This window comes from Sardina pilchardus, chromosome 14, assembly GCF_963854185.1.
Source record: "Sardina pilchardus chromosome 14, fSarPil1.1, whole genome shotgun sequence".
In the NCBI taxonomy this organism is placed as follows: Eukaryota; Metazoa; Chordata; class Actinopteri; order Clupeiformes; family Clupeidae; genus Sardina; species Sardina pilchardus.
Window position 1 is genome coordinate 32572673 of NC_085007.1, and position 144179 is coordinate 32716851.

Consider the following 144179-nt stretch of genomic DNA (forward strand, 5'->3'; position numbering starts at 1 on the left):
ATGTTACTCCACTCTGAATGTCATTACATGTCATAGGCCTATGTAGCCTAATTTTGACATACACACATTGTTGAAAACAACACACCAGTTTTCAAAAACAGTAACAAAGAAAAAAGCTGTCAACTTATTTAGAATTTATTTCAGTGAGGACTTAAGGAGCATCAAAGAACAAAAATATAGGCTAAAACTGAGAGTTTTGTAGGCTATAACATAACATTCAGTGTACCACAGTCCAGCAAGATCAGTAGGATTTATTGGGGTGGCAGAGGACACAGACACAGGGGAAACACAATGGTAGCCACAATCATACATAGGCTACAATTAGGCCTACACAACCAGGGTAATCAAACACACTCACATGAGGATAATACCGGAGGCACAACCAAAGAGAGACTACACACTGACTATGGCATGATAAACCCGCAAATGCAACCTAAAACATGACTAACTAGAAAAGCACTCAGAGAGCGCAAACCTCTGCCAAGCATTTTATAATTTCTTTATTGGGTCATTTCAGGCGGTCCCTAAAAATGTAATTGAAATCCATCCATAACTTTTTGAGTTATCTTGCGAACAAACAAACAGACAGACAATCAAACAAACCCCGATAAAAACTTAACCAAGCTTGAAGGAGGTAATTGGACATTTCAACAGAATTAATCTATCTGCACAGCATTTTGGATAGCCCTTAGCAAACAGTCCGCAACACACTGACACTACAGCATTTACATTTATAAATATATTAAATTGTTATTTGTTGTTATTGTTATATATTCATACATAGAATATATAACACATACATTTGTGCATCTATACACCATTGAGACAACAATGACAACTAATACATATGCAAGGATACAAGGAGGTTTATTTGTCACATGCATATGATTACTAGAGTAAAGAATGCAGTGAAATTGTCAGTTCCTTCACCTGTAGTAGGGAGGAGCAGAATACACTATTACCAGGGTTAATATTGACAGAAATCGTGTTTCCAGAGAAAAGTAACATTTCGTATGATTTTGTATTGGAGATATAGCTCTCCGCGCCTTCTACAGGTTGAAACATGCCATGGCATTTTGGTCCAAAGTGCTATTGGAATGCTGACGTAGTCCTGCACTTCTCTGGCGAATCTACGTCACCGGGTCGTTACAAATTAGGAATGAAGCGCCCAAACACCTGCTGCCCTGATTAGCCTACCTGTGATGAGCCATGTCTGCAGCACTTATTCCCAGATTGACACAAAATCACCATGGTTGATTGGTTGCAGCAGTGCTGCACTCACTTCCAAATTTCAGAACGTCCCGCCCATTTTGAAAGCCTTTTTCAGAAATGAGAAGTGGGTGGTTATGGTGTGCAGTTACACTTTAAAGTGCATGGGGGGGTAAGAGTAAGAGCTGCAGGGGGTGAATGATGTATGTCTGTGTGTGTGTGTGCGGGGGGTGGGGGGAGCACCAAAGGACACCCAGGAGCAACAGGGGCAAGGAAAAACTCCCTTGTCCAGGAAGAAACCTTGGGCAAATCCACAGCTCAAGGGGCCAACCCAACTGCCTGGGGCCGTGCTATAGAGGTAGCCTGTGTGTGTGTGTGTGTGTGTGTGTGTGTGTGTGTGTGTGTGTGTGTGTGTGTGTGTGTGTGTGTGTGTGTGTGTGTGTGTGTGTGTGTGTGTGTGTGTGTGTGTGTGTGTGTGTGTGTGTGTGTGAGGGGCAGGGGAATCCTAAGGGCAGGCATGTGATGGTGGTGGGACAGTTAAGGGGGGGGGGGGGCTTAACTAGAGTAGTTTTCTCAAAATTCACACACAATTCACAAAACCACACACCCACACTGCAAAATACCTACCCAGCGAAATGAAGCACTGCAACCAAAACTACATATACTGTAGCATTACCAAAATCAAAAATTTGCACCACATGGCACACACTTCATTCAGTTTTAACATCTATAACAGACTCCCTTAAAAGATGGGCTGACCTCCCCATATCATTAATAGGTTGTGTCAATATCATTAAAATGAATATTTTGCCAAAATTGCTATATCTTTTTCAATCCATTCCCTTAAACCCTCCGCCCACTTTATTTCCTAGTTTGAAGTATACTAATAACTAACTTTATGTGGAATAATGAATGCCCTAGACTTAGACTCTCCTTACTATATGCCTTACGATAGGGGACGCAAGTACCACACTTTCTCTGGTATTATTGGGCGGCCCAGATTAGGGCCGCCATGTACAGTATCTTCATTAGGGCCCGAGCACCGAGGTGCGGCCACTGAAATTGTTTTTGCTCAGATTATTATTATGGTAGGATTTAAAAAATATTTCTTTGCGACAACGTTTTGCCTTTTTTCACCAACTTGGCATGCTCTAAAACTCTTGAAATTTGGCAGCTACGTGTGGAATTGGTAACACTACTCAGAACCAGAGCTCTGGCCTAGGGTGTGGCTCAGGGACAGTATAGCACCAGCGCGTTGTCTGCTGTGGTTGACACATACATGCACGAAAATGAACCAACTTTGGTGGACATGTGTGTTGTATTAATCTGAACAACTTTTACATTTAAACTACCTGGTGCATCTTATTTGAGTTATGATTATGATTTTTGTACATCATGGCCCTCATTTATCAAATGAGCGTACGACCAAAAACAGGCGTAAAACAGGCGTACGCTTGTTTCCACGCAAAGTATGGCATTTATCAATGTGAACGTGATCGGTGGCTACGCTCAAATCTCACGTCTAGTCTCAACTCGTGTACGCAAGTTTTTCAGGCGGCATAGCATCGCGCAGCAGTAAATCGGCGGTGCATTAGAAAGTTGAATAGTTGAATTGATGGACTATCTCGGACATAACACCTTTCCTGTACATGTGCAGCCTATTTGCTGTAATGTTGCATATTATATTGGCACATTTCATGGCTTAGAATAGCCATAGGAGATGATTTCTTTCTCTTTGGCAAACGCAACATTCATGAATTAGGCCTAGGCATATATATTTTAAATTATTTTCAAAGGGCAAATTTCAGTGTCGTACGGTTTTGTAATTAATGTATGTATAGTATGATGCGTTCTCTCTGCGAAAATAAAGTCTGTTGCGCTTAAATCGCTCTAGTTTCCCACCTTCCTTGATGACAGCTTCTAGCTGTCAAAATTAACAAGGTTCAGCTGGACGTCACTGTGGCTCGAGATCACTAATGATCTCTTTTGGACGTATAATGCACCTTCATGTCGTAAATTCTAGGGGCGAGGCCATTAAAACGAGCATAATGTAGGGGCGTGATATTTAAATCACGCTTGTTTCCAGCTGCCACATTTATCAACACACGTTCATTCTTACGCTGGAATTGGAGTGATATGAAAGTTTGATGAATCACACGTGAGCTCCGTCGTAAGATGATTTCTGCGCTCAGATATACGCTGGTTTCTACGCTCTATTAATAAATGAGGGCCCAAGTATTTTGAAACACTTCTCTTAGACGGTTTATCGAAATCATGTCATATGAGCAGTAAAATGATCTTGAGGGGTTGACCAAGAGAAATTGCAAACAGATTTAAGTATATTGAAATGGCGAAGGTTTGAATTAAAGGCCTGAACACACCAACCCGACCGTCCGACCGTCGGCACAAAAGCAGTCGGACTATCAATCGGGCTCTCGTCTCCCCTGGTCGGTCAAAAAAGTGTCACTGAACACACCGAAGCGACGCCGACGCCGATTGTACGTTCTGCACGTGCGTGAACTGTGATACATTACCCATAACTGCAGGCTTCAGAGTCAGCCGAGCCGAGTAGATATCATGCAGGATTCGCGGAACTAATTGCCACTAGTTTTTGGACTTCTCTGATTAAGCAATAAGAAAATATAAATATAATGATATAGTGTGTATTATTTTATTGCCATTGCTTGTGTGTGAGGCCAACGAAACACTCTCTTGGGCACGGAATAAAGAACTTTTCGCCCGTTAACCTAGCTAGCTTGCTAGCTAATATTAGCACAGTAAATGAAAAGTGAGTGGGAAATAACCTGAAATAACACACGTTCAGAAACGTACTTTTAGCAAAAATGTGTTTGGAAGGTCTATCAAAAAGGCTTTGAAACTTACATCACTGCATATAGGGCTAATGGTTAGTTTAAACGAAGTCCTCTGCTACCTAGATCAGCGGTTCCCAAACTTTTTTCCCCGCGCACCCCCGCCTACATTCTGACTTGACTCGTGCACCCCCACCATCAGACACAAACCGATACAAACGTAACGCATTGTATTGCCACCGCCCCCCGCAACGAAACGTTCAAAGCGTTGACAATATTTGTCCGGTTCCCGGTTAGGTTTGTGCATTGGTTAGCTAAAAAGTAGCCTGCATAGTAGGCTAACAACATCCACATACAATATCTTATAATAGGCCTACAACAACGCCTATCAATGATGTATTCGTTTGGACAACTTTATAGCCCTATAAAGGCTAAAATGACCTTTTAGTTTGTCATGTTGCCTTGTTCTTACCCATCCGAAATAACTCCTAGCTTTGCTGCCTCCTTCCTTTCTGTTTTTGTTGTTTAAAAAAAAAAATGTTAGGCTATATCCACGATGAGTCTTGAGTTAGTGCAGCGGTTCCAAAACTTTTCCCCCACGGACAACCCACCATCCGACACATTCAAAATTAACGCATTCTATTCCAGGCGTCATGCTTAATAAGCCACCCTTTTTGATGAACACCTACAGACTATATCGTTTATAAATGATAATTAAATTTCACGTTTCCATATCATTATGACCTGATTCGAAATTATATATTTATTCATGAATCAAAAGTTGATTTTTTTAACACCTGTCCGCCATTGCCCTTTTCATCTCGCGCACCCCCTAGAAGCAGCTCGCGTACCCCCAGGGGTGCGGCACCACAGTTTGGGAATCCCTGACCTAGATGTTACGAAGGGTTATAGACAGGTCATTTGCTCGAACTTTTGGGCCTAGTTTTTGGTCAAAGTTTTCTCAATGGATTCCTGGTCAGAACCCCTATTGAAACAGATTAAGACTTGGGGCATGTTAAATTTTGGCCAAAAATTCAATATGGCCGCCGTATGGGCAATTCCATATCAGTTGGAACAGGTCCGACACCATGGTCCTCAGTTTTTCCTGATTTTTGGTCCAAATGTTCCTCCATGTCTCATTAGAAGAAAACCAAAATTTTAGCTTGGTATCTTGTTTAGTTTCTGAGATATGGCTCTTCAAATGTGGATAGACGTTTCCTAAAAAAAGGCTGAAAATGCCTGTAATTAATGAGCACCACTTTTTTTTAAAACCCCTCTCCTGTCTTAAGGCTACCATATTATTTTCTAAAAATTTGAACACTGGGGCAGTACCCTGTTTAGTTGTTCAATATCACAAAGGAATTACAGTCCTTCCCACCATTGAAGACTTATTCATCGAAACAAACCCATATTTTTTTTAAAGCAATGAAAAACAAAAACACTGTTTTTGTTCTCTTATGGTCATTAATGGATAGCACTCACATTTTTAAAACTTTACATATATATAGTCCATGAGTAAGAGAACATGTTGAAAAAAAATTGAGATGGTAAGTTTTCGTATTTCGAGGCTATGGGCCTTCAAAGATGGCCAAAATTGTGTTTTTTCCTAAAAATGCCAATTTTATTGCCTTTTTTCAAGGACAAGATGAAATGCAAATCCAACAGTTCTTTTCTCCTGCAATAGTATGCCACTTTGAATGTGGTAGATCCGACCTGTCCATTTTAATATCCCCTCAGTACATGTCTGAAGTTAGAAAAAATGAAAATTTGTCTTGGCTGAAGGAGGTGTTGGTTCGATTTTTATGAACCTCTTAGAAGGACAATATGGGGTTTAAACCCATTTTTTTCTGTTTGAGGGATCGGAATGCCATCCTATAAACAGGATAAAAATGGTATATCCCATTTTTACTCTTTATTGACCCCTTAGAATATGTCCAAAAGTTGTCAAAAATGAAAAAGGCGACTAAATTGAGAGGCCAAGTGGATCAAGTCACACAAGGCTAAAAATGTAATATAAGACAGATGAGATACTGAGGGAGAACACTGTGAAATGTATTTCAGGTCTGGCAGCCTGACTTTGAATCAGATGATGGATGCCCTCATAGACCTAATTGAAAGGAGCACATGTTTTTAGGTTTGTTGTAATAAATAAACTGTTGGCTAAAATAAATTAGTGGGTGGGTAGTATGGGGGTAGTAGAGGGCTGGGTGGGTAGTGTAGCTGTCGCTGAAACAATGCATGTATTTTCTTTCTTTAAGTATGGATTTGTTATGTTATTATTATTATGTAATGTGAATATTATTAATTTCATGTTTAAAAAGGTTACAATAATACTGACATCTACTGGCCAAACTGTTGAGCTGCATTTCATTTAAGTTTCATTTAAGTCATGTGATCAGCCTAACTTATAGCGGTGCAAGATGGTCACACAGTCTTTTGGTGCTGCGCTGCATTCAGAGCTAGGTGTGCGAGAGCAGCGAATAGTTAAATGGTTAAATAATGTTACAGCAACTCCTAAATTTGGTGCTTCGCTTGACGATTGCTGCAGTAGCCGTTGCAATCGGCTTCATACTGGTAAAAAGGGTCTGAGCCGAGCGCCCAGTTAACAGCTGTGGAGCAGCTCCCTGCAGGTGGCAAAATGACCTGGCCCAATTGTGGTTGCCACGACTCAGCCGAGGACGCATCTCAAGGGCCGATCACATTATAGACGGCATGCGCTGCTATCACCGCTAGGTTGCTCTTGGTTGAGATAACGTTCTACGATTTTTGTTGCTGTTACCGCTCCTATTTCTATGGTTACTGCTGGGCTCCGTGCAAAAGACCATTCACTTACAGCGCGCCGCGGTCAAAGTTGAACATATTTCAACTTTGACCGCGGTACGCGCAACAGCGGCAAAGCGGCAAAATGCCGCCGGCGCTGCGCTTTGCTGAGCACAGCGGCAGACCCGTTTTTGTGCTCTCAACCCATTGAAATTAATGGGTTTCATAGCGCATGCCGCCTGTAATGTGATCGGCCCTTCAGCCGACAGCGCCGCAGGTTTTACGGAAGCGGCCCGCTCCTAATTTCTAGCAAGGCGCCGATGCCGCAACTCAGCCGACAGCGCCGGAGGTTTTACGGAAGCAGCCCGCGTGTAATTGCTAGCTGGGTTAATACGTGAGCAAGATGAATGAACACTCATGGACTCTTATACACAATATGCTCATGTAAGAATGTATTATTTACTTTATTTCAGTTTTTCACGGTGTTCGATGGTGTTTGACGGCATTAGAAGATGTTTATGGTGATTGAACATGTTTGAACATGCGAAGAAATGCAATAAAGAATCGACGAACATCAGTTGAAGCGTTACGTTTTAATCTGACCAGAAGAATAAGTTTGGGAGCAGCTACAGGTAGTATGGAGGAAGTAGAGGGCCATAGTTTCCACATTTTCTGTCATTACATTTTATTCTTTTTTACACAATCCTGTTCTAACTTAAAGCGTAAGTTTGGCGGAAAATGAAAATAAAGCTATTTTCTGAATGAAAATACATCAACTAAGCCGTGGAGGAAGTAATTTTCGCTCATCACGCAGTACAGAGCTAGCACTGGCAAAAGCTACAGCCCAAAATCGCAAACAGTGGGTTAGCATGGGGCTTTCAGCCATGCGCTTTCAAAATCCCATTTTTAAACCACTAACATTGCTCAAAACAGCGGCAAACCTCGTCAGCAGCTTGCTCTAGGTGTCTACACATAAAACGAAGCACCAATCAGTCTGTAAACTTTGGAATAGTCTGTATACACGTAGAATCAGTTCGAGACCGCAACCCAATCTGAACCACAGAAATGTCACCCGAGATTCACACGGAAGCACGGGAGTTATTCACACGGAAGCACGGGAGCTATTCCAAAATCGCATTTTTAAACCACTAACATTGCTCAAAACAGCGCCAAACCTCGTCAGAAGCTTGCTCTAGGTGTCTACACATAAAACGAACCACCAACAACTTGGCTCACAAACCCGACGTTTATAAAAGAAGACTGTTATGAACACTCCAGTTCCTCAGGAAGGAAAGTCCTATGTCCTAAGTAAGACCTACGCAGCGCAGTTTGAATGAAGTTTCTACGTTAAACGGTTGAAGCTGAATTGGACGCACAAAAAGCGTTAGAAGAATAACTAGAAAAGCAATTCCAAGGAATTACCAGTGCATGAAAATGCAAAAATGTATAGATAGATAATGTAGATATGGCAACTAAGGTGTAGCTAGGGTAAAGATGGTGATTGCATAGTTTAAAGAAAGTTGATAGTGTGAAGGTAGACAGTTTAAAGCTGAAACATTCCAGTTCTAACTTAACTAATGATTTCTATTCATGTTAAAATGTTAACTATGCTAACAGTACTAACCAGGTTGATTGGCGAACTTAGCTGATGATTTCTAGCAGTAATGCTAAAAATGCTAACTATGCTAACAATGTTAAGTATGGTAACGATGCTAACTTTACTAGCAATGCTAACCAGGTTGATTAGCTAACTTAGCTGATGATTTCTAGCAGTAATGCTAAAAATGCTAACTATGCTAACAATGTTAAGTTTGTTAACAGTGCTAACCAGGTTGATTAGCTAACTTAGTTGGCTATGGCTATGGCTATGGTTATTTAGCAGACGCCTTTGTCCAAAGCGACATACAAATAAATAACAATACAAATTAAATTAACAGTGAACAATTACAAACTAGGGAGAATAGTAATATTATCAGTAAAACAATAATTTTAAGCACTAACCTAATGAGAAATAAAACAGTGAAATGAGAATAGCAATCAAATAAGTCACTCAGTTAATTATATATAATAATAATAACTAAAGCATGGTATGGCTAAATTTAAGGACAATAGCAAAATAAATTTCAAATTCTATCAATAGACAAATTATAACAAAACAATACTATTATACAAACCATAACACATCACAAACTCAAAGGACTAAGTGCATATTAAATAAATAATAGTTGATGATTTCTTACAGTTATGCTAAAATGCCAACTATGCTAACTATGCTAGCAATGCTAACCAGGTTGATTAGATAACTTGGCTAATGATTTCTAGCAGTCATGCTAAAAATGCTAACTAAGCTAACAATGCTTACTATGCTAACCATGCTAACTTGCTAGTGAGGACTTTTATTTTGAAACATTTGTTGATAGGGTATCCATGGCTGCCACTATCAGGAATAAAGAAGTTACTGTAGTAAAATCATGTTGGTTGCTATGGAAACGGTCATAAACGCTTTATTTTGGTTGCTATGTTGGTTGCTATGTTGGTTGCTAGGTACATGGAGGTCTCATGTAGTTGACTGGAGGCATAGTTGATGATAACTGACAGTGGGAATGGTTGAACAGTTAAATAGATGAGTAGTTTCAATGGTTAAATGATTTAATAGTGTATTATTGCAGTGAGGACTTTTTGAAACAGTTGTGGACAGAGGAAACAGTTTAACAGGATATGTAGTCTTCACAGAGAATGTATGCTTAAAGCCTGAGAGAGAGAGAGAGCTGCTGCAGCTGGCCTGGCCACCTGGCAATAGATTCTAATTGCCCTATTATGATGTCATAATCACAATGTTAAGTCTATGGGAAAATTGTAATAGTTTTTAATTAATAGTTCAAAAAGTATAAAAGTTACAAAGTTGAAAAATACAAAGCCCGGATGGCTTAAGTAAGACCTACGCAGCGCAGTTTGAATGAAGTTTCTACGTTAAACGGTTGAAGCTCCATTAAGTGCGTTAGAAGAAGAATAATAACTAGAAATGCAATTCCAAGGAATTACCAGTGCATGAAAATGCAAAAATAGATAGATAATGTAGATATGGTTACTAAGGTGTAGCTAGGGTAAACATGGTGGTTGCATAGTTTACAGAGAGCTGATAGTGTGAAGGAAGACAGTTTAAAGATGAAATATTCCAGTTCTAACTTTACTAATGATTTCTATTCATGTTAAAATGTTGATTAACTAACTTAGCTAATGATTTCTAGCAGTTACGCTAAAAATGCTAATAATGCTAGCAATGCTAACTTTACTAACAATGCTAACCAGGTTGATTAGCTAACTTAACCGATGATTTCTAGCAGTAATGCTAAAAATGCTAACTATGCTAACAATGCTAAATTTGTTAACAATGCTAACCAGGTTGATAAGCTAACTTAGTTGATGATTTTTTGCAGTTATGCTAAAAATGCTAACTATGCTAACAATGCTAACCATGCTAACTAGCTAACTTGCTAGTGAGGACTTTTATTTTGAAACATTTGTTGCTAGGGTATCCATGGTGGCCACTATCAGGAAACAAGAAGTTACTGCAGTATAATCATGTTGGTTGCTATGGAAACAGTCATAAAAACTTAATTTTAATGGTTGCTATGTTGGTTGCTAGGTACATGGAGGTTTCATGTAGTTGACTGGAGGCATAGTGGATGATAACTGACAGTTGGAATGGTTGAACAGTTCAATAGTTGAGTAGTTTCAATGGTTAAATGATTTAATAGTGTATTATTGCAGTGAGGACTTTTATTTTGAAACAGTTGTGGACAGAGGAAACAGTTAACAGGATATGTAGTCTTCTGAGAGACTGTATGCTTAAAGCCAGAGAAACTGACAGTTGGTGCCCAGGTGGCCGGCCACCTGGCGTAAGATTCTAATTGCTGCCGTGATGTCATAATGAGCAATGTTAAGTCTATGGGGGAAATTGTAATAGTTTTTAACTAATAGTTTAAAAAGTATAAAAGTTACAAAGTTGAAAAATACAAAGCCCACATCGCGTAAGTAAGACCTACGCGACATAGTTTGAATCGAGTTTCTACGTTAAGCGGTTGAAGCTGAATTGCGTGCGTTAGAAGAAGAACTAGAAATGCAATTCCAAGGAATTACCAGTGCATGAAAATGCAAAAATAGATAGATAATGTAGATATGGTTACTAAGGTGTAGCTAGGGTAGACATGGTGGTTGCATAGTTTACAGAGAGTTGATAGTGTGAAGGTAGACAGTTTAAAGATGAAACGTTCCAGTTCTAACTTAACTAATGATTTCTATTCATGTTAAAATGTTGATTAGCTAACTTAGCTAATGATTTCTAGCAGTTACGCTAAAAATGCTTATTATGCTAGCAATGCTAACTTTACTAAAAATGCTAACCAGGTTGATTAGCTAACTTAACCGATGATTCCTAGCAGTAATGCTAAAAATGCTAACTATGCTAACAATGCTAAATTTGCTAACAATGCTAACCAGGTTGATTAGCTTACTTAGTTTATCATTTTTTGCAGTTATGCTAAAAATGCTAACAATGCTAACTATGCTAACCATGCTAACTAGCTAACTTGCTAGTGAGGACTTTTATTTTGAAACATTTGTTGCTAGGGTATCCATGGTGGCCACTATCAGGAAACAAGAAGTTACTGCAGTATAATCATGTTGGTTGCTATGGAAACGGTCATAAACACTTAATTTTAATGGTTGCTATGTTGGTTGCTAGGTACATGGAGGTTTCATGTAGTTGACTGGAGGCATAGTGGATGATAACTGACAGTTGGAATGGTTGAACAGTTCAATAGTTGAGTAGTTTCAGTGGTTAAATGATTTAATAGTGTATTATTGCAGTGAGGACCTTTATTTTGAAACAGTTGTGGACAGAGGAAGTAGTGAAACAGGATCTGTAGTCTTAATGAGATTGTATGCTTAAAGCCTGAGACAGAAGGTGCCTCTCATATATAGCGTTTACGCGTCCTCTCTCGCTCCTCACTGATCTACATAAAGAATGATGGAGCGGCAACAATGGGATAGTCTAGCCCTTCTTCTATCTTTCTTTATGTAGATCATTGAGGATCGAGGAGCGAGGGAGGACATATAAACACTGCTTGAGAGGGACCCACAGTAAATACTTTAAAAGTTGTATATAGTCTAATTAATGTTGATAGACAGAATGTTTAATGGATGTTGATAGGCAGATTGTTTAATAGATATTGATTGACAGTTTAATGGGTGGATGAGTGAATGGTCTGAAGAAGATGAATGGATAGAAGGTTGGATGGAATGTGCCTTATATTCTTGTTAAGAGAGACACTGATACAGCTCTCTGAGAGTAGTTGACACAGGTGTAATCAATTTAACTGGCTAGTCTTAAGAGAGCCAGCGTGTACTCTTAAAGCCTGAGACAGTAAATAATTTAAAAGTTGAATGTAGATAGTCTAATTAATGTTGATAGACAGAGAGTTTAATGGATGTTGATAGACAGATTGTTTAATAGATGTTGATAGACAGTTTAATGGGTGGATGAGTGAATGGTCTGAAGAAGATGAATGGATAGAATGTTGGATGGAATGTGCCTTATATTCTTGTAGAATGGAGAGACACAGCTCTCTACTGAGAGTAGTGGATACAGATACAGGTGTAATCAATTTAACTGGCTAGTCTTAAGAGAGCCAGCCTGAGACAGAGTAGATTGTTTAAAAGTTCAATGTAGAGCGTCTAATTGATGTTGTTGATAGGCAGACTGTTTAGAATGGGTGGATGAGTGAATGGTTTGAAGAAGATGAATGGATATAAAGTTGGATGGAATTAGGAGGACTTATTTTGATACTGTTGTGCGCAGAGGATACAGGGGAACAGAATATGTAGTCTTCAGAGAGGAGCCTGAGAGAAACTGACAGTTGGTGCCCAGGTGGCTGACCAGCTGGGGTAACATTCTAATTGCTGCCGTGATGTCATAATGAGCAATGTTAAGTCTATGGGGGAAATGGTGATAGTTTTTAACTAATAGTTTAAAAAGTATAAAAGTTACAAAGTTGAAAAATACAAAGCACATATGGCATAAGCAAGACCTACGCAACAAAGTTTGAATGAAGTTTCTACGTTAAACGGTTGAAGCTGAATTGCGAGCGTTAGAAGAAGAAGTTTAATAATAATAACTAGAAATGCAATTCCAAGGAATTACCAGTGCATGAAAATGCAAAAATAGATAGATAATGTTGATATGGTTACTAAGGTGTAGCTAGGGTAAACATGGTGGTTGCATAGTTTACAAAGAGTTGATAGTGTGAAGGTAGACAGTTTAAAGATGAAACGTTCCAGTTCTAACTTAACTAATGATTTCTATTCATGTTAAAATGTTGATTAGCTAACTTAGCTAATGATTTCTAGCAGTTACGCTAAAAATGCTAATTATGTTAGCAATGCTAACTTTACTAACAATGCTAACCAGGTTGATTAGCTAACTTAACCAATGATTTCTAGCAGCAATGCTAAAAATGCAAACTATGCTAACAATGCTAAATTTACTAACAATGCTAACCAGGTTGATTAGCTAACTTAGTTGATGATTTTTTGCAGTGTTAAAATGTTAAAATGTTAAAAATGCTAACTATGCTAACAATGCTAGCTATGCTAACCATGCTAGCTAGCTAACTTGCTAGTGAGGACTTTTATTTTGAAACATTTGTTGCTAGGGTATCCATGGTGGCCACTATCAGGAAACAAGAAGTTACTGCAGTATAATCATGTCGGTTGCTATGGAAACGGTCATAAACGCTTAATTTTAATGGTTGCTATGTTGGTTGCTAGGTACATGGAGGTTTCATGTAGTTGACTGGAGGCATAGTGGATGATAACTGACAGTTGGAATGGTTGAACAGTTCAATAGTTGAGTAGTTTCAATGGTTAAATGATTTAATAGTGTATTATTGCAGTGAGGACTTTTATTTTGAAACAGTTGTGGACAGAGGAAACAGTTAACAGGATATGTAGTCTTCTATGAGACTGTATGCTTAAAGCCAGAGAAACTGACAGTTGGTGCCCAGGTGGCCGGCCACCTGGCCTAAGATTCTAATTGCTGCCGTGATGTCATAATGAGCAATGTTAAGTCTATGGGGGAAATTGTAATAGTTTTTAACTGATAGTTTAAAAAGTATAAAAGTTACAAAGTTGAAAAATACAAAGCAGGCATGGCATAAGCAAGACCTACGCAACAACGTTTGAATGAAGTTTCTACGTTAAACGGTTGAAGCTGAATTGGCTGCGTTAGAAGAAGAAGTTTAACTAGAAATGCAATTCCAAGGAATTACCAGTGCATGAAAATGCAGAAAAAGATAGATAATGTAGATATGGTTACTAAGGTGTAGCTAGGGTAAACATGGTGGTTGCATAGTTTACAGAGAGTTGATAGTGTGAAGGTAGACTGTTTAAAGATGAAACATTCCAGTTCTAACTTAACTAATGATTTCTATTCATGTTAAAATGTTGATTAGCTAACTTAGCTAATGATTTCTAGCAGTTACGCTAAAAATGCTAATTATGCTAGCAATGCTAACTTTACTAACAATGCTAACCAGGTTGATTAGCTAACTTAACCAATGATTTCTAGCAGCAATGCTAAAAATGCTAACTATGCTAACAATGCTAAATTTGCTAACAATGCTAACCAGGTTGATTAGCTAACTTAGTTGATGATTTTTTGCAGTTATGCTAAAAATGCTAACTATGCTAACAATGCTAACTATGCTAACCATGCTAACTAGCTAACTTGCTAGTGAGGACTTTTATTTTGAAACATTTGTTGCTAGGGTATCCATGGTGGCCACTATCAGGAAACAAGAAGTTACTGCAGTATAATCATGTTGGTTGCTATGGAAACGGTCATAAACGCTTAATTTTAATGGTTGCTATGTTGGTTGCTAGGTACATGGAGGTTTCATGTAGTTGACTGGAGGCATAGTGGATGATAACTGACAGTTGGAATGGTTGAACAGTTCAATAGTTGAGTAGTTTCAATGGTTAAATGATTTAATAGTGTATTATTGCAGTGAGGACTTTTATTTTGAAACAGTTGTGGACAGAGGAAACAGTTAACAGGATATGTAGTCTTCTGAGAGACTGTATGCTTAAAGCCAGAGAAACTGACAGTTGGTGCCCAGGTGGCCGGCCACCTGGCCTAAGATTCTAATTGCTGCCGTGATGTCATAATGAGCAATGTTAAGTCTATGGGGGGAATTGTAATAGTTTTTAACTAATAGTTTAAAAAGTATAAAAGTATAAAAGTTGAAAAATACAAAGCAGGCATGGCATAAGCAAGACCTACGCAACAACGTTTGAATGAAGTTTCTACGTTAAACGGTTGAAGCTGAATTGCGTGCGTTAGAAGAAGAATAATAATAAGAAGAAGAAGAAGAAGACCGAGGAAGAACAGTACAGTGCATTTTCATGCACTGTAATAATAAGAAGACTTGGAATAACAGTATAGTGCATTTTCATGCACTATAATAAGAAGAATAGGAAGAACAGTACAGTGCATTTTCATGCACTGTAATAATAAGAAGTTGAAGAAGACTAGGAAGAACAGTACAGTGCATTTTCATGCACTGTAATAAGAAAAAGTTTTGGAAGAACAGTACAGTGCATTTTCATGCACTGTAATAAGAAATCGGAATATTGTCAGCAAAACCTTGCAAAGAATTTTTGTATGTAAAAAGAACTGTCCCCTCCACAGTCATAGTTTGATACGGGACCTTCTGGCTCTATCACATCTACAGCGCCATCAGCGTACATGCCTGCCTGTGCATGCAGCGATCTGAATTTCAGTTTGCCAGCAATGTAATATGCAATGCATTTCATAGCTGGAAATTTCTTTTTCACAGATTCTTTCTTATGTCACAGAAAAGGGCATTGAATTCAGATTGATTTTACAGTAAAATTTGGCTTGAAGTCTGACCTTGTGGTGGTTATCATTATATTATCCTCATAAAAAATGGGATGCTAATTCATGTACTAAAAGGGGCTCAATATAGCCTGGGAATGCCCATGTATGCTGCCTTGTGTGCTTGTACCGAACTGCTCAGCAGCCTGGAGACCAAAGCCGAAATCTTCGCATGGATTTGGGGACTATATATCATTAAACAATCAGAAAAGTAATCAAAAAGTAATTAGTTACGTTACTCAGACATAGTAATTCAAATAGTTACACTACTATTACATTTTAATCAGGGTAACTTGTAACTGTAACACATTACATTTCTAAAGTAACCTTCCCAACACTGTGCTTAGTACATGTCATTTTATGTTATTATGTGCATGCTTGATTGGTGGCGTAAGGCTACTGTATACTTTCATTGTTACCAATTCATTGCATGATACTGACAATACATTTCCAAACACTGAAGAGGTTCACCAAGAGTAAATATATATTTAAAGGTGAACTATGCAAGTTTTTTTTAGCATAATGTACCTTAACTGATCAGCTTCGGAGTCATTCCGGGTTGAATGATGGCTGTCTCACTTCCACCTAGCGCCTGTGAGCGAAAAATGCTTGCAAGTGTGTGCCAGTGCACTGACAAACAGTAAGTCTTGCAGCCTTGTGATCATTCTCAGGAATGTAAAATATACACTAAAGCTGTAGGGGAAGCTCTGCAGAGAAACCTGCAAGCGTAAAACAAGGAAATGCGTTTTTAAAAAGCCCAATGGAAACTTCCCATAGGAGTTTTGGCTATCCAAAATGCATACTGACAATCAAATGCTTATACTAACAACACATTAACCCCTTTGTGTAGAAGCATAATCTTAGTCTCAAATGAAAGGTAACACTCTGACACTCTATTGTATGTCAGGTGTTCTGATAGGCTATAGAATGACTACACAAAATATGGAATAATTACTCAAAAGTCTCTATTTTTGCATTTACTTTGTTGGTTCAATGGTTGTGTATAAGATCGAATATACATCTGCGCAACTAATATAGGATAAAACAACATGAAGATTACATGGATTTTTGTATTTCAGTAGGCTATACACAATATGTCAAGTACTTGTGGAATACTTGTTGTGCTGCAGCTACACTGCAGCCAGAGGTCAGGGTGGCACCAAAAGCCAGGGAGAGGAGGGCATTTTTGATTCAATTTAATTAAGACATAATAAGATTAATCTGACAATGTACAGCACTACACATATTTTACATGCTCATGTCTTGACTCCCAAGAGTCCAAACTTTATAATATTACTATAACAATCTGATGTCGGAAAATTATCTAGCATGATAAGGGGAGGTGGTGGAGGGGTGTATTTGACCCGGTACAGGCTCAACCTATAAGTGGGTATTTGTATTTAGTGACTCAAAATATCAGGTGTAATAACAATTATGTGAAAAAAGATTATAGCCTACTTTACACAACTGCACTAGGCCTAAATGACCACTGATGTCTATTTTGATGTAGGCTATATTTGAAAGTCCATTAAACCAAAAAGAGAGATAGGCTACTTATAATAAACTTATATTCTTCAATTATATTTCTAATACACTCTGTCCCCTCCACAGTTCTTACTTAGGCTAAGCCAAGAGTCATTTTGACCAGGATCATGAAAAGGTTTTCTGAGGAGGCTTTCTTAAATGACATTTGTAAGACAGACTGGTCAAGTGTACTCAAGGAGGAGGAACCAGATGTAGCATTAAATGTATTTATGTCTAAGTTTGTGCCCGTGATAGACCAGCATGCGCCAGTGAAAAAGATGACCGTAAGAACTTCTGGCGCACCTTGGATGGACGAAGAACTGAAACAACAGATGGCACTGAGGAATGAGGCAAAGGCAACAGCTAATAAGACGAGGAGTGTAACTGATAGAAGGAAATATTGTAAACTAAGAAACTCTGTTACTAAACTCAATCTGAAGAAAAAGAAAGCACACTTGACTTCACAGTTAAGAAAATTTAGCAGTGATGGAAAAAAAACTATGGAAAACGTTGAATAGTTTGTTGGGGAATAAAACACCAACACAACCAACATTCATTGAGAATGATGGGACATTCATCACAAACCCAACAAAAATTGCCAATCACCTAAATAATTATTTTCATAACAAAGTGGCTAAACTAAGGAGAGAGCAATTATCAGGGGGGAGTCATGACTCCAACCTTATGATAGGGCAACTAATTAAGGAGCAATCTTTTAGCTTTCAGTTTGCCAAAGTGGAGGAGGATATAGTGAGCAAGTTAATTACTTCATGTTGCAAGGACCAGCAAGCAGGCATTGACAACGTAGATGGTAAGTTTCTGAAAATGGCAGTGAGTTACATCTCCCAGCCCATTTGCCACATATTTAATGTTAGCTTAAAGAGTTGCATTTTTCCCCAAGCCTGGAAGGAAGCAAAAATTATACCACTACCTAAAGATAAAAAGAAAACTTTTACACCACCAAATAGCAGACCAATAAGTTTGCTTCCAGCACTTAGTAAAATATTTGAGAAAATAGTTTTTAATCAAATTCAGCATTATTTTTCTGAGAATAATTTATTAACAGAATTTCAACATGCCTACAGAAAAGGATTTTCAACATGTACAGCTTTAACCCAAATGACTGATGACTGGCTGCGAGAAATCGATAACAAAAAAATCTGTGGTGCTGTCCTTCTAGATTTTACTGCAGCATTTGATGTCATTGATCATGGACTGTTACTTCAAAAGTTTGAGAGATATGGTTTTAAACAGTCAGCACTAAATTGGTTAAATAGCTATCTGACAAATAGATCCCAAAAGGTATATTTTAATGGTAGTTTCTCAAGCAGTGTGAATGTAGACTGTGGGGTGCCGCAAGGCAGCTGTTTGGGACCTTTGTTGTACTCTATTTTCACAAATGATTTACCTTCAGCGATACAAAATGCAAAAGTTGTAATGTATGCAGATGATACTTCTATTTATACATCTGCAAAAACATCAGCTGAACTGACACAAGTTTTGAACAAGGTGCTAGGAACAATAGAAAGATGGGTAAAACAAAACAAACTCGTTCTCAATATATCTAAAACCAAAAGTATTGTTTTTGGCTCTAGTCACTCATTGAGTCATGACCCAGCACTTAATCTGTGTATTAACAAAGAACAAATTGAACAGGTAAAGGAAGTAAAGCTACTTGGAGTCATCATAGATTGCAGACTGTCCTGGTCTAAAGAGATTGACCACATGGTTAAGAAAATGAGTAGTGGCTTGGCACTACTCAGGCATGGTGGCCAGTTTCTCACTCAAGAACTAAGGAAAAGGATTGTATGCTCTTTGGTTTTAGCACAGATGGAGTACTGTACTATTGTGTGGTCAAATGCCAACAAAGATCACCTTGCTAAACTTCAGCGAGTCCAAAACAAGGCAGCACGTCTTGTTCTTAAATGTTCCTACACAACAAATATCACTTACATGCATTCCATTTTACAGTGGTTGAGAGTGGAGGAAAGGCTTCACGTCTCTTTACTAACATCAACTTGGGCAGTTTTACACAACAAAATGCCATTAAATCGCTATAATCTCCTCTGTAAAAGTTGTGATATTCATACATATAACACAAGGCATGCAACAGCAGGGAGACTGAGCATCCCAAAGAGCAATACGAATGCATTTCTACGCACTGTTGAATATAGATCAATTAAAGCATGGAACAATTTGCCAACCAAATTAACTATATTGAATAGTAAAGTGTTTTTTAAAAAACAGGTGAAAAAACATCTGAGCCTATCATATCGACGCCTTATTAAACTTATCGCCTAAGTCATTTTTTTTCAAATTTCATTTTTTTTTCATAAATCTTATCCTCTTTATGCCTGCCACCTCTGGTGAAATTGATAAAATCTTAAATTACTTAGAACATGTATTTTTTCCCAATAATTACAATTGCCTAAATCAATAGGTCTTGATAGTGTGACTTAGGCAAAATTCATTTCGCCTAAGTCAAAGTTAATTTGACTTAGGCAATTTTACATGTGTCTTAAAATGGCAACAAGGAGAAAGAAATTGTTCTCTGAAGATGAAGTTATTGACATGATCCAGGGGTCATACCCAACTGGTAAGTATACTGAGAATTTGTATAACATAGGTCAGGCTGAATAGTGATCAGTTATGTTTTGTTTTTATTATATTAAGTCAGCCTTGGGCTACTATAAGTGAAATAGCAAGCCCATGAAGCTATCATTCAGAATGGAGCAGCTACACAATCTGTAGCTACTAAACTTTGTCTTTTCAAAATGTTTCATCTAGCCTACATGGTTTTCTTCTAATATTTCCTTGTTTCTTTTCAAACGAATCATTGACTTGTAGGATCATCTAGCAGCTAGATCATATTATCCTTACCAGTTACTAACAAGTTAATTGCCAGTCCATAAAGCTACAGTAGTGTTTTTCTTGCATTAATGTAGGCTACCTTTAGCTTAGCTTAACATTAGCACCTTTCTTACACTTGAGCTGTGAGAAATAGGGTACCTAACTGGAATTACATAAAGAATTCCTATAGTGTCTAAATGCAGCAAAGTCATTAAACTTTTCCTTTTTGAGTACACTCCTTCATGAAGACAAATACAAGTGACCAATAGACTAAATTGACCTAACCTAATTCACCTCTCCCCTTCTTCACTGCATCATAGGAAGCCACACTACTTACAGACAACATCAGCCCACCAAACCACTGTATCATCATACGACACTGCCCCATATACACAGCACACTGCCCCCCCCCCCCACCCCCCATCACACACACACACTGCCCCTTACCAGCGTCTTATTAAGCTACATACAGTACATACAACATACTGCCCGCCACCCTCTGGATCATCAGTACGCCACTGCCCCCCATCACACACACACACACACACACACACACACACACACACACACACACACACACACACACACACACACACACACACACACACACACACACTGCCCCTTACCAGCGTCTTATTAAGCTACATACAACATACTGCCCACTACCCTCTGGATCATCAGTATGCCACTGCCCCACACACACAGCACACTGCAACACACACACACACACACATACATCATTCACCCCCTGCAGCTTACTCCCCCCCCCCCCCTTGCACTTAAATGCTTTTGCACTTATCCTGCCCCTCTACAACCCCCCCTACCCCCCCTCCATATGCACAACAGGCGAAGGAACAAATTTCACTGCATTCTTTACTTTAGTAATGATATGCATGTGACAAATAAAACTCCTTGTATCCTTGTATCCTAAATCTAAATCTTTTCAATTGTGTATCCTAACTGTGCGTTCACACCGCCGGCGACTTGAGCTTCCAAAGATTCCGGAGGTCATTAATTTTCAATGGAAGCCGGCTTCTCTCAGCTGCCAGCAGCGACCAATCCGTCGGCGTCGCGTTTTGGGCGTCTTGAGCGACTAGAGAAAGTTGAAAATGGTTTAACTTTATGGTAACGAGCTATGACGCGGTTCAGCGACCAAACGACCAGCAACGAACATAGAATGCTACTACGTCAGAGCTGCCAAAGAATCCAAGCTGATCCCAGCTTCCCACAGCGTCCTTTACAGGGCGTCCTGAGCGATTTTGGAAGCTCAAGTCGCCGGCGGTGTGAACACCAGTAACTCCTGTCTCCCCTCTCCCATCATCTTGATTGGCAAAGCAGAAGGAGACATATTGGCTCATTTGGGACCTGTACTCGCCGTGGCAGTTACAGTGCCTTCTGTAAAGGACACCTTGAAATAAACCTTGCCTTCACGGCTGTATTGAAGAGCCCACAAGTCATGTTGGATCTCCAGCCTTTTTTACTGGTCTGATGCTTGGGAAGTAAGTTCCAGTCATTTTCAGGAAATCTCACAAGCATGATGATTTCCTGAAAATGACTTGAACTTACTTCCCATGACTTGCGGGCACTTCAATACAGCCGTGAAGGCAAGGTTTATTTCAAGGTCCCTTTACAGAAGGCACTCTATGGGTGAACTGCCACAGCGAGTACAGGTCCCAAATTAGCCTAGATTTCTTTGCCAATCAAGCAAAGGAAGTTCTAGGACCTCCAGTCAATGAAACCCATCATGCCTGTTGAGTTTCATCACTTATTTTACCTTTGCCTCATCAAAGGCGTCTGCTAAATAACCATAACCAATAAGCAAGAGCCCAAAGAAGAAAAAGAGAAATGAAGATGATGGGAGAGGGGAGACAGGGGTTGGGATATATAATTGAAAAGATTTCAATTTAGTGTATTGATATTTTAAGATGTACATGCATTCATAGTATGTTTAGTTTGTCTATTATTGCATTATTCTTGACAGAGTTGAAGTTATGGAATTGCCTAAGTCAACATGGACATGTTCATGAAATTGCCTAAGTCATTTTGTATCTGTTATGATACATAATTTATTAAAATTATTATTACTATGTCAACAGTCATCAATTTGTATGGCCTTTTCAAAAAAAAGTGTCAATAAATATCATTCAGTTAGTTTTTGGTGAAGTTTTTTGTGTCTCCTGAAAAGTTGGAAAAAATGACTTAGGCGATTAGTTTAATAAGGCGTCGATATATAAACTAGGTTAGTGCAGAGGTAGAGATGTTTGTCACAAGGTCTTAAACCATTATTATAGTAATTTATGTTTATGTTTATATTAAATGTTTTTTTGTTTGTTTTTTTCTTTTTTTCTTTTTAATGTATGGTGCTTAAATGAATGTACAGATTTGTGTAGAACTTTTAACTGTGTGTGATTTTATTGTTGGACCCCAGGAAGAATAGCTGGGTTTGCGCCCAGCTAATGGGGATCCTAATAAACTAAACTAAACTAAACTCAATTATTTAGCCTATAGGCTACTACAAAGCGACATTTGCCATGGGGAGAAACAGCTGTTTTGCTCAGAACACTGCAAAAACAATGAAGGAATTCATAGCAGTCGATAGCAGACCACACGTCTCCAAAGATCCCGTATTTAAATGTTATTGGAGTTGAAAGGCATGTAGCCTAACTTAACCGCAGATAAACACTTCATCATCAAATGTATCCAGACGTGGTTACCCTAGAATATTGCTATTCGTCCTTCACGATATTTGTCCCTCGTCGTGTGCCGTCCGGAGTCCGCCAGACTGACGCAAGTTGGTTTTCTAGTAGTTAAGATGGAGAGTGATATGACTGTTAGGAGAATAAAGCTGCACGCCATACAAAATGACATATCCAAGGATAATAATTATGCTTATGGCCGACATGATAGGAACGGCTATGGGGATATAGAAAAGAAGTCCGAAGTCGATTCCTACTTGCTACGCGAAGGAGTGGCCGCTGTACTGGTGGTTGCATTTATTTTGGTGTTGTGGGGACTGGTTCATTTATCTTTACAGCAGCTTGTTTTAGGGGGATCTACTGGCGAATTCAATGCACTCAGAGCAAGGTAAGTCACTCCTTAATTTCATAGTTTGACAGTGTATTGCTTAGTTCATTTTACTAAACCCGATGCGAGAATCTACGGTGAACTAGCTTAAACTGACCTTACTCTTCGCCTATAGATCATGAAAAATTAAAAGCAAGACGCGATGGGATGGAGTGTTTGGATGAATTATCTGCAGCGAAATAACTTTAGGCCTATTAATTCTGACATCGAACGATTAATAAGTAATTCCTGGTTTTCTTGTGTCAATGAAGGAAGTGTCATAACTTTCGACAATGACTTTTGGTTTCGTTCAGATATATCTTTAAAGCGTATCATGTTGTGTAGGCCATAAACATGTCTACCCACACATTATTATTGCTGTTGTAAACAGAAGGCTGATTGTTTCCACCATCCCAAAATAAGGTGAAACATGTCACTTAACTGTTACTGTAAATCAGTCCTTGAATAGGACATGTTTTGTTTGGTGTTGGCACATCCAGAGTGACATTACAGCTGGAAAAAACTTTGGACGCTAACTCTTCTTACTTTATTACTGTGATCAACATGTGAAAATCAGAGTGACAGGACCCTAAAGGGAGATGAGGTGTCTTGTTTTTGGTGTCTTGTTCTGTGTTTGTGTGGCAAAAGTATATGGACATCCATTTGTATCACTCTATGTGGACAGCATTATAGCTGCAATAATGACAAACATTTAGTGAATGTGTTGTACAAAACAGGTACAGGCCTTTCAACAGCATGGACAGAATTTTAAAATGGGCTGCTTTGTCAATTTTCTGCACTGCTAGATGTTGTTCCATATGCAGTGTAAATAGTCTAGCAACAGCAATAGTTGTCCTTAGTAGCAATACTAAGCAGGCTGCCCCTGTGAGCAACATTAGAACAAGTGTTCTTCACAAGTGCATCAGGGTGTGGGTTGCCATGACTGAAGCAGCAGACAAGCCAAAGATTGGTATGTGGCACTCATTAGTGGTAAGCATGCATATTGAACTGATGCAGAGGAAACATGTTGACTGAAATGTTGTCTCAATCATGCTTTCTATCTGATAGCCTACACTGATAGAAAGAAATGGATTTGTCAGGTGCAGGTGCAGGATGGCACCATAAAACCATACCATAACATTGAGTATGTGCCAATACCAATCTGATATCAATATCTAAGACTGATAAGACTAAACAACTAAATTGCCAATAACACACCATTCATGTGCAGTAGAGAGCTAAGGTGCAAAAAAACACTGACTGCAGACTGCAGTAAATAAAGTAAAACACCTGTGATAATGTGCTAATATTTTAGCACCAGTTATCATGGATGCACCCCGTTACATCCGTAACGTTAACACCTGAACGATTTGCCCTCAATTTGTGCTGTTCCGCCTCGTTGACATTGTGAATATTCTTCCGTTGCCTACTGAAGGCCTTTCTGGCCTCTCCTTTTTGAAGCAATAATGCGCCTAGAAATCATGCAACACACAGCACACTCGACTAAATGGCATTGGTATCCCCATGTTGAACACGCATTCTCTCACACTTTCCCGACCACGTTTGTCCGAGGTAGCAACAGTAAGGGACTGACAATGGGTGGCACTACAGTGTTGGGCATAGAGTTCTGTAAATTGGTGAGTGTGATCATGGGACTGTCCTGAATCACCTTTCGACCAAGCGGTTATATGTTCGGCCAAATATTGGTGGTGTTAGACGGCTGGGATTAGAGTTCCGTAAATGACCGTGAATGGTCAGCAGAGTGTTCCGAAACGTTCTGCCAAATTTATGCACATTTCAGCCAGGAGTTCTATGGGCAAAATAACTAGTCTACTTTTTGGCTAGCAAAGGCATCCCCGTTTAGCTAATTGTCCTAAACATTGCGGTCGTTTTTGTGACTTATGAAGCATATCCGTGATAAGTTGAGCAGACACTGCCTTCATTGAAAGAGGGTAGGCCTAATAAGCATTTTTCTCCCTCTCCATTGACCAGAGTGTTTTTCCGGCATGAGACGAACTGCATGTTATTAGGGCGGTCTTATGTTGCCCCCTGCGGTTGCAGGTTTAATTACAAAGTCCCGAACCTTCGGGATTCCCGATGTGCGGCAAAGAAAGGAGCATTCTCAACCCGTACCATCTGTACCACGATAACGATATATATCCCGATATAGAATTTCTACTTAAAATTATATATTTACATCCACACATTAATGCAAATTTTGATTATAATTTCTAAAAAAAAAATGTTTAACAGTTGTGGTTGTGTACAGTAGGTGTAATTAAGTGCCTGTCACTTTAAGAAATAGGCCTACGTGAGAGAAAATAATGACGTTAAACCCAATAGTAAGCCTAAATGATCTAAATGCCATCTAGCCTACATTGGTTAGCAACACACATTTGAGAAATCAAATGTGATCAAAGTGATCAAAGTAAGCAAATCAGCTTGATATTAGCCTATACTTGTGTGTTACAATAGCATCACTTAAACTAGCAGCATGTCTCGCTGTTAGCACTGCTGCGCATACCAGTGTGTGAGGGGGGGAAAGACGCACAGCCACAGGCTAGCTTTTATGGGAGACCTGCCTTGCGCGCACCGCTTCTTCAGAAGAACACAGTCATTATTAAACGTATTGTAAAGTAGGCTAACATTTGGTGTTGTGACATTTTTAATTTCAGGGTATTGCAATACTTTTGTTGTATTGGTGCACCGTGCAACACTAGTCTTTATGCCAACGTCAAAAAAGTTTAATTTGTTGCCTGTGTTCATTTGCCTGGCCACCCATCCCGAGTCAGTAAATTAAGTTTATGTGGCCCGCTGCCAAAAGCGGCAACGCACCTGCAGTTAAATTGTCTGAGCAGTCACAGCCACACACGTTAAAATTACGACATAAACGGTAGAGGACTGTATCGTACGATAGACATTTTTCTGTCGTACAACGATATAGTATCGCACAGCACTAGTGTGGAGAACGAAAGTGGCGTCGGGGCACTTTTTATCGCGCTAGCCAAATGCTCCCTCGACAGTGACAGTGCCTCTCCATAATCGCGAGGACGGTAACGTAGTGGAGCCATTGTCTAATATCAATAGATGTGTTAGACGAGGTCGACATGTCCATATGAGAGCTAGGGGAAACGTAGAGGCAGTGTGGGGTGTCGCAACGTGAATGACAATAGACAGAGCCAAAGCCATCGATATCTCAAAGTTGCGACAGCCGTTGACTTCCATGTTAAAGCCAGATTAGAGCGGTCACGTGGTTAGTGGGTCGACTCAGTAGTTCCCTCGGTCCCTGGTTTACTACGGGATTGACAGCAGCGATCGCATTAATATTTAATGCTCGATGAAAATTACTATAAACTGAATTTCCACATACATATACATTACTCAATGAAAATGCATTATTATGCACACGACTATAAGTCATGTAGAAAAGTCGTATTATATTCATTCATTCTCAATGGAATAGTTCCCGGAAGTGCCGCCATTGTTTGTTCACGGGAGTCAACGGCGGTGTCGCAACCACTGATCTATAAAGAATATTCTTTATAGATCAGTGGTCGCAACTTTGAGATATCGATGGCTTTGGACAGAGCCATGTGAGTTCTCTCCACTCGGCCGGCGCGCGTGGCAGATGTAAAAGCTGCCGTCAGACAAAATAGGCTACAGGTGTAGGCAGTGTGCAGTGGGTTTTTATGTTATGCCTTGCAATGAGAAGTACCATGAAACACTACAAGAAGTGTCACCTGGATTAATAGGGATTCATTATCTTTACAGCAAAAAGCCTGCCACAGAAATTTGCATTCCTATCGTATCTTGCCATTTATTATTTATTATTTACACTATTGATTTACTATTTTTCTGACCGTTTAGTATGGCACAATGTGTGTCCTTTTGATGTGTATGTCTGTCAACTAAAGAAAACAAAACAAAAAAAACCTCACAGAAAAAAAACACAGTGGCAGATCTAAAGGCCATAGTCAGACACAATACAGGTGTAGGCAGTGTGTGGTGGGCCTTTGTGTTGTGCCCTGCAATAAGAGGTACCACACCATGAAACACTGCAAGAAGTGTCACCTGGATGAATAGGGATTCATTATCTCTATGGCAAAAGGCCTGCTACATAAATACGTAGCGTCATCATCATTCCCGTCGTCTTGCTATTAGTAGCCTATGATGATTTACTATTTCCCTGACCATTCAGTATAGTACAATGTTTGTTCTTTTTGCATTTTCATGTCCTGGTGATGTGTATGTCTGTCAGCAAAAATGTTATTAATAATAATATTAATATTTTTAAAATAATATGAAAAAAAATCATGAAAATTCAAAAATCTGGATGGCCGCCACCATATGATGTCATTATGACGTCATAATATGCAAATTAGTTGGATACATTTAAGCCCTACATAAACTTTGGGCCATCCTTAATATTTCTATAATTTACAGAAAGTCTCTATCTCTTATCACTTTTAAGTTAAAGCCTTTTGAAATGATTATGTCAAAATTGAACGTTTTAGGAAAAAACCTCCGGCGCCTAAAGGGTTAAGTCTTATCATCATTTGTAAGCTAGCCTATAGCCCACCAGGCACTAACAGACACTCTATCCCTCTCAAAAGTTTAGACAGAAGTAGATTTCACGTTCTTGGGTTGTTTAAGTGTGGACCAAAACTGCTCGTTAGCTAAAATGACATCTCGTCGTGATGAGTAGGCTAGTCTGGATATCATGAAATGTTCAGTTCAATAGCCTATGCGTCCAGAGTTTAGAGACTCGGGTGCCACCGCAACCCTGCAAATATCTGTTCTGGCATGCTGCGAGAAGACACTAGGATTTACATTTCCTGGAGATGTGATGTGTTCATAATAAACATGCCAGGCCATACTCCCGATATTTGTCGGGAAGGCTTCAGCTACACCTAGCCTACCAGCCCATGCAGCAAAGCTGCAAAACAAAGTAAAGCTGTTTTCAGAAAATACAGTCCAATTTTCCAATTTCATAGTTTTCATTTTTTAAATAGAAAGTTGAACGCAGACAGATCTACTACATTGTAAGTGCTGTTATTTTGTTTGTAGTTGTATCAATGCAAAACACACTTGAGGCAGCAAATATACAGGCTATAATGTAAGATGTTTTCATCAGAAGATTTTAAAACGATTGAAAAAGAAATTGAATGTGTGGTATGGTAAGGCATTTCTACTCAGAGATCAAGATGCATAGTAATGAAGCAGTTGGTTGTGTAAAATGTAAAAGGTTTGGAATTCTGATGAAAAATTTCTGCAAGAGGATATGGAATTCCACCTTGCAGCAACATGTGAAACAAGGGTGCAAGATGCAAACCTATGTGTGTTAGGCCTGCTGCCAGACCTCACATCTGTGCCGAGACGGAGCCATGAGCTGGTGACAGAGCTGAATTGCATTTTTACTGAGGTTGAAACAATTGGAATGACCTCTGACATCTAAACAGAAGACTACCGCAGATTAAGCTACATGAGCCATTTGCCATTTTGTGACATGAATGTGACCTTAAAGGAGACCAGTACACAACTTTAAACCTAGTGTTTCTGTGGTTTGAATGGGCTAAGCGACACTGAAGGACATCCTTTTTTGAGCAATCATCTTTATGACCAACACACCTTGTCACCCTATGACCCACTACGTAAATCCCACGAATGCAAATGCCAAACGCGATTTAGCTCATTAGTACAGGTGGTTTAATAATAGCTAGTTTGAGCCCTCAGTGCAACTTGCCCTGAGTGTAAGAGTGCTTACATAGTCAACGCATTTCTACGCATACTCGCCCGCAAGGCTACGCATCGCTACGCTTCGGCTGCTATTATGCGTCGATGTGTAGCAAAATGTGTCATGTTTTTGATACACGACGCACCGAAGCATGCTATACCATGGGGGCGGTACTGCAAGAATTGTTCATTATTTCAACTGTATGTTATACAGAAGAAGCTTTGAATACAATTGCGGGCAAAGAGTAAAAATGTGAAAGTACGAAAAATTCCACATTTGTACCCAGGTACCGATAAATACTGGCTGTCAAGATGTTTGAGTGAGTTCCTGAAGCATAGGATTACCGAGTGAAAATTTTCGGTAGGCAATAATGATCAACGTTGTGTGTACGTGTGTGTATGAAGTTAATATGCTGACCGCCTCCACAGGCTGAAATGGGAGAGAGAGATTATTGTCCAATGTTTTTAACAATACCAGTGGTGTTAAATTGTTCAGAGTGTTGATGATTATCGCCTATATATTATGTGAATGTGGATAATTCCCTCTGTTGCGTGAGCAGTGTATTGCGTTAATTGCGTATTGCCCGCGTTGCTTGAGTTTCCTGTGTACACTATGAAAGGGAGCCTTTCACTCGCGTCGCTAACGTTGCTTGCTTACGTTGTTCGCTTACGTTGCTCACGTTGACTATGTAAGCACACTAAGTGGTAACTTGGCTGTGGCTCTATCAGTAGTGTGGGTGATAGGTCGTGTATAGCTACTGAAGGCGGCAAGAGGAACCAGCTTACCGACTTCCCAGGCAAGCGTGAATATTGGGGTTGGCACATTTGTACCTATTTTACGAACTGAAATGACCCAATTTTTTGTCTGTGCTCCTAGGTTTTTGGGAACTCAATAGCTCCTGAAAAAAAAAGTCAGCATATATACCTGTGACGCAAAGTCTTTAAATCTGATTTAAAACTATTTGTAACGGGATAGTATTTGATGTGGGACGGTAAAAATTCTAAATTCAGTCAGCCAAATTTGTGCGAGAGATCATTTTATAAATCATTTTGGAATGAACTGGTCCATTGTCACATTTGACAGAAATGTTTGGGTGTCCATGTACTTTTGCTCATATACCTTCTTTCAAGCCTGGGCACTGTAGGAATCCCTTTCTTTCAGTACAGTGCAGTACAGTATATAGAAACTGAGTAAGGGATGACCATCCCAGAGACACTTAACGGGGAGCCTGTTATTGCATTGATTATTAGATCATACAATCAGGTATCAGACTGTATTTTTAATGTTAAATCAGGGGTTTGATGTTCATTTTGTGGATGTGATGGTATGTCATTGTTCATGTGTCCCTTAACGGCCTATGCAGAAAACACCTGGAAAGCATCACCAGTGTGGGTCCTCGACCAGTGGGAAGCGTGGAGAATGAGGTCATGACTGTGGGTTACCTGCTGGCTGAAATCGAGCACATCCGAGAGGAGAGCATGGCTGGGCCCCATGCCATTACTGTGGATGTGCAACGGCCAACTGGTTCCTTCAGCATCGACTTCCTGGGTGGCTTCACCAGCTACTATGACAAGGTCACGAACATTGCTGTCAAATTGGAGCCTAAGAGTGGCGCACAGCATCTCATGTTGGCCAACTGTCATTTTGACTCTGTGGCTAACAGCCCAGGTACAGTGCAGACTGGCAGTAGGTTCTACATCATCTATGTTCTTAATGCTGAATTTTCTGTTTTGCATAGTCATAGTTATATAGCAAGATAAAAGTGTCCTTTTTGGGAACAAAAATGATCAGTGTTTATAGAAATAATCATGTAATTTATCAATTTGTGGCCCTGAGAAGTCGCTTTGGAAAAATTAACAAAATTAAGTTATTGTGCTCTCATTGTTATAAACGGCCATAAACTAAGCTTTCCAACGATATGTATATCGAGGGTAGGAGTGGGCGATATGGGCAAAAAATAATATCTCAATATTTTTTGTGATATTGACGATAATAACGATAATTAGTCCATATCCTTTTAAAAAATGTTTTAAAAGTCTGAGTTACTTTACAGCTCATTATTTCTGAATAGCAACACTATTGTAATCAATAACCCAACCTGTGACTTTTTAACCAAATCAACCAATGCATTGTCACTCTATGACACATTTGTAATTCTGCGTGTGTGTGTGTGGTAATGATGAAGTCTAACCAGCTACATTAGAATAGATAGATAGGGCTAACAAATTTCCCAACAACAGAACAACAGAGTAGCCTACACTTCAGTTATTTCTTTCAATGTTTTGTTAAAGTGCAGTCACGTCGAATAGCATTCCAAGTTACAGAATAGAAACTAATGCGTTAGCTTATGGCTAATGTCTATAAGAAATCCCATAGAGATGCTAACGGTAAGCATAATCGATAAAAGTAGATATTTAGAGCGAACTTCAGTCCATTTACACAGCTTGGGTTACATAGGAAGAGGTCTTTGTTTACAACTGACTATTCAAATACTCAAGGATAATGTTTTCTTTCCATATAACAACTTTACCATGTAGGAAAAAATGCCTGTTTAACTCATCAATGCCACTTGAACAAAGTAGCCGCAAAACATAAACATTAGGGGTGCCTATGACGAGTAACGTGCACCGTGATCATGTGACTTGCTCTGCTGCAGCCAGTGGCTTCTCTCACTTCTGCACTCCTCCTGATTTAGTGAATGTGTGGGATTTCAATGCGTGATTTCAAGTGTGCCCTCCCCCCAAGTAATTTAAATACTCGATAATGTAAATTTGCACATCGTTAAAACAACAATCACGATAATATCGCAAACAATATATATCGCCCACCCCTAATCGAGGGTATTACACAAACTATCGCTAAGATAACCGCATCCAAAGTTGACTTGGTTCTCCTGTCACGATATGCCAGAAGAGGATAAATCACCTTTTTAAGCAGCGTGGACAACAGGAATGACTGCTAATGTGTTGAATCTTCACGGGGTTTAACAGTCAAAATGTATGTTTTTTTCTGTGAAATTTGTTCATGATATGAAACTGTAGACTGTATAGGGAGGGAAAGTGAAAACCAGCGCCCCAAGCGGTTGCGCAGCTCCAATGTTAAAGAGACCCTATGTATAAATAAAACATATATAAACTATATGTTTTATGGTAAAATATTATTCTCATGCCCGACTGACAGGAAACCCTTGCGACATCTGCTGTGAGAAAAGAGAATAGCAGCCTAAACAAACATGGCCGAAAGTGAGACAACATATGTTGTCACATAAGCAAGCGCAAAATAGCTCTAAACTGGCTTGTACCGGTGTGCTTTTGATCATGTAAACATTCTGGGTGATAAAACACGCGTATTTAGGAAAAGTCGTGAACGTGGGGTCCTGGAATTTAATCGAGTGAAAAGATTTTTTTTTGTTGTTCTAGGTATATCTAGGTCAAACCTACACGGCGCTTCTAGTAATACGCGTCAGCGGTCAAATGACCGGCACTTGGCGCTTCTAGTGTTAAACATAGAACAATACAACTAGGTGAGTGTTCATTGAATGCATGCATGCATGCGTGTGCACATTTGCGCGACAGAAACCGAAACTTATCGGTAGCAAGCTCCGCTTCAAACTGTTGAAAGGCTATTTTATTATTTAACGGCATTTAATAGAACAACGTGGATTCTTGCAACTTCCATAGAAACAGAGCAGAGACTGTATAGCATTGAGTATTGTTAAGTCATGTTTAAAGAGGAACTATGCAGGATTGGCGATTTCATCTCTGGTTTCGGTTTCGTTTTTCGTTTTTGCTCGTTTTATGCTTGCATATTTCTCTGCAGAGCTTCGCCGACAGCTTTAGCGCGTATATTTATACATATATAGGCTATATATAAATATATAAATTGCAAGCGTGGTTCTTCTTGTTCTTTACGCGTCTCAGACTTCCAGATGTAAACAGGAGACGATACGTCTCCTGCGAAACTGCAAGGTTGCAATAGCAAATAGGGACACTGTTTTCGATGAAACTGGTCAGTCAAGCAAAACAACGATTTCTGAGCGATTTTATGACTATGAAAAAGTTGCATAGGGTCTCTTTAATATAACATGGTCAAAAGACATAGCCGTAACGTTGCTCCACAACTCGAAATAGGTGGGCGGTCACGCGCGTGAAGCACGTAAAGTCACGTCACGGACAGTCAAATCCGATTGTTGGGAGCTGTTCAGACTGAGACGCATCTGTCCATATCCGATACGAATGCGATATCAAACTACCTCCTGGATGTGGTTTGCAACCGTTTCGCAAAAATCGGATTTCATGTGACCTGTCACTGTTCAGACTTCAAAAGTGACATCCGATTCAAATCTGAATGGGCTAAAAATCGGATTTTGGCTGGCAGTCTGAACGCAGCCTAAGAGTCATCTATCACAGGAAAGCACAACACTAGGCAACTCATGGCATTTAATGCGCGCATAGTTTAATTAGACTGTCTGCAGGGAATGTGTCTGACCAATGGTGGGTGTAGGCTGCCTGAGCCAAAAATGCCAGGACCGATATTTTGTCCCAGTCCAGCCATGATGGATTTAGATATATGGATGATGTAGAGAGATAACCGATGGACGGCTAGATGTTTAAAGATAAATTAATGGATTGATGTAGATTGATGGAGAGAGAGATTGATGGATGGAAGGTGCCTTGTAACAATGTTCCTAGTTGAATGGAGAGACCCTTTTCTAACAACGCATTTCCAGTGTTGGTTCGGAGTTAGTGACAAATCTTGAACCAGTTCTTTGGTTTTCCACACAATTAAAGCTGCTCTGGGTCAGAAAAAAACAGTTCCAGCTCAGTATCAACTTTATGTTGGTCTAGGAATAAGAATCGTTTTTGTCAGATGCTTGGATGGGATTATCTTCACATGCCTAAAAGGAATCTTTGCAGTGCCATTTTACTGCGTTTTGACTCCAACACAGAGGTGATCTTTAAAAAATATCAACAGCGCCAGCCTTCTTGATAATTGACCCTCAAAACGACAGTGAAATGCTCCTCTTATATTAGGGCATGTTTTTTTTTTCTTGGTCACTATCAGCCGTCTCAAGATAGCAGAGCGCCTACAATGAGCTTGGACACATCTCATCTTTTGATCAACATAATCACAGGCTGTATGACTGCAAATATGTTTGCTATTTAAGCAGTGCGCACACTGAACAACGAAATAATACCTTTGTCAGTCTCAAACTACCAAAGACACTTGTATCTCTTCTGACGCCAACCATACGATAGGGCTGACTTGTAAATCCTCCTTCCCCACCTCTGAAGGAGGTTTGAGGTTGTTTGAAATGTCATGGCCATTGTTCCAAAACACCTTTAAATTAACCAATATGTGAACATACAACTGGATAAACAAAATAAAGCTTAAATGTACAAGGCCTAAGGATATTGTTCAAATCATACTTTAAAGGTGATATAGAATGGAAATAATTTATTATGAGGGGTTGTGCATAAACAAAGAGCTATCATGAACATGAGGCATGGTTGTGCCCTCCTTCATATGAAAATCTTGAACTTAGAAATAGACACTAAAAAATGGGCAAATTAGAAAAGAGCCTGCTTGTGATGTCAGACATCGCAAAGCCATTGAAGTTCAATTGGGGTTGCCAAAGAGGGCGCCATTTAGTCAAACAGACCATTTTAACTCATTGGCTGCCAGCGATTTTCAGTGCAGAGCGCTCCATACTGCCAGACGTTTTACAGCATTTTGACTGTTTTTCCAAGATCCACCAAACGGCGAGCTTTATGACCATGTAAACACCGAAGGTACCAAATGAAAGAGTAGACTCTCTTCTTTCACCAGGAAAAAAACGGTTTGTTTCTATTGTTTTCCGTTCTTTAATAATCGTCAGTAGAACATGGGTTAGTTTTGCTAAAAACACCTGTTTTTGACCAATAAATGGAGAAAACGATCTTTTTGTGAAAATCAACTTTTTAACGTTAGCGTTTCAGTAGTATGTCAACCACGATTGCACTGTTATCTCGTCAGTCTTGTCAAGGTTGCTAGGGACTCTCATGGTCGCTATAGACTCTGAACAGGACGGTAGACTTAGCAAGCTAGCACTAGCAAAGTTGTTGTCAGTCTATAGCAATATCCAATTCACCGTTCACATGTTTTCCATCCTTGATGTAAGAAGTGAGCATATTTATTCCCTGCATCGCGTGCAAACTAGATCCACTATGGTCGATCTTCAGTGTGTTTGCCTGTTGTATACGTCTCTGCATGTGCATTCTAGGCAGATACTAATCATCCAAATGGCACTGCTGCCATCTAGCGGTTCGGATCGCTAGTACAGTCTGTTTACAAGCCTGAAACTCTGCCAGATCGTTCCCAAGCCCACCCAGGAGCCCTCCCCATTGAAAAAGGCAATTATGGCAGTCAACGTATGTTTCTAAATTGACGTTTAAAGACGTCCATGGCAGTGAATGAGTTAATACCCAGCCTAAATACTGTATATCAGGGGTCTTCAACCGGGGGTCCGCGGAAGTACTGCAGGGGGTCCGCGAAAATATTTCGTCTGAAGCATTTTTTTTTTCTCCTCCAAAAAATAAAATTGGTTTTAGTTAACATAATGTTCAAAAGAAATTCGCTTCATATTCGTTTTTAAATAACACATTCATGTGATCCTCCCTGTGTAACTTTTTGCCAACCTATGCCAAAACACATTAGCAATCAAATAAGAATGATAGATCGTTTTTTTAACTCCCCGGGGGAAAAGCTACACGTCAGACATGGAGGTTCGGATAGAGGATGCCAACACGGCTTCCATGAATAGCCAGTAAACGCAGACAAGAAAAGACTCGTACATACTTGATCCAACTCAAATATGCCTAGCCTACTAAATTGAGTTGGATCATCGCGATTAAAGAACACTTTTTCTCCCGTGCGTTTTAGTTTAAAAATACCTTCGTTTTCAGCAGCATCTAACCATAAGCAAACTCGTTCTTTTCATTCCGTGAGATAAATTACGTTCCGACTGTTTGATTCGTTTGCTCAATGTCGGGACTGATGGACCCTGAACTTTGCGGGGTAGCCTATTTGTTCTGTGTGATGTTTTGCTTTTTTTTTTTTTTTTTTACGAGAGTCTGCGGTCTTTGAGCGTCAAGGCGTTCTGCGCGAATTAATTCATCCGACGTTCTCCGCGATTTCATAGGCTACCATCACAATAAAACAATAACGATAATCTCATGTGTTTTTGTTTCCTTCTGTAAGACAAAGTACAGTAGTATTTACACAAGAGTAACAGGCTTTCTGTCTGTATCAGTTTGAGATAATGAAGCTTTGCCTGAATTTAGCTGAACATATCCACCTTAGTTAACCCTTGTGAAATTCATTCTATTATAGGGCGAATTTATGCAACACTATGTAAAGAAATATCAGAAACAAGTTGTATAAAGCAGTAGGCCTAGTTACCCCCCTGTTAATAATAACTTCTGTTTAGAATGTGCGCGCACGCGCATGCGTGCATGCGTGCATGTAGGCTACAGTAGTGCTCATGACTGACTGTCCAAATGATAGACAGGATTTGAGGTGGGCCAGGTGTGGGGGTCCGTGCTCAGTCCCTCTCACAGCCAAGGGGTCCTTGAGCTGAAAAAGGTTGAAGACCCCTGCTGTATATGGTTTTAGTTAGTCTTGTAAAATTGCATTTGAGTTTATTTTTATGAATCAAAGTTGAATATATACTATTTTAACATCAGAGAACACGGTGCAATACTCAATTCATCCATTCTATGTCCTCTTTAAAATCATTCTTGGGTGGGTATGTTAATGTTTTCTTGTTTCAGAGTGTGGCTGTGTGTATGCATTTTTAGTTTGTTGACAATTTACTTAATATGTTTGTATGTTTTAGGGGCAAGTGATGATGCTGTTAGCTGTGCGGTCATGTTGGAGGTGCTGCATTCCCTCGCTAACCTATCCACTCCACTGCTGCATGGAGTTGTGTTTCTCTTCAATGGGGCCGAGGAGAATGTTCTGCAGGTATGTGTAAATGTAGTGTGACTGAGGGCCCGAGTTTTGCAGCGATATCTCCCAGCTGAAGCTACGTCAAGGCGGGGACTCTGAAATGGCCGAGATATCTCTGGTGAAGTTAATTTAAATAAACCAATCGCATGCAACCAACATTAAATTCTGATCTACTGTATCTATCGGTAAATAAATGCAAACATCCCTCCATCTCCCAACATGTTAGCTAGCTGAAGTTGCTGTTATGTATAGCACGGGTCTCCTAAACGTTAGGACTAACGTTATGTTCAGTTATCGTTTGCAATCAGATCTCGTAGATGCATTGATTTGAGAGTAAAGTTAAATGACGTTATGACTGTATATTACTGCTACCGAACGAACTGATACCCAGCTGCTGACATCACGTGAAAAGGGCCTATTGAATTGCCATTCTACATCTTCATTCTGATACGCCTTTACACGACAAAAACGAAAACGGGGTTTTCAAAAAAACCCACCTTGGAAGCAGTTTTCAAAAGCCATCGTTTTCAGCCTCCAAAATGGCGGCGTCGTGTAAACGCAAGGCCTAACTGATGAAAAACAACCCACAGTTTTGTTGTGGAAACAGGGCCTTAACCCTCTGGAGTCTAAATCCCCCCCTGGGGATTTGAAAAACTGTTCCAAACACACATCTCAATCTCTGCTAGTTTTTGTCCTATATAAGTGACACCATTAGACACCTTTAATCAACTAGTTTCCAAATATATGTTTTAAAAGAGAATGTATCAATGGCACTTTGTAAAAACAATAAAAGAAAATCCTAGGATTTCAGTCCTCTCACCTGCAGCAGTAGCCTAAAAATCTAGACGCACCCTAGCGGCCAAAAATATTTTTGCCTAGCAGGATGGTCTAGGGTCGCACCGTTGAAGACAAGCCTGCGCTAGGCTCGAGTTCAGCCTAGCCAATCAGAACGCTCTATCACGGAAGGCATCACGCAATAAACAAATCAGAAGCAACGAAAGGCGGGTCTTGGCATCTAACTTATCTTTCACACAGTGCCGACTCCGATAATTAGATTTAAAACTTACTAATTAACTTACTATTTAAAACAAAATCTGCTTACTAGATTTTGTTCACTGTTGATTCACTGTTTCTCCTTGAGTTTCCAAGTTAACGTTAAGGCTGCTACGTCTATCATTGTCCTATACTTGTTGCAGAGCTGTGTAACATCTATTTACCTCTGTCTTGGTAAGTTCACACTTGAAAAAGGGACTCTAATCGAAGCTGCCAAGTGTCACGCTTTGAGTGTGACAGTCAAAAAGTGCCTGAAAAGGCCCCGGATCTCCAAGTGTTAACTTTTCTTTCTCACCAACAATGCAGTTTCATCAATTTTGTATGACTTGAACAAAGGGAAACAAGGCAAGGTGATTGGTTCCTTTAGATGGCTTCAGTCACACCCACTCACAGCTAATCACACCTTCTCACTCTGATCTGATTAGCATGTGGAGGGATATCATATCAGAAACATCACTTATAGAATGTTCCAAACATTCTTACATTGGAATCATTACAATCTTTACACTGACTGAGACTATCATATTGATACCAGACATAAATACATTTACATTTCATGACATATAGATATTACATCCAGGTAGAATCCTTTGTCTTAGTGTGAGATTTCACAGGGTCAGGGGAAGGTGTCTTCTGTTTATTCTAACTCCTTGCTCCTTGCTTCATGGTTTCTTACAATAGTATGAAACTCCAAAAAATACTCATAAAATTATTACCATCAGATATAGGCCTGTAGTTATTGAGGTTGTTAGAATCCAATCCAGGCGTTTCTTTCAGCGTTGGTCTGACAATAACTGTTTTAAAGGCAGATGGTACAGTGCCAGAGAGAAGAGAGGTGGTTAGAATTGATGAAATCATCGGAGCTAGCCTAGAAATCTAGACGCCCCTAGCGGCAGCAAATGTAATTTGGCTGGCGGGGCAGTCTAGGCACGATCCATTGAGGCAGGGAGCTGAGAACCCCCAGCACCAGCGGGCCAATCACAGGGCTTAACATAATGGTGACTGACATGCGACCAGAAGTTGCGACGGTAACGCATCCTGTTATTTGAAAACAAGAAGATGATTCGTTTAGCGTTATCCTATTGCGTGGAGAGGGAAAGTTACGCATCCTGCTGCTACTTGAAAACAAGAAGATGATTCGTTTAGCGTTATCCTATTGCGGGGAGGGAATTTGAAAGACAACTGTTTATCCCACCCCTCCGATTGAGGCCTGTCTACGGTGAGTGTCCAGACCCTACATCTTGATGTGGGTCTGGCTCGTCTGGCTACATCGGAGCAATAAATGGCACACTTTGATCTTTGCTATCCCAGAGCTTACTTACAATGCAACTTGCCATAGGCGGTTAGCTTCAATTAACACCCGGAACTCCTTATATGGGCAAAGATAAGAGCTCAACAGTCCTGCACCTCCTCCTAGAGAGCTTAGATTCCAGATTTAAGTTTCTCATTAATTTCTCCCATTGACGTCTGGAAAAATCCGTATGTAAAGAGTTTTAGACCATGCCTTAGGTCAGGGGTCGGCAACCCAAAATGTTCAAAGAGCCATTTTGGACCAAAAAAAAAAATCTGTCTGGAGCCGCAAAAAATGAAAAGCCTTATGTAAGCCTTATATGAAGGCAACACAGGCTGTAAGTGTATATTATCTATATTAGCCTACTATCAACATGACTAAGTAGGCTACAACGAGACTACACAATGAGCTTTCGTGATTAAATGTTTTTCCCTGCAGCGCATCTCGGAGAGAATGACACACCACGTGACTACTCCGCTGTATATGGTGCTTTAAGTTCAACTTCGTGTAATCATCATCCGTGAACCGTTGTTTTCCACGTTTTAATATCTCTCAGGTTGCAACAAAATTTCTCCAGAAGTAGGCTACTGCAATCGCACTTTTCTCTCAGTCCCAACTGGGTAGTCGGCTGCAAATGTAGCATGCCTTCCCTGAAAATGTCTTTCTAAATGTCTTTCTCTTTTTGTTGTTCGCCAACTTCTCATTACAAAGCAAACATGCAGGCAATCCTTCCGCAATGGCAATGAAAGCAAATGATTCGGTCCATTCTGCCTTAAATTCTCTGATCTCATCGGCTATCTTTCTCTTTTTCCCTTTGGGATCCATGGCATGGCCCATGCTGACACACCCGCCGGTTTGTTTACAACCATAGGTTTACAGCCACCTGCCTGGCACGGCGCCGCCCTGAAACGTGTGTCGCAGGCTATCAAATCTTCGTTGACAGAAATGTTGAACTTTAATATTTATTATGCACATTTTTACAACATTGGAAAACGTTAAGAATGTTTGTCCTCATACAGAAACCATATTAAAACAAACAAACAAAAATCCCCCCGTTCATTTTCATACATTTTTGAAGACGCTCCAGGGAGCCACCAGGGTGGCGCTAAAGAGGCGCATGCGGCTCCAGAGCCGCAGGTTGCCGACCCCTGCCTTAGGCTAACCAGCTACGATGTGACTCATACGTATACAACACATAATTTCGAGAAAATCAGAAAAACGAACAAAGGTACAAGACTGTACATATTTTTAAATTCAGAATTAAAGACTACTATCCCAGGATCCTTTGCAAACGTAAACACATTTCGAACATTTGCAGCCTAACGATAGTTTAACATGGTTCCATATTAATCTGAGAAAAGAAGATGATTCTTCCTACCGTTCTTTTTCGGACGGCCACACATCGGTTCTGACAGTCCTGTCACACCGCGTTCACACTGTCCACGTCCGTCGACAGATCTCGGAAGGCCTGTCTGCCGTATTTATAATTGCCTACACGTGATCTGATTGGCTGACGGATCCATCGCTGCCTGACAAGTCAACTTTTTTAACGGAGGCAGCGGAGCTGAAGGAACGGACGGACCCACAATGCATTTCGAGTCCGCCCCATGCAAAGTCAATGAGATCCGTTGACGGACGTGGACAGTGTGAACGCGGTGTCACAAGACGACAGCGGACGACAGGCATGGGAAAAGTTTAGGTTTTGTTTGTGATTGCAATGGCAACGGCGATCTCTACCAATCAAAGGCTCTGCTTTCACCAGTTTTACACGTTAGGTTGTTGGGTAGTGTAGTACTCTCTAGTTAAATCGCAAATCTTTTTTTTTTTCTCAAAACAAGGTTGATGCCCCATTAACTTTTCTATTTCTATTAACTCACCTATATGAGCAGGTACAATCGCTTAGTCACGCCGTAGCTGGTTTTAAGTCTACCATGGATGGTTACGATTTTATGGCTTATTCTCCAATGGAGAAATTGTATTGGATTCTTACATCCGGAATCGGCTGTAGGAGAACTTTAGAGGTCTATTGTAGGGTAAAGGCATCAAAGGCGGATGTGTGATGTGTACATGGCTGTTGAGGCAGACCTCAGTTAGTGGGCTGATTGTAGGCAGGGTTAAGATTAGGCACATGATAGGCGAAGCACTGACCTCCAGGTAGGGCTTCAGTAATGTCACTACTTTTGGCTAATTTGGTAAAAGGAACACCTATCCTGCCTCTTAGTTCAGGCCTGGAACGATCCAGCTGTTCATAAAAAGCTACTAGCTACTGTACTGTGTCCAATGGTGGTGTTGCTTACTAAAATATTGAAAAGCAGTACTGGACTGTGATTTACCTGAAATTAAAGGAATAGTTTGGAATTTTGGACATAGGACCTCATTTCCAACTTTGCCGAGGTGATATAGGTAGGTGGAGACCGTTTTTATCGCGTTTAACCCCTTCCTTAACTCATTCACTGCCAATTTAGACACATACGTTGACTGCCATTGACGTCTATAGACGTCAATTGCCTTTTTCAATGGGGAGGGCTCCTGGGTGGGCTTGGGAACGATCTGGCAGAGTTTCAGGCTTGTAAACAGACTGTACTAGCGATCCGAACCGCTAGATGGCAGCAGTGCCATTTGGATGATTAGTATCTGCCTAGAGTGCACATGCAGAGACATATACAACGAGCAAACACACTGAAGATCGACCACAGTGGATCTAGTTTGCACGCGATGCAGGGAATAAATATGCTCACTTCTTACATCAAGGATGGAAAACACGTGAACGGTATGATCCATTTACATTGGATATTGCTATATAGACTAACAACAACTTTGCTAGTGCTAGCTTGCTAAGTCTACCGTCCTGTTCTGAGTCTATAGCAACCATCAGAGTCCCTAGCAACCTTGACGAGACTGACGAGATAACAGTGCAATCGTGGTTGACATACTACTGAAACGCTAACGTTAAAAAGTTGATTTTCACAAAAAGATCATTTTCTCCACTTTTTGGTCAAAAACAGGTGTTCTACTGACGATTACTAAAGAACGGAAAACGATAGAAACAAACCGTTTTTTCCTGGTGAAAGAAGAGAGTCTAGTCTTTCATTTGGTACCTTCGGTGTTTACATAGTCATAAAGCGCACCGTTTGGTGGATCTTGGAAAAACAGTCAAAATGCTGTAAAACGTCTGGCAGTATGGAGCGCTCTGCACTGAAAATCGTTGGCAGCCAATGAGTTAAGTTGCAGCGTTCCCCAAATGCTAAACTGGTTCTGAGCTAACGCATTTCAACGGTAACCTCCAAAACAGTCTTACTCACTCCACAGCACACCCGAGACCAGTAAATTAAAACGTCAGACTATCGATGTACATTTCCGTGTTGATAGAATCATTTGTGACCTTCCACGGCGAAATCAGTCACATTGTCCAAATTTTCAAAATCATAGTAATTACGTTTTCAGGAAGGGGCATAATCAACCTTCAAAAAGATACCTATAGCTAATGAATTGAACGTCATGTTACTGAAATATAAACATTCAAAGGAGTTGAGTTCATCCTGTCATGCCAAGAGAAAAACGGAGAAATCTGCCCCTGAAGTTAACCGTCGGCTCAACACTCACGAACGCTTTGTAAGGTCGCCGCTATTACAAGATGTACGGTACTTGTATCAACGACACAGCACTTTCTCACCTCAAGAAACTCACGTTTTTAGACTAGAAAAGGTCAGTTTTTCGGCGAAATGTATTTACGGCCTTACAGTGTAGACCTCCCACTGTTTCAAAACACACACAAAAAAAAATCCACGATTTTAGCACAAGTGACATAAATGGTCATTTTTCTCAGAAACGTCTGTTGCGACAAGCGACTGGTTTTGCCGTGGAGAGTCACATTTTAGAAAGAAAACTAACCTTGCAACTCAATGATTTATTACATTTTGAGGGACTAGTTTCTCAATATCAATCCGCTACTGCCATACAGGGAACAAATTAGGCTATTGCATTGCAATGCAAGGTTCGTTTTAATTCTAACAACACAGACATGTGCATCGATAGTCTGACGTTATAATTTATTTGTTTCGGGTGTTCTGTGGATTGGATTAAAACTGTTTTCAGTGGCAGGCTGGATGTTACCGTTGACTTGCGTTATCTCGGCACCAGATTAGCAGCAGATGAACGCTGCAATTTAAGGAAGGGCAGAAATTCACTGAAAATGGTCTCCACCGACCTATATCACCCCGACTAAGTTGGAAATGTCCAAAATTCCGAACTATTCCTTTAAAAGTTTGTTAGTGTACACATTTAAAACAAAATCTTGAAAACAGGGATACGTTTAAGAAAACTCTTCTCCTTGCTTTCCCATTATCATTTTGTCTTTTTTTCTCCATCTTCTCTTTAGGCAAGTCATGGTTTCATTACCCAGCACCCATGGGCTAAGAAATTACGAGCCTTTATTAACCTGGAGGCTGCAGGTGTGGGGGGAAAGGAAGTAGTCTTTCAGACAGGTATGCCAAAATTCTGTTTAATTTGTTCAGTTTGCATATTTTCCTTTACTTCTGAGTCTGTGTGGGGAGAGGGAGAGAGGCCAGTCAATTTATTTTATAGCACACATCACATCACATAGACACACACGCATGCAAGCACACACTGTACATATAGTTCATAAGTTTATGAATCCTAAAGTTGACTAAAAAAAGGAATAGAATCTTTAGGATTTTTTCACAATTTTCTTTGTGAATGAATAATGTATTGTAAATAAATAAATGTTCTTCCTTAAAGCAACTCTTAACAGTTTTTCCATATTAAACCATGTTATTCCCATAACTAAGACGAGTTGATACATACCTCTCACGTTTCAATGTTAGAATACAGTTACACTAGTAGTCACACAACCAAGTATGGTGAGACAAAATAAAACGTGGTGCATTTCTAAGCAGGTAAGAGGGATAACTATATTATGTGGCGGAATATCATTGAGAGCACTCAGACTCAGCGCAGTAATATCCTCACTCCAAAGTGAAACTGAAAGTGCAAGAGTGAGGATATTACTGCGCCACACAATATAGTTATCCCTCTTACCTGCTTAGAAATGCACCACGTTTTATTTTGTCTCACCATACTTGGTCGTGTGACTACTCGTGTAACTGTATTTAATAGGGAAAACATGGAAGTGTTTAGTTGCTTCTAACTTCATCTCTGTTTGGATCCTAATGAATGCATTGGGCTAGCTAAGAGCTATCACCGTAGCGCCGCGCAACAGAGCCGAATTTATTAACTGTAAAATGTTGCATAGTTTACCTTTAAAATACGGGGGACTTAAAGAGTCACTGCACCCTAAAATATGTTTTTTGAGCTGTTGATTGATTGAAAATACTCATAAGTGGTGAACTGCTATTACCAGGGTTAATATTGACAAAAATCGAGTTTCTCGACAAAAGTAACATTTCGTCTGATTTTGTATTGGAGATATTGCTCTCCGCGCATTCTACTGGTTGAAACATGCCATGGCATGTTGGTCGAACATGCTATTGGAATGATGACGAAGTCCTGTACTTCTCGCCCAACACTACGTCACCGGGTCGTTACAAATTAGGAATGAAACGCCCCAACACCTGCTGCCCTGATTAGCCTACCTGTGATAAGCCATGTCTGCAGCACTTATTCCCAGATTGACACGAATCACCATGGTTGATTGGTTGCAGCAGTGCTGCACTCCCTCTCCAAATTTCAGAACGTCTCGCCCATTTTGAAAGCCTTTTTCAGAAATGTGAAGTGGGTGGAGTTATGGGGTGAAGTGACTCTTTAACTCATTGGCTGCCAGCGATTTTCAGTGCAGAGCGCTCCATACTGCCAGACATTTTACAGCATTTTGACTGTTTTTCCAAGATCCACCGAACGGTAAGCTTTATGACTATGTAAACACCGAAGGTACCAAATGAAAGAGTAGACTCTCTTTCACCAGGAAAAAACGGTTTGTTTCTATCGTTTTCCGTCCTTTAGTAATCGTCAGTAGAACATGGGTTAGTTTTGCTACAAACACCTGTTTTTTACCAAAAAATGGAGAAAACGATCTTTTTGTGAAAATCAACTTTTTAACGTTAGCGTTTCAGTAGTATGTCAACCACGATTGCACTGTTATCTCGTCAGTCTCGTCAAGGTTGCTAGGGACTCTGATGGTTGCTATAGACTCTGAACAGGACGGTAGACTTAGCAAGCTAGCACTAGCAAAGTTGTTGTTAGTCTATATAGCAATATCCAATGTAAATGGATCATACCGTTCACATGTTTTCCATCCTTGATGTAAGAAGTAAGCATATTTATTCCCTGCATCGCGTGCAAACTAGATCCACTGTGGTCGATCTTCAGTATGTTTGCTTGATGTATATGTCTCTGCATGTGCACTCTAGGCAGATACTAATCATCCAAATGGCACTGCTGCCATCTAGCGGTTCAGATCGCTAGTACAGTCTGTTTACAAGCCTGAAACTCTGCCAGATCGTTCCCAAGCCCACCCAGGAGCCCTCCCCATTGAAAAAGGCAATTGACGTCTATAGACGTCAATGGCAGTGAATGAGTTAAGTATACACACCCCTATGTTAAATTCCCATAGAGGCAGGCAGATTTGTGACTCTCCACGGCAAAACCAGACGCTTGTCGCAACAGACGTTTCTGAGAAAAATGACCATTTATGTCACTTGTGCTAAAATCGTGGATTTTTTTGTGTGTGTGTTTTGAAACAGTGGGAGGTCTACACTGTAAGGCCATGAATACATTTCGCCGAAAAACGGACCTTTTCTAGTCTAAAAACGCGAGTTTCTTGAGGTGAGAAAGTTAGAGGAAGCAGGAAGTTAGAGGCGTCTCGTTTTTGCCGCTCTATTCCAATATTTATGGTAAATGCACTCATTGACAACCACCAAGCCATTCGCGTGCTGTGTTGTTGACAAGTACCGTAAATCTCGTAATAACGGCAACCTTACAAAGCGTTCGTGAGTGTTGAGCCGACGGTTAACTTCAGAGGCAGATTTCTCCGTTTTTCTCTTGGCATGACAGGATGAACTCAACTTCTTTGAATGTTTATATTTCAGTAAAATGACGTTCAATTCATTAGATATAGGTATCGTTTTGAAGGTTGATTATGCCCCTTCCTGAAAACGTAATAACTATGATTTGGAAAATTTGGACAATGTGACTGATTTCGCCGTGGAAGGTCACATTTGTATCTCTAAAGGCCAGGTATTTCAAGGATCCAAGGTACTATACATCCTGATAAAGTTCCCTTGGCCTTTTGAACGAAAATAGCTTTATCACCATATCCCCTTCACCATACCTACAGATTGGCATGGGGTATTTTCCATAAGATCATATCTCAATCTAAATCAAACCAACTAGGCTAACTGAAATTAACAGCCAAATAACCAACAGCGCCATCAAGCTATCCGGATGCTGCCTTCTTCATGCTGATCGAACAGCTGTTGACTCTGATAAGACCAGAGGTGTGGGGTTTGTCCATTAAAGGCTGGCTTACATTGCACGATTTTGGCCTGTTTTAACAGTCGGCGACTAAATTTCCAAAATCGGGCGGAAATCTTGAGAGTTGTGCTAGAATCGCAGCGCGCTCCCGTCATCTAAATCGTTTAGTGTAAGGTGCCAATCTTAGCGGTTTTAAGTCCGTCGGAGGCAGTCTTTCTCTAGTTTTGCCGTTACGACAATATCAAACATGTTTGATATTATCGGAAGTCTTTTCAGTCGTGGCTCATGCAAATAGTGACGTGAACATTAAAAACCAATAGTAACCTCTCGCGAACACGAAAACAGGAAGGGGCAAAATAGGCGACAGCTGTAGCCTATATGATTATTTGTTATTTCATTTCTTATCATTTATTAGTCGGCTATTCTACGAGACAGAACAACTCTATATCTGTTAGTGATGTCACACATCAAACAATGCTGCAGAAACGCGAAAAAAATACTTTGATATGAGTAGGCTATCATGTGATTTCCTGTTAATGATGACGTGTAGCCTATTGCACGATGGAAATAATTTGAAGGAATCTAGCAGCAGTCTTGTAAATAGTGACCCACAGTCTTTGCAAAATCCTAATCTGAGACTGGCCTGTGACTAGACTGTGACTAAAAACTCAATGAATTGTCTTTAGATGTGAGAGGGTCTGAGACTGTAGTCTTTAAAAAATCTTTTCCAAATCTTTGCAAAGTCTGTCAATGTAAGGTAGGCTTTATGTTAACAAAACGTGGTGCAAGGACACCACCATCACCAAGAGACACTGCTCGGTTAACCTAGAGTATCTCATGGTTAAGTGTAGACCTTTCTATCTACCCAGAGAATACATAAACTGTAGTAGCAGCAGCAGCCTATTCCACCGGATGCTAATGCTAAGATTGCCATGAAAGAACTGCATTCTGCCATCAGTGTGACATTTATGAGTAGCATTTACTTGCATATAAATGATCAGACGGAGCTTCGCAATATAGTGCTTTATTTGCCGGGGAAACTATCTGAACCCGCGCCCTTAACCTCACATCCGGTTGGCGCATATACAAACGTAATGATGTAAGCAGCACGTACAAACTTATAGACATGTAGACATACAGATTCAGTCTACTGGCGTGATCTGAATACTACATCACTTCCTTTTTTTTTTTTAACTTTAACTTTAACTTCTGATTGATTTGAATAGTCAATACTTAAACATTCACTTGGTCTGTAAACAATAAACACTATGATATAAACAACAACTGGATTGCTTCAGTGTAATAAATCAATTAAGTGCTTTCTCAAGTGCCATTTCAAACACAGAACATATAAATTGTTTTTATAGACATTTTCAGATGAACAAACTTGTCTACAAATAAAGTCTCTTTTTTTTCTACTTAAACACTCTTTTCACCCTCTATCTTTCTTATATATTTTTCCTTTTTCTTTTTTTTTTGTTTTCATAGTCCATGTTGCCTGTTGTTCTCAGGCTGTATTGAAATCGCCGAGGTACTGTGGAGGTTGTCGGTGCCTAGAAGGGTATCTTGCCAACGTTGGGACTGTGTCTGCGGCAGCCTTTTCATCCCCTTTGTGTGCTGCTGGTGTGTCAAACAGGCCAGGCTCGAGCTTTTTGAAAAAGGATGAGTTTCTTGTCACCCGGTGTCCATTCCGCTCAGCTGTGACCATAGAGCCCTTGACAGCGGTCACACTGTATGGCTTGGGATTGTAAGCTGTTGTAAGTTTATTTCGCCTGGGTTGAGAGCACAACACCATGTCACCAGGTCGGAGAGAGTAAGGTGCAGCGTGTCGGCGAGTGTCCGAGTACACCTTCATTTTGGCTTTGGCTTTGCGGTCTCTCCTGCGAGGATCCTGGTCTGGTCCATTGGGTGTGCTCACCGAAGGCATCTTCGTGTGTATCCTGCGTTTGAGCAGCAACTCAGCGGGTGAGGTGGTTGTTGTGCTGTGTGGCGTTGAACGGTACCCGCGCAAGAATGTGTAGAGATGTTGCTTCCAGGGGATGTCTTCCATATGGGCAACACGGAGGCACTTTCCAAGTGTTCTCATGAACCTCTCTGCAGTGGCATTTGCCTGGGGCCAAAGTGGTGTGATCTTTCGATGGTGAAACCCCATGTAGGCCGCAAACTTGCTGAACTGCTCACCATTGAAGGGGGGACCATTGTCTGTCTTCACCGTTCTGGGGATACCAAACATTGAGAAGATCTTGTCCATGACAGGGATAACAGAATTCGCAGAGGTGGAGTGCATGACTTCCACCACGGGGTAACGGGAGTACTCATCTACAATGACTAGCAAGTGTTCACCTGTCGGCAGTGGGCCGTAGAAGTCTGCACTGACGTCTTGCCAAACTGTGTCGGGGAGGTCTGACATCTGCAGGGGTTCGTTGTGTGTTTCTGGTGTGGTGGCTTGACATGCCAGACAGTTTCTTACCATCGCCTCAGCTCGTTGGTCAATGTTTGGAAACCACACTTTCTCTCTCAGGAGGGCCTTTGTTTTTGTGATTCCCTGATGTGCCTCATGTGCGAGCTGGAGTACCCTGTGTTCGAGTGAGGAGGGAATGACGATCCTGGAGCCCTTTAGTATGATGTCATTTTCATGTGACACTGTGAGCTCGCTTTTCACATGTTCATATTGTCTTAGAACGGTGTCCTTTGTGACTGTGTGCCATGTGTTGTTGCGTATGAGAGCACTGACCTTTTGTAGTGTCGCGTCTTTGAGTGTCTCACTCTTGATTTCATCTAGAGTCATTGCCTTTGGTGTGCTGTTCTGCATGATGAAATTCACATATTCTTCAGCTACTTTTGTTGCACGGGTGTTTTTGGTAGGTGCCTCTGCTTGGATTGGGTGACGGGACATGTAGTCTGCTGGGTTGTCAGAGCCTTTTCTGTATTCTACCTTGAGGTTGTATGGCTGCAGTCGAAGTCCCCATCGCTCAATGCGGGCAGGCGGCTTGGACCTCGGGTTGTTCCAGATGAGTTCGAGCGGCTTATGGTCCGTCACCATTGTGAACTCTTTGCCGTAGATGTAGAGGTGAAAGTGTTTGCAGCTCCACACAATTGCGAGCGCTTCACGCTCTGTTTGAGAGTAGCGCCTCTCGACATCACTGAGCGCTCGGCTTGCATATGCGATGATGTGTTTCTTTCCTTTGTCCTTTTGCAGCAGTATCGCCCCTAGTCCTACCGGACTGGCGTCGACGATGAGTTCTGTTTCCCTGCTCGGGTCGAAATATGCCATTGTGGTCTCGCTGGTGAGGCTCTCTCTTAGCGTGCTCAGCGCTGCGTCCTGTTCTGCACCCCACTGCCAGGGAACGGTCTTCCTTGTGAGCTTTCTCAAGGGCTCGGTGACTGTGGCAAAGTTGGGGATGAAGCGTGAGCAGTAGCTCGCCATACCCAAGAGACTTCTCACCTCTGCTGCATCCTTGGGCTTGTCGGCTTGTCGAATGCTGTCAACCTTTTTTGGATCTGCTGAGACGCCACCATCGGAAAATATGAACCCGAAGAACTCTAGTCGAGTCTTGTTGAACTCACACTTCTTTCGGTTCAGTGTGAGACCGCGTTCTTTAAGTCGCTGGAACACAGCAGTCAGGCTCTTGTCGTGATCAGCTTGTGTCGCCCCATAGACAATGATGTCATCGCTGAGATTCTTCACCCCGGCGATGCCCTGAAGTGTCTGATGGATGGCGTTCTGGAACACCTCTGCAGCTGAGGAGATGCCAAAGTTGAGGCGCTTATACCTCCTTAGGCCCAGGTGCGTTGTGAAAGTGGTTATGTACCTGCTGCTGTGATGTAATTCCAGCTGGTGATATCCTGACGTGAGATCCAGTTTTGAGAACACAGTCGCTCCATTTAGTTCATGAATGACATCGTCCATAGTAGGAGTCAGGTGACGCTCTCTTTGGATGGCTGTGTTTGCCTGGCGCATGTCGACACATATGCGCACCTTCCCTGGATCTTTGGGCTTTGGTGGCGTTACGATGGGCGAGACCCTGGGTGTTGGGCCAGTCACTTTCTCGATGATGTCTTCGGCTTCGAGTTTCTTCAGCTCAGCTTCAACTTTCTCACGTACATGAAAAGGAACTCTGCGGTGTGGCTGGCACGTTGGCTGGATGTCTGGATTGATATGTAAGGTCACTCGAACGTCCTTTAGCTTACCAATGCCCTCAAACAGCTCAGGGTGGCTGTTCACAAGCTCATCTGCCACTGTGAGGCCCATTGGGGGAGGGCTGACAGAGTGTACAATTTTGATCAGCCCCAGTTCATCAGCTGTCTGGTAGCTGAGTAGGGAGCAGCCATCACCTTTGATCACGTAAAACGTTCCATCTGTTCTGTTCTTGTTCCGCGCTTCCACGCTGCCTGTGAACTTCCCTAGGATGGGCAGCGCATCTTTCGATCCATAGGCTAGTATTCTGAGATCTGTGTGCAAGAGGCGAGGCTGGAGACTCAGATTATTATACGTCCTCTCACTGATGATGTTTACTGCAGCACCGGAGTCGATAAGAGCTGGTACTGTGTCTCCATTCAGGTTGATATTTGTCAGTGGCTGCTTAGTGTTGCTATTGCTTTTAACAGTGTATGCATAGGATTCATCACTGCTTGAAGATGACTCACGCTGAGCAGGTTCACTTTGTGTTTCTACCTGGTTGACTTTTTTTCTATAGCCTTTCTTGTATGCCTGTGTCCCAGTCTGCTGCTCTGTGTGTTGTGGTTTCGATCTACACTGTCTTGCAAAGTGGTTTTGCTTCCCACAAGCTTTACATTGTTTTCCTCTTGCAGGACATTCATTGTCGTGTGGCCACTCACCCCCACAATTTCTGCACTGTGCACGTTTTTGATATGCCTTCTCCTGGGGACGTCTATGCACCTGATTCACTACAGTAGTGAGATTGGAACCTTCTTCAATGCCCTTTGACTGTAATTCAGATAGTTCAAGAGTCCTGCCGTATTCAAGGAGTTCTTTTAATGTCTTGTTTGCCTCCCTCAAACCGTATTTGCGCACCCTGGAAGACGTGCAGCTCTGGATGATCTGTGACTTTATTTCATTGTCCACATCAACAAACTCGCAGTATTTCGCTAGCATGTGAAGTCTGGTATTATATGCATCTAGATTCTCACCAGGCTGTTGTGCAGCTTTCCTGAAGACGTAAATCTCATACTGGACATTCTTTTTGGGCGAGAAGTATTCGTTCAGTTTCGTTTTCACGTCCGCATACTTATCACCCTCTTCAGCTACTGTGTCGTATATGTCGTGCACTCTTTCGCCGGCTAGATGCAGCAGCATGGCTTTCAATCTTGCGTCCCCGGTTATGTTCACAGCTGTGGTGTAGTTCTCGAATCTCTGGAGCCACTTATTCCACCGCGGTCCGATAGAGCTGGGTTCATTCTCCGTATCAAACTGTGGTATGGCTGGGCCGTGTGCTAGCAACATGTTAATTGTCTAGCTCACTTACTTTTTAACTAGCTGAATAGTTCTTTCGCTCCGAACTTTCTTCCGCACGCAATTTTCTGTTTCCTGGGGAAACGTCGGTGTAACTTACTCGTTCTTAGATCCTCGTCGCCAGTGTGACATTTATGAGTAGCATTTACTTGCATATAAATGATCAGACGGAGCTTCGCAATATAGTGCTTTATTTGCCGGGGAAACTATCTGAACCCGCGCCCTTAACCTCACATCCGGTTGGCGCATATACAAACGTAATGATGTAAGCAGCACGTACAAACTTATAGACATGTAGACATACAGATTCAGTCTACTGGCGTGATCTGAATACTACAATCAGTAAACAACAAACTCTGCATCACGGGGCAGTCTACGTTGTCACAGATGACTTCAGCCACTCAAATTTAAAGACTGTACTGCCTAAGTTCCATCAAAATGCCCTACAAGAGAAAAAAAGATTTTAGGCCAAGTCTACATGAATATAGCTGATGCGTACAAAGCCACTCCCCTCCCCCATCTTGGATACCGAATTTTCCGAACTATAAGTTGCTCCGGAGTATAAAGCTACGTTTCGACCGAGTAGTACGGTACAGTTTGGTTCAGTACATTAGGTTTTGGTACGGAACGTTTTGGTACAGTTCGGTCCGCTTTGTGTACCCACTGCAAAAGGCACTACTGTATGACAGGCGGGATAGCAATTGTTCCGTCAGCTGATTTTTCGTGCTAATGATGTCGTCACGTGACATCATTAGCACGAAAATCAAATCCGTGGCCTGACAGTCAGCTGAGACAAGAAGACAGCTGATAGGCATAGTGACACGATAAAAACGATGGAGGAATTTGTGGAGGAATTTGTCGTGTACTTCCTTCTTGGAGTGTGGCTGTTTATTACAGCAAGAAGGCAAGTGTTGTTTAAGACAAGGCTGCAGGCTGCTAAGACCAACACAGCAGAAAAACAGAGAAAGGTTTGGGAGACGCTACAAAGTTGGCACGACATGGACAATCTCGCAGCAGCAAGGCGAACACGACGGCGCAGGAGGGTGAGTTTTCGTATATTATGTGGTGTCTTCTCTTTTTATATGTCAGCGACTGTATCATGACGTTATAACTTTGAGATTGTAAGGTCGTTTTAAGAATTTAGTCTACTGTTCAAATATTACCGTCATAGGCTACAACATGTCAATAATGTAGCCTAGCCTTGTAGTATAGCCAGGGGTTTTCAATTGCCATGGTAGCGACGCATTGAGTGTTGTATCGGGAAGCTCTAACTGTTAAAAATGATGCCCCCCGACCTTGTTTTGAATAAGTCATAAAAATAGTTCATTATAGCCTACGTTAAGCCACGTCCCCTTCAAACACAGTTATTCACTAAAGTCTGAAGTCTACATGATAGAATAATTTTTAATTATACTGCATATCATAATTAAATGTTCTGGACGATATAGAATATCAACAATCTGAGGCAGAGACTGAAGTAATATGCCTAGGCCTTTGGCTAGTGTCCCAAAATCATCATAACTAATGTAGCCGATGCTTGCTATTTCTGTTTTCCAGACAATTCATTTGCTACAAAAACAGCGTCAGAGACCAACTGTTTGGGCTTTCAGTCGGGCCAATGAGTGGTGGGATGTGATTGTTCGTGCATTTACACACACACAGTGGGTGCACAACTTTACGATGTCTGAAGATTCGTTTTTATACATCTGTTCAAAGCTGCGTCCAATGATGGAGAAGATGGACACAAACTTCAGACTGTGTGTTCCGCTCAAGAAAAGGGTTGCTATTGCGCTGTGGAAACTGGCAACCAACAGTGAATACAGAAGCATAGGGCATCTCTTTGGGGTCAGTAAGACAACAGTATGTCGTTGTGTACAGGAATTTTGTAAGGCTGTCTGTACACTGCTGGCTCCAGAGCAGATTTCTTTTCCGGACCAAGAAAAACTTAAAGACATGGCTGCCTACTTCGAGAACATGTGGGGGCTTCCACAGTGTGTTGGAGCCATTGATGGTTCCCACATACCCATCATAGCTCCACGAGACTACCACTGTGACTATTTAAATAGAAAAGGGTGGCATTCGATAATTCTGCAGGGAGTCGTGGATGGAAAGGGACTCTTCTGGAATGTGTATACAGGAATGGCTGGGAGTTTGCATGATGCCCGGGTTTTAAGACTGTCCACATTATGGGAGTTAGTTGAACGCGGAAGTCTTTACCCAGCTTACACCAGGGATGTTGGTGGGGTGAACATGGGATATTATGTGTTAGGAGACTCTGCCTATCCTTTACAGTCTTGGCTCCTGAAACCATTCATTGACAATGGACGACTGACAGCAGAACAGAACACCAATAACAAGAAGATGTGCAGGGCACGGGTCGTAGTCGAAAATGCTTTCGGGAGACTGAAAGGTAGGTGGCGCTGCCTTATGAAAAGGAATGATGGCGACATTGAACTGGTGAAGTCCATGGTGTTGACTTGTTGTGCCCTGCACAATCTTTGTGAAAGACATGGAGAAGACTACCAGCAGGAATGGAATGCTCCTGTTGCAGCAGTTGTTGCAGAACAGCCTGCATTAGCCCTGGGACAGGGTGCAGTGGAAGAAGGCAGGGATGTGCGTGAGGGTTTAATGAGACATTTGAACAGTTAAATCTTTTTTATCTTTATATTTATATATTTTATTTATTTATTTTATCTTTATTTAAGTGTGTGTGATTATTTACATAAACACCATTTATTTTATCAGTAAGTGATTGTCTTGTTTTTACTTAATGTTACTGTATGTATACAAATAGATGTAAATAGATATAAGTAGATACTATTGTAGGTTTTTTTTCTTGACACTGTTATGGATACCAATAAATTCCTTTTACTCTGATCTTACCGTGCATCAGCATATTTGACGGAAATGTATTATCCCTCTAATGTCAGATAGGACAGCAGTTTTTGTATTACTTTTTCCAATATAAATTAGTGTAGTTTGATGGGTTTTCAAGTTAAATATCTATTATCCATCAAAGCTATCTGAAATACACTTTAATACTTACACTTTAACTAGTAAGCATCTTTGTAGTAGTGTAACTGCAAAATTTCACTTGTCTGTAACGGTCACATTGCAGCTAACATTCACTACATACATATGGAACAAACCTGAGCATAAATTTATGGAAAAAATAATATGGAAAAATATACATTTTGTAATTGAAAGATATTTTAATTACAAAACGACAGAACATACTACTGGGTGGAAGGTGGCACATGGCGGCTACCCAACACCTGTACCAGCTGACTCAGAGTACCGAGGAAGCCCTGATTGAAGACTGCAGTGTCCCTTTGTTGCTGATGAGCGAGCTCATCCTGCTGCCTCCTTGCCTCACGAGCATCCTCAAGGAGCATCTGAAGCTGGCGTTCACGACGCTCCTCCATTCTCTCCAGTAGCCGCTCATCTGCTCTCTGCATTTCCTGCAGTACTGCAGCAAGATCCTGTTGCCCCCTTTTCCTTTTGCCTAGAATTCACAACAGACAGGAATATTGTATGAGCCATTTTTTTTGTAACATAAAACAAGTAGGCCTATGGTCAAACAGATAAGCTGTGAATGAGATTACAGGAATTAAATGTTTTGATTATACTGTGTTAATATAGGCTACAAAAGACAAAATAACAATAGTAATAGTAAAACAGCTTTTTAATTGGCTTTTTTTCGCTTACCAATGGGTACACGCTGGGCCTCAGTGCTCGTCGCTTCCACCGGTGGTGCTGGTGCTGGTGTGGAGGACCTCGCAGGTGAAGTTGGGGGTGAAACTGCGGTCTCAAGGGGGTTAGCGCTGGCCTGTCCTTCGCCATTCTGGTCGGAGAGGTTAGGATCCTCTACTGAAAAGTTACATAAAGCACGTATTAATCAAATTACAACGCCGCCGAAATAAATAAACAGGCAGTCGCACGAAGTAGCTAGTTGAGCTTGCTGCGTCTACAGGGTAGCTCATTTCCATACCAAACGGGGCGACTGACTTGGAAAAACATACAGTAAGCTCCTACCCATAAAGCTTATATAAATTAGATTTGAACCAATTAAACGTTAAATCGCCTGAGCTGTTGTAAACAGTAATGCTGCGTGTAGCAGAAAACACAAACACGGATGTGCTGCCCTTTGCTAAAATGAAATATGAGAAACAAACTACATTAGCAGATATGCCTACCAAAGAAATAGTAGCCTGCTATGTGACAACAGGCTGCTTGTCTGCTTGCAAGCTATCTGACTGATTATTTAGGCTAAACGTAGCAAACCAGCCTGGATTTATGAAGATTTGAATTAATGTCATACAGTCAACTCCAAAAGTATTTAAAGTTTAATATAAAATCATCTTTTGGAAATTGATCTTAATGCTTTAAATGAAGAAATGAGGAAATATTCAGCCTTTAATGACCTCAATTTTCTTTGTGAATGAATAATGTATTGTAAATAAATAAATGTTTTCCTTAAAATATAGGGGGTCATAAGTATTGGAACGCCCATGTTAAATTCCCATAGAGGATTTTTATTTTTATTTTTAAAGGCCAGTTATTTCATGGATCCTGGACACTATGCACCCTGATAAAATCCCCTTGGCCTTTGGAATTAAAATATCCCCACATCAACACTATGCCTTCACCATACTAAGACTTTGGCATGCTTAATGTCAGTTATTAGCTGTTAGCTGTTGAGCTCAATGCAATTCAAACCAGCTAATTAGCTAACAGCTAATAACTGACATTAAGCATGCCAAACTCTTAGTATGGTGAAGGTATAGTGTTGATGTGGGGATATTTTAATTCCAAAGGCCAAGGGGATTTTATCAGGGTGCATAGTGTCCAGGATCCATGAAATAACTGGCCTTTAAAAATAAAAATAAAAATCCTCTATGGGAATTTAACATGGGCGTTCCAATACTTATGACCCCCTATATTTTAAGGTGCTTCTTTCTGCTCAACCTTCAAAACAAAGCCCAAGTCTAAAGGCCCGTACACACCGAGTCCGATTTTTCAGACGAAATATTCACACGAAATTACGCAGGCTATAAAACACATGCATCCTAATTAGAATGAACACACCGAGGACGAAGTCTCAAAACCTCCGAGAGGTGGAGACCATCTTAGGACCCTTCTCCAAAAAGAAACTTGGTAACGCTTTAGAATAACATGTGCTTATTAGCTATTAACAGTGCATTATAAACAGTTAACAATTAGTTACTAACAGTTAGTTAACTGTTGTTATCCTTTAATAACATTAACTAACTGTTAACATACAGCTTGTAAGTGTTAATAAGCAGCATTTAAAGATGCTTACAAGCATATTTGTTAACAGTTAACGTGCAGCTTGTAAGTTTTAACAAGCAGTTTGTTAATGGTGAAAAAAGACATGTCTTACCTACTTGTAGTAAATTCTGCAGCCCCCCAATCTAAAGCGAGAACTATGTAACTAACAGTTAACAAGCCACTTCTTACCTGCTTGTAGTAAATTCTGCTGCCCCCCAATCTAAAGCGTGAACTATGTAACTAACAGTTAACAAGCCTAACGTTCTATCTTTAAATCGGTTAAGCTGTGAGAAATGCACCTTCAAAATTGCTGCCAATGGTGGGATGCGAACCCGGGCCGCCTGCATCGTACTGTATGCTGTATCCCACTGAGCTAAGTTCACATAATCATAGCAGGTGAAATTGTTTTACTTGTTTCTAATTCCCGCCCATGCATGTTTTTTTATCATACCAATTACTCTTTTTACAAATATGTTTCTGATGGTGTTTCAGTTCAGTGAATGCATAAAAACATTTTTTCCGCAGTCTACGTGTAAAGCAAAGATCACAGAGCGCTACGCTCCGCTCTAGAATCTTTGGCGTAAATATTTGGTTACCTAGCAACCGAGACTTAAACGAAGTTTAAGCTAGTTAGCTTAAAACAATAATGGGTCGTATTAGCATTAGGTCAAATAGAGGCGAGGCAGGATGTCTGTCCCTATTTATAGTTTCCGACTCCTCCACTTTTTCTTAAATGATAGCTCTTAGGGTGTGTTTTTATATTATTATTATATTTATATTTGTAAAAAGATTAATTGGTATGATAAAAAAACATGGGCGGGAATTAGAAACAAATAAAACAATTTCACCTGCTAACATTGCGTGAACTTAGCTCAGTGGGATACAGCATACAGTGTGGCGCAGGCGGCCAGGGTTCGCATCCCACCATTTGCAGCAATTTTGAAGGTGCATTTCTCAGAACGGTAGACTTGCTAACTGTTACATACTGTAGTTCACGATTTAGATTTGGGGGCTGCAGAATTTACTACAAGCAGGTAAGAAGTGGCTTGTTAACTGTTAGTTACATAGTTATCGCTTTAGATTGGGGGGCTGCCGAATTTACTACAAGTAGGTAAGAAATGTCTTTTTTCACCATTAACAAACTGCTTGTTAACACTTACAAGCTACACGTTAACTGTTAACAAATATGCTTGTAAGCACCTTTAAATGCTGCTTATTAACACTTACAAGCTGTATGTTAACAGTTAGTTAATGTTATTAATGGATAACAACAGTTAACTAACTGTTAGTAACTAATTGTTAACTGCTTATTATGCACTGTTAATAGCTGATAAGCACACAGGAGTGTGACTTTTCCCCTTTTCTTTGATGTATGGACATTTATCTGTGCTACTATTTGTACTATTAGTATTATTATTTGGCTATTATTATTTAAACCTCTTGTCCTATTTTTCTTTCTTTTTTAATGAATTGTTTCTGTTAGAGCTTTTTGTCAACTTATAATTTCGAATGACTAGCTATACTGTAGGTCACATGGTGTGTGACATAATGGGAAGGCTCCACCCACTGGAGCACCTATGGGTGTCCATTTTAAACACAGTTCCACTTCCTTTGTCTATGCCCTGATGAAGGCCAATATGGCCGCAACGCGTAGGCCCATGTGCTTTTAAAACTACTTGCCATGAACCATTAAAGGCTTTTTTTATATTTAAAAAAATCTCGGAGTGACTCTGCTAACCCTTTTTTTTGCTTTTGGAATCATACCCCCTGGATTCCAGTACATCCTGCTGATTTTTATGCTAATGTAAATCGTTTTGAACAAAAGCATTTGTTAAATACAATCAACATAACTTTGATCATCTGGTATTTGCAAATGTAGCAAAGGCTTTCATAGACCCAGGGCTTTATACAACTCTAATAGCAGGATTAACCTGACCCATGACTTTGAATTTCACAGGGCCAGAGAATCCCTGGCTAGTGCAAGCCTATGTCCATGCTGCCAAGCATCCTTTTGCCTCTGTGGTAGGGCAGGAGGTGTTTCAGAGTGGTGTGATCCCCTCTGACACAGACTTCCGTATCTACAGGGACTTTGGCAATATTCCAGGTATGAGTATCATTCAGTACTAAAGCGGACATTTCTTCAGGTTTTAAAGGTTTTGTGCTTTCTTCCCACGTAACATTTTGTCCATCGCACAGTTCTGCTTAATTTTTTTTATGTCCTTTACTGTCCTCAGGCATAGATCTGGCTTTCATTGAGAATGGCTACATTTACCACACCAAATATGACACAGCAGACCGAATCCTGACTGACTCGGTTCAGAGAGCAGGTGAGAGTGTGTGTATTGTATCTGTTTTTTGGAATATGCTGTTTACAGCTGGGGAAATATGATCTTGATCTCAATGATCTTGCATAGATACTTAACCCTTTGCAGACAGCACAAAACATTCAGTTTTTTCTTAGACTTGATGCCCTTGAGACACAAAAAGGCTTACTGTGTGGCCATGCTACATGGCAGAGATAAAATATACTCACCGTGGTAATCAGGAGAACTAGCCCTTTAAAATGCTATACAGTGTAACACACACTGTTTTTAAAGAATACCTTAAAGCAACACCAAAGAGTTTTTCGTACCTTAAATGAATGTTTCCAAAATCATTTCAGCAGTTCATCAACTCGTAACAGGGTGAACGGCACTTCTGCATTCACTTCGCGGCCCTCTATTGGCTATAACCGCACTATGTAACTTTACCAGATCGGGTAACGTACCTGTAGTTCGATTAAATGAGACATAAGAAACTACAAATTTGACTTGCTTCGATGTCGCAATACATCATACTTTCATAAAATCATGCAACATACTCTGCCTTGTCTGCGGGCATCATTATTTGCTGGATAAACAAATAGTGTGCAAACAGAGGAAAAGTGCTTTAGTGTTGCTTTAAAAATTCAACCTAAAAAACACAAAAATATCAATTTGTCAAGATGAAGCTTTACTTTGCACCTAATGTCTATTGTATATAGTGTATGAAAGATAGACAATTGTGTTGACTGCAAGTCGCAGTAACAAGTAGAAGTTTTAAAGAGTAGAATGTTTTCCCCGATTTGACGTCTGACCAAAAAAAATACAGATGTAATGGTCATGTAACAAAAATAAGATGTTTTACCATCAAACCAAAATGCATAGCTAAATATGGGATGTGTTACTATACTCTGAAGAGGCCAAATCAAATGTGGGTAGGAAAGAGAAAAGCTGAAGTATAGACTAGCTGATGATTACTGCTTCTTCGTGTGCTTCATTCTACCATGAAAACAAGGATAAAGACACACTGACATGTGTTAAGTTTATGAAAGTCATCTGAAATGATAAGAGCAAAAAAGCAACTAAAACCGGGACACTTTGTACATAATCAAATTTAACGTGAACATGTGACAGGTCAGCCTTTTTTTTGTAGGCGCCCTTAAACCCAAACGTTGGGGGTTGGGGGCATGTCATCCCCAAGGACATTTATTTAAATATTGCTGTATAAGTGTACAAATTATTAGGGCCTGTACTATTTCTAAAACGCACAGGCATGTCATTCCTCACCTCACCAAAACTCAGCCATAGGTTATTATCCACCTTATTCCTTAACCTGGAAATATGTATCGTTCTGATACTGTTTTCAACTACCGTTCATTCTGTTTACATGCGTTCTCAGTGCGCTAACAAGAATATGCTTCAACTTGGATTTCTTTCAAAATGTTGACAATTCTGCCCTCTGCATGGATATACTACATCATATATATCCGATATAAAATGGAAAAGTTGACTTTTATATGCGTTATGATATGTTAAGCACTGACAACCGTCAAGTTAAAATAGATACAACGCAGCTTTGCCGGAAATAGATAACCGTTTTCTGAGTGCTGAGGCGTTATGGCGACACCCATTGTTGGCTCCGGAATATCCGAATATCGTGAATGAGGAAAAAAAACGGGAATTGCTCCTTTCGTTCCATAAATGGACTACAACTAGAAGTCACGTGACTTGGTTAGCGTTGACAATTAGCACTTACTCCCAGCTCTTCATGTGAGTAGGAGCACAACACAAGTTACCCTAACATAAAGGTAATCACCACATTACAGTGAAGCAAATTGTCATTTTGATCAGTTAGAGATGAAGTGCCCAAATCGGTGAAGTCACATGTATTTCGTTATCACCATGTTACAAAAAAATCTTTAAGCAATTCAACACTGGTCCTAAAAATAAAGAATCTGTAAGTAAGTAAATATGGAAGGCATTTAGCTGAGTTACCAATGTGGACTGAGAAATATTTCTCCAAGCAACACTATATAGTTATTTTACCTTTACCTCAAAGTCATTTTGATGCTACATTGTCTTAGAATATGGGGAATAGAACCTCTGATATTGTCAATGTGCGCCTGGAATGGCTGGCAGCCTTCTGCACTATATACAGTAACATTGTTGCAAGACCTTTTTTGTTGGTTTAATACGAATTGGCTACTCCCGTTCCGGTGCCCAGTACAATGGAAATCGACAAAAATGGGAATTTTGATAGTTAGGACCACTGTAAGGTAGGTGCAATGTTAATCTGCACTGTTGAATGAATCATTGTGAGAACGTTATGTATTGAGCATAAGCATTAAAGCCACCCCTAACAGTTTTTTGACCTTAGGATAACTTTCAAAATAACTTTGATGGCACATAACCTCATAACATGACGAACGGCACTTCCACTATTGATTGCCCTCTGTAGGCGATTAGCGTCATTTTCATTCTATGTAATCTTTAAATAGTATATACCACCACAAATCAGGGCTGTACACTGCGAGCAGGTCGTCGCAAAAGCGAGTAAAAATATATTAATGCGAGTAGAAACAATTGAATGGGAGCACACATGCGAGTACATAGTGAGATCTCGCGTGACGTTTCTGTGCTTCAGATAGGGTTGCTGTCTTGAACTAATTCTAACTGTATACAAACTATTCCAACGTTTACAGACTGATTGGTGCTTTGTTTTATGTGTAGACACCTAGAGCAAGTTGCTGACGAGGTTTGGCGCTGTTTTGAGCAATGTTAGTGGCTTAAAAATGCGAATTTGAAAGCGTATGGCTGTAGGCCCTATGCTAACCCACTGTTTGCTATTTTGGGCTGGAGCTTTTGCCCGTGCTAGCTCGGTACTGCGTGATCAACGAAAAATGCTTCTTCCGTGGCTTAGTTGATGTATTTTCATTCAGAAAAACAGTTTTTTCAATTTCCGCCAAACTTACGCTTTAATGAAAACATGATGTATCCTTGAACTATGCGTGACTCTTTTCCTAAAACCGAGTGAAACCTAATTATGTTCACGTATACTTCTTAAAGTGACAGGCACTCAATTAGACCTACACACCACCCCTGTAATATCATTAAAGACAAGTGTAATCAATATGAAGTATTCAAATTACTGAATATTTTAAGCTATAAGTAATCATGCAGATCCTAAAATGCTATAAATTGTTAACAAAATGTATACAAATTCTGAATTCAAAATAGAAACAAGACAAGCCATTTTCTGTGTGTGTGTAGGGTTTGAGCAGAGACTAGGATGGCCACTGCTGTGAATGATCTGTATCCTGCTTAAGGCAATAAGGTTTTCAAGGAAATTTCATAGTGCTCCTAAATTTTTTTCTGTGCTCCTAAACTTTTTCATTTAGGAGCACCTGTGCTCCTAGTGAAAAAGCTTAGCGTACAGCCCTGCCACAAATAGAATCAAATTCTGTGAGAAACACTGTTTTACATGTAGGTGTCATTAGTGTGATGTTCATAATGTAAGATACAGCTCTGGAAAAAATGATGAGCTCACGGGACATTTTTCTGATGTCATCTTATGGTTGCTGAGTGACAATTGAATGAGTTGACAGTCATATTCAAAATTAAGAGACCAATGATTTGAATATGACCATCAACTCATTTGAGTACAACTCTTGATTTTTTCAAGAGCTATATACATATGTAATCTGAGTTTCTGATGTGTGCGTCCTCTTTTTGTATATGTGTATGTGTATTTTATGCATTTGACGCATTGATGTTTTGTCATGTACATGTGTATCTATGTTTATGTGGCTCCTCATATCCTTTGGCTTGGCAGGGGACAATATCCTAGCCGTACTTAAACACCTGGTTATGTCTGAGAAGTTGGCTGACACTTCTGCTTATCGCCACGGAAACATGGTGTTTTTTGACCTACTGGGCGTGTTTGTGGTGGCATATCCAGCACGTGTTGGTACCATCATCAACTGCATAGTTACCATGGCAACGTTCTTTTACCTGGGGAAGAAGTACATGCTGCCCAGCCATATGGGTAGGTTATGAGATTTCCTTGAAGATATATATGAATCAGGCAGGTGATAAGGCTTGTAGCAGCCAATGACACATGATCATTTTGGCTTTCCAATGTTATAATTTGCCAATAATATAATAATAGCCTACTTTTAAACCAATAATGTAATAATTTATTGCCAATTAGCTGTTTATTACATTGCTACCTTGGTTAAATAACTGGAGTCGATAATTTAACTAGATGTACCCCATAACGGTACATCTAGTTAATATAAGTAAATATGTCCGCTCAGTCATGCACATTCTCTCCGCAAAAATAGATCACGCTGGCCAATTTGTCTCCTTCTCCTACTCGTACTCCATCCTTTACTCTTGCAGCTCATGTACTGTAAGTGTGTGCTAATTTCACACTACCGGCAACCATTTACAGGCCGATGGGTATACAGTCAATATATTTAAACACATTACAGTCAACACATTTACAATTACATTTACATTTAATTACAAATTACATTTTGGTAGCACTTTTTAATAACCGTTGCCTATAAATGGTAAATTAATACTTTATTTAGTATATATTTATACATAATAGAACTGTTTAGAAATAACATAATGATAGTTAGTTCATTATTGTTAACTGTTATTAGGCTGCCTATAATAAGTGAATTGATAGTTTATTTAGTATAAATTAAGTTACTTACAAGCATATTTGTTAACAGTTAACGTGCAGCTTGTAAGTGTTAACAAGCAGGTTGTTAATGGTGACAAAGACATTTCTTAACTACTTGTAGTAAATTCTGCAGCCCCCCAATCTAAAGTGAGAACCATGTAACTAACAATTAGCCTAACGTTCTATCTTTAGATAACTAGATCGATTAAGCTGTGAGAATGCACCTTCAAAATTGTTGCAGCTGGAGGGAATCGAGCCCGGGTCGCCTGCATCGCACTGTGTGCTGCAGCCACCTGAGCTACGTTACCATGACTGTTGAAGTTGTTTTACTTGTTTCTATGTTCCGCTGATGTTCTGTACACCAAAGATTCTAGAGCGGAGCGTAGCGCTCTATGATCTTTGCTTTACACGTAGACTGTGGACAAACTGACTATTTTATGCATTCACTGAACTGCAACACCACTATGCACCCTGATAAAGTCCCCTTGGCCTTTGGAATTAAAATAGCCCCACATCAACACTATACCCTCACCATACTAAGAATCATTCACTAGCGCTGTGGTCATAATGAATAAGGGATACCAACAAGCTGTCCCGATATAGAATTAATGGACCAGGTGGAGTATATATGCCGTATTTTGGGACACATCGAAGGCCATTATCCTGCTTATCTCCCAGTTGCCACTATGTCTGCAGCCAATATTTATAGCCCACAAACAAGCCAAATTGTTCCGTTTGTTGGTCGATGTTTCACTAGTTACTAATAGTATGTCGATGTTCTGGTGAGTGAAAGTAGCCATTGAATAACAATTAAGTAGCTCAACTTTTATTTCTGTTTGATTTTATTTTTTAAAGAATGCAGGCTATCAGCTTCTGAATGGACAATACCATGTTACCTATAATTATATAAAGAAGCGCTATCTCAACTGTATTTAAACTGTTAGCAGAGCAACCTGTTGGTACTGGAGTTCCCCAATACAAGCACAAAATGTGTGGATACCACTGTAAGGGGTTTAGGGTTCACCTTGTTCTGATAATAGGTGATTCGGGGTGGGAGGTAATCGCACTGGGGTTTTCTTTAAGGGTTTTGTTTTGTTTTTTGGAGGATGTATCTTTGCTATGTTCATTAAAGTTAGAATCCATTAATAATTTTGCACAAAATAGAAAATGGTTAATGCACAGATGTTGACAGGAGATATAGGATGCCCTGTAAATTTTGTGAGTTGGAATGTTAAATCTTTAAATCATCCTGTGAAGCGTAAAAAAGTATTGTCACATCTCAACCAATTTAATGTGGGAATAGCATTTCTCCAGGAAACGCATTTGCGGACATCTGATCATTCTAGACTCAGAGGAGGGTGGATAGGCCAACTATATCACTCTGATTTTCATAGTAAATCTAGGGGTACAGCCATCGTAATCCATAAGAACATTCCATTTACAATGTCAAAAGTAGAGGCAGATAGATCCGGCAGATATGTTATAGTCACAGGTAGATTATATGAAACTCCAGTTATTCTAGCTAATGTATATGCACCCACTTGGGATGACCATGCTTTTTTCTCAAACTTTTTTTCCCGTCTACCAGATATGGACACACATTACCTTATCTTGGCAGGAGATATGAATTGTGCTCTTTCCAATTTAGATCGCAGTTCTCTTAGTCATATCTCCAACCAAGTCTGCCCAGACTATTGAATTATTTCTTTACTCGTACAGGGTTTCAGATGTTTGGCGTTTCAACAATCCCACCTCTAGGTGTTATTCTTTCTTTTCTCATGTTCACAAGACATACTCACGAATAGACTATTTTTTCATCGATAGTCGTTTCCTTCCTATTGTCAGCAAATGTGAATATAATGCTATTGTTATCTCTGACCACGCTCCAATGTTGATGAGACTACAGATACCCGTCTCACAAGTCACATACCGCCCATGGCGCCTAAATAGTCTATGGCTTGCTGATGAATGTTTTGTTCAATTTATCTCATCTGAAATAGCTACATTTTTGGAACACAATCAAACACCAGGCATGTCGTTCTCAACAATATGGGAATCCATGAAAGCATATTTAAGGGGACAAATGATCTCATATTGCGCCCAAAAGAAAAAGAGTGAAATGGCACGGCTTAAGACGCTGACTGATGATATATTACATATAGACACAATACTTGCGCAAGCCCCATCATCAGATTTATATAAGCAAAGACTAGTACTTCAGACAGAGTTCAATCTCCTTTCAACCAAACATATATCAAACCTCCTCGATAGGACACACCAGAGAACCTATGAACATGGAGAGAAAATAGGCAGAATCCTTGCACACCAACTACGCCAAAAAGCTGCAGCTCAGTCTATATCTGAAATAACAGATGAGTCTAGCACCAAACATATAAATCACTCCAAAATTAACCAGGTATTTTATCAGTTTTATTCAAAACTATACACATCAGAGTCACATAAAGATGAATACCTGTTTAAGTCTTTTTTTGATAATTTAGAAATCCCCTCAGTGGGTGACCAAATGGCTTCTGAACTGGAAAAAGCATTCACAGAGGAAGAATTTCATTCTGCTGTTAAATCTATGCAAAATGGTAAATGTCCAGGGCCAGATGGATTTCCTAGTGAATTTTTTAAAACATTTGCTAGAGAATTAGCCCCTCTGTTGCTCTCTACATATAAAGAATCATCTACATCTGGCTTACTTCCTCCTACTATGCGTCAGGCTGTTATATCCCTTATTCTTAAAAAAGAGAAAAACCCAGTAGAATGCGGCTCATATCGTCCCATTTCTTTGTTAAATGTGGACAGTAAAATACTTGCTAAAATGCTGGCCCTACGACTGGAAAAAGTACTTCCTTCATTGATCTCAGATGATCAGACAGGATTTATTAGACATAGGCAAATATCTTCCAATATACGTAGATTACTTAACGTTCTTTATGATCCCACTCCACCCAAAGGCAAAGAGGTATTAATATCCCTAGATGCAGAAAAAGCCTTTGATAGGGTGGAGTGGGATTACCTATTTTATACATTGAAAAGTTTCGGTTTTGGACCAAAATTTATACATTGGATTGTCACCCCTTCTATTCGCCCTAACAATAGAACCACTAGCTATAGCACTGCTTAACAGTGCTGATATCAAGGGCATAATGAGAGGAGGGGCTGAGCATAAAGTGTCGATATGCTGATGACATGTTAGTATACATGACTGACCCTACGACCTGTCTGCCAAAGATGTTTGATTTGTTAAATTCCTTTGGCAAGATATCAGGATATAAAATCAATGTGCAGAAAAGTGAGCTTATGTGTATTGACCCTAATTACCAGCTCACTACAATCCAGTCCCTGCAAGTTAAAATATGCACTAACAAATTTAAATATTTAGGTATTTGGATAACCCGTAAGTTTAAAGATCTTTATGAAGCCAATTTCCCTCCACTTTTAAATTGCTTAAAAAAAGATTTAGATCGTTGGAATCTTCTTCCCTTGTCTTTAGGGGGGAGAATAAATGTTGCCAAAATGAATATTATGCCCCGATTTTTGTTTCTTTTCCAGTGTATCCCCATCTTCTTAACAAAATCTTTTTTCATAAATATAGATAAACTTCTGTCTGGTTTTATTTGGAATGGTAAAAACCCGCGTATACGTAGGGAAATTCTGCAACGTCACCGATTACATGGTGGGCTTTCCCTACCCAATTTTCAGTACTATTATTGGTCTGCCAACATTAAAAACATAATGCCCTGGATTCATTTTTCTAGAGTTGAAGACCCAAGACCCAAGTCCCAAGTGGCTAGAGCTTGAGCGTGCGTCTTGCACACAAGCATCTTTACATGCACTAGCCTGTTCTAAAATACCCTTTCCAGAATCCATATCAACATACTGCATAAATCCAGTTGTGAGGCACTCTCTCAAGATATGGACACTAGGGGTGTAAAAATTAACCGATACGTATCGGTAATCATTCGGAACGTTAACAACGCGAGTGCATCGGTAGGCAAACCCCTGGATCGGTTTAAATGTACTATGAATCGATAGATAAATCGATTTTAAAATGACGAATCGGAAAACTAACATTACAAGTTATGATACTTTCAAAATCATAAGACCGACCGTGATTTGCTAACACACCAGAGCGTCTAGCTTCTCCAACGAGGGTAGCCTACTGTAAGTAGCGTCATTGCTAGACAGTGGCAGCAACAAACTAGTTGTCAAGCTCATAAATATCGTAATCGTTTTTTTTTTTTTTTCAAATAAGTAATTGACCTACAATGACCAACATTATCCCAATATCGAGAACGTGCACAGACCTGAGCTGAAAGCCTAGCTTTAAAATGTATCACATAACTGGTATCGTAGTACCACATAATTTAATATTTAATGTAGTCTAGATTCTTGCTGTTAGCAGAGGGATAGTAAAAGAAAGCAGAATGTTGACATTTTCCCGTATTTTGGGTGAGAAACCCAGGAAATCTCCCTTATTTTCTCAGTGTTGACAGGTATGATCTGAAGAATGTGGTCATATATCAATAACTTTGAACCTTTTACATCACAAGATATTGGCACAAAATTGCCATGGGGAAGTGCTAATGGCGGTCACAGACATTCCAACCTGTGAAAAGACGTTTTCCCCCCTAACCTCATCCACCCCATCCTCACCATACGTATTAAGTAGAGTGATATTAGTGTATCATTACATTACCGGCTCCAGTTATTACATTGTTAAATTATTTTTTAAATACCCAGCCAATAACGTAATAACTTCTTACATTATTGGTAAAAAAATATTGCTAAGTTGTTACATTATCTGCTTTATTACATACAAATGCGCAGTTATTGGCAGTTATTGCATTTTTGACTGCTTGCAAGGCTGTTAATAAGATTTTGGAACCTATAGAAGCAGTGTTTTATTTAAATGTTATTTTTGTTATGATTGAGAGGCTATCTATGATGATCTATGTGTTGTGTGTAGGGGGGCGATATGTCCGGGAGCTGGTGTATGCGGTTGGTGTGGCGCTTCTCAGCTGGCTGGTGACACTGTTGTCAGTGCTAATTGTGGCACTGCTAGTGACTCTGTTGGGCCACTCTATGTTCTGGTATAACCACTTCTATGCGTCCATCTGCCTGTATGGGTCTGCCTCTACTGGCAAAATGATCCTTATTCACACTCTGGCCAAAAATCTCTATTATGGGGTAAGTGCACTAGCACACATTTATGTGCATGTATGCAATCACTAACTGAACAAACTGTACCATCAGCGCATCAGAAGGCTTTTCATGGTAATTGATTCCACGGTTTTTAACCCACATAGTATACTCTGCAAACTAAATGCTAGAATTTGAAAGTTTGGCAGGATCATATTTGAGAATATGGATATTTAATTTGTCCTGTGCTTTATGGAGCCAGTAAGAATGACAACTATTACAGTAAATTCCCATATATCAACCTCATAGCTGAATACATATTGCAAAATCAATGTGCAAGCCCAAATCAGAAAAAGTCGGGACGTTGTGTAAGATGCAAATAAAAGCAGAATGTGATAATCTACAAATCTTGTTGCAATTTAGTTGCAAAAAGGACACATGAAATGTTGAAAATGGACTATTTCATGGAAAATAAGTTACCACATTAAAAAAGGAAAAAAAAAGCTGGGATGGGGTTACAAAATGCTGGGAAAGGCAGAGTAAAGATGTATTCACCACTCTGTGTAAACCTGTGTGGACAAATGATGAAACAATGGAATTTTAATGCTTCTTGACATGACATTTTGAAATATTTGAGTTCATCATCTACAGTACATCATAATAGTATCTGTCTGTCTGTCTATCTATCTATCTATCTATCTATCTATCTACAGTGGGGAGAATAAGTATTTGAACCCAAGCTAAAGTTGACTAAAAAGAGGAATATAAAATCATCTTTTGACAATTGATCTTAATGCTTTAATTAAAAAAATGAGTAGAAATCAAACTGCTGTTTTCTTTGTGATTGAAGAATGTATCGTAAATAAATAAATGCTCTTCCTTAAATACAGTGGGCATAAGAATTTGACCCCTATGTTAAATTCCCATAGGAGCAGGAGGATTTTTTTATATGTTTTTTTTATTTTTAAAGGCCAGCTATTTCAATAGGACATGCATGCTTTGTATATATCAACTTTGTAACTTTTATACTTTTCAAACTATTAAATAAAAACTATTTAAAAATTCCCCATAGACTTAACATTGCAATTATGACATCATAATAGGGCATACATGGGCAACATACGGCCCACAGGCTTTCTCTGACCGGCCCACGTAAGGTCCGTGAAAAAACAGCAGCAAGCGCCTAGCATAGAGATGATGCACGCATATCACCATTGTTGCTTTTATTTTGAAAGTGACTGCTATTTCTACGCCCATACGTCTGTGCGTGGATGCATACGACATAAACACCCTCACCGATGTGCTGGTGAATAAAGTTTTGCGTCGATAAAATGCAGTTGCATTTACATTGGCGCAATAACCCTCTGAGGTTTTGTGTCTCCAGTGTCTGTGTCGCTGACAAGCGCAACGGTAGTCAGAATGCTGCGGCTGTTTGGTGGCGATAGGAAGTGTTGATTTCAAAACGGTATTGACAGATAGACAGTTTACAATCGGATAACAACGTCATTGTAACCAAAATATGTTTGAGTTTATTTGCAAAACTTATGTTAGCGAACTAGTAGCCTACTACTATACCCACAGGTTGCTTGAAGCAGCCGGCTGAACACACAGGGAGAGTTGACCAATCACAGTCTTTTGTATAAAGTTAAAGCAATATAAGCAAATAGGTCTCTTTGTGAATGTTGATTAACTACTGACAGCCTACTATTTTCTGCTCCACATTTTCATAGTCTAATTCTGTAGAGAGTTCATTTGAATGATGGTCTTTGAAATATTGCTTGAAATAATGGTGGCACAGGGCTAAGTTTGTACTGACTCCATCACATTTTCATGGCCTAACATTAGAAGCTTTTTTTACCAGTCTTTGTAGGCTATACTGAAAAACAACAACATGTCAATGTCAAAAAATTACTTTTGAGAATGAGGAATAAATACTGAACATATAGGATTGCCTTTTTACTTGGTCTCCCTCACATTTTCATCTATTTTACTAGTAGTAACCAAAACCATACGATTTACTTAATGTTGTACAAGAACAGAATAGAATAGAATTGAACAGAACTGAGTTCAGACTTGAGTTTGGCGTTTTGGGTCCGGCCCTCCGCAACAGTCCAAGTGTCTCATGTGGCCCTTTGGGTAAATTAGGCTTAGTTCACACTGGCAGTCGAAATCCGATTTTTTGCTCATCTGGATTGTATCTAGCTTGAATTTTGGGTAGTCTGAACGGCACAAAACCGCATGAAATGCAATTTTTCCAATGCTGATTCGCACCACATACGGAGGTGGTTTCAATATCACTTACTATCGGATATGACTCAATCTGAACAGTCGAACAACTTGAATAGGATTTCAACGTGCCCCTTTCGTCATTTGCACTGCGACAAACAATTGCAACGTAATTCTGAGTGACGGAAGTGATTGATTGATTGATTCTGCGCGTGCGCCAGGGCTACCAGCAAAACAAAAACCAACGTCAGACTCAAGTCATCATTTTATGGTGAAACATGGAAAACTGTAATGTAAAGGGTATTTGCGCCGCGGCTACGCATAATAAGTTGGAAAATATAAAAAATAAATCCACTTTCATCCATGACAACTTGGTTGTGTACAACTGAGCATTGCACGCCAAGATCAGATGTGATCAGATGTGATCACTTGCAATATGCAATGAGAACAGTCAGTCAGAAAGATCAGGTTCTGATCGGATATGCAAGACATCCGATTTCGACTGCCAGTGTGAACTAAGCCTTAGTTGCCCACCCCTGTAATAGGGCAATTAGAATCTTATGCCAGCTGGCCAGGCCACCTGCAGCAGCTCTCTCTCTCTCTCTCTCTCAGGCTTTAAGCATACAATCTCTCTGTGAAGACTACATATCCTGTTAAACTGTTTCCTCTGTTCACAACTGTTTCAAAATAAAAGTCCTCACTGCAATAATACACTATTAAATAATTTAACCATTGAAACTACTCAACTATTTTACTGTTCAACCATTCCAACTGCCAGTTATCATTAACTATGCCTCTAGTCAACTATATGAAACCTCCACATACCTAGCAACCAACATAGCAACCATTAAAATTAAGCATTTATGACAGTTTCCATAGCAACCAACATGATTTTACTACAGAAACGTCTTTATTTCTGATAGTGGCCACCATGGATACCCTAACAACAAATGTTTCAAAATAAAAGTCCTCACTAGCAAGTTAGCTAGTTAACATTGTTAGCATAGTTAGCATTTTTAACATAACTGCTCGAAATCATTAGCCAAGTTAGCTAATCAACTTGGTTTGCATTGTTAGCATAGTTAGCATTTTTAATATAACTGCTAGAAATCATCAGCCAAGTTAGCTAAGCAACCTGATTAGCATGGTTAACATTGCTGTCTATCAACATTCATTAAATTGTCTTTTTATCAACAGCTTTTAAGCTATCCATATTCAATTTTTAAACTATCTATCTTCGCACTATCAACTTTCATAAACTATGAAACAATTATGTCTACCCTAGCAACACCTTATTAACCATATCTACATGATCTATCTGTATATTTTTGCATTTTCATGCACTCGTAATATCCTTGGAATTACATTCTCTAGTTACAGTACATGGAAATGCAGTGTATTGTTATTCCTTCATTTTTTCTTTTTATTATTACAGTGCATGGAAATGCACTGTATTGTTATTCCTTGGCTTTTTCTTTTTATTACAGTGCATGGAAATGCACTGTATTGTTATTCAAAAGTTTTTTCTTTTTATTACGGTGCATGGAAATGCACTGTATTGTTATTCCAAGGCTTTTTCTTTTTCTTTTTTTTATTACAGTGCATGGAAGTAAACTGTATTGTTATTCCTTCGTTTTTTCTTTTTATTATTTTTACAGTGCATGGAAATGCACTGTATTGTTATTCCTTCGTTTTTTCTTTTTACAGTACATGGAAATGCACTGTATTGTTATTCCTAGGCTTTTTTTATTATTATTATTACAGTGCATGGAAATGCACTGTATTGTTTTTTAAAAGTTTTTTCTTTTTATTATTATTATTATTCTTCCAGGCCCTAATTTGACTTGAACCGCTTATCGTAGGAACTTCGTTCAAGCTTTGATACGTAGCTCTTGCATCATTCTATTATTTTTCATGTTTTATGACTTTTACTTTTTGAGATATTAGATAAAACTAAACTTTTTTTCACATTGGCTTTGTGACATCATAATTGGCTTTTAAAGAAATAGAATGGAATCAATAGAATGGAATCAACTATGCCTGTGTTCCATCACCGACTACAGCAACTTCAGTGGAACTTCTTCTCTGTGTGTCTCTCCATTGAACTGGATAGCTCACTTGTCATCCCCACTTTCTTTCACTTATTTTTCTTCACTTCCTCTCACTTTCTCTATCACTCTCTATTTCTCTCAATTTCAATAACTTTTTAAAACTATATTTGAAATAACACTTTTTATAGCAAATCAACCACTACAATTACTTAGTAACAACCTAGCAACCACTTCCATAATGACACCCTGGCAACCACCTTAGCAACCAACGTGATTTCCCTAGCAACCAATGTGATTTTCCTAGCAACCAACCTAGTAACCACTTTTTATAGAAGAGTAACCACTTTATTTAGCCTAGCAACACCATAATCACTTCAAGTATCCTAGCACAATCCTAGCAATGACTTTCCATGCACTGGTTTTTCCTTCAGGAAATGCTTTTCTAGTTTTTATTATTATTCTTCCAGGCCCATTTGACTCTAACCGCTTATCGTAGGAACTTGGTTCAAACTTTGTTACGTAGCTCTTGCATCAAAGTTTCGGCCTATTACTTTTCATATTTCTACGACTTTTACTTTTTGAAATATTAAATAAAAACTAAACTTAATTTTGCCATAGACTTAACATTGGCTTTGTGACATCATAATTAGCTTTTAAAGAAATAGAATGGAATCAACTTTGCCAGTGTTCTCTCACTGACTTCAGCAACTTCAATGGAACTTCTTCTCTATCTGTCTCTCCATTGAACTGGATAGCTCACTTGTCATCCCCACTTTCTTTCACTTCTTTTTCTTCACTTCCTCTTACTTTCTCTATCACTCTCTCTATTTCTCCCAATTTTGATAACTTTTCAAAACTATATTTAAAATAACACTTTTTAAAGCAAAGCAACCACTATAATTAATTAGTAACAACCTAGCAACCACTTCCATAATGACACCCTGGCAACCACCTTAGCAACCAATATGATTTCCCTAGCAACCAACGTGATTTCCCTAGCAACCAACCTAGTAACCACTTTTTATAGAATAGTTACCATTTTAATTAGCCTAGCAACACCTTAGTAATCACTTTAAGTAGCCTACCCTAGCATAATCTTTGCAATGACTTTCCATGCACTGGTATTTCCTTCAGGAAATGCTTTTCTAGTTTTTATTATTATTCTTCCAGGCCCTAATTTGACTCGAACCGCTTATTGTAGGAACTTGGTTCAAGCTTTGATACATAGCTCTTGCACCAAATTTTCATTCTATTACTTTTCATGGTGTTTATTTCATGACATTTTGTCTACTCGCGCCTATATATTTCTCCTAATTTCACCAAAAGTTCCCATTCTAAAGTGTCATGTACTACCGCGACCATTATCCAAATCATTTTGCGTCTGACACCGTTGGAAAGCCCTGTTTCTCCTGCATGACGCTATGCAATTTCTTTTTTATTAGCAACCAATCGCGAAAGTTCAAAGGCGAGTCTAGGCTTAGAACGTATCCCACAAGTTGCGCTTTGGACATAGGCTTATGCTTTTAGTGAAAACTGGCCTCGTGACCTCATGAAACCATTAGTGACAGCAAAACGCCTCTTCATAAAATAGGCTAACAGAAGACACCTTCAGAAACAATAACAAGTTTTATTGTGAGACTATGTTATTAAAAGCAGGAAAGATGTTCAGCTTGCTTCGGGATTTAATTCACTTTCGGACTGTTTGGCTAGTGGTAAATGCCGACATTCCTAAAACTGCTCACAAGTGCCACCTGGTGGTTGTTTGGGTCATAGCAGCTTCACTTGGGAAAAATAAATAAAATACAAGTGATTCGCGCGTGAGGTCTCATGAGAATCTCACGTGAAAGCGGCCAATTTAAAGCAACACCCACTGTAGAGGCTTTCTTTGCTGTTCTCTTTTTAGTAATTTCCTAACATCCTTTCTGTATTAATTCTTCTTTTGGTCACCATGGCTTACTCTGGCCTTGTCATTGTCATCCTAGAATATGCAGCGTTTGGAGCTAGGAGAGTTGTTTTTCGACGTAAGTCTTGTGCTGTGGTGCTGTGCACTGGTCTACCTCACCCAGCAGGGCCTGTGTTCTGCCTATGTGCCAATGCTGATGGTGGCCTTCCCCCTGACCACAAAGCTGCTCCTAACCAGGGAATTCAAACAGAGAGGTTTGTACATTCTATCTCCTCTCATCCTCCATTCATTTATCAATATGCTGATATCACTCTATCAGCATTTCTTCTGTGTATTTGCTTTTCAAGACTAAGCTGCAATTATGCAACATGTGTCCTCAGGTGCATCAGTAAAATATTCAATCCTCTACCTGGTGGGATTGGCTTTGCCTTATGTGCACTTCATGTTCCTAATCTGGGTGGTCTTTGAGATTTTCACTCCAATCCTGGGCCGCAGTGGCACCGAGATTCCCCCTGATGTGGTACTCGCCTCACTCATCACCCTTGGCACTTTCCTCCTTTCCTCATACTTTGTAAGTTATGCTTTTAAATGCACCCTAGGGGAAAAGAACATCCTGTCATCTAAATTTAGTTGTGTCTCTCAATTGTTTTTCCACTCTATTTCTGTTCTTTATCTATCTCTCTATCTATCTATAGATGCACTTCATCTACTTGGCCCGTAGTACCAAGTGGATCTTGACAGTTCTGGGGACTGTCTTTGGGGTGGTCTTCATTCTGGTATCATGTGGACTGTTCTTCCCCTATACCTCCAACCCATCAAGTCCCAGACCAAAGCGGGTGTTTTTGCAGGTACAGCCTACAGATTTTCTCAAATGAAAGTTGCATTTGTGATGGGTTAAATTGCGCCCTTTGTACGTTTTTTTAGTATAACAACTTCGAAGCCATGTTGATGATAAACAACAACTTGTACTGGGGAGAATTGGGCACCAAGCATAGCTGGCAGCACTCCCACAGGCAGAAAACCAGCCTGGCAATTTGGCTGACGCAGCCTCGGAAACATCTTGAGAGAATCGTGAAACATTACCTGGGGCCGGTTTCCCGATAACCTTCACTCTAAGTTACAGATGGTACGGGTTGAGAATGCACTTTTCTTTGCCGCACATCGGGAATGCCGCAGGCATTTGTAATTAAAACTGCAACTGCAAGGGGGCAACATAAGACCGCCCTAATGATATGCAGGTTCTGACGCGACGTAACTCAGTCAGTCCAGCAAAGATGCCAGGGCAAAGTTTTGGTCAATGGAGAGGGAGAGAAATGCTTATAAGGCCTACCTTCTTTCAATGAAACAGCAGTGTCTGCTCAACTTATCACGGATATGCTTCATAAGTCACAAAAACGAACGCAATGTTTAGAACAGTTTGCCATTAGCTAAACGGGGGTGCCTTTGTTTGCTAGCCAAAAAGTAGGCTAGTTATTTTTAACATCTCCATTACGTTAACTTTCTAAAGCATGCAGTTTAAGAAGGCTTGTGCGTGTTACATTTACATAAAAAGTGCGTCTTACAATTTAACCCCGTGCTCTGCTGCACTGTGAAATCGTAGCCTACAGCATAGCCGGGACATTCTAAAACTCTTAAAGAGGAATAATGCAGGATTGGCGATTTCATCTCTGGTTTCGGTTTCGGTTTTCGTTTTCGCTCGTTTTATGCTTGCATATTTCTCTGCAGAGCTTCCCCGACAGCTTTAGCGTGTATATTTATACATTTATCCTCCTGAGACCCGGCCATTCATTTTTGTCCTCTGTAGGGGACATCAGTCTGAGTCTTATACATGAAATACCATTCATGCCAACTATTCAAATCCTTTTGTACTCTCAAGAGGACATCCTGGGCTTTCTGGTGATACCACAATTATGTGGGTTGGGTTAACAGATTTAACACATTTTATTTTCAAAATGGCGGCTATTGAATTTTTTTCATTTCATGGCAGTAACAGAGGTAATTTACCATTTTTGGTCATTATTATGTGTTTTATTGCACACAGTCCATTTGTGTCATAAAAATGACAGTCTCAACTTGAATTCAGAGAAATTTCAGAAAGATCCAACAATTGTAACACCTTCAAAACATTACTTTTGTTCAATGTCTCCTGTAGTGGACATCGGGACTCAGTACCCCTGCTTTTTAACCAATTTCTACGTTTTAGAAGGCAGAGGGTTGAGTGAGACAACAAGGTCTTTTCTACTTATTTCTAATAAATAAAAGGAGATACAGGATAAAAGGGGATCCCTTAAGGTACAATACAGCCCCAGAAGCAGTGTGTAAGCTAGAACTTTAAGGTTTATTAAGAAATAAGTACATCGTAGGTGAATTTGCCTCAATGTACATTACACAATTTGTATTTTGGGTAACTGATTACTCCATTTACCTGTAAATGAGTATTTGCCACTCCTAAAAGTGCTTTCACATTTACAATTTATCCATCAAGCATCCCTTTAGTGTACCTCTGCCATCCTAGGATGCCCTGAACACTAACGTTTCATTCGTCTCTTGGGTCTTTGGCACAGGGGTCAGAGGTCAAATAATGAGAGTCCCTATCATGGTGTATACTCTCTGATGCCCTCACAGCAAGCCATTGCACTTCTTCAACACATGTTCATTAAAGGGAGAGTGTAGTAACCACTCCAAACCTAAAACCTAGCTCTACAGTGTGCCATGTATGCAGACTGGCTGCAACACCGATGAGCCAGGCTCATTATTATGGCCGTCTGAATGCTAATTCAGCCATTATAGCAACACTTCATTATAGTAGCCATCTCTGAAAGCTATGTTAAAAAAACTTGAGGGGGAGCAAAGCCTTTCTTGGCCACCTATTTGCCTGTAATATCTCACATACCCTAACACTCCATTGACTTTAATGCAATACTATTACTATTCCCATAGGGTTAGGACATTCGGATAGTCCTGATGTCCTTTGCAGAGGACATCTGATAACTCAGCAACTAAGAACATTTTTGGAATTTTTTTTGCTGCAGCATGTTTCTTTAGACCAAAATACTTAAATCATCTAAAAAAAATCCCAAAATTAAAACTTTTTTTTCCCCGGGTCTCAGGAGGATATAGGCTATATATAAATATATAAATTGCAAGCGTGGTTCTTCTTGTTCCTTTCGCGTCTCTGACTTCCAGATGTAAACAGCAGACGATCGTTTATCAGGAAGTTGCAAGGTTGTAATTAGCGGATAGGGACACTAGGGGCAGAAGGAAATGTGACTGTTTTCGATAAAACTGGTCAGTCAAGCAAAACAACGATTTCTAAGCGATTTTATGACTATGAAAAAGTTGCATAGGGTCTCTTTAACATGAAAAAGCTTAACGTGAAAATTGAGATAACGTCCATAATGATTGGAATTTGGATTCAATGTTTTGAGAGTCTTATGTGCTTATGAGAAGTAATATAAGAGAGAAATTTGGTGATCAATGATCGTTGTTTAGGTGCATTAAACCACATTAAGCTTTTTCCTTTCAACTTCATTGGTCGTTGTTTTCCAACCTTATTCCACGTTAAGCCTTTTTGTAGGCGGCAATAGGCCTAAATGCTTAATGTCCGATAACGTCCATAATTATTGGAATTTGGGTCCGAGTTTTTGATAGTTTGATGTGCTTATGAGAAGTAATATGAGAGAGAAATTTGGTGATCAATGATCGTTGTTTAGGTGCATTAAGCTTTTTCCTTTCAACAGGCGTCAATTAAAAAAAAACGCTTAAAGGGATAGTTCGGGTTTTAAGACACAAAGTTATATGGGTTCCCCGTCAGCAACGTTGTGCATCAGCACTGACTTACCCCGCAACAGCGTCCTGTGAGCCGAGTTCCAGCCGGTTTTTGATGCTGAAGAAAGTAGTCCGGCAAGTTTCTGGGGTCACGAAAGTAAAGTGTTTTTCTTCTCAAAACCATATACGTTCAAAAGAGTGATATATTTGCACCACAAAAACGTTGTCCAGGAAAAATTCAAACCTCGTTATCACTTACTTATTTTTCGCGATTCCTATCACTGCGCGCTACTGAGAGCTGGACAACGTTTTTGTGGTGCAAATATATCACTCTGTTGAACGCATATGGTTTTGAGAAGAAAAACACTTTACTTTCGTGACCCCAGAAACTTGCTGAAGAAAATAGTCCGGCATCAAAAACGATCAAAAACCGGCTGGATCTCTGCTCACAGGACGCTGTCGGGGGGTAAGTCAGTGCTGATGCACAACGTTGCTGACAGGGAACCCATATAACTTCGTGTCTTAAAATCCGAACTATCCCTTTAATGTCAGATAATGTCCATAATTATTGGAGGTCGGGTTCGATATTTTGAGAGTTTTATGCGCTGATGAGAGGTAGGCCTAATATTAGAGAGAAATTTGGTGATCATTGGTCGTTGTTTTCCAACCTTATTCCACGTTAAAGGAGAATTCCGGTGTGATATTGACTTAAAGTGTGTTGAAACATTTGTCTCAGAGCTGATCTCCACCTGCCCCCTGCACTCTGCCGCTAGTTAGCCTATGCCACCAACAGGTTTTCAATGGGGGTGCCTCGGGCATCTAGCCTGGCAAGCCAAACTATACAGAAATGTATAGTCTGGGGTCGGACCATTCACAGAGCCGAAGCCTGTGGGTGGGACAGTTGTCTTTCAAACTGCCTCTGCAGGTAACAGGCCAGCATTTGTGAACAATTGTAGCCGGTCGGCAAAACAGCAAATACATTGCCCTCCAAAAGTATTGGAACACATGCTTAAAGTTAAATATAAAATCATCTTTTGGAAATTGATCTTAATGCCTTAAATGAAACAATGAAGAAATAATCAACCTTTAAGGACATTCATTTTCTTTGTGAATGAGTAATGTATTGTAAATAAATAAATGTTTTCCTTAAAATATAGGGGGTCATAAGTATTGGAACGCCCATTTTTATTTTTATTTTTAAAGGCCAGTTATTTCATGGATCCAGGACACTATGCACCCTGATAAAATCCCCCTGCTAATAAGCTAATAACTGACATCAAGCATGCCAAACTCATTAAAACGAGCGTGCTTCGTTAGCCTCATCCATCTTTCGTTTTTCTCTATGGTTGTGCAACACGGTCTTACACCCAACTCCTTGAATGAGGACGTATGGGCCAGCCTCCTGGTGTCAATAATGGAAGCCGAAGGTGAGCTTAGGCGGGCTTAAGTGTCACCGGTTTGGCCCAATTACCATCTACTCCGAGGAGAACCACACCCGCCAAGAAAACCCAATGAGAGGCCAGCATTAGTAAAATATGTAAGCTTTATTTTTAGTGCTGTCAATCGATTAAAAAAATTAATGACGATTAATCTCATGAATGTCATAGTTAACTCGCGATTAATCGCATATTAATCGCACATTTTTATCTGTTCAAAATTTCCCTTGATTTATCATTTTAATACTCATATCAAAGTAAAGTGGATAGCCTTGCTTTGTGCAAATGTTTTTATTTTTTATTGCAAACCACAGTATAGTGTTACAGCCATTCATGTCTGTAGTAATACTGTCAATAAGTAGGCTATTGGGACAGATGACACAATGCTGGCAGCACCACTGAGCAAGAAACAAACATCTCTAGAACAAACATCTCCTAGAAGTTCAGATACTGCAATAACATTAAAAAAAGTTCTTAATTGTTGTAGCCTAATTCAAGCCTAATTCAAACATAGTTCTTCTTTCTCTCTCCCCCCTCTCCCCCCCCTCTCTCTCTCTCTCTCTCTCTCTCTCTCTCTCTCTCACTCTCACACACACACCGAATGTGCACAAACGCACACATACTCACTCACACACACACACAAACACCGAATGTGCATGAACACACACACGCAGGCACGCACGCAGGCACAAGACAGATAACGTTAGCCTAAAGTTACAGTAGGAAGGGGAGAGAAGCGCCAGAGGGATGTCGCACACAGACAAACACATAGCCTAACGTTACCCCGAGATAGTTAAAAAAGCTCTGAATTGTTGTAGCCTAATTCAAGCCTAATTCAAACATCTTTCTTCTCTCTCTCTCTCTCTCTCTCTCTCTCTCTCTCTCTCTCTCTCTCTCTCTCTCTCTCTCTCTCTCACACACACACACACCGAATGTGCACAAATGCAGACACACTCACTCACTCACACACACACAAACACACACACCGAATGTGCATGAACGCGTGCGCGCACACGCACACAGGCACAAGACAGATAACGCAGCAGTAGGAAGGGGAGAGAAGAGCCAGAGGGATGTCGCACACAGACACACACATACACTCACATTAACGTTACCTCAAGATAGTTCTCATTACCGAGTCCAGTAGGCTAATCTCCCGTTAGCGCAACTGCGTCTGCCCCAACGGCTGCTCTATAGTCTTCTAAGTTTCGTGCAAATTCTCAATGCGGCTAATAATAACTAGTCGTGCTACGATGGTAACTAAGTTCACATCGACAGTACATGCAGATAACTTTGCTCTTATCAACTGACCCTGGCGATGTTTTAAAACTAAACTTTCCATTTATTAGTTTGTTAGCAGCCCATTTTAACGTCTTCAGCTGGACATCTAAACAAAGACATTGTGGGGCGCGCTTACTGTTTTGCTTCTGGTCTACAGCCGGGTCCTGTAGTTTTTCTTTTTTTTTTCTTTTTTTTTGGGCTTAAGTGCCTTTAATTTTGACAGGACAGTAGAGAGAGACAGGAAGCGAATGGGTGAGAGAGTCGGGGTGGGATCCGGAAAGGACCTCGGGGCGGGAATCGAGCCCGGGTCGCCGGCGTGCGGTGCAGGTGCCCCAGCCAGTTGAGCCACGGCTGGGGCCTAGGGTCCTGTAGTTTTTCTAACGTGGCCACAGCAGTTTCTGAAAAAACTTCTCACAGGTCAGGAAGAGCGTTAATCTCGCAATAAAAAAAATTACGCCGTTAAAATTGTTTTGCGTTAATGCGTTAATAATGCGATATTTTTGATAGCAGTATTTATTTTTTCAAAAGGAGAATTAGTAAGCACGGAGTCCTTGTCCGGACCAACGGCTTGGTCCCCGTCCTGTGAGTCTCTGGCCACACTCCCCATCAGCGTCGCACCACCCCGGACTCTACGCACAGTTGTGTGTCACTTTGGCTGTTGTCTCGCCGAGCCTGGATCACAGACTGCAGGTTGGGAGGGTCGCTCACTGCGACCGTGAGGGGGAATTCACTCTGTAGGGGGGGGGGGGGGGGGGGTGCCACCACACACACTGATCACACTCTGCAAACGTGGAAGGGGGTCACTCTGTGTTCCGTCACGGCACACTGGTCACGCGGTCACGTCTATGTTAGGGCAAGCTGGTTTCGGTCTCCGAGGCAGGCTAGGGAGAGATTGGATGGTCGAGGGCTGGGGCTGGCTCACGAGGGCTCTCGGTGATACACCGGCCGTCGTGGATCGAGGTGGGAGAACAGGTACAGGCTATCGCTTCCAAGGGGACCGCATTAGCTTAAATCCGGGTAGGGGCAATTCAATGGGATAAGCAGATATGAACTATATAACAGCTAGCTGGCTAGAGCACACACCAATGGGGGGGGGGGAGGGGACAGGCTAGCGCTTCCAGGGAGATAGCGTTAGCTTAAATCCAGGTGGGGACACTTCAATGGAAAGGATAGCTCTTAGTCTTGTAACAGTTAACTGGCTCAGGCAAGCACCAATAGGGAGGGGGGACAGGCTAGCGCTTCCAAGGGGACAACGTTGGCTTAAATCCAGGTTGGAACAATTCAATGGAGAGGATAGCTCTTAGTCTTGTAACAGTTAACTGGCTCAGGCCAGCGCTTCCAAGGGGTCAACGTTGGCTTAAATCCAGACAGAAGGGGTTACTTAGCTTTCCTCCCACGTCAGCTTCTTGTACCGAACCGGAGCCCGTGTATGGCCTCTCGCCTCCTTTGTTGTAGTCCTCCTGTGTGAGTATCTTCGGTGCGGCCCAGCGCCCACTGCTCCCGGCGCCTGCCGGTGCCTCGTTCCCGTGCCCTTTCCCTTAGACTTCAAGTCAAACTCATTAAAAGCATTCCCCAATTGCCCCATTCTCCAATCGCAAAGCTACTCTCTATTTGCATACACCTGTGCCCTATTGTTTACTAATTGCTTATCGGCAGCTGTAGAAATCCGCCCCTTAAGTGGTCCGGGTGGAACACAGTGGCATACTACTGTATAACCCCGCATTCACACTGTCTCCGTCCGTCAACGGATCTCATTCACTTTGCATGGAGCGGACTCGAAATGCATTGTGGGTCCGTCCGTCGCTTCAGCTCCGTTGCCTCCGTCAAGAAAGTTGAGAAATGTTCAACTTTTCAGGCAGCGACGGATCTGTCAGCCAATCAGATCACGTGTATGCAGATCCAACCTCCGTGATCCGTTGACGGACGGAGACAGTGTGTACGCGGGGTTATTTCTGCCTACAGCCAGTCACCCGGTGACACAAGGACTCCGTACACAGATAGAGCGTTCTGATTGGATAGGCTGGCCTGGAGTCGAACGCAGGCTTGGCCTCAACGGTGCGACCATAGACCATCCCACTAGGCAAAAATATTTTTGGCCACTAGGGTGGGTCTAGATTTCTAGGCTATCGGGCATCGGCTTAGCCATGCAAATAAATCACTGTTTTACACCATTTATGAGGCTCAAAGTAGCTCCACACTTTATTGGTAGACTTCTGAGGGCCCTGACATTTAAAACGAGACATCAAGAACTTTGAAAAAGCACTGGTGGTTTACTTACATGACGGTTTATTCAGGCAGTCACTTCTGAAAGTTTACCGTTCGCCGCCATCTTGAATTTAGTCACGTGACGAGCCGGAGCGGAACTATAGCTGTGAATAAAAAACTTAACTGTAGCCGTGCTCTTCTCCTTCTATGTCCCCCTAACGTAGGGAAATTTCCCTCCTACGTAATTCATTCATCCCATAAGTTCTAGCCATAAACATGTTTGATTGCATATGCGCTTTTCAGAATGTTCGAATTCACCTGCGTGCGTGTAGTTGTGTGAGAAAATGTGTGTGTGAATGCTGAACCACGAATTCACATAGAAGTTAACTTAAAATTTAGAAAAAAATATAGCAAAAAAAAAAAAAATTGCAAAACTGAGAACATCTTTCATTTTTTTCTATATATTTTGGAGCAATGCATGCCTTTTATTGATGAATATAGTTAAGACTGCCAGGAAGCGAATGGTAGAGAGAGAGTAGGGATGGGATCCGGAAAGGATCGCAGGGCGGGAATTGAACCCGGGTTGCCGGTGTGCGGTGCAGGTGCCCCAGCCAATAGCGCCACAGCTGGGGTCTTTTATTACAGTAGCGCCTATGCCTGCTTAGGATGCTTTGGTTTGCAGAGTAATCCTCATGAAAATGTAGGCTATATGCCTACTTTCGCGGGGGACAGAGACATTTGTTGTATTAGACATCAAATTAAATCTTTCAATCGTTGTTCCGTAGGCTATTCGAAATTGCGCTGTAAGCAGCGGACAGTGAAACTAGATATTGGTCGTTTATCCAGTCGTAGCTTACCATGCCATACCAGTGCATGGCTTTGAATATTTTAACAGTTGCCAACAAATATAAGGGATTCAGTCAGTCGAGTTTATTTGATATTCGCGGCATGCACTTGAAACGCCGATCAAAAGTTCTGACATGTTAAACTGACTTTAGTCATTAATTCACCACATGATAAAATGCTGTCGTAGCTTGACGCACAGAAGCCTACGGTATGCCTATCTCTGAATCAACATGCATACCTAGATCTATATAAGTTGCTAGAACTTTATTTTGCAGAGCTAGGCCTAGTCGATAGTTACAATGAGTCACCCTCACTGCCCTATCGCATATAGCTGACCATCCATTGTTACAATGTTACAAAATGTACGATCTTCTCCGTGCATGTATGGTTATAAGTAAAGTGTCAAGCATAGGCATGTATTAAAGAGATTTCTGTTAAATACACTTTATTTTCAGTTGTCAAAAGTGGTGGGTACATGGACACGGCTCAAGCTGTGAGAGGTATTTACAACACAAGATCCAGTATAAATATTCCTTGACTCTAGTACAAGCTCTAGATTCACCAAAACACCCAGATCTTCATTGGATACCATTAATGCTGATATTGACTTTTAATTTCTGCGCGTGTGTAAACTAAGGTAGCCAACTGTGCTTGAAGTTAGCTGTGGCAGACTACCTTACTGGTTTTCATCGTTTTAACCACTAAGCATGTGTATATTAGGCCTACTAAATTGTTTAATTAACACCTTCATTTCGCGTTTGTCCAGCCGTTCACCTACGTGAACCTTGCGCCCATGTCTTTCAAAACATATTTCTCACCATGACAAAACGTATGGTGATAGTGTTAAGAGATTAACGCTTTGGCATGCTTGGTCAGTCTTGCACATAATATTAAGCAATGCTACAGTAGGCCATTTTTAGTGGAAATGGCCTACTGTAGCATTGTGCTGATAGATGAGGGAAAAAAACAGCCATCTATTTTAGAAGGAGAGGTGTGGGACCTGCAATGTCACTTTGGGAGGAGAGGGAGCAGTTGCAACTTCTTCAGTCAGCATCATGGTTCACTATATTGTACATAGGCTAGAGGACTGTAATGGGGCAGGCTATATCACCATCAAGTAGGCCTATACTAAATAATGTAGTCAAAATTATAACTTTTTGTTGGTTTAAGTTATAAACAAAACTTAAAGTTTAAAAAATGTTATTAACTGAAAAAATCCATGGTTCTACGTCATTGTTGACAAAATGATCATGATTGCCTATATGTTTCAGCCATATCTGGTTTAGTTTTGTGTAGGCCTAGGCTACTTTGCTCTATTATAAATGAGTTTTCTTTAGGCCTTATAGATTATATTGCAATATGCTATAATGTTTGAAATATATACTGTATCTCAATTTATCAATAGTTCTCATAAAAGTCATCAGATGTCATAATTTAAGGGGTTATTTTCTAAATTTTCTTCCAGGGAGAGGGGGCCTAGTAAATTCAATTTTGGGATGTACTGTAAATGTACAGTAACCAATGCTATAGTACCTTAACTATGCACCAGAGGGAGGGGGCAGGGTATATTTTCCATTTTCTAGTCCTTAACCAATCACATCCCTCAAAGACTAAGTTGGTCGACACAGCAGACGCTCATCAGAAGACCGTAGTGGGCGGTTGGGAGCATACATCTTGATCATTGAATTAAAATAGCAGGGAGCAGATCCAGTCAGTATAGGCCAAAGTGAGAGATTTAAATTTGATTCTGGCCACTAGTTATGACCGCAAATACAGTGGATCTGCGCACAACTTTTGGATCCGGTAGGTCTGTGAAATAGGTATTATTTTTTTTTATAAATGGTCTTAAAAAGGTCTTAAAGAGCCTTGAATTTGACTTGAAGAAACCTGTAGGAACCCTGCATTGAAATGATTGTATTATTTTCATCTCAAGACACTTGCCTTGCTCGTCTGAACTGAAAATGTTGTCTTGTGAACTGTAAATCTCATGTTTTCAGATTGCCTGAAATATCTAGCATTCCATGTTTTAGTGCCTTACAGTATCCTGTGATAACTTGCTCTGTGTTATTTCAGCACACCACTCGTACCTTCCATGGACTAGATGGTCAGGTAGCATACAAAGACTCAGGGCTCTGGATCAACAGTTTTGACTATACAGCTATGAGACACATCACACCTCACATCCCAGAGATCAACGACACTATCCGCCAACACTGCCAGGAAGACCTGCCCTTCTGTGGTTTCCCCTGGTTCTTGCCTGTCAAGTTCCTAGTAAAGTGAGTATCAGCCCAAAATGTAGACGATGAAAGTGCAAAACTGAATTGTTGTAAGAGAAGGTGCTCTGGTCAATTACATCTAGGGGTGTACTGATCCAATATTAAGATCAGATATTGGCCCCGATATTGTCAAAATAGCTCAATCGGGGATCGGAAAATGGGTCGATCTGTTTGTAACACTTTACTTTGTACTTTGTGACGCAAGTGACGTTGAACACCAATGGTGGCAGTCTGTTCCACAAATTGTAAGTGTTTGTGCTCTTATAAGTGTGTGTGGGGGGGGGAGTGGGGTGGTCTCATTGCATGAGGAAAGAAACCCCTCTTCTGTCTTTTGTTTTGGCCCTCAGCAGGCGGTAGGGTTTCCTGATGGTAGGCGGTAGGGCAGCTGTGGATGGCTGGGGTCCTAGGTAGTCCTCCTGGCTCTTGATCTACAGCGCTTGATGTAGATGTCCTGCAGATAGGGAGGGGTGGTGTTGGTAGTCCATTCAGTCCACTTTCCTCAGAGCCAAATCCGGTGGTGTTCCCCAAGTGATGATTCTCCCACTGAGGACGCTCTCTACAGTGAGAGTGTAAAACTTCCTGAGCGCCTTGAGGGGGAGCTTGACGTCCCTCAGTCGTCTGAGATGGTGAAGATGCTGGTTGGTCTCTTTACCAGGGTGTTGATGTGTGAGACTATGACCTGAGAGTGGTGGATGCCAGTCCTATCTCAGGATACACAAATGTTGAAAAACTCCCGAGAATACTTCTGTATATGTCCTGATATTATCTTACACTCCTTTTTTTTATAGAAATGATGTATGCAAGTGTCTTATCAACTTAACTGTTGATACTTTACATTGTTTTACAATTTAGAAAGAGTTACATGTCTGCCTTTTGATTTTAGGAAGAACTGGTACCTCCCAGCAGCAGAAGTATCTCCAAAGTTCCCTATGGAGTTCAGACTTCTGTCAAAACATGAGACAGAGTGGGGCACTATTCGAATGTCTTTTGAAGCAAAAGGTGAGGAAACTCACCTTTTAATCCATAATCCTTAGACGTGTACTTAATCAATTTGGTAATAAAAGTAAATATTATCGATTCAGTTTGGCAAATATTTAATACTTGTCTGTTTCTTTGTGTTATGTCCTTCAGGCCCAAGCCATATGTCCCTATACCTGTTTCCACACAGTGGGGCAACACTGACCAGGTGGTCATTTGGTGATGGCATTCCACAATTTGATCTCAGTGGGGAGTATTTTATATTTTACTCACATGGTCTAGAGGCTCCTGCTTGGATTTTTTGGTTTGAAATCCAGGTGAGTGTTTGTTTCCCAAGGAGTGTAACCAAATGCTTGTGATACTGACTATATCTGGCTTTTCCCTGTATTAATTGCTGAAATGTGTGATTATATGTAGCTTCAATATATATGTCAATTTAATGTGTTTGTGTATGATCATGTACATACTGTGTCATGTCCAGCCTTCAAGCACAGGATCAGAAGAAGAAGGCATGATCTCGATGGCAATCTCATCTCATTACTTTTTTGGGGAGGACAAGCTAACACCCCAGCTGGAAGTGATGCTGCAACGCTTTCCTCTCTGGGCCTTCCCATCCTCTTGGGTTAGCACATACAACATGTACCGCTACTGAAGAGCTCTCACATACATACAGACACTCATACATGTTCACATACACACACATACTACACCAACCAAGGGTTTGAGAATTCCTGAAGTTATTGCCCAAACAAAATATGACATCCCCTCTCACACAGTCATTCACAAGCACACACACATATATTCACTCCCAATTTGCTGCTGCACAAACCTCCACTGGATAAGTCGACTTTACACGGATGCACCAATGTACTCACAAACTTGTACAGTGTACATATCCTTACACTTTCTGACACACACTCATACAAATGCAACCGTCACTGTGTCGACAGGCTAAAATAGTATGGAACAACTTCAAAGCCAAGCCAGAACCAAGTTTATTTATTGAGGACCAACCAACAATTGTTCAACTCTCCAGTGTGGTCTCTCTTCTGTCACTCTTGCATTTTCTTTAGTCACATTTTGTTTTGATCGGTCTCTGTGTGAATTGCCTTGGGTGACCTCCCTACTTCATATTGTGTTATTTGATCTGGTAAAACTTGTACATGTGGACGAAAAGTCATGGAGAAAGAGTTAAAGGGATAGTTCGGGTTTTAAGACACAAAGTTATATGGGTTCCCTGTCAGCAACATTGTGCATCAGCAATGACTTACCCCCCGACAGCGTCCTGTGAGCCGAGATCCAGCCGGTTTTTCATGCTGAAGAAAGTAGTGCGGCAAGTTTCTGGGGTCACGAAAGTAAAGTGTTTTTCTTCTCAAAACCATACGTGTTCAAAAGAGTGATATATTTGCACCACAGGAAAAATTCAAACCTCGTTATCTTGGCACTATTTTTCTCGATTCCTATCACTGCGCGCTACTGACAGCTGGACAACGTTTTTGTGGTGCAAATATATCACTCTTTTCAACGCATATGGTTTTGAGAAGAAAAACACTTTACTTTCGTGACCCCAGAAACTTGCCGGACTACTTTCTTCAGCATCAAAAACGATCAAAAACCGGCTGGATCTCGGCTCACAGGACGCTGTCGGGGGGTAAGTCAGTGCTGATGCACAACGTTGCTGACAGGGAACCCATATAACTTCGTGTCTTAAAACCCGAACTATCCCTTTAAGGGAGGAGGCAGGGTTCACAAAGCTTCCTTCTTCTGTTCCTCGGACTCCTATCCTACCAGATGGGTTGAAGTGTCTCAAGCAGGACTCAAGTGCTTTACATTTCTATATAAGCCTTCTTCTGTTGTCAGTTGGATTGTTGCTACAAAACAGGGATGTCTTAGCGCCCTCTGACCTCTCTTAACTACATGACTTCACAAGGATATTGAAGCAGTGATGCAGCTTTTCATATTATTTCATGGTGACAGTTGTTTTAGAGGAGACAAGATAATGTTGACACGCCATACAACTTACACGTAATTAAACTTATGTTAATGCATGTTGATTTTAGAGCGCAATTACACACAGGTGGTGCTTCTCACATTAACCTGAGCCTTAACCTTGAGTGCTCAGAGCAACTTTTATTAACTTTTGATCAAAAGAATTTCTGAGAGATGAGCCCACTGATGTTTTTCTAAAGCTCACTTCCTGGTTCTATTCTTGTGTCAGAGGCGGAATGCTCTAGGTACATGTCTGGGTGCATTTTTTCTTCAGTTAGTGAGGATGTTCCACTGCATTCAATTGGACATCCAGTGTGGAGCTTGCTTTTGGTGAAAGAAATGTGAGATTGTCTAAAGATGCTACTCTGATACTACACTGCTATCTATTGCTGACATTCTTACCAGCATTTGCATTTGAGTGCATTTATGCTGGTCAGTGTAATTTTTAAAATATTTTTTTAACTATGTTATTTGGGCTTTTTGCGTTCATTTTAGATAGGACAGTAGAGACTGACAGGAAGTGAGTGGGGGGATGGGGAATTCATTTACATTTACATTTATGTTTTACGTGGGATTCAGCACCCAGTTTAAAGACTTGGATTTATTAGAAGGCGATAGTGTGAGCGCGTCTCCCCCACTTCACAAGGGATGGGGATAGAGAAATGACCTAAGTTGGACTCAAACCCAGGTCCCCATGGGCACTTGGGCCCAATTGTGGTAGGGGCACTGTAGCCAGTTGCACCACACCCCAAGTGTCTGTTATTTCTTTGTTGTTGTTTTTCCTGCAGGTATAAGTCCTCAACATGGGACCTGACTGGATCTTTACTACTAGCAAAATGTTTTTTGTATCACAACTATGGAGCAATAGACTTAAATATGAGAATTGAGGTGCAAATTGAATGGATATATAGGTTGCAGATGACCACTGTTATTGTTGTTGTTCTTTTGGGAGTACATCACTGTGTCTCACTTTTAAATGGTATTATTTACTATCTAGATTTACTGTAAGTCTCTGAATTTGCTACACGAGCATTTATGCATTTGCCCATTGTTTTGGCATGGTGTATAATGAACTGGAATGGTGTTCTTTTTTACTTTGAAAAAAGCTTTCAAATGTTATGGGTTCATTGTTAAAGTTTCATTGTCAGAATTTCCTGTGTGGTCTCTGGGCAAATCCTCAGTGTCCTACATGCATAATTCAAACTATGCAAATTATGTCTCAGCTTGTGCATGTGGAGCCTAGTCACAATAGCAAGCAGTACACAAACATTAATATTCCCTCTTTAGTTTGTTTATCTTCCCTGTCTGACCTTTCACAATTATTGTATAGTTTGTGAAATGGCACCCTGCAGGTACAGTAGTTTAACAGTGAGTAAACCTCACCCCTGAATAGCATCCATGGGTTTTAACCTCCTCGCTAGCATGCTCACCTTCCGGTTCAAGGTGTGGAAGTTTGCTGGTCTGAGCCCAAGTTGATGTGTTGACTGCACACTCAGTCCCACAACACAGGTTACATTTGTGCAGGTAGAAATCTCAGAAGTTCTGAAGGGGCTCCTAGTTCCATGGTTACATGAATGACCACAGACTTTTGAAGTTGTTCTACTGGTCATGATTAAGGTCTGGTCTGGTTAGGGGAATATGTAGAAAAGCTAAAGATCACATTACTAACATTATTGAAAATGCTAAAAACATGTTTCAGTAAACCAGAAATGGGAGCATGTCTACTTCAGATGCTTTGAAATAGTCACAAAGAAAAAAATAGCACCTAATCAAAGCATCTGGTTATTTTTTAAAAAACACCACTTCCTAGTATTTTTAATTAAGTTTAATCATGGTAGCTATAAGAAGCTATTCTATACTTGCGAGTTATTTAGTGACATAAATTTGCTAAATTATTTTAGAGCTGATTAAGACCTGTGAATGATTGGCCGAAGAATCAAAGTTCTCAAAAATCATACTGGAATTCAGGAGTGGGCCAAGCCATTTATGATCTAAAAATATATCATTTATATATAACTTATTTGAACATTTCAGAAAATTCCTGCATTCATTTTGACTTTCATTAAATGTGCGTTACATGTCCAGTCCCAAATTACTATGGATAATGACCTGTTAGTGTTTGTGGTTTATAGTTTATAAAATAAAATGTGTAGAGAAATTCCATAGATGAAACCCTAAATTTCTTTAAGGGGTGGGGGGCCAGCCCTTAGCCCGTGTATCATCTTATTTTCAGTAGCACCCACTGTGCACTTAGCACACATACTCCATACAACCCATATGCCTTACTTCACATGTATGGAGGTATACAGTATGTGAATGGTATGTCCAGAAAGAAGGTAATTTCATCTCAGTTTCACATGTGTCAACACTGGTCTGTGAAACTGCCCTTTGTTCATCATCATTACTGTAATCACATTACTGTATAGCACACTGCTCTGATAATTGTGCCTAACTGCGCTTTAGACAGAGCCTCACTCATCTCCTGTTATCTATTATCTTCCATGAGCAGTGGGGTGATATCAATTTGGGATAAGGCAGCATCTCCAGCCCTATCCTAATTAATGCTGTGAAGGTTCTCCTTGTGTGACTTTGCACGTGGACTGGAAAACTGTCATAAACCTTCTTCTTTTCTTTGTTTTGCTGCCACTCAAAAGTATCTGAAGTTCTTAATACACCTTATGTTGGCTGAAACGTTTGATTTTTACTAATGTTAGAAATGAAGTTGCAATGGTTTTGATGGAAATTAAAACCAAAGGGATTTGAAATTTGAGAACATTCACAAATAAGTCTTAATCTGTTAACTCACCTGACCGAGTGGAATACATAGCTGTTCTGTTGTGCTTTTTGAGGTGCACTAAAATGTTAAACTCTTTGTTCTTGTCATACATCTTCCTGAACATTGAATAAAATGCAGTTTTCTATGACAAAATCCGTTGACACATTTTACAGTTATGATTGTGTTGCTGTATTGAACTTTCTCAATTGTTTACACACAGTTACTGGTACAGTGGTAGGCTACTTGAGACACAATGGCCACAACATGCAACTCAAGCAAAATTGGTTCAGATGGTTAGTGCATAACTACAAGCACAATTTCTGCTTTACACTCTAAATTGCAGTTCTAAAACACAATTCTCTGCATTTGGCACAATTTTCATGAAGAAAACTTTGTTTTCACAAGGAACGCACTGCCATTCAAATTAACCCTTTCATGCGCAACATCCACATGCGTGGACAGTAACTTTAACTCTGTTTTCTACTTATTTATCATGTTGATATACACCAATCCACTTCAGGGCAGTTTTAGTAGGTCCTTGGCAATATATTAACAATATGTATCATCTTATATTTGGAATATTGACTGCTTGATGACATCATCAATTCAACATGAGTGACAGTAATGGCCATATGCTGAATGCTCCAGGCATATCTGTAAAAAGCTAGTACTCAAGAAGGCAAAATCATGTAAAAAAAAATATTATGCTGTACAGGAGAGTGTGATGAACAACTCTATGTTTTCAGAAATTAAATCGGATGTAAAATGGAGTTTGTAGACCCTAAAAAGCAACTGTCCACGTATGTGGACGTTGCGCAACAGAGGAGTTAAATGGCCAAAAATTAGATTTTGTAACTAGGACAAGTTTTTTTTTTCAAATATGATTTTTTTAATTGCTTTAAATTACAAAGAAACAAACATTTGGTAAACATATTTATAAGTAATGACCTAATTACATGTGGTAATGCCAAGGTGGTATGGTAATATGGGGGTAATAGAGGGTTGGGTGGGTAGTAGAGGGGTGGGTATGAGAGTACTAGAGGTGTGGGTGGATTAGTAGTAGAGGGGTGGGTAGTATGGATGTAGTAGAGGGGTGGTTGGGTAGTGGTGGTAGTAGAGGTGGGTAATATGGGGGTAGTAGAGGGGTGGGTGAGGGTCGGTGAGCAATAATGGGGGTAGTAGAGGGGTTGGGCGGGTAGTATGGAGGTAGTAGAGAGGTGGATGGGTAGTATGGGGGTAGTAGAGGGCTGGGTGGGTAGTATGGAGGAAGTAGAGGGCCATAGTTTCCACATTTTCTGTCATTACATTTTATCCTTTTTTACCCCTTTGTTGCGCACTGTCCACATACGTGGACAATAACATAACTTCTATATAAAAGCATATTTTTTAAAAATTCCAACTGATTTTCAATATTGGGCTCATATAGAGTACTAAAATCAATACTAAAAAAATCTAGACACTTTTTTTCATAATGCGTGCATGAAAGGGTTAAGTTAATTGCCTTGTTGTTTGTTTCCACGCAAAGTATGGCATTTATCAATGTGAACGTGATCGGTGGCTATGCTCAAATCTCACGTCTCAACTCGTGTAGCCTACGCACATTTTTCAGGTGACATAGCATTGCGCAGCAGTAAATCGGCGGTACATTAGAAAGTTGAATAGTTTAATTGATGGACTATCTCGGACATGACACCTTTCCTGTACATGTGCAGCCTATTTGCTGTAGGCTAATGTAGCATATTATATTGACACATGTCATGGATTAGAATAGCCATAGGCGATGATTACTTTCTCTTTTGCAAACACAACATTCATGAATTAGGCCTAGGCATATATATTTTAAATTATTTTCAAAGGGCAAATTTCAGTGTCGTACGGTTTTGTAATTAATGTATTAAAGTTTCCCGCCTTCCTTGATGACAGCTTCTAGCTGTCAAAATTAACAAGGTTCAGCTGAGCGTCACTGTGGCTCGAGATCACTAATGATCTCTTTTGGACGTATAATGCACCTTCATGTCGTAAATTCTAGGGGCGAGGCCATTAAAACGAGCATAATATAGGGGCGTGATATTTAAATCACGCTTGTTTCCAGCCGCCACATTTATCAACACACGTTTATACTTACGCTGGAATTGGAGTGATACGAAAGTTTGATGAATCACACGTGAGCCCCGTCGTAAGATGATTTCTGCGCTCAGATATAGCCTACACTGGTTTCTACGCTCTGTTGATAAATGAGGGCCACTGACTTGAACGTGAGAATGTGCGTTCCTCCACGCAAGCTTCATGTCTGGCGTAGCCTACGCACATTTCCAGTGTGTATCGTCAGTTGGCGACACATAGAGGCAATGCAGCGGAACAACATTAGTTGATCGCGAATCAAGGCCTTTATTTGCACAGCATATTGTGAAATGTAGGCTATTAAAAATAGCACTTCGAAGTAGGCATGTTATGCTAGATAATTGGCCATGCAACATGTGTTAAAAGTACCAAACTATGCAACAGCCTACATCTGCAATTAAAACTGTAGTCTTATCAGAGGATATCAAGAATTAGGTATCCTGATGTGAAACGTGCATATATTTAGTTCCATACATGATTATTCACTTGCTTATCGAACATTTCAGATTTCGAAGAGCTTTCTTTCCTCGAAATCTGCGATGAATGGGGTCGGCTTCACGCATATCTCCATGTCTAAAACATTTTCCGGGTGTTTTCACCTATTTCCGACAGTTTTCAGTAAAACAATTAAAATACAAATGGGACAAGATGATCTGCGTGAATAGCTTAGTGCGAATTGAAGCAATTTCCCTGACTGACTGCATAGGCTATAGACTTTCCTCGAGTAGGCCTAAGCATTCACATTATTGTTGTCACACTTGTGCAAAATATAGGAATATGATCCAGAAATCGTCGTGGCAAAGCCTGGATAAACTCTACTATGGGTGTGCAATGCGTGTTCTTACTCGGACACGAGTGATTTAATGACCTTTTAATTATTGCATTATTTTGTAATGCTTGAAATGCCCACCAAACCGCGTTATGTGAACCTTGTCACTTGCAGACTGACCAATGAATCTGCTACGGTCTCTGAGCCTTGTGGCCACTGCCACGCTCTGTTTTTTTTTTTTTTGTTATTAATTACAGATGATAAAGACGTAGGCTACTGTGTCTTTACCATGTTGTCTGATAAGAGCACTTCTACCTCGCAATCGCTGGTAATAAACTTTCAAAACTTTTTCGATTTGATTATATAAATTATTACATTTTGTAGCAGGTTCAAAAACGGATGGATCCACAAATGATTTTATACTCTTATTAATATTGTGGGATAAGCCATTTTGCCTTCGCGGAGGTCTGAGTTTTCGAGTGGCCTTCAAGTTAGCATATTAAAATGAGTGTGATTGAGGGAGGAGAGAGGGTGGAGTATAATGCTCGTGCATGTACGCTTAATTTCACGTTATTTTGGATGTACAAAGGAAAGCTGCGTGGATTGCTGTGTACGCATGGTTTCATACATCTGATTTTTTTGTGCGTACGCTTCTCTCCAGATTTTCGCGTACGCAATGTTTTAGTAAGAATTCCACGCAAGTCTTTGTACATGAGGCCCCTGGACTTTGAAAAATTAGAAAAGGTAAGAAATCTATTCTCACTAAAAAAAATACATACTGCATCAATACAGTAGTCAATGAGTAGGCCTAGTATAGTATGTGGACTGTTCTGTAGGACTGTAAAAATAAATGTATTTCCCAAATCGAGCATTTGGGAAATATATTCCTACAGTATAGGCTACACAGTATTTACAGTATTTTTCTATTTGTTTGGCAGAACTGAAAGATTACCAACACAAGGTGGTTGTGAACGTCTTTCGTCTCCTGAACAGGAAAGTGAAATCATGAACATGGTCCTAGAAAATAACGGCATAACATCAGGGCAAATACAAAGAAAAACAATCTAAAACAATTAGATATTTCAAAATATTGATTGGGTAAGCTTATCAACACTGTTAGCATAATTTTGTAATGTAGGCCTATGCAGTACATTATTGTGTTTTTCTTGTAGATCACATATGTGCAACTTTGTGTTGATTGGGATTTACTGTACACTGTGTACATTGCTTTTGTGGTGAAAATAAAATATATTTGTTACCGTATATTTGTGTTTTCAGTATAAAAACAATATTCTCAAATATTTTACAACATTCTAGTGTATGTACTGTCTGTAGTGAATAACACTGAACAAAAAAAGGCCCAAGAAGAAGTGTTTTCCAAGTGTTCAACTGGTTCTTATAATGTCTACTAATATGGTTTGTGTGTCATATGAAAACAAAATACCATTTTGAGAAGAAATAACAGTGTTTTGAATGAAAAGTTTCATTTTGCAGGAGAATTGAGGGGTTTTGCCCATTGTGTGTGTGTTTTTGGATTTGTGTGTAGAGTTCTGAGTATGGGGCATGCTTTCAGAAAATGTGTGTAAACAATCGAGAAAAACTTTGAACTCTCTCTCTGTCTCTCTCAACTCTCCCTCTTTCCCTCTCTCCCTGTCCTGTCATTCAACTCCCTCTACTTCCCTCTCCCCCTCTGCCTTTTCCCTCTATAGTATAATAATTCATATCCCCATTGGTATGCTTATTAATACCAACCACCATGACTTATAGGAATACTAACCCACTTTATTTCTTTTCCCTTTCCTCTATACCTCACCTATGAGGTAAACCATTACCAGTCATCAGCCATCTTTTTGCCTGGCCCTCATCACACCTGAAGTCAATTCAATTCAATTTTATTTATAGAGCGCAAAAACATTACACATGTCTCATGGCGCTTTACAGAGTGTTAAAACCTTCAAAGAGAGCCCATGAGCAACAGGGGCAAGGAAAAACTCCCTAGAATTGGAGATACATATAGGAAGAAACCTCAGACAGATCCCCAACCATGGGCGCAGTGATATCTGAAAATAGTCCCCATAGGCAATAAGCAGGAAGTAGTGCGTGATATCACTGCGCCCATGGTACGGTTGCAACTTGCCTTGATTATTACGCCAGATGAGAGTGTAGTTCCGTGTCAAATCAGCCTAGAAAAACGGCAGGTTTCATTTTCAGTTGGTCTTATTGCACTTTCTAACTTGAGAAGAGACACGTTTTAAATGGGAAAATTACCAGAAATCTTAGTCACTTGTAAGCATGATGCTAGCAGGCGAGAAGCTAACGGTCTAATCCGATTCAATGATCTATGCTAGGCTGAAGCTAAAAGTTGTATCGCCAGACTCACAGAATGGCTGGATGAACAGGAAAAGGTAAATATCGATTGTTTTGTTCGAGGGGAGGTGGGAAATTAGTTTATTTCCAAAAATGGCGGAATATCCCTTTAATAGTGAACCTTTAAATACCCCCCATATGTCAATGTCCATCAGTCTCAACATTTAGCAACATCACCAAACAGTCCAAAAGTAAATTAAACCCCAAACTTAACCGAAAACTATGCTTTTAATAGCCGGTGCCGCTAGAAATAAAATGCATGTCTCTCTGGTTTCACAATAAAACACACGTAACAAATAGTTCCTGCCTGGAAATCTGCCTCAAATACCGTGCGTTAGGCTATTTATTTTACGAATAGCCTACTCGTTCTTTGTTATTTACTGCTATCTTGTAGCCTTTATTGTAGCCTACGTTGTAATAAGTCCAAACTAGCCAACAGTGTGTGTGTGTGTGTGTGTGTGTTGGTTTATGAAGTGTAAGCTGTCACCTATCTAGCTATCCGGTTTAGTCTACCGTAAAACCATGTCCCTTACAAGATTAGACTGAAGACACAGCGATCAAGGTAAAACGCAGCAGCAGGTTAAACCACAGGTGCATGTGACACAGCAATGGAGCTTAAGTCGTTACATGACTTCTTGCGTCACCACCGAGTTTAAAACCGTGTTAAACTCCAAACTAGCGACAGAGCAATTGCCCTTGTATGTGCAGTCCAATAATGCAATAACTTATTACATTATTCGCACAATGTTATTGAGTGCATTACATTATTGGCTTTATTACATTAAATTACATTTATTACATTAAATGTACATTGCACACGCACATACCTACCTGTCTAGTGTGTGTGTGTGTGTGTATTATTGTATGGTCCCCCATAAACCAAATGACACAAAACTAAGACAACATTTAGAGGATGTCATTCAAAGGACTTAGAATTTCGGACAGTTTTGAACCTATTAACCAGATACCTGTGACTACAGTACAATGTTAGGGTGTCTATTAGACTGGCAGATACTCCTTAGTAATGTCTGTGGAGTTCCAAAATATTTTAGAATCCTCTTAAAATGCCTTAACATTTTAGCCCAACTGAAACTGCTTTGAAGAGAGCTCTCTGGGTTCTTGCTATTTGTACAGAAAAGGACATGCACAATGACCATAATGAGGTCATAAATATCATACATCATTAATACAAACAAATGGTCAGAGGGATTCTGCTTTGCTCCTGAAAAGAAAACAGCTCAAAATGTGTACAGTAAGCTTTACAGATGTGTGAGCAATAAACATGAGATCGGCAATTTCCTGTATTTCAGTAGGCAGATGTTTGGGAAAACTGTTTAAAATCGTCATGCATATCAACTGTTATTCTCAGATGGTCTTTTTTTTTTTACATTTATACATTTTCCAAAGAGGCAAGAATTGTTTTTAAAAATAATTTATTTTTTTTATATACAGGAAATAGAAAACTAGAGTGAATAGAAAAAAAAAACTGTACAGGAGACCTGCATGTATACTGCTGTAAGAACAGCCTGGTCTCAGAAAACATTTCTGTGCCAAAGAGCAATACTTTACCGTCCACAGGAAGAAAGTGGAAATCTTCCACCTAGAAACACTATATTATCACTCCCTTATTACATACATGTTTAAGCATGGACAGAGTACAGTACAACACCTCAAATCACAGCCCACTTGACAATTTGGACTATCAGACAGTGCTAATAGGAGACAAGTCTTGCACACATTTTCTTTTTTTGTTTCCAGAAAACTATTTAGAAAACGGTCTTCATGATACAATTTAATTTATGTGTGTACATAGAATAAATACAAAAAGGTAAGGGAGATGTGTGAGGGAAGAGAAGGCTCGACAGATGGACTCTAGTGTGCTTTTAATGCCAACACATCATTAATACTATGCAATGCACACTCTTTGATGGTGTGAGTCACTGAAACCAGAGGCCTGCATGAACATCTGTTTTTACAAACTAAGTAGCAAGAGAGAGAGCAGGGCTCAGTTGATCTCCAATTTGGGGGGTGGGGGCAGATAATATTGACAGAAATAATAACTACATTGCACAAAAATAATACTGGTGCAGTAGAAGGGGCTGTCTCGCCTATTTGAGAAGGATTTGGGCATTTGTTTTTAATTTTTAATTTTCAGTTTCATTTTTCTGCCAGTGCTAAGACCATAATTATCCTAAAGAATAATTATGAACCTATTAAACACACAGCAAATTAATATACCTAAGATCATAGTTCCCTGCAAGTAACAGACTGTACAAAAGTTGATCATAAATCATCAAAGTCATATTAGAGTGAATACTTTTAGAACAGTGTCATAGGATAGGATGTCATAGGATGTCATATATTCAATATTCTGTACAACCAAAAAATAAATACCACAGCATAGACACACTTAAAGTGAAATGTTGTCCAGGTAAATGCAGTGATAAAATTGTTCTCATAATTGCCTGTTTCTTGCTCTTCAGTGCTTAATGAGGTTGCTGTGCATACATTAAACAAATCAGGATTATTGACAATATTCTCATTTCACCTCATAGGTTGTAGAGAAAGATTTTACTGCCAGAAGGTCGACGTTAGATGTATTCTTAGAGTTCATGCCATTCTATCTCTCACTCACACTTCATGTTTGTTTTAGAGTTCACATGACATTAAGGCATTATGACGTTCGTGGATGCAAAACCTTAATAATAATCTATAAACACAGCATTATCATAAACATCTAAATAAATTGCCTGGTCAATCCTAAACCATTATTACAGGTATTACAGGCCATTCTTGATGAGATCTTAAGCCATTCACTTTCTCATTCTACAACACATGAAAGTCCTGCAGAACCAAAATGTCATGTCGTCATGATAGGCTAATGATAGACACCACTAGTCAGCTGCCAGTCAAGATTAACACAGCGTTCTGTTGATGCACATTAGACTACCTAGACACACACAAGTCTACCTGTAGACATCAACGACAGCAAAAAGCATGACGTGAAACACAGAAACTGTGTTTTGTGCTTCAATGACATGGAACATCATTACATGGAGGTTTTGTATGCATGGCTGCAGTGAGTTGTTAGTAGTTGAGCCAACCTGTGGCTGACTAATCTAGATGATTCTATTCTAGAATAAACATGAAGTTGAGAGTGTGAGCAAACAAATTGAAAACACAAACATGATGTGTAAAGCTACAGTACCATACAGCTTTCTGGCAGTAAAATTGATAACCAAGACCAAAATGTTGCATTGCCAGGACAGAAATCCTTTGTCAAGATTGTTTACACATTTTGAAATATGAATAATTATCAATGTTCAAGCATATTAACACTGTTTGTGAGAAGAGTTGTGGGTGTGGTTGTGATATATTCTGTGTCTTTGGTCATAATATATTCAGTTGCTTTGAAAAGGATGAGACACACAAGCAGTGAAAGCTCAGCTGGAATAACACTGGGTCACTTGCATTGTCTTGGGACTCCTCTCCATGGAACTGCTATAAATAATGACAATCTGCTGGCAGAGAGAGAAAACTGGCTCCATACACATGTACATGCATGTAACGCTTTTACATTCAGACAAACTAGATGAAACTGCTACGAGTCATGCATATGCTAGCTGTTGGTTTGCCTGTGTGTATACCCTGAAATGCGTTTTCATAAAGAGCTAACAAATATTTCCATTTTGGTAGAAAGCTTGGCGTGCCTCCAATAAATAATCTTCAGGACTCTCTGCAAAATTCAATTTCAAACAAGGTCACTGTACAAAACATGACTTGTAAAACCAGCAGAGACATTTGGCTGGTAAATGTCTGTATGCAGATTCTGGAACTGTGTTACAGGATGTGTGTATTCGGTTGTAAAAGCCTGTGACATAAATATACTGAAATTGTGGGGGAGATCTAATATGAGTGAGAGAACACAGACAACCAATCCACACCTGGCAAAATCATACATACATCCCTCAATGTCCAAACATATGGACACACTCCCACTATCTAAAAGCATTAAAGCATGATACAACATTTCGAAAAAGCAAATAGTATTGATAAGGGTCCTGGTGTATAAGACTCCAGTTTTAGGTCTGATGTCTTCGTGTTCATCAATATCCTCTGGGCCACACAACTGCCTGGTTGTTTCAGAGAATGCAGAAATGTTGGGGGATCAAGACAGAGTACAGTCATATGTACCTTCCTCTGGGCTATGTTCCTTCTCTTCCTCCTCTGGTCGGTCTTCTAGAGGACCTGAGCCAGGAGCCTCCAGGGATAAAGAAAGCCCAAGAGGTACTGAGCCACCCCGTTCTTCCAACCTTGGGATGGCTGGCTCTAGCAGCTTGGTAACATTGGCAGGCTGAAAGGACTCTGGGTTCACTGGCTCCACTGCACTCTCTAGTAGTTTATGTAGCTGAGGCTGAATCAGCTTCAAGAATGGCTTGTACCCCAAGCTGTGAAGAATGACAAGGACACATTATAGGCATGACATGTAAACAAGCATCACATAATCACTACAATACATACTGAAAACAGGGTCAATGTACCCGTCCCAAAACATTTCCATCTGGAGCATAGCACTACAAACATGGGCGGCGCCAGGGTGTTGCTTGCTGTAGCTAAAGCAACACCAAGATTTGAATGTGGTTATCAAACCGCCAGCACTGCCTGTCAAGATTGCAGACCAGTAGCTTTTAAAATCGGTGGCGCTACCAGCACAATTCAAACTTCACTCATGTTGTTATAGGCTAGGCCTATGAAAATCGCCCCAGAGTTTTTGTGGTTCCAAAAAGGTTCCACGGCCAGCAGCCACAACTGCAATAATGTTGCAAATTCGACATCAGTGTTCTATTCTTGCCCCTTCTCTCGGACTGATATTACCAGAGCCCGTCTACAGCTTCATATTGCAGCGTAGCAGCGCAAGAAGAGGTTGAGAGTGACATTATCTCCCCCACCCCCTAGTACTTCCATCAACTCGGTTAGTCTACTAGCTAGCCAACCTCTGTGCCTCGCTAACATAGCCTACCGATTTTCATGCAAACTGAAAATTCGACGAGGAGTTGTGTTGGATTAATCCATTTACAATTAGCGATTAGAGTGGCACCTCATTCATTCATCATGTCATGGGCAGAAACAAATGTTGGTTGTGAGGTCTCTGTTAAATCACGATTTTTTTTAGCTTTATTGTGTAAAGCCAGATTTTCACATTCCTTTGAGGCAGATAGCTGAATGCCCTTTTGATGCTAATTTACTTGCAAGACTTGATAGCTCGCTATTGTCTCAGCTGGCTGTGGCCGGCACCCCATCAAGCAGCCATCACCACTTCCTCCATCTATACAGTGAAAGTCAAATTGACAACTTCTGAAATACTTATAAAATGTATGTTGTAAATGTAATACATCCATGTTTGGTCTTGAATTAATACTTGTAATGTGGGCAACCGCCTGATCACGGTTTCATTGCAATCTAATGTATTTGTACATAGTTATAGACTAAGAACTACATTTTAGAGTTTTAGACGCTACACCCACTTTCAGGTAAAGAAGTCCTGCTGAGTCGGGGGTGGCTGGATGATTGAAAAGAGAAGCTCTCCAATTCATTCACTCTCTTCTTCTCTATCTCAGCTCTGGGCAAGAGGTCACTCTGATCTCTGGTCCCCCCCCCCCCTCTCTCTCTCTCTATCTTTTGGTTTCTTTATGATTTGTTATTTTCATTATTTGACACATTGTTTTATCTGGTGTATGTAGCATTGTAACTTGGTAACTTGTTAAAGTCTAAGTTCAAGTTTATTGTTTGTTTTGAGGTTAAGTTTACTTTCTCCTTTGTTCTTTTGTTTAAGGATAATTACTGATATTACTTTACTTTTACATTCAAAGGCTCAATGCCTAATAAATGATTAATTTTCCTCTCGCAGTTTGCATATCTCTAAAGTCTAGTGTGCCATTCCATTCTCTGCCATAGTTAACAAACTAGTTATTTGGTAATTTATCAGAGGTACAATATTCTTATCTTATGGAGTCAGATAAATCGTGGTTTATTCCTAATAACATTGCCATCTAACTTCTCAGATATCTTAATTACAGTCCAATTCAACCTCATTGAAGCGCCAGGCAAAGACAGAACACGGATATAAGTGGGAATACTGTATATGTTGTTGTACATTTTCCCTGCTTACAATTGTTATGAAAATTATGTTGAGGACCCCCAACGAATGGCCTTCATATGCTTGTCAAACTACGTTGAAACTGCATCACAGCACAATTTTCCAAATTTCCCGGGGGAGAAACCCCTGTAGCCTACCCCGTAAAAGGAAAAAAAAACTGGCCTTTTGCACTAGTGACGCTCCTGGTCGGCGATATAGGCTATTTGTCAGTGGATTTAAAAAACGACGCGAAAGAGTCAATGTAACAGGCTATTGCAAGGTTCTCGAACTCGACAGGATTCGGGAAGATCTGTCCACAGTAAGACATTCGATTTTGCTTTTACTTTATCTACAACCCCTGGCATAAGTTGTTTAATTTTTTAGAAAAAAGCCAGATCACAGACATGACACAAAACTAAGTTAGTTTCAAATGGCAACTTTCTGGCTTTAGGAAACATTAATTATTTTTTTTCTTGATTTCCTTTAATCCGTAACAGTTGCTTGTTTTAGACCAACCAGAGGGGGAAAAAATATGGAATCACTCAATCCATTCTTGATTGGAAGTGGAGGTTTTCAGACAAAATCAAAATATATTCATACTTTAATTTACACTGAACAGCTTTTTTCCCTGCTTGCACTTGGCTGCATTGAAATGGCCATGTGTGTGGATGACTGAGTATGTCTGAAAAGATGGATAGGTGTGTGAAAGCTGACCAGTCAGATGAGGCCCAAGCATCGACTGCAAGAAGGCCACTTCGGATGCTTAGAACAGTCTCAGGCGGGACATCAGGACTCTCCAGGAAGCCGACCACCTGCTTGATTATGTTGTTATCCCTCAGGATCAGTCCAATGATCACACACCATTCAAGACAGCCAGCCTCCATGAACACATGAAGCAGGTACCTGGAGCAATCATTACAGACATGAAAACCCATATAGTCATACACTGCTAAAAAAAGAGAACATTTCAATCAGTACTCTAACATGGTTTGGTGCTTTCTGTGGATGTAGCTTGAGGGAATAAAAGGGCAGCCTGAAAATCCAGTCCCATATCTAGAAAGATTTAGGGTCTGGCTATAGGTAATGAAAATGGTCTCAAGGGGCGGCACCAAGCGTGCATTTGAAAATATCACAACATGCAATTGGAAAACACTACGACCAATGTTTACTGACTGATTTCGGACTTTGACGTTGCAGCGCTGCAGTCATCTTCTTAGCTTGCCTCTGGCCCGCCTATATCAAATACAACAATGTGATTGGTGCAGCTCGGCTCCAAGGGCAAGAGGTAATGAGTAGAGATGCACTGATAGCAATTTTTTGGCCGATTCCGATTTTTCATAGAATTTGACCTGCCGATACCGATTTTAGCCGATTCCGATTTAATTTCTTCTAACCACTTTACAGCAAACAAAGGGTTATTTTCTAGCCTATATTTTCTTTAATACAACATGTTAATATAGAAATGTAATCAACTTATCAATGGCTGGTAGAAAAATGTGAATAGACAGATTCTTCTTCAGGTCTTCTTCAGCTGCAGTATTCCCAGTGTGGGACATTCATTTCACACATAGACTACTAAAAGAAATGCAGGGAAATAGGGAAAACTATTTTTTTTTCTTCTCACAGTCACATCCAATATCCAACTGTAAATATCTTCAGAATACTTTTAACTGGAAAGCTTGGTGTACATGTGCTACATAGACTGAGATGTTGGAAAATGACAACAAAAAAAACCTAATAATTTTGAGAAGCCTTGAAACACAGCAAATGACATACATTCCCAGTCCACACTCTTCTTTGAACTTTCGCGATTGCTTGTGGATACTAAGGAAGTGTCCATATTTGGATGGCATAACGTCATGCAGGAGAAACACAGCTTTCCAACGACACCACGCATTATGTTTGATCAGACAAAAGGTAATGAAATAAACCTCTAAATGTGTAAATCGGACTTAAGTTGTTGTAGTAGTGTGAAAGAATACATGATAAGTTGGCAAACCGAAGCAAAACTATGTTTATTCCTGCCGTGTCTCGTCTGGAGTATAAAGGCTATGTCGCTGCTTATTGATAGCGCTTGTGGTTCAGCTGTGGGCACGCAATTAGCGGCAAGGACGGCTTTGATGAGCGCTGTATCCTGAAGTGACAGCTTAGTAAATTCCACGCAATATGGCAAAGAAGCGTTCGCTGCATATAAAAACTCAGTATTAGCGCTTTATCCAGCCCAGACTGTTGGCCTTAGCTAGCTTCATCAAACTTTGCAAACTCAGTGTGATGTTGTTACAAATTCGTGCGAGTGCATTTGACCGGCATAAAATCGGCATGTCTCAGACTGACCGGCCGGTCACCGGTCATGGTCGATCACGTGAAAATCGGTTCCGGTCACCAGCCGATTGATCGGTGCATCTCTAGTAATGAGTATCATTACTGATTGCCAGAGTGACTCGCTAAGCAAATTCAAAATGTGCTCTAATGAGAACTCTGGATTTCAAGGGTAAGAAGTATTCCCTTCATTTTCTTGAGTGTACATTCCACAATATTAACTAGAAAAGCACTCAGAGAGCGCAGACCTCCGCCTGTATTGTTCTTCCTAGGTTGTCATTGACAGACAGGTTGACAGACAGAGGTTGATAGACAGACAGACAGACAGACAGACAGACAGACAGACGCCGGTCCCCAATGAAAACATAACCTCCTTGGCGGAGGAAATAATTGAAGGCGTACACTTTCAAGCATAAAACTGTCCATTCAAGCCGAACTCATAATTAATTCTCTTAATTTGTCATTTTCCACTTTGAATTTCCAGGGTAAAATTAGAGTTCTTTTGAGAGCACAATTTGAATTGTGTCTGCAAGATACTCTGGCAATAAGCAATGATGCACGTTACTTTTACCCCACAGGCATCGGGGGAAACCAATCACATCGGTGTATCTGATATAGGCGGGGCGAGCTTAACTGATGATGACAGTGCTGCAACATTCAAAGTCAGTAAACATTGGTCGTAGTGTTATCCAATTGCGTCAAAGTCCGGAATCAGTCAGAGTAAACACTGGTCGTAGTGTTATCCAATTGTGTTAAGTGAGATTTTCAAATGCATGTTTGGTGCCGCCCCTCGAGTTGGGCCATAACATTATTCAATTTCAAGTTAATTTCACTTATAGAGAGCCAAAACATTACAAATGTCTCATGGCGCTTTACAGAGTGTTAAACATTATTTGTGGCCAGACCCTTAATCTGAAAGATTACCAGGGTCTGGATTTTCCAGGCTACTTTAATGTATGAATAAAAATCATTTGTCTTTTGGTTGGAAAATCCAAACTTTTGAAAATTTGAACGATAACAGCGAGAGTACACAGAGAAAGAGTCACTCAGACTGATGGAAGTAAAAATGGAAGTAAAGAAATCTCACCTGAGCTGCACCTGGGATTTATGAGGACCCTTATTGGCAAGCTCCATGGATATATGTTCCAGCTCTGACTGGCTAAGAGACAAGGTGGTGAAGTTCTCATCAACCATGGTCCAATCACCATCCACCATGGAACTGGTCTCAGTCAGATCAGTGGCTGAACCAATGCTGCACTCCTCAACTTAAGTGGAAATAAAGAAGAGGGCTCATGTGAGAATGGAAAGACATAGAATGCTTAATGACAGAAAGACATGACAAATGATGAAGAGAGAATGAAAGCCCTGTTCTGACCTTTGTTGATGAGTGGTGACAAGAAAGCCTCCTGTGTTTCAGGGACTCCATGGGATGAGGCCAAGTCCATTTCTTTAGACCTTGCACCCAATCCATCTAGCCAACTGTTGTTGGTGGGAACAATTACAGGCAGAGTTGCTTCCATGTTGCTATTCAGCAGGCTGTCAGCTGACTGAGACTTTAGCAGATGTGTGCTTAATACTGAGGGAAACACACAGTAGTAGAAATTTAACATAACAAATGAAAATGAAACAAAGTCTATCCATAAGTTATACACAAATATGCACACCTGTACGACGTCCATTCTTGAGTGGAGAGTTGAGTGCACAAGCAGGGATTACCGGGAAGGGCCATAAAAAATCACTGTGCAATCGTTTGAGTGCAGTGACGAAATCATCCACGCGTGCCACTCGTGTACGCTCCCGGCATAACCAGCCAATCAGCTCAAAGCCTAGTTGTGTTGAGAAACAACCCAGCTCCTTCAGCCTAACCTGCTCTAGAAGGTGTCGTGCATGGCGCCACAGCATCATATCAATGTACATATTTTCTGCACAGTCACCATCCTTGTTCCAGCGATCTGCCCTGTACATAGGTAACACAGTTGATCATAACATTATAGTTAAGAAGATACAAACACATTGTTCACATAAAATTAACTAGGTAGCAGTGGTGAGAATGTCATGTTTTTATATACTACCTTTAATTATCTACAAATAGACAAAATGTCTAAACGTATGTGTTGCTTCTGCTTACAGTTATATGTGTAAAGGGCTGGGGGTGAGGGGCTAAACCAGTTAAGGGGGACATGGGACAGGGTTATTATACTTATCAGAAATCACAGACTTACCCTTTAGTTGAAGGACCAGAGGGCATGCTAAATGTCTTCTGAAGGCTGAATTTCCCTGCTGTAATGCTGTCTGCTGACTGGGAGAGGCTAATGCTTCGGTTCCTGAAAAACTCAAAGCCTCCTGATGAGCAGGGCTCCTGAGTAGACAGACACAATATGGCTCAGAAGATCAGATTGCTATTTTAGTAGTTGCTGATCTGACTAAACTAACAGACAACGGAGCTTAGAGGTTAACAGAACACTCAGAAAACAATAAAAGAATATATCCGCAAGCGGTGATGGTGGGCCAGAGCACCTGCGGTCCGTGACCTGTGACATTTTGGAAACCCAACAAAGCACTGACATGGTGCGTTTGTCAAATGTACATATCAGATGTGTGTGCTATTTGTTTTTGCAAGTTGAGAGAGACATGTCGGTGCTTTGTTGGGTTTCCAAAATGTCACAGGATGTGGATTGCAGGTGCTTGGGCCCGCCATCGTTCAAAAACAATAGGGCCTTGCGCTACGGTGTAGCCGCTGCTTCAGCGGCCGCAGCTTGGTGCTCGGGCCCTAATAAAAGCTTATATATTGTTGCAGTGTGACAAAGGCTTGTGGCAGAAGAACAGCAATGATGATATACCTGGGTCGTTGGCGTAGTGGGTGGAGTCTCGGCTTCTCCTGAACCAATAGCCTTGAGGAAGCGAATCATGTGACGGCAAAGGTCCCATTTCCCCTGCTCCAGAGCAGTGTTGAAGAGCAGTGTTGCATGCTGGCGGCTCACTGCTGGTACTTCCATATTCTACAGGCAAACCAGTAATTTGATCAAATACATTATCTATGCTGCCAAATTATACAGTCATGACAACACGTCTATCTAGCAGACAGAATCACAATGACTGACACATCACTACTACATCTTGCTCAAATATTTAGCTTACTTGAAGTATTATAAGGTAGGATGCTGCTGTGTCCAGATCCTGGGCCATGAGGCACTCCTCAAAGAGGTCTTTAGGGTTACCCACAGCAGCAAAAAGGTAATTCCAGAGTGCATACTCAGTCTTGCGTGCACAGTGCACAATGGTCTGCAGAAAAAAGGGGAACTCTGTGATGAACTTGGCAACTGTAGGCAGCAGTGGATCGGGGATGGGCTCTCGGGAAGTGGCCTCCTCTTCCAGCACCACATGCACCATCAGCTCCAGAACATGAGGGAAGTAGGGCAGGCTGGCACAAGACTGAGCAAGCATTAGCGCCTGCTCACCCAAGTTGCGCACAAGCAGTTGCCTAAGAATGTGGTGCAAGTATATGTGGGAGGTACGCTCCACTGTACAGAAGGGGAATATGGCCTCAAGTGGTTCAGTGGCTGCACATGCCCCTCCTCCAACACCGTCATACGGCACAGTCTCATTTGTGGCACCCAGCACCAAAGCGTCTTCAAATAGCACAGCTAGTGGATAGATATTGATGTGGAAAGGCAACATGATGCGGCGCGATAAGAATGAGTGAGGCTTGCGGTGGTCCCGTGGGAAGAGTGGCAGCCACACCTTCATCCCTGCCTCCCCACACCACAACCACAGAGCCTCCAACAGGTGACGCTTCTTGCGGCTGCTGCGGCACGTTGTCCATACGTTCTCCACACACTGGGCCAGTACTACTGGGGGACAGAACGGTAGCTGGAAAAGAGGGTAAAAGTGATCTATTTCAGACTGGACTAGACACATCTCCAAACAAAACAAATATGTTTCATTATGCGGTGAACAACACAACAGCAACAACGAAAACACACACAATCTGATCTGACATCGCTAAATGCAGCAGGTGGCGTTTAAAATAGCTGTCTTGCAAAACAGAATGGGTTGATACCATTCTGTTTTGCAAGACAGCTATTTTACAGTGTAAAGGGACAGTATTGATACTACTTACCAACTTCTTCTGACTGAGCGTTGAGTCTTTCTCCCGTACCTGTGGGCCTGAACGGTCTCTCTGCAGCATAATAAGCTGTCCTGCAAGATTTAACATGATGCTCTCCGCTAAGCAGGCCTGAAAGGCAAGCAAAAGGAGAGAATGAGAGTAAATCACACAAATGAATGGACTGATGGTAAATAAAAGAAAAAAGCGTCTAACCGACTTACCTGCTGGGGGGCTTTGAGGGTTATGCCTGTCTCTGTACGTACTGAGGTAAGTGTGACAGACACCACCAGCCCAGGGTGAGGGATGTAACGCGACATGGACACTTCCTGCAGCAACTCTACACATGTTGAGGGGGTTGAACTGTAGAGTTGAGGGATTAGAAAATGCGTTTGAGTTAGGAAAACTGGAGAACTGAGCTGACAACAATTCAATTTCGATTTCAAATTAATTTCACTTCAAGAGCGCCAAAACATTACACATGTGTTAACCCTATGAGCCCTAGACTGTTTTAAGGGCATTTTCACTACCTCTAGTTAGAAGCATTTATCCTGGTCATTGTAAGTGGCATTCACACATGCTATATATTGTTTTTTTCAGCACAGTCTAGGCTACCCAGATCTGCCACAATATCATGTATAAAAGCTTGCATTGATTTGATTTAGATCTTTAAATAATAAAAATGCAAAAAGCATACTATACAAATTCTCACATTTTGACGTATATCTCACCACAGCAAGCTGACCGCTCAACATGACTTGCATGGTTGTGTAGGCCTGACTGCCCTGAAAATGGCAATATAAGAACCATGGTGGAGGTATACTTTGAGGCTGAGAAATTTACAGAAATATGTAGTGTGTACCTTCCAGAAATAAATGGCAATTTTTATTTAGTGATGAGAAATGACTTTTTGACACTTTTTGCGCTCCATATTTGTGACACTAGCTGATCTGACCTGACTTGTTTGCGTAGTAGCACACATGACGTGCACAGATGATGATTCTCTATAATATATTTTGTACTGCATTGCAATGAACAAAGTAAAGGCAAAAAGTGTTTATTTCTCAAACTAATTTGGATGCAATATGAGTCTTGAATTGGATACCATACAGGAGTTTGCTAGGATCTCAAAACCGTATTATGAACGTGACTTGCCATAGAGAAACACATGATAACATTGGATTATGAACATAGGCTATTATGCCACACAAAAACATGGGGTAAGTGGAGCTAAATTAAGTTATTATTTTGCTGTCACTTCGTCTGTTTTATGGCCTAGATGGTTGTATTTGGTATCTGTGGATAGCTCTAGCGCTCCTCTTTCATCTGACATGTGTTCCATATCTTTCTGATCGCGGTTTCACGAGGAAATCAATCGAGAGTAATGGTAGCCAAAGCTATATGACATTATTATTTGTTTGTCACTTCGTCTGTTTTTATAACACGACAGGATCAATGTCTTTGATATCAATGGAAAGCTCTGTTTCTCCTCTTTCATTTGCTATGCGTGTCATGTCTGTACGATGCTGGAGTTGTGAGTAATTCAAGCGAGAGTCCTGGATGCGCGGGTGAACGCAGAGCAGTATAGACTGTAAATATGATATACTTTGATTTAACTTCATGATTTTATTTTATTTTCATACTTGATCGTACAGACAAGTGTCTAGTCTTGTTGGAAAGCCCCGGTTCTGCTCTTTCGTGCAACATAGGTCTCATCTCGCTGTGACTAATAATCGCGGAGCAATGTAACAGAGAGGAATGGGTGTGTTTTTTGACGCACTTTGTGTCCGTCGGGCTCATAGGGTTAAACATTCAGAGAGAGCCCATGAGAGAGGGGCGAGGAAAAACTCCCTAGAATTGGGGATACGTATAGGAAGAAACTCTGACAGATCCACGACTCAAGGGCCCAACCCATCTGCCTAGGGTCAGTTACAGTACAGGAAGGTCATTTTTAGTGTCAGAAAGGTCAAATAGTCCTGTGATTTCTGTGTGTGTGAGACTGACCTGTCTTGCTTCCTGCTAATGCTGTAGAGACAGATTGAACAGTCTGCTCTGAAGAGGACCACCATGTTGCGGAACACATTAAGCAGCAGAGTGTCTGAATGCAGCTTGGTTGTGCTAGCAAAGGCATTATCCAGATTTGAGGACCGTGGGTACAGCCGCAGCTGGACGGAAAAGAGACAAGGATGAGGTGAGCAACAAAGTGCATGGCACAACACAACTACCCATTACCAATAGCTTACAACAATGTATCAAGCTAACTATTAACAATTACCAAGTATAATGTAATGACCATCAGAAAAGATAAAACCAGATAAAACCATATGCATAAACGATCACATTGCAAAAAAATTAAATCTAACAAAGTGTTATTCGTCTTATATTAAGGACAAAAAAAAAACTTTTTGGTACTATTTTAAGTATTAAGAGACTTACCTAGTGTTCTCTCGAAAGATCATTTTGACGTCATTTAAGAAGACTTTGACTTATTTTAAGAAGTCTTAAGACAGGTTTACTCAAAGCACTGGCAGACAAATTTGCTTGTTTTCAGGATAAGACGTATTAAAAAGAAGTCAAACTCTTCTTAATTTAAGTAAAATGATTTCATGAGAAAGTGCTAGGTAAGTCTCTTATACTGAAAACAATACCAACTAGATTTTTTGATCTTGACAAGATTAATAAGATTAATAAGATCCCTTTGGGATCAATAAAGTATCTATCTATCTATAACATAATAACATTTCATTAGATAAGCAGCTTTTGCAGTGCTTGGAATGAAAATATGCAGTGCAGTTGTAATTACTATTAAATGGTATCATAAGACATAGAATAATGCATCTAACACAATTATGCTCCTCTACCTAATTTGGTCATTATTAGACCTGTGAAAAATGCAAATGTTCCGATTTTCCACTACCACAGCAGTGACTGAATCTTGATGTTCCCACTGAGGTCTAAGTCCTGAATGCTCAAAGATTTAAAGGGACACTTCACTGATTAGCATTAAGCTTTGTCTCTTTAGAAAACCAGTCATGTTTTGGAATGGTCGTGCATCATTCCCTCAGTTTGCCTTGAGATGGGAGAAATACGGATTTCAATGTTGGACTTCCTGCTTTCAATGATGTAAAAATCATAATTTTACATCATTGAAAGCAGGAAGTCTTATTCATGGGTTTCATTGAAATCCGTATTTCTCCCATCTCAAGGCAAACTGAGGGAATGATGCACGACCATTCAAAAACATGACTGGTTTTCTAAAGATACAAAGCTTAATGCTAATCGGTGAAGTGTCCCTTTAACTGTCTTGAGTAATTGAGTCAAGTAATTGAGTTTTTAAGCCGTAAAGGTTTTTGTGTTGTTTACTGATGTCTTTTTCAATCTTCCAGCCTCCCTTAGGGTAGCCCTGTGTTTCACGCCACCACATAATGAATTGTTGGTAACTACCTTGGTTAAAGTCTGCAAAAATCCAGACTAATGGAAAGGGCACAGAAAGCCTGCAAGCAAGCCCTCATTGCACTTCACAATTTCACAGTGGGAAAGCCCTAAGCACATACAAAGTTAGCAGGAACACGCATCAAAGTTTGAGAGCCTTTAAGGGGGGACATTGAGATTCAGGCAGTGCGTCCACAAGGAAAGGTTCAATCACTCATAAGGGAGGGTTGTACATTACCAGAATTTACACTGCCACAGAGGTTAACAGTTTTGTAGCACAGGCCACAAAAATAGTGTTTTACAAATTTAGCACAAATTTAAAACATCTGTCATCATCTTACAATAAACTACTTCTGGTTGTTTTAATCAATTAAACAGGTATGTGATGGGCAAAGGACATGAAACGTGCATATAGGTCACAGAAAGTCAAACCCTATTACCTCCTCTTGCTGATCAATGAAATTGTAACAGGCAATAACAACGAAGTCATTCCACCAGGCTAGGCCTCCAGTTACAGTCAAGTTCTGCTCCTAAAACACACATACATAAAGCATTCACAAAATCTTTGAATCAATGAATGAATTCTCCCCATAATTGGCCAAATCTTCATCATAGAAAATCTGCTGTGAACTACACAGTGTATCGTGTTGTCCATTCGGCTGAAGCAATAGAACACTGTAACAAGAAAAAAGAAAAAAAGGAAGATCAAAACTGACAGCTACCTGGGTGATGTTCCCAAAGAGTTTCCATTTCCTGGTGTATAATGAGTAATGTGCAAATCCACGTCTCCCAGCTACAGCCATACACTGGCCAGCAGAGTCTATGGCTGCAAACTAGAGTGTGGAAGCAAATTAGTCTGTGTTTAGTTTACTGATAGGAAGTCCAAACTAAGATTCACACACACATACACAGGTTAAAGCAAAGAAAATATCTGTGCCTGAAATACGTTGGTGGTTTATGCCATGTTGTGCAGTAGTTAAACTACATTCATATTTGCATATTTTCAAATAATTATTTAGGAGTGAGCCAATCCATATTGGTCCACTACTGGCCAAAACTACTGGAACTACAGCTATAAAAAAAAAACAACAAAAGAAAACCTTAAAGTCATCAAATAATGGCTTAACTTTATTTGGAAAGTTACGGTGGAAAGAGAGCTGTGCACAAATGAGCAGTGTGTTTCATATGAGTCTTTTTCAAGTCAGTGGCCTTTTATCATGCTTATCAATGAGACTATCGATGAGGTGTTGGAAACAGGTCAAGTTACTACTCCTCCCTGTCGAAGGTAAACTTCATGGCCTATTGGTCATCACCTCTCAATTACTTTTAAATGTGATGCTAGCAAGCGAGATGCTAATGGTCTAATCCTATTCAATGATCTATGCTAGGCTGGAGCTAAAAGTGTTATCGCCAGACTCAGAATAGCTGGATGAACTGGAGAACTGCAATTTTTTAACTCAAGGGGAGGTGGAATGTAATTCCCCAAATCATGGAATATTCCTTAAAAGAAACACTAAAGCACTTTTCCTCTGTCACATGCACGCCATTTGTTTATCCCACAAATAACGAGTATTTTGCATGATTTTGTTAAAGGAACACTTCACAGTTTTTTCATATTAAACTATGTTATTCCCTTGTGGCGGAATAACAATTGGCAGCACTTAGACTCGGCGCAGTAATATCCTCACTAACCCTAGTTAAGGGAATAACATAGTTTAATATGAAAAAACGTTGAAGTGTTCCTTTAAATTATGATGTATTGCAACAGAAAAGTAAGTCAAATTTGTAGTTTCTTATGTCTCATTCCATTAAACTACAGTTCCGCTACCCAATCTGGTAAACTTACATAGTGCGGTTATAGACGATAAAGGGCTGTGAAGCGAATGAAGAAGTGTCGTTCACCCTGTTACAAGTTGATGAACCGCCGAAATACTTTTGGAAACATTATTTTAAGATACAATAAACTCTTTAGTGTTGCTTTAAGGTGACAGAGGTACACGTGTTTGGCTACTTCTGCTGGTGGTCTGTGTAGTGTCTTAGTGTCCTTTTCTCTGCAGATTGACTTCACTTTATATATCGTATTTAAGTCAACCATATTCTTGCTGTGCAATCCTTGCTACACACATACAAAATGGATTGATTCATTAGAACACGCTTACCCGTATGGGCCAGTTACTCTCGAGATAAGTGCTATGAATCTGTAAAAGAGAAACATTCACTAACATTAAACACCAAAGGACATGTCATTTGTATTCATTTCTCATCACACATCATGGCAAGCCAAGGGAAGTAGACGCATTTCAGTTCAGTGCCCAACATATGTGGTAGTGAGCACTAGCCTGGTCCTACCATACTCTCGTACATCCATAATGTACAGAGAGTCTAGCCACTTTCCATTGCCAAGCGTGAACTTCCTTGAATGCGGATACTCTGTTGATGTTTAAAGAGACCCTATGCAACTTTTTCATAGTCATAAAATTGCTTAGAAATCGTTGTTTTTACGACGGGGTATTAGGGCCACGTGTATATATTTTTTTCCAGAGGTGGGGGGGCAATATTCTGAGAAAAAAGTCACAAATTTGCCACTTTATAAAGTCGAAAATTTGCCACATTATAAAGTCTGTGTGTAACAGTGTAACCGGTCGTTTCTGCTCTGCGTTGTGATCAGGGTGGGAATTATACCGCGGCAATGCGGCCATGGCCGTCGTTGCCCTACACTTTGGCCTTGATGCCCCGTGAAAAAAACCCCATCGTACGGCCACAGTGGCCTTTATGCCCCTGATTAGGGTTGCCAACCATTCAGTATAATACGGAATCGTCCCGTATTTGACACATAAAAAGTCTTGTTCCGTATTGAACTGATACGGAATGCTCTTTGTTCTTTGAGTGAAATTAGGTCCGGTGCTTCACCTGATAATTTGCTGCACAATTGATCGCGCAATCGCGAACCGACAGAAAAAGAAAGCAAACATTTCTGCAATCAGGAGGAAATGCTAGCTAAGTTGATGTGATTAAACATAGAGCCATACAATTAAGTGGTAGCGAGAAGTAACTTTTCAGGAGCCATCATGTTGTAAGAGTTCACACAAACAAGGCTCAAAGTAATAGTAATTAATTTGTAAAGAATGTCTTTCATTGAATGCATGCGTGTGCGCGTCAGAAACTGAAACTACACGATAACGTTAGTGCCAAAGCTGTGACACATGTATGGGTCATATATAAAATAAATCTATATGTAATGCAAGCCATGCTTACACAAAACAGCGAGAAGTAACTTTTCAGGAGCCATCATGTTGTAAGAGTTCACACAAACAAGGCTCAAAGTAGGCCTAATAGTAATTAATTTGTAAAGAATGTCTTTCATTGAATGCATGCGTGTGCGCGCTTGCGTGACAGAAACTGAAACTACACGATAACGTTAGTGCCAAAGCTCTGCTTCAACCTGTCGGAAGGCTATTTAATTATTTAACAACATTTAATAGAGCAACGTGGATTCCCGCAACTTCCATGCAAACAGGGCAAACATTGTTTAGCATTGAGTATTGTTTACCGGTAGTCAAATTTCAATTATAACATGGTCAGAAGATTGTAGCCTTAGTCTTTCATTTAAAGATATCCAGATTTACGCCTATCTGCACGGCCGTTTACCATAGACAAAAGTTGGTATTGTGTTTTCTTACATTCAGGCATTCAAATGAAATTTCATTATAAACCATACGATTTTATTTCTCCATTTGCCTACCAGAGTGTAGCCGTTTTCAGCGGTGTATTTTCGAAATGTTCACAGACTTTTACTTTCGGCAAATACCCTATGCGTCATGTCTGAATGTCCGCTATCGTCAGAAATGCGGCAGGTAATTGTCGCAGAATGTGCAGAAACCTGTCTGAAAACGGCTTATGATGCTTGCATGAGGGAAACATCCCAAAACAATAGCACCCATATTTGCTGTTGTTTTCAGAAGTGTCTTTCATGCAAACATGCAAAGGAATGAACTATTGTAATTATATATAGCCTATCTTACATTAGTAAAGCAGACCTCTGATGTGCATAGTTTTCACAAACGTTTTGTAAACAATTTTGGCACAAACATTGACTGCTTTGAAGTGAAAGTGCATGTCTAACAATATAGCATAATACTAATTGTGATATGATAATCATAATGATGATTTGATGGGGGGTGGGGTGAGGTGTGTGTAGGTGGGCCCTAGGACCCCAAAGTCTGCCATGATTGGGCCTCAACTTAAAGAGGTTTGAGGCTGCGTTAGTGTTTCTCGAAGCCTACAGCGGCTAGCGGGTCTATGTATTTGTGTCGAGATAACGCTGAAAAGTAATTTTACTCAGTGGCCTTTGTGCCTCTAAAAAAAAAGAAGGTGATGGCCAAATGGCCTTGCCCCTAAAATTACGAAATTCCCACCCTGGTTGTGATTGCTCGCTTGATGAAGCGTGATGCCGACACAGCTGATTGTATTCTCTTTTTGATAGTTTACTGGAAAATATTGTAGGGATGGGATGTTATAGGAGATGGGGAGGCTGACATGTCATTCCATACTTGGGTGTCGGGTCATTTATTTTCCTGACGTTGTACATGCTACACGGGGCAGCAGGAGGTGTCCACTCGAAAAACAATAAACTCACTGCTAAATCAGTCAGTCGCTCGTCCTCTCGTCAATCACACAATTCTCTCGCACGCACGCACACGCACACGCACACGCACACGCACACGCACACGCACACGCACACGCACACGCACACACGCACACGCACACGCACACGCACACGCACACACGCACACGCACACACGCGCGCGACAGGAGACAGGAGACAGGAGACAGGAGACAGGAGACAGGGGAAACAGGCAGAGCAGTCCAACAAGGGGGCTAGCCTACAGCCTCGGCGCTACACAAACGAGTCCGACGCACAGCTGGGTTTGAGTCTCCTTCCCAACTCCTCTTCCCAGGGTAATTTTGAGCACACAATAAAAGGAAGCAATCACCAACAAATACGAAGTATACAATTCGCTAGGAGTTCGAGATGAATTCAACCAATTAAACACAAAAACCCTGCCTGGCTTATAGCCTAGCTTCCCATTTGATCCAGCAAATTTGCGACTTTATAAAGTCGCAAATTTGCCACTTGGTAAAGACGCAAATATTGCCCCCCCCACTTCTGAAAAAAAAAAATATATACGTGGCCCTAATACGCCGTCGTATGTTTTGCTTGACTGACCAGTTTTATCGAAAACAGCAATATTTCCTCCCACCCCCAGTGTCCCTATCCGCTATTGCAACCTTGCAGTTTGTTCAGGAGGCAATCGCTCCTTGTTTACATCTGGAAGGCTGAGACGCGTAAGGAACAAGAACCATGCTTGATATTCATTTATTTATATATAGCCTATATATGTATAAATATGCACGCTAAAGCTGTCGGGGAAGCTCTGCAGAGAAATATGCAAGCATAAAACGAGCGAAAATGAAAAACGAAACCGGAGATGAAATCACTAATCCTGCATAGTTTCTATGATTTCTAAGATTAGCCATAATCAATCGCTAACGTTTGATCTTGATGTGACATGCTCAAACTAGCGCACAACCTCAATGTCATCGTTCTCTGCTACTCCCTCTGTTCGCTGATTGGACCTGCATATTTTTGTCTTGAGAAAACCTGCGAATATACCGCAGACTACGTATGAAGTGAAATGAAAAATGAACAGAAGTACGAAGGAGGGCGGAGCCAGGCTAAGTGAGCACATCCATTAAACAACATCCGGCTGATCCCACATGCATCAAGTCTTATCTGATGTGCTACACTCATAAACACGTCAACCCACAGATGTGAATAGACTTACCTGGACCACGTGCCAGTGCTTATGGCCAAGTAAAGTGCTGAGTCCCTGAGCAATGTTAGGGGAGGTGGCAGGAACTGAAGTGGGCCCATGATGTGGGCTGTTCTCTTTAGGCAGGTGTGGATCAGGGATGCTTTGGGCCTGAGTGGAGTCTCCACATGTCAGGTAAAGCCGGTCTTCACCATGGAGGAGCACTTGCTCCTGGTTACTCTGCCAGAAGATGCATATCAATTTATTGAATAAGCGGAATTATAATAATTTACTGACATGAGCTTCTTTCATGTATAGATGGCCAAATACATTTGAAATGTGGACGCAAGCAATGTTCCCTTTAATCTTTTTCAGTTCTGGCCAATTTGTCTGAGCACATACAAGAAAAATAATGACTTTTCAATTATATATCATATATTTCCTTTGAGTTCATAGTCATTTTCTCAAATATAGAAAAGCATTGATTTGGTGTGTGTACACAATGATGCCGAACTACAAATGGTTGAGAGTTGTCTTAGGAGATCAGAAAAACAATTATGAACAAGCATATTAAAGATGAAGGCCATTTCAACTTGTGTTGTGTTGTGTTCCTGTGACTACAGGAAGGTAGCCTGACTCTCGCCAGACCCTTGTAGTTCCGCCATGCTCCACCAGAGGCGTTTCGCTGAGCTCCACACAAGGGTCTGGACGCGAGGGCAATCCAAACCCCTGCCAGTGATCAAAAAATGAGCAACCAATCAGGAGCGCCGAAGCGAGTGTTTGATTCAAATAACAATGGCGGCACGCAGCGAGGAGTCTTGTGCTGACATTGATTCTGCTATTTCAACCGTTTTGTCGAATCTATCGAGTATTCATTCTTTAAAAGATTAACACAGAATAGTTTTGAAGACATTTATTGGTGGCAAGGATGTTTTTACTCTTCTTCCGACCGGGTTTGGCAAGAGCTTGAAGAAGCCTAGCACGTCATTCAAGATAACAGGCAAGTGGTTTATCAAATCACATGCGAGGATGTTTTACAAGGACCCGCCTTCAGAAATACATCTCCTATCGAGAAGTCCCAGATCCTTGTGTGAAGCAGACGGCAAACTACAGGATCTGGCGAAAGTCAGGTTAACAGGAAGGATAAGGTCCATGGGACCTTGACGTTCCCATAAAAGACCCATTTTCAACCTCTTAGGTTATTCTATAACTACACGTGGTTTAAAGGAATTGTCAACCTCTATGCATGGTGCTGTTCAGTTCATTAAGGCTACATGGTGTAACTGAGACCGTTTGTTTGTTTGTTTAGGTCCCTACCGTGCATGGGTTGACCGTGAGTGCACTCTTAATGAACTGAAACTGCAGGATGCCAGACTGCTGGAGTGTGATTGGTCTGTCCATATCTCCTTCAGTCAAGCCAATCACCCAAAGGTGGTAGCCCTCTGCACCCCAGCACTGCAGGTGAGAGAAAAAGGGGTTTACAACAGCCTGTTAGTTACACTGCAAAAACTGCTTAAAGCTAGTGCTTTCTTGTGAAATCATTTGACTTAATTTGAAGGGATATTCCGCCATTTTTGGAAATAAGCTCCTTTTCCACTTCCCCTCGAGCAAAACAATCGATATTTACCTTTTTCCCGTTCATCCAGCCATTCTGTGGGTCTGGCGATACAACTTTTAGCTTCAGCCTAGCATAGACCATTGAATCGGATTAGACCATTAGTTTCTCGCCTGCTAGCAACATGCTTACAAGTGACTAAGATTTCTGGTAATTTTCCCATTTAAAATGTGTCTCTTCTTAAGTTAGAAAGTGCAATAAGACCAACTGAAAATGAAACTGAAAAATTATTTGACATGGAACTACACTCTCATCTGGCGTAATAATCAAGGGAATTGCAAACGTACCATCGGCGCAGTAATATCACACACTACTTCCTGCTTGTTGTCTATGGGGACTATTTTCAGATGCTGCGTACGATATCACTGCGCCTATGGTACGTTTGCAAGTTGCCTTGATTATTACGCCAGATGAGAGTGTAGTTCCATGTCAAATCAGCCTAGAAAAACGGCAGGTTTCATTTTCAGTTGGTCTTATTGCACTTTCTAACTGGAGAAGAGACACGTTTTAAATGGGAAAATGACCAGAAATCTTAGTCACTTCTAAGCATGTTGCTAGCAGGCGAGAAGCTAAGGGTCTAATCCGATTCAATGATCTATGCTAGGCTGAAGCTATAAGTTGTATCGTCAGACTCACAGAATGGCTGCATGAACGGGAAAAAGGTAATGAGCTTATTTCCAAAAATGGCGGAACATCCCTTTAAGAAATGTTTGACTTATTTTAAGACATCTCTTCCTGAAAACATGCAAATTTGTCTGCCAGTGCATTGAGTTAATTTGTCTTGATAAGACTCTTTAAAATAAGTCAAAGTCCCACTTACAGCCACTAAGTTTGAAGCACTGAAATGGAAATTAAACAAGTCAATCTACACTCTGTTACCATAAACACTGCTGTAGTATTTATGTAGATTCCAAAGTAATACTACAGTAGTCTTTTTAAAAGTACGGACCTAACTGGCTGCTTCTTACTAAAAGAAAATTCATAATCAGATGATCACATGAACATGAAAAATTGTTCTACTTCTAAGTTAAAATATGATTAACTACTCAAGAGTCTAGGCATCTATCCACCCACCTATAAAGCTTGTCAAAACAATCTGACTGGCCCGAACACCTCGGGTTTGGGCACAGACTTTTCAGTAGAGTGACTCCAGACAAAATACACTTAACTCCAATTTTATGGGCCTGGTACATTTAGACTGGCTTCAAGGCCGATTATACAGCATACTGCCTGTTACTTGACACAGAGACGATATATGGAAGCATAATTCCTTTGACGTGAGTTTGTTTACTACCAGCCAAAGAAATGGACAGCGGCCCAAAATAACAGTTACCATTAGATATTGATAACGGTATTGTCCTTAAAGGAACACTTCACCGTTTTTTCATATTAAGGCGAGACACTACAGGTGAATAGGGTACAAATTTTAACTAGCAGATATCACTATGAAACTTCCCCAGTTGATTACTGACATCAACATAAGAAAAAAATGTATTATATGTTTTTTGTAATTTAATGTTTAAATATGCAAATTAGGCATTGCCTCATTAAATATGCACTAATATGCATATATTTTAAAATACATCATCTGAGTTTTGGATAAAGCCAGGTTCAAAATTGTTTTTTCATTGTGTTAATATATTAGATGGGAGAATAATTATAGAGGGATTTATGGATATCTACTTCTGTTGTCTTGTAAATCAGCATATAGTGTCAATAGCCTTGAAAAATAGTTTTTTGCCATGTTTTTAAGCATAAAATGTCATATATACAGTGCCCTCCAAAAGTATTAGAACGCATGCTTAAAGTTAAATATAAAATCATCTTTTGGACATTTATCTTAATGCCTTAAATGAAACAATGAGTAACTATTCAACCTTTAAGGACATTAATTTACTTTGTGAATGAATAATGTATTGTAAATAAATAAATGTTTTCCTTAAAATACAGGGGGTCGTAAGTATTGGAACGACCATGTTAAATTCCCATAGGGGATTTTTTTTTTTTTTTTTTTTAGTTTTTAAAGGCCAGTTATTTCATGGATCCAGGACACTATGCACCCTGATAAAGTCCCCTTGGTCTTTGGAATTCAAATAACCCATGTCAACATTATACCCTTAACATACTAAGAGTAAAGCATGCTTTAATGTCAGTTATTAGCTGTTAGCTAATTAGCTGATTTCATTCTCATTGAGCTCAATGCAATTCAAACCAGCTAATTAGCCGACAGCTAAGGTCGCAAACTAGCACAAAATATCGAAATTGACCAGGGCTGAAAAAAACGGTGTTTTCACCTGCCGTGTCTCGCCTCAAACTACGTTATTCCCTTAACTAAGATGAGTTGATACATACCTCTCACGTTTCAATGCGTGCACTCACTGGCTCTGGCGCTCGGCGCAACTTTGATAGCACTTAGCTAGCCCAATGCATTCATTAGGATCCAAACAGAGATGAAGTTAGAAGCAACCAAACACCTCCATGTTTTCTCTATTAAAATACAGTTACACGTGTAGTCACACGACCAAGTATGGTGAGACAAAATAAAACGTGATGCATTTCTAAGCAGGCAAAAGGGATAACTATATTGTGTGGCGGAAAAACATTGGGAGCACTTACTCCAAAGTGAAGTGAGTGCAGTGAGTGCACGCATTGAAACGTGAGAGGTATGCATCAACTCGTCTTAATTAAGGGAATAACATAGTTTAATATGAAAAAACGGTTAAGTGTTCCTTTAAAAAAGCACATCAGTTGACCGCTACCTAAAAATATATACTGTATAATACTATTTTTTTTTTTTTTTTTTTTTATACATCAGAATATATTTGCCTCCCTAAATACTACCATACTTACCATAGAGTTGATCTTTAATGGTTCCTTTTTGGTGCCATCAGAGCGATAACTGTAGATAGAATAAGATAGAGAAGAACATTTAGAGACCTGTGGGGTGTCCTACGAAGCAAGTTAGACAAATCTAGGTTATCTAGACATATCGAGGCTGCACAAAGCCTCAACTCGGGTATTAAGTTAAGTGATCCTACGACAGCAGGTATGTGATAAATTTGTCAAACTAGGCTTTCAGCTCAGATCTGTGCGCGTTCTCGTGGTTGGGATGATTTTGACCAATCGGGAAACGTGGAGACGCAGAAGACAGCCTAGGTTTAAAAACGATTACTTCCGCATTTATGAGCGGTAGCGAAATCTAGGGTGGTCTTTTTTAGTGTCTAACCTATAACATCAAAAAGTCGATGGTCATCAGATTTTGTATGGCATATGTCCATAGTAGTGACATATTTGCACGCACAACATAGTTAAAAGCGCCTTCGAGATTCAAAATGTTTGCAGAGGCGGGGCTGACTTGTTCAAAGTATGACAGATTAGCACACGTGAGATAACTTCGTTTTTCAAGATAATGGATTGGTTAGAATTGGTCAGAGGGCGGTGATATTTCACGATTTGAGCTATAACTAAGCACATAACCCGCTCCCGACCAGGTTTGGTTGCGAGCATAAGATACCATGGTGATACAGCGACGCTAAAACAAATCCACTTTCGTATGACAGCATACCCTGGTTTTGAGCGCAACATACCTCGCTAAGCCACTAATCGAGCTTCGTAGGACACCCCACTGGTATAATTGCTATGTGTTTAGACAGAACATAAGATTCATTTACTGTGTGTGTGTGTGCGCATGTGCATGCATTGGGGGTGGGGACACTCACGCAAAATCCTCCCCCAAAGTACATATAAGCTGAGCTCCAAACACACTCCAAAGAGAAAGGCCACCATATTCCCATGTCACCATGGCAACACTGTAGTCTGGTGACCAACGAATCAGCTTGACAGGGCCCGTCTTATTCCATACATCTAAAACAATACACAAGACAAATATTCATGTAAAAGTATTTCTAAATATGATTAAACCTTTTTCTTGTGAATACATGCCTATGGTAGTTTAATTCAGGGATGCACGATATATCGGCAGACGATTTGTGAATTCTTTTTTTAATAAATATTATTAAATGTTCCTCTAACGGAATTTCGGCTGATAATTTGCGCCGATCATTTGTTAAGCCCTACTTTCCCAACTACATGAAGCCCATCTGGTTTCATGCACGAGCTTAGTGGGGGCACGTGCTCTCCTTCTGTACCTTACGTCAATCAGTAACCTGCCACTTAATTGGCTAAGTAAAACGGCACCGGAAACAAGCCCCTTGAAACGCCATGTTGAAGCATAAAAAATCTTTCAATTTTGGCAATTTTCACTAGCCTAGCATTCCCATTGAAATGAATGGGGGCGGGACTTGTTCACTTTCTCCAGTTCTTATAATACCTCCATGGTAACAACCTTTCACTTGCATTGCAGCAAGTTGTACACAACACGACACGATAGTCCGAGGAGTTGCAGCTTTATTCAATTATCAAAATTACTGCAATTAAAATGGGTATCATAGAGCTACATATTATATAGTATACTATACATCTTTGCCCTGTAGCGCTCAGACTTTAAAACAACCTGCGGATGGCAGGCGGTTGCAAAATTGGTCAAAAAAAGTTGAGCAGATGGATGGCGGACGGATGATGAGTTTTGTGATGTGGTTGCGGATCAAATAATAGCTCATCCGCGCATCTCTAGTTTCCACCAGCCATTCTAACACTCAAAATGGGTCCCCAAGTGTTTTACTGCAGTATAGCTTGTGCAGCCTTAGAAGTACACTTTCTTTGCTCTTAAAATAACCATGCTCCCTTAAAATGAAGATGAAAAGTCAAGAAGTAGGCACACATGTTAATCCTACCCAAATATGGCAAGTTACCTGGGTAGTGTTTTGGGGTCAACTCCAGTTTGTGGGACAGCTGCATCGACCCGGTCGTAGTCTCAATCATGTAGACTAACACGGAACCACTACAGAACAAACATACAACCATTAATATGTCTTTCCATTAATATGTCTAACCATGTCTTTCTTACTATGTAAACAGTGAACTCTGAATGGATTTCAATGTAAGGGGAACATGTTTTACATTCTTCAAGTGCACTGAATTGTTTAACAATTATCCAATTGAAAATGTATTGAACATAATTGATCATGTGACCATTGAACTGACTAATTAGTCACCCAGTGTGATTCTCTCCATACACGCCCTGATGAAGACCCGGTGAGGTTGAAACCGGTTGGCGATTTTTACACTATGCCCCAGCCTTAATAAAGGGTTTTTATTGATATAATTGTCCTTGGCTCAATACAGGAGTTGCCTGAAGTAGGCCTAGTAGCCACTTTTTCAGTTCACAACCATTAACAATTTCAAATATTTTGGTATGATTTTAAATGGGAAAATAACCGGAAATCTTAGTCATTTTTAAGCATGATGCTGGCGAGATGCTAATGGTCTAATCCGATTCAATGATCTATGCTAGGCTGAAGCTAAAAGTTGTATCGCCAGACTCACAGAATGGCTGGATGAACGGGAAAAAGGTAAATATCAATTGTTTTGCTCGAGGGTAGGTGGAAAATGAGCTTATTTCCAAAAATGGCGGAATATCCCTTTAATAATTCAGATTCCTGAAAACAAAGATCTTAAATATATTCTTAATTTTCTTCGCAACCTTAAGACAACCCTGCATTCATACAGTACAAAAACTGCTTATTTATTAAAATCTAACCAAATGTTATTAATCTTATATCAAGATAAACACTGGTTGGTATTGTTTTCAGTATAAAGACACTTGCCTAGTGCTTTCTTGTGAAATTATTTCACTTAAAATAAGTCAAATTGTTTTTAAATTAAGACATCTCTTCCTGAAAACCAAAAAATATGCCTGCCAGTGCGTTGAGTAAATGTGTCTTGATAAGACTCCTTAAAATAAGTCAAATCTTCTGAGAGAGCGCAAGGTAAGTCTCTTCATTCTAAAAGCAAAACAAATACATTTTTTGATCTTAATATCTTAATATAATCTTGGCTAGATTTCGTTTTTTGTAGTGTATTTATATTTAACAGTTTTAGATCGCTTGTTTAAATCAGCCTTTATTATGTGTACTTACACTGCAAAAAAATTCAATCTAACCAAGTGTTATTCATCTTACACAATAAATCCCCATGGTAACGTTTGTGCCGTCTCTTTTACAAAAAATGCTAAATTCAGCCAGGATTCCCTATCTACAGTACAGTAGGCTTTGTGAAATAATCCTCTGGTCTCATTGAGCAAACACACCTTGCACAGCCAAATGCCATCAGTCTGTATTTGTTATTGACTGCTACACATGTGCCATCAGTCACATCAGCTGCCCAGACTCCCTGTAGCTGCTGAAAGTAAAAAAACAAAGTCAGACAAGTAAGCAAGTGTGTGTGCGCAAACACACACACAATGTGATCACAGCACAATACACAATAATTATTATAGAGCTCAACTGCCCAACTGATATTACACTCCTCTATTCTGAGTATGCAGAAATTACAATCCTCTATTCAAAGTATGCAGAATTGGTAGCAGAAGAGAACGTGACTGGCAGGCACACACAAGACCGTAAGAGACAGATAGGTGTTCGAGGCTTTGTAAAGTCAGGCACAACACTATTGTTGGATTTAGATTTTTGAGGTCACTGAAAAGACCTGTGGAAGAGTTATCTGATGCTGCTGAAAAGGCAAGCCAATGGCTATGGCTACTCGGAGTCATGTTATAACCTGAATTGGGTTTTTGCTTTGGCGAGATATGTTGCCGATTAGCTCATAACAGGACACAGCAAAAACAAAAAATGTGCTAGTATTTGTTGCTGCCCTCAACAAGGGCTTGCGGTTTGTCTAGTTATGTTGCTGATCGAATCATAAACGGCCACAGCAACAAACAGGAAGAAGAAGAATGTTGGTAATGGTGGTATTTGTAGGAACCCGCATCAATGGTTTGTCTGATTATGTTGCTGATCAGATCGTAGGCTACTGAGCCACAGCAACAAAGAGGAATGCCTGAAGAATTTGTTGGAATTTGTTGGTGCCCGCATCGGCTTAAAGGAACACTTCACCATTTTTTCATATTAAACTACGCTATTCCCCTAATTAAGACGAGTTGATACTAGGGTTGGGCACCGAAACACGGTTCTAGTATGGAACCGGTGCCGACGCAAACAGTAGTAACCATACTGAATAACAACGTGAATTTCGGTGCCTCATTTCGGTGCTTAATTTAAATGCCATTTTTTTTTTTTCTTTCCAGATACAGTTAGCCAACATAAACACTAGATGCTTAAAGCAGAGGGATGCACCACACACCGTAGATTAGTGGACAGTGTTTGAGAGCTCTCGTGAGCCCATGTCAAGTAGGCCTAGCTCTTGTCAAAATCTCACAGTACAGAAAAGGCTATGAAACAACATCAACAGTATAGCCTTCTTTACTCAATAACCTTGCTAATGCGCTAACTGGGATCTATTTGAAATGTTATCAGCCAATTGTAATGTGAAAACGTTCATGTGTTCCTTTATAATTAGCTTACATTACATTATTTTTTCATATGCATGAGGCCAATATAGTATCACAATGAATATGAAGATCACGCTAAATGTTAACCATAAATATGCAGGTTACAAACATACCTCTGCGTTGATATCCCTGAGCTGTCAAATAGGCTCACCATCTCCGGCGTAGGTATCGCTAATTAAGCTGCTCATGGAGAGTTAGCGCATTGGCTACTAGTTGCTTTTTTAAAAATGCCTACAAGCGCTGGGAATCAAAACACTTCCAACATCAGCATATGTAACATGTTTAAAACTATTCCGTGTTATGAGTGAAGACATATTTCTTGAAGCATTTGGGAACACACTGAACGAACTTGAAAGCAGATCCTTCAACGTTACATTAGATTACTTAGAAATGCGTTTGTCTTGGCAGTTCTATGGCAAGCCATTTTAACATAGCCTACATTATAGCAAGCCACCTAGGCCTATATTGGATGAACATGAAAGCAGAGCTTACCATAGTGATAGTAAATTGAGTAACAGTTCAATTTCATATTTTGTGTGTGCTAAAATTGTTATTATTGGGGTAACCATATCTTGTTGGAGTGAACATACAGATGGTACGGGTTAAGAATGCCCCTTTCTTTGCCGCACATTGGGAATCCCGAAGGTTTGGGACTTTGTAATTAAAACTGCAACCGCAAGGGGGCAACATAAGACCGCCCTAATAACATGAAGGTTCGGCTCATGCCAGAAAACTCGGAAAAACCCGAAGACACCGCGCTGGTGACAAGCGGAGAAGAGACATGACGGTCGGCATGTCAGATTGCAGTTGCAGAGTTTTCGAATTTTTTACAACCTCACAGCTCTCTCACGCGACGTAGCCTGTAACTCAGTCAGTCCAGCAGAGATGCCAGAGCAACGTTTTGGTCAATGGAGAGGGAGAGAAATGCTCCGCATATCCGTCTCATTTAATCATTAAAATGAAGGTGATGACTGGCGAAATTAATCAAACGACCTTTCAATAAACCATTGTTGAAATTAATGAAAATGGTTTTAGAAAATCGCCTATAGGCCTATCAGAAGGAAATAGCCTTCAATTCAACCTGAAAGACTCGATAGGCAACCTTAGATTAATTCATTAATTCATTAAAGGTTACAAGACCGCATTTCCGTGAATAGGCTATTATTGTCAAGGCGAAGACGAAAGAGATGGACAAGAAGGACATTTAGGCTACATTTACATGCTAGGAATGCTTAGAAATGTGTTTCGGCTATTTTAAAACGGAGGCATGTTCATTTTAACCGGCGACGCTGGGTAGCCTACATGTACCCAGCACTTGTTATCACAGATTTTGTCCCCACCACTTTTGACAACTGAAAATAAAATGTATTTAACAGAAATCTCTTTAATACATGCCTATGCTTGTCACTTTACTTATAACCGTAGGCTACATGCATGGAGAAGATCGCGCATTTTATGACATTCTAACAATGGATGGTCAGATATGCGATAGGGCAGTGAGGGTGATTCATTGTAACCATCGACTAGTAGGCCTAGCTCCGCAAAATAAGTTTCTAGCAACTTATGTATCGTATGCATGTTCATGTTGATTCAGAGATAGGCCTAGACTACCGAAGGCTGCTGTGCGTCAAGCTATATGACAGCATTTTATCATGTGGTGAATTAATAACTAACGTCAGTTTAACATGTCAGAACTTTTGATCGGCGTTTCAAGTGCATGCCACGAATAAATAAACTCGACTGACTGAATCCCGTATATTTGTTGGCAAGTGATACTATGTAGTAGCCTAGAAATCTAGACGCACCCTAGCGGCCAAAAATATTTTTGCCTGGCGGGATGGTCTAGGGTCGCACCGTTGAGGACAAGCCTGCGCCAGGATCGAGTTCAGCCGAGCCAATCAGAACACTATCTGTGTATGGAGTCCTTGAGCCCTCACCTTCGGCTTCCGATAAGACGCCAGGGGGCTGGACCATGCGTCCTCGTTCGACGAGTTGGGTTTGAGACCGTATCGCACAACCAGGGCTGCGAAGTCATTTGTCACGCAAAATATTTCCCCATTCAGTGCACTATATATATTTTTTCATGATGATAAACTTTGGTCATTGCCTTGCCGTAGTTCGCGCTCTGATTGACTGACAACAATAACCAATCCATCAGTCCTTTGCGCCTAAATCTCACCAACCATAGAAGGCATCACGCAATATAAACAAATCAGAAGCAACGTAAGGCGGGTCTTGGCGGCTCTAACTTGTCTTTCAAACACAACAGCGCCGACTCCGACAATTAGATTTTAAACGTTCTACCTGCTAGTTTCTGTTCACTGTTGATTTGCTGTTTCTCCTTGATTTTCCAAGTTAACGTTAAGGCTGCTAAGTCCATCATTGTCCTATACCTGTTGCAGAGCTGTGTAACATTTATTTGCCTCTTTCTTGATAAGTTCACACTTTGAGTGTGACAGTCAAAAAAAATGTCGCCAAAAACAAAAGATGGATGAGGCTAACGAAGCGCGCTCATTTGAATCGGCTTTGGAAGAGTTAGACTTTGGCTTTTCTCTGAAGTTTGAGCAGAAAGAAGCACTTAAGTCATTCGTCCTCAATGCCTCATATAGGTAGGCTATAATGTAGTGAACTGGTTAGACGAGTGTGGGGGAGGGGGAATGATCGCACAAGACAATTGCTCTTCATGAAATGGATAGTCTCACAGACGGCTGTCGATTTATGTAGCCTACTACACCACTTGCGAAATCGGACGTGGCATATAGCCTAATTATTAGGCTACTGGATTTAATATAGCAAGTCCATAGACTTTGTTCATCCTACAATAAGTATAAAATCCGACAATCCAAAACGATAACGAGATCTCCCAGAAACTAAAAAAAAGTTTGTTGAGTAGCCTAGTCCTTTCAACAATGCGTTTGATAGATAAAAGGCATCCTGTCCTGCTGTGTTCCAATGAGAAAACATCCACAAGGTATAGGCTAAGGGTCACGGTTCTCTCTCTCTCTCTCTCTCTCTCTCTCTCTCTCTCTCTCTCTCTCTCTCTCTCTCTCTCTCTCTCTCTCTCTCTCTCTCTCTCTCTCTCTCTCTCTCTCTCTCTCTCTCTCTCTCTCTCTCTCTCTCTCTCTCTCTCTCTCTCTCTCTCTCTCTCTCTCTCTCTCTCTCTCTCTCTCTCTCTCTCTCTCTCTATATATATATATATATATAACAATAGCTGCCGCGCGCTCTCCCCGGCCTCCATTTAAACTAAGGGCAAACCCATTCATTTGTGGCCAAAAACGGGTTGGGAGCGTCGCCTGGCTGTGTCAGCAGACTGCAATACAGTCGGTCTTGAGGGGTTAAATAGCGCACGTTACTTGAATTTTAATCTGAAGAAGACCACAGTCGAAACGTCATTCCTTTGTGCTAAAGAAAAAAAAATAAAATGAAAAAAGAAGGATTTCAAGTGTGCAAACCTTTTTCCATTTTTTATGATTTACTCTTGTTCTGCACCTTGACCAGGGATGTGCACAAACTTTTTTACGACACTTGAATTTTAAACCAGCTCTTCTCTTACCAGTAGCCTATATCCTACAGCCATACTTTAATAATCAGATGTTATGCTCATTTTTGTAGGCTACACCTCACCGGCAAGCACGCACGCAAATGCTGGTTTTGCACATCTACAATAATTGGCCAGGCTATATATAATGGGCTTAGGACTGTATTTTGCCTTCGTGCAACTTTAGTTGTGCTCAATCTAAATTATTGTCAGTAAGGATAGGTCATATTACCAAATGGCGAACCCCGAAAATTATTTAGGATATAGAGCCGTGTCCATTACGCACTACAGTTATTTTTTAGGCTATTGTTTATTTGAGTGTTTTTGTCTACCATGGCAAACTTGAAACGTTCGCTCTAAACTTATGTATTTCCAATCGGCTTTCACAATCAGCTACAGCTGCGCCGATGATCACCATGAAAACATGCAATGTCTATACAGAACTGCTTTCACTTCCCCGAGTCGCGAACGCAACATGGATACAGAGTCCAGAATGAATTTAATCGAGTCAGTACCTTTCCGGAAATGTTAGTAAAGTGTTGTTGAAGCATTGCGCAGCTGCCGCAGCGACATTTCCAGAAGGTACTGACTCCATTAAATTCATTCTGGACTCTCTATCCGACCACATAAAGACGTGGGGATACTTCGGTTTGGCTTTAGGGACCCTCTACTCACTACCACGTAAGTGTAGTGTTGTTTGGAACAGTAGAAGAGGTATAAAAATAGCGTTTTGTAGTGGCGAAAGGACTTGCCCCGGTCACTTACAGGGTAACGAGTTTTGGCTAAAAACGGTGAACTCGAACTTTCTCAAAATACATCCGAATGACATGATTTTGGTGTCAACTCAACGTATGTACTCCCAATAATCCGAAACTAAAATGCTCTAAAAGTGAATGTGGCTAGTTCTAATTCACTCCCCAAATTCACTTCTATTAATTTAATAGATAGCCTATATGTTCGCGCCGACGAAAATGATCGGACCTGGAACAAAGAGCCTAACAGTCTGGTTTCAATTACACAGTAGCCAGGATTTCATGCCGCATTTTACAGGCTACCGTGGCTACTTTCTAAAACAACTTTCATTCATTTAGGGAGAAGCATCTTATAGGGTCTAGCTACCTCGGAGGGAGGGAGATAGAGAGAGCTATGCTGAGCAGGCAGGCGTGAGAAGTAGCATAATTTAAAATAATGAGTGAATGATATTCTCAGTTTTGCGAATGTGTAGGCTATGTTTGCGATGTCTGCTGAAAAAAAAGCTATAGGCCTATCGTTTCTACAATTTAAGCTAACTTCTATGTGAATTCGAGATTCACTTGACATTTTACAAAGACTATGTTAGGATAGGTGTTTGACTTGACGTAACTCAGTCAGTCCAGCAAATATGTAGGAAAATGCTTATACATTAGTCTGAGCTTTAAAAGATAGCCTACAAATAGAAGATAAGATATACAACTATGAATGTACGTAGGCATACGCGCCCTACGTACATAAATAGGCTACGACGAAAATATTTTTTACACATGTAGGCCTGTCGCAACGTTTTCAAAACAAACTAGCATTTTACCACTGTAAATCGCCTCCATAGACTATGCCATGTAAATGAAAAATAGTTATTAAAATAAAGCACATATATAATACATATTGCACATATAAACGATATGTTTTATGGTAAAATATTATTCTCATGCCCGACTGACAGGAAATCCTTGCGACATCTGCTGTGAGAAAAGAGAATAGCAGCCTGGACAAACATGGCCGAACGCGAGACAACATAGTGTTGTCACATAAGTGAGCGCAAAATAGCTCTAAACTAGCTTGTACCGGTGTGCTTTTGATCATGTAAAAATTCTGGGTGACAAAACACGCGTATTTAGGAAAAGTCGTGAACGTAGGGTCCTGGAATTTAATTGAGTGAAAATATTTTTTTTTTTTGTAATCACTGCGGTCAAATGACCGCAGCCCGGCAGTTCTAGGTATATCTAGGTCAAACCTACACGGCGCTTCTAGTAATACGCGTCAGCGGTCAAATGACCGGCACTTGGCGCTTCTAGTGTTAATACAGGGGCGCAGTTAATATGGTGTTAATGTGGTTTTGTTTCTTTTAACTGGCATAAAACACTGTTCTGCGGCATATACACAATGCGGATTATATGCGGGAAATTACTGTACACAAAGCTACAAAAACACATTCATTATGTTGTCTTAATGACCGACAGTTCAGTTTAGGCTATAGGCCTAAATAAAAAAAATAATTTTGGCAATAATTAGCCTAGGCTGGGCCTATTAGCGTTACGACAAGTGTTATGGGAAGATCTGACTACACGCACTGTTAAAGCGCTATGAGTAGGTTTATCAATAAAGTGTGTGAAACACCCCCACCTCCAGTGTTGTGCCTGAACGCGTTCATTGAACAAAAGTTCATGAACTCGTTCATAATTTTGGTGAACGTGAACTGAACGAACTGTATTTCTACCTGATGAACGATACCGTGAACGCGTTCATTCTGGTGTCTGTGAACGTCACGTTCACTCTTTTTAAATTTAGTTAGGTTCAGGGCAAAAAACACACCGTCACTAAAGTGTTGCCCAACCGTTGGTGTGTGCTTCTTTGTCTATGCCAGATTCTATGTCTGAACTCATATTTCCGTATACTACCGGATTTTTTCATGCTGCCGACCTATGTTTCCGTAATGTTGCTGCTACAGCTGCTATAGGCCTATGCATGCAATCGCGGAAAAAAGCGCACTTGATCAAGTGAAGTATTACGTGTAGCCTTTTATGTCACAGTTCCATCTCTCACGCTGCAGCTAAGGCAGCAAGTATCCTCCTCTCCCGGTGTAAAAACTACACTCTTCTGACAGCGCGGCCGCATTTCTGCCCAGCGAACCAAAGCCCAATTCATGGAAATTCTACATTAGCTGTGAACAAACGGCGGCTGTACACATTTCGCATGCTTCATGTCTGAATTTCCGCTCTCGTCAGAAATCAGCAAGCAATTAGGCCTATAGCAGAATGTGCGTAAAACCTGTCTGAAAATGTCTATTTCATGTTAAACTAATGAAATATTTGCTGGCTGTGGCAACAATTTTGAAAGAGTAGGCTATGGTTCGCAACATATTGAAAAAATGAACTGAACTAGTTCATTTTTTGAAGCTGTGAACTTCGTTCATAATTTGGAATGATGAACTATGAACTGAACTAGTTCATTTTAAAATTTGTCAACGATGAACTGAACTAGTTCATGTAGAAAGTGAACTTTCCCAACATTGCCCACCTCCGTCCTGTCCCCAATTTCACGCATTCTCATCTGGTCACCCTAGGGAGGACTGCACTCTACTGAGTGCCATTCTGGCCAATTTTGTTTGCTAGGGCCTTAGTTAACACATTTCTTAGTTTGTCTGCAAATCACAAAAATGTCTTGAGGATTAAAGAGAAACTATGCAGGATTGGCGATTTCATCTACGGTTTCGGTTTCGCTTTTCGTTTTCGCTCGTTTTATGCTTGCATATTTCTCTGCAGAGCTTCCCCTACAGCTTTAGCGTGTATATTTAGACATATATAGGCTATATATATATTTATAAATGGCAAGTGTGGTTCTTCTTGCTCCTTATGCGTTTCAGACTTCCAGATGTAAACAAGGAGCGATCGCCTCCTAGACAAACTGCAAGGCTGCAATAGCGGATAGGGACACTGGGGGCGGGAGGAAATATGACTTTTCGATAAAACTGGTCAGTCAAGCAAAACAACGATTCTTAAGCGATTTTATGACCATGAAAATGTTGCATAGGGTCTCTTTAACTCATTAACTGCCATTGACGTCTTTAAACGTCAATTTAGACACATACGTTGACTGCCATTGACGTCTATAGACGTCAATTGCCGTTTTCAATGGGGAGGGCTCCTGGGTGGGCTTGGGAACGATCTGGCAGAGTTTCAGGCTTGTAAACAGACTGCACTAGCGATCCGAACCTCTAGATGGCAACAGTGCCATTTGGATCATTAGTATCTGCCTAGAGTGCACAAGTCATGCAGAGACAACTAGCAAACACACTGAAGATCGACCACAGTGGATCTAGTTTGCACGCGATGCAGGGAATAAATATGCTTACTTCTTACATCAAGGATGGAAAACACGTGAACGGTATGATCCATTTACATTGGATATTGCGATATAGACTAACAACAACCTTGCTAGTGCTAGCTTGCTAAGTCTAACATCCTGTTCAGAGTCTTTAGCGACCATCAGAGTCCCTAGCAACCTTGACGAGACTGACGAGATAACAGTGCAATCGTGGTTGACATACTACTGAAACGCTAACGTTAAAAAGTTGATTTTCACAAAAAGATCGTTTTCTCCATGTTTTGGTCAAAAACAGGTGTTTTTAGCAAAACTAACCCATGTTCTACTGACGATTACTAAAGAACGGAAAACGATAGAAACAAACCGTTTTTTCCTGGTAAAAGAAGAGAGTCTACTCTGTCATTTGGTACCTTCGGTGTTTACATAGTCATAAAGCTCACCGTTCGGTGGATCTTGGAAAAACAGTCAAAATGCTGTAAAACGTCTGGCAGTATGGAGCGCTCTGCACTGAAAATCGCTGGCAGCCAATGAGTTAAGGGGGACTGAATAATTTCAAGTTTAGCTCTACACACTCACACACAACTGAAAACACAGAAACATCATACATCAGCAGTAAATCTGTTAGCTGTTGGCGTGATGAAGCCCAGTCGTCCGTCATCAAAAACAACAGCAAAGCCATCTAGAGTTGCACAGTATTCCATGTCTCGGATATGGACCCCATCAAGGTCTAAACATGGTCCACCTGTTGGCACACACACAGACCTCACCAACAAATACGTACAACTCTCAAGCTATAAGAAAACAATAATGACATCTATTAGCAATGACATCTATAAGCAAAAAAACAAAAAAAAAGTCTACATGATCAAATGAAAACACACATCCACAAAACCCTACAAATACATGGTGTGATAGATATACAAGCTATAATAAAGGGTGTCACAAAAATATGTTCTCCATATAAAGGGTCACTTGACATGCAGTCCCCAGCAAAACATGAGACATGTGTAATGTTTGGGCGCTCTATAAGTGAAATTAAATTGAAATTGAAATTGAAAACCAACCCATTAAAAACACAATGGCCCTCATTTATGAAACGTGCGTACGACCAAAAACAGGCGTTAAAACAGACGTACGCTTGTTTCCACGCAAAGTATGGCATTTATCAATGTGAACATGATCGGTGCTATACGCTCAAATCTCACGTCTAGTCTGAACTCGGGTACGCAAGTTTTTTATGAAGGTATATTTGGTGCAAAAGTCACGAGCACATTTAACTGCTGATTTCGCATTCGCACACTAAAGTCACAAATGTGTAACCGTAAATTTGAAGTTGTACATATTTTTTTCATACCTTGTTAACACAAAACAGGGCTACGGGTTCACAAATCCGTTTTACAAGTTTACAAAATCGTTTTACAGATACACAAATCCTAACCTGTGCATCTCATGTTCCTGGCCTCATCCCCTCGAGACTTATGCCCCATTTACACTGCAACGACTGGGGCAAAACACACTCGCACATCCGTGGGAGAACGCGGAGAAACGAGATGGTCAGTCCTCGTATTTTTTCTTCACGTTTCGTTATAAGAAATATATAGGCTAAGTAATATAAGTTAAAGTCTTCTTCCGTATTGAACAGACGCTCGGCATGTCAGATTGCAGTTGCAGAGTTTTCGAATGTTTTACAACCCAGCTGGTATCCGCTGTTCATTCCGACACATCCCCACTCGGCGGTATTTAACTTTTTTTTTTTCAAACAACGTGCCATTCCGACATGAGGTCATTAATAGGCTATTAATGTCATAACTATTAGGCTATCATTAGGCTAACTATGCATGGCTGTAGGCAGCCATGAGGCCACTGAGATCTGGACCTCATCGGTTTTGAGAGCTGGAAATTCATGTGTTTGCTAAATATCGGTATATTGTTGTGCATGTTGCGTTGGCGACTCGGGGAAGTGAAAGCAGTTCTGTATAGACATTGCACGTTTTCATGGTGATCATCGGCGCAGCTGTAGCTGATTGTGAAAGCCGATTGGAAATACATAAGTTTAGAGCGAACGTTTCAACTATGTTTGCCATGGTAGACAAAAACACTCAAATAAAACAATAGCCTAAAAATAACTGTAGTGCGTAATGGACACGGCTCTATATCCTAAATAATGTTTGAGGTTCGCCATTTGGTAATATGACCTATCCTTACTGACAATAATTTAGATTGAGCACAACTTAAGTTGCACAAAGGCAAAATACAGTCCTAAGCCTATTATATAGCCTATAACCTGGCCAATTAGCCTATATTGTAGATGTGCAAAACCAGCATTTGCGTGCGTGCTTGCTGGTGAGGTGTAGCCTACAAAAATTAGCATAACATCCGATTATTAAAGGGATAGTTCGGATTTTAAGACACGAAGTTGTATGGGTTCCCTGTCAGCAACGTAGTGCATCAGCACTGACTTACCCCCGACAGCGTCCTGTGAGCCGAGATCCAGCCGGTTTTTGATCGTTTTTGATGCCGGACTATTTTCTTCAGCAAGTTTCTGGGGTCACGAAAGTAAAGAGTTTTTCTTCTCAAAACCATATGCGTTCAACAGAGTGATATATTTGCACCACAAAAACGTTGTCCAGCTGTCAGTATAGCGCGCAGTGATAGGAATCGCGAAAAATAAGTAAGTGATAACGAGGTTTGAATTTTTCCTGGACAACGTTTTTGTGGTGCAAATATATCACTCTGTTGAACGCATATGGTTTTGAGAAGAAAAACACTTTACTTTCGTGACCCCAGAAACTTGCCGGACTACTTTCTTCAGCATCAAAAACGATCTAAAACCGGCTGGATCTCGGCTCACAGGACGCTGTCGGGGGTAAGTCAGTGCTGATGCACTACGTTGCTGACAGGGAACCCATACAACTTCGTGTCTTAAAATCCGAACTATCCCTTTAAAGTATGGCTATAGGATATAGGCTACTGGTAAGAGAAGAGCTGGTTTAAAATTCAAGTGTAGTAAAAAAGTTTGTGCACATCCCCGGTCAAGGTGCAGAACAAGAGTACCGGTAAATCATAAATAATGGAAAAAGGTTCGCACACTTGAAATCCTTCTTTCTTTCTTTTCTTTTCTTTAGCACAAAGGAATGACGTTTCGACCGTGTGGTCTTCTTCAGATTAAAATTCAAGTAACTTGCGCTATTTAACCCCTCGAGACCGACTGTAGGCCTATTGCAGTCTGCTGACAGACACAGCCAGGCGACGCTCCCAACCCATTCATTCGTGCCCAAACATTCATTCGTGCCCTAGGCTATACTCAACAAACTTGTTTTTCGTTTCTGGGAGATCTCGTTATCGTTTTGGATTGTCGGATTTTTATACTTATTGTTTGGACTTATGGACAATGAACTTTGAGGGGCGGTTGTTAGTGCTTTACAAAGCTTTGTGTTAATAAGTGTCGGTCCTCCTTCAGCTCACTGCGCGATGCAGTTGCGCACTAGTGGCCACGAACTCATTAACTGTTTACGACACAATACAGTGTGATATGTGTTTTTCGTTTCTTAGATTTAATGCATGTTTGACATGTAAACAGGCCTTCTGTCCGTTAACTTAAGGCCTTCTTTTGCATGGGGTTGCTCGCATCCGCCCGTAACCTTATAGGCTATTATGTGCGTAGTGGCAGTATACTCTTGATTATAATAAGAGGCAAATTGTTACAGGACAACCTACACCGACTTCCCCAATGCTTCCCCGCAGCACATTTCATTTTAAAAGCATATAATATAGGATGAACAAAGTCTATGGACTTGCTATAATCCAGTAGCCTAATAATTAGGCTATGTGCCACGTCCGATTTCGCAAGTGATGTAGTAGGCTACATTTAAAAATCGACAGCCGTCTGTGAGACTATCCATTTCATGAAGAGCAATTGTCTTGTGCGATCATTGCCCCTCCCCCACACTCGTCTAACCAGTTCACTAGACATTATAGCCTACCTATATGCAGCATTGAGGACGACTGCCTGCCTCCCTCCCCCCTCTCTCTCGACAATTATGTAAATGTCAAAATGTGTGTGTGTGTGCGCTGAACCACGAATTAACATATTAACTTTTCTTTTCAGCAGACATCGCAAAGATAAAAAAAAAATCGTAAAACTGAGAAAATCTTTCATTTTTTTCATAAAAGAATGCCTTTTTGTCTTAACTCATTGGCTGCCAGCGATTTTCAGTGCAGAGCGCTCCATACTGCCAGACGTTTTACAGCATTTTGACAGTTTTTCCAAGATCCACCGAACGGTGAGCTTTATGACTATATAAACACCGAAGGTACCAAATGAAAGAGTAGACTCTCTTCTTTCACCAGGAAAAAACGGTTTGTTTCTATCGTTTTCCGTTCTTTAGTAATCGTCAGTAGAACATGGGTTAGTTTTGCTAAAAACACCTGTTTTTGACCAAAACATTGAGAAAACGATCTTTTTGTGAAAATCAACTTTTTAACGTTAGCGATTCAGGAGTATGTCTACCACGATTGCACTGTTATCTCGTCAGTCTCGTCAAGGTTGCTAGGGACTCTGATGGTCGCTAAAGACTCTGAACAGGACGGTAGACTTAGCAAGCTAGCACTAGCAAAGTTGTTGTTAGTCTATATAGCAATATCCAATGTAAATGGATCATACCGTTCACGTGTTTTCCATCCTTGATGTAAGAAGTAAGCATATTTATTCCCTGCATCGCGTGCAAACTAGATCCACTGTGGTCGATCTTCAGTGTCTTTGCTTGTTGCATATGCTGCATGCTGTCTCTGCATGTGCACTATAGGCAGATACTAATCATCCAGATGGCACTGCTGTCATCTTGCGGTTGGGATCGCTAGTACAGTCTGTTTACAAGCCTGAAACTCTGCCAGATCGTTCCCAAGCCCACCCAGGAGCCCTCCCCATTGAAAAAGGCAATTGACGTCTATAGAACGTATGTGTCTAAATTGACGTTTAAAGACGTCAATGGCAGTGAATGAGTTAAAGGGTTCCGGGAAGGTTCGTGGAGTGGGTTTCGAACTCCGGTCGCCAGCGTGCGGTACAGATGCCTCAACCAGTCGCGCTACAGCTCGGGTCTTTTTATCTGGTTGCTTAGCCTACACTTTAACACTTGCCAACAAATATAAGGGATTCAGTCAGTCGAGTTTATTTATCCACGCCGCGGCATGCACTTGAAACGCCGACATGTGACATGTTAAACTGACGTTAGTCATTAATTCACCACATGATAAAATGCTCATAGCTTGACGCACAGTAGCCTACGGTAGTCTATGCCTATCTCTGAATCAACATGAACATGCATACCGAGAAACTTATTTCGCGGAGCTAGGCCTACTAGTCGATGGTTACAATGAATCACCCTCACTGCCCTATCGCATATCTGACCATCCATTGTTACAATGTTACAAAATGCGCGATCTTCTCCATGCATAGCCTACGGTTATAAGTAAAGTGACAAGCATAGGCATGTATTAAAGAGATTTCGTTAAATACATTTTATTTTCAGTTATCAAAAGTGGTGGGGACAAAATCTGTGTTAACAAGTGCTGGGTAGGCTACATGTACCCAGCGTCGCCGGTTAAAATGAACATGCCTCCGCTTTAAAATAGCCTATACATTTCTAAGTATTCCTATACGGGCAATTCCATATCAGTTGGAACAGGTCCGACACCATGGTCCTCAGTTTTTCCTGATTTTTGGTGCACATGTTCCTCCATGTCTCATTAGAAGAAAACCAAAATTTTAGCTTGTTATCTTGTTTGGTTTGTAAGATATGGCTCTTCAAATGTGGATAGACGCATCCTAAAAAAAGGCTGAAAATTCCTGTATTTAATGAGCACCACTTTTTTTAAACCCCTCTCCTCTCTTAAGGCTACCATATTATTTTCTAAAAATTTGAACACTGGAGCAGTACCCTGTGTTGTTGTCCAAAATCACAAAGGAATTACAGTCGTTCCCACCATTGGAGACTTATTCATCGAAACAAACCCATATTTTTTTGAAAGCAATGAAAAAAAAAACCCTGTTTTTGTTCTCTTATGGTCATGAATGGCTAGCACTCACAGTTTTAAAACTCTACATATATATAGTCCATGAGTAAGAGAACATGTTGACAAAAAATTGAGAATGTTAGTTTTCGTATTTCGAGGTTATGAGCCTTCAAAGTTGGCCAAAATGGCGTTTTTTCCTAAAAATGCCACTTTTATTGCCTTTTTCCAAGGACAAGATGAAATGGAAATCCAACATTTCTTTTTTTCTGCAATAGTGTGGCACTTTGTAGATCATGTGAATGTGGTAGATCTAACCTGTCCATTTTAATATCCCCACAGCACATGTCTGAAGTTAGAAAAAATGAAAAAATGTCTTGGCTTAACGAGGTGTTGGTTTGATTTGTATGAACCTCTTAGAAGGACAATATGGGGTGTAAACCCATTTTGTCTTTTTGAGGGATCAGCATGCCATCCTGTAAACAGGACAAAAATCTTATATCCCATTTTTACTCTTTATTGATCCCTTAGAATATGTCCAAAAGTTGTCATAAATGAAAAAAGGCGACTTAATTGAGGGGCTTAAATGGCCAAGTGGATCAAGTCACACAAGGCTAAAAATGAAATATAAGACAGAAGAGATACTGAGGGAGAACACTGTGAAATGTATAACCCCTGCTATGATGGCCTTTGAACCCACTGTGTCCTTAACTGAGGTTCATTCTTATTAAACAAATTTCTTCTGCATGAAGCATATTGTCTCCTGGTTGCTGTTGGAGTTACCGTTGGATGCAGCATGCATTGTGATTTGTTCTAATGGTATCCCTGGACAATTAACCCGAGATCCACTTAGATAAACATAACCCTAGGACCAGTGAAAATCCTACACTTTTTGGTCATCCATATCCATCCATAAGTTAAACCCTAAGGGGGGGGGGGGGGTTATGTCACACAAAGTGGGTACCAATCAACTCCAAATGGTCTGAAACATACTCCTACACAATATCTCAAACCATGATTTTGGCCTCAACACTGTTGTTTTTTTGTTTTTTTGTTTTTTCCCATTCGTTTCAAT

General features: G+C 40.4%; 2 protein-coding genes across 4 annotated transcripts in view; one reads left to right on the plus strand and one right to left on the minus strand.

Moving 5' to 3' along the window:
• Nucleotides 1-22928: 22928 nt before the first annotated feature.
• LOC134100678 (endoplasmic reticulum metallopeptidase 1) lies at nucleotides 22929-89802 on the plus strand. 2 transcript variants are annotated; one of them, XM_062554048.1, is made up of 15 exons: nucleotides 22929-23193; nucleotides 30270-30592; nucleotides 36783-36910; nucleotides 43618-43723; nucleotides 59411-59557; nucleotides 59688-59780; nucleotides 63586-63798; nucleotides 69425-69645; nucleotides 75857-76031; nucleotides 76158-76348; nucleotides 76473-76625; nucleotides 87387-87589; nucleotides 88473-88588; nucleotides 88721-88884; nucleotides 89049-89802. In XM_062554048.1, exons 1-15 carry the CDS (start codon nucleotides 22934-22936, stop codon nucleotides 89217-89219), a joined length of 2664 nt encoding a protein of 887 aa, XP_062410032.1. In that variant the 5' UTR covers nucleotides 22929-22933; the 3' UTR covers nucleotides 89220-89802. The 2 variants fall into 2 exon arrangements, with proteins under 2 accessions (XP_062410032.1, XP_062410033.1); XM_062554049.1 differs by having other exon boundaries at nucleotides 30270-30574.
• A 10236-nt stretch (nucleotides 89803-100038) lies between these two features.
• Nucleotides 100039-144179, minus strand: part of ric1 (RIC1 homolog, RAB6A GEF complex partner 1) — a 74553-nt gene continuing 30412 nt past the window's right edge. The window contains exons 6-26 of one of the 2 annotated variants that reach the window (XM_062554040.1): nucleotides 137701-137837; nucleotides 128218-128306; nucleotides 126821-126909; nucleotides 125729-125873; nucleotides 124860-124908; nucleotides 121712-121849; nucleotides 120428-120634; nucleotides 116741-116779; nucleotides 115304-115414; nucleotides 115022-115111; nucleotides 113154-113314; nucleotides 111374-111512; nucleotides 111165-111281; nucleotides 110183-110914; nucleotides 109885-110043; nucleotides 109267-109403; nucleotides 108709-109001; nucleotides 108420-108620; nucleotides 108132-108309; nucleotides 105440-105628; nucleotides 100039-103037 (exon numbers count right to left, since the gene is read on the minus strand). In XM_062554040.1, the coding sequence (XP_062410024.1) occupies nucleotides 102758-103037; nucleotides 105440-105628; nucleotides 108132-108309; nucleotides 108420-108620; nucleotides 108709-109001; nucleotides 109267-109403; nucleotides 109885-110043; nucleotides 110183-110914; nucleotides 111165-111281; nucleotides 111374-111512; nucleotides 113154-113314; nucleotides 115022-115111; nucleotides 115304-115414; nucleotides 116741-116779; nucleotides 120428-120634; nucleotides 121712-121849; nucleotides 124860-124908; nucleotides 125729-125873; nucleotides 126821-126909; nucleotides 128218-128306; nucleotides 137701-137837 (3680 nt within the window). In that variant the 3' untranslated portion in view covers nucleotides 100039-102757. Of the gene's footprint in view, nucleotides 103038-105439; nucleotides 105629-108131; nucleotides 108310-108419; nucleotides 108621-108708; nucleotides 109002-109266; nucleotides 109404-109884; nucleotides 110044-110182; nucleotides 110915-111164; nucleotides 111282-111373; nucleotides 111513-113153; nucleotides 113315-115021; nucleotides 115112-115303; nucleotides 115415-116740; nucleotides 116780-120427; nucleotides 120635-121711; nucleotides 121850-124859; nucleotides 124909-125728; nucleotides 125874-126820; nucleotides 126910-128217; nucleotides 128310-137700; nucleotides 137838-144179 lie in introns of both variants that reach the window. The other variant, XM_062554039.1, reaches the window with a different exon arrangement.

What these genes read in the sequence shown, in the direction of transcription:
- LOC134100678 (XM_062554048.1), top strand. Translation starts at nt 22,934, where the DNA reads ATGACTGTTAGGAGAATAAAGCTGCACGCCATACAAAATGACATATCC. An exon ending in GGAAGTAGTCTTTCAGACAG is followed by an intron (nt 43,724 to 59,410) that starts GTATGCCAAAAT and finishes TGAATTTCACAG; the next exon opens with GGCCAGAGAATCCCTGGCTA. An exon ending in GGACTTTGGCAATATTCCAG is followed by an intron (nt 59,558 to 59,687) that starts GTATGAGTATCA and finishes TACTGTCCTCAG; the next exon opens with GCATAGATCTGGCTTTCATT.